General features: G+C 41.5%; 6 protein-coding genes across 9 annotated transcripts in view; 1 reads left to right on the forward strand and 5 right to left on the reverse strand.

Annotated features, from left to right (window-relative positions):
* mtfmt (mitochondrial methionyl-tRNA formyltransferase) overlaps nt 1–768 on the reverse strand; it is a 13,197-nt gene extending 12,429 nt beyond the window's left edge. For both annotated transcript variants that reach the window (XM_088413398.1, XM_088413397.1), the window contains exon 1: nt 381–768. In XM_088413398.1, the coding sequence (XP_088269524.1) occupies nt 381–622 (242 nt within the window). In that variant the 5' untranslated portion in view covers nt 623–768. The remainder of the gene's footprint in view (nt 1–380) is intronic.
* A 9,073-nt stretch (nt 769–9,841) lies between these two features.
* Nucleotides 9,842–15,828, reverse strand: LOC148425187 (organic solute transporter subunit beta). The gene is made up of 5 exons (XM_088413428.1): nt 14,862–15,828; nt 13,652–13,693; nt 10,579–10,692; nt 10,407–10,497; nt 9,842–10,338 (listed from the first exon to the last, which is right to left on the reverse strand). Exons 2-5 carry the CDS (start codon nt 13,689–13,691, stop codon nt 9,984–9,986), a joined length of 600 nt encoding a protein of 199 aa, XP_088269554.1. The 5' UTR covers nt 13,692–13,693; nt 14,862–15,828; the 3' UTR covers nt 9,842–9,983.
* On the reverse strand, nt 15,410–19,790 carry hdip1 (HDAC and MIER1 interacting protein 1). Its single transcript, XM_088413431.1, has 5 exons — nt 19,541–19,790; nt 18,200–18,299; nt 16,919–17,104; nt 15,823–15,952; nt 15,410–15,695 (listed from the first exon to the last, which is right to left on the reverse strand). Exons 1-4 carry the CDS (start codon nt 19,604–19,606, stop codon nt 15,834–15,836), a joined length of 471 nt encoding a protein of 156 aa, XP_088269557.1. The 5' UTR covers nt 19,607–19,790; the 3' UTR covers nt 15,410–15,695; nt 15,823–15,833.
* A 734-nt stretch (nt 19,791–20,524) lies between these two features.
* Nucleotides 20,525–45,211, reverse strand: vps35 (VPS35 retromer complex component). Of its 2 annotated transcripts, none has more exons than XM_088413380.1 (17): nt 45,117–45,211; nt 41,948–42,043; nt 41,771–41,867; nt 41,575–41,698; nt 36,948–37,130; nt 36,119–36,338; nt 35,728–35,811; nt 35,538–35,647; nt 35,154–35,250; nt 26,680–26,828; nt 26,068–26,275; nt 24,708–24,863; nt 24,516–24,635; nt 24,167–24,346; nt 23,847–24,086; nt 21,333–21,476; nt 20,525–21,199 (listed from the first exon to the last, which is right to left on the reverse strand). In XM_088413380.1, exons 1-17 carry the CDS (start codon nt 45,117–45,119, stop codon nt 21,020–21,022), a joined length of 2,391 nt encoding a protein of 796 aa, XP_088269506.1. In that variant the 5' UTR covers nt 45,120–45,211; the 3' UTR covers nt 20,525–21,019. The 2 variants fall into 2 exon arrangements, with proteins under 2 accessions (XP_088269506.1, XP_088269505.1); XM_088413379.1 differs by having other exon boundaries at nt 24,513–24,635; nt 45,117–45,210.
* LOC148425190 (uncharacterized) lies at nt 44,804–64,400 on the forward strand. Of its 2 annotated transcripts, XM_088413420.1 has the most exons (3): nt 44,804–45,359; nt 50,058–50,713; nt 61,908–64,400. In XM_088413420.1, exons 1-3 carry the CDS (start codon nt 45,312–45,314, stop codon nt 62,101–62,103), a joined length of 900 nt encoding a protein of 299 aa, XP_088269546.1. In that variant the 5' UTR covers nt 44,804–45,311; the 3' UTR covers nt 62,104–64,400. The 2 variants fall into 2 exon arrangements, with proteins under 2 accessions (XP_088269546.1, XP_088269544.1); XM_088413418.1 differs by lacking the exon at nt 44,804–45,359 and having other exon boundaries at nt 49,914–50,713.
* LOC148425191 (plakophilin-3-like) lies at nt 56,844–100,691 on the reverse strand. The gene is made up of 13 exons (XM_088413381.1): nt 100,379–100,691; nt 84,138–84,214; nt 81,580–82,175; nt 81,390–81,513; nt 81,109–81,313; nt 80,499–80,658; nt 80,297–80,405; nt 79,297–79,461; nt 78,174–78,359; nt 77,948–78,101; nt 72,352–72,547; nt 70,161–70,248; nt 56,844–58,613 (listed from the first exon to the last, which is right to left on the reverse strand). The coding sequence occupies exons 1-13, from the start codon at nt 100,593–100,595 to the stop codon at nt 58,572–58,574; spliced, it is 2,319 nt and encodes a 772-aa protein (XP_088269507.1). The 5' UTR covers nt 100,596–100,691; the 3' UTR covers nt 56,844–58,571.
* Between the last annotated feature and the right edge of the window lie 14,309 nt (nt 100,692–115,000).

A 115,000-nucleotide genomic window follows, 5' to 3' on the forward strand; every position in this document is an offset into this window, starting at 1 on the left:
GTGAGGAGAATGGTGAATAATAACAGTTATTCCACTTTGCTCTAATTTAAAGATAATTTGGGGAGTGTCGTGTTTCCTGCTAGTAATTATTTTCAGTAAGAGGCTGAGCTCTCCTTCCGCTACGAGGGGGCGGAGTCACCGGCCAGGCACACCTCTTCCTCATCATAATCTTGGGCTTTAAAAGTCGGCAGGTGCTGTAGAGCGATTGCCGAATTTTATGTTGTCACTTTGTTGCAGTCCCTTTGCAGCAAGACCCCGCTCCCTCGTGCCGTTCCCACTTTGTTTGGACTCCTACTAGACACTTTTTGCCCCTCCTTATTTTATCTTTTGGCTTCAACTTTGTTTTTGCCTGCCAGTGTTCGTGTCTGAATTACTCTCACCTTTCCGCCGCGAGGGCCCTGAGGGTCTCCACAGCGAAGTAATCCGATCCGAAGAACAGGAGCCTCCACGGGGGACCGGACGAGCACAGGGGCCTGCGCGGCCCCCGTGGCGGCCACGGGGCTCCTGGCACCCGGCTTGCGCAAGCAGCTGACGCAGCGGACGTTCCACCGTCGCCGCCGGGCCAAAGGAGCCGGAGGACAGCCAGCGTGGCCCCCACCACCCCGCCGCCGCCGTTCCGCATCCTCACATGGGGCCCCGAATGCCAAAACGAAGCTTCTTTTACGAAAAGGAAGCCAGAAACACTCAATGCAGAGGAGGTTAGGACAGAAGTTGGACACGATTTAACAAGTGAGTCAAGGAGGCCGCCATTTTATAAACAAACTTCCGGTCTTTCTTCTTGTTCGTCGGCAGAGCTAGCGGCCGTCGCCCTCACCTGGATTCACTCGGAAACTACACGAAAATAAAAAGTCAATTCATTGTTCCTTCGCCTTTCTCCCGAAACTTCGTCGCTACTAATTCTTCGTAAGATAAGAGCCATCGACAGATATCGAACTAGTTTGCACATCAACGATCTTATGTCTTTCTTTTTATTGGTTCCATTGACTGGTCGAAGATTGTCTGAAAAACAACGACTTCCTATGGCAACTTTGTGTGCATCTGTATTCAAGAATATTATCTAACTCAGATGTCAACAACGTGGTGCCCGAGGATCACATGAGCAGCTGGGAGGCCTGTTCTGCAAATAGTTTACAAGTGATTTTCTAGGAATTTTACTAACGATTATGCATATATGACATATACATTACATATTACAATTGATTCCCATATTTATAACAGCTGTTCTGAGAAAAAAATAACATGATCAGGGTCTTCACATAAGCTGGTTACCCTTCGTATTAATACCAAATTCAAGATTCAAGAGTTTTATTGTCATATGTATAGTATTATACCACACAATGAAATTCTTATTCCGTTCACTTCCCCGAGTTGCAGAATGCAAGGTAAACTTTATTTATCCCAGGGGGGAAACTCAGGTAGCCTGAATCGCACATCTCAAGACATATGGGCACATACAGACTCTAAATCACATTGAATATAAATAACACAAATGTGACTAAAAAGCGACTAAAACATAGCAGTTGCTTTTGGTTGATTATAAAGTCCTATTGCTTTTGTTACAAATGTGATAAATAGTTGTCCTGATTTGCCTCTGTAGGAATCTGTCATTTGACCTTGTGCTTCTTAAAAACTTTGTGAACAGAGGGTGTGTTGGGTCAATTAAAATCTGGTTCATCTTCCTTATAATTACCTCATTGTATAGCTCGACTGCAGCTATTTTGTCCACTCCAATAACACCACTGGCTGTCTTTATAATGCGCTGCAATTGCTCGTGGGACTGTGCCTGCATATTTCCCTAAACACAAATAAAACCAAAGGATAAAATGCTCTGTAAAAGTGATTGATAAAATAATTGTAAAATACTGCAGTCTAGTCTAAAATCCTTGTTTCCTAAAAAGAAAACACCCTCTGTTGCAGCTTCTTACATTTGTTCTTTGCACATTCATTAAAACACAATCTGTCATCAATCTCTTTTCCCAGATACTTAGAAGATTAAACCTGCTCTATCTGTTCGCCATTGATCCTGGATGAGGGAATTGGCATTCCTTTCTTGCTAAAATCAATGACCATTTCCTTTGTGTTTTTTGACATTGACCCGTAAAAAGTTATCTGTGTACCAACTGATAAAACCATGAACGTCACTTTCAAAACCTTCAATAGATGTGGAATCAGAGTGAAGGAAGCCCACCAATGCTGTGTCATCGCCGTATTTAAGGTGTGGGCTGAGGAGGTGGCCTGGCAGTCGTTTGTGTACAGTGTGCATAAAATTGGGGAAAGAACACAACCTTGCGTTGCTCCAGTGTTAATACTTTCCAGTGAGGAGATGTGAGGGTTAAAACGTACTTGCTGGCTGCGCTCAGTTAAAAAGTCATTAATCCACAATATCAGTCTGAGGTTTACATCTAAGTGACGTAACTTCGCCATCAAATGTGGTTGGATTGTATTAAAAGCACTACTAAAATCAATAAAAACGATCTTGGCCAGACTCTTTGGGCGTTCAAGATGCGCAAACACATTATTGGTTAGGGTAAGGAGTGCGTCTTCGACCCCCCTCTTGGCACGATATGCAAACTGGTCGGGGTGTAATGAGTGGGATACTTCAGAGAGGAGGTGGTTTAAAACTATATTCTCAAAGCACTTCATTACTGTGGAAGTAAGTGCAACAGGGCGTAGGTCATTAAGTTCTCTGGGTCGGTTGTCTTTAGGCACTGGCACTATCAGTGATTGTTTCCACAGACTGGGGACCACACCAGTGTCTAAAGACCATTGGAAGAGCCTTTGGAAGGGTTGTACGAGCTCATTTGTGCAACTCTTTAGTGTTACTGAGACCATCAGGCCCAGTAGCTTTATGTGTGTTTATGCATCTAAAAGAGAGTCTTACATCATCAGCAGAAATGACTATACTTGCACACTCCATACATCTTAGTTCAGAGTTAATCACATGCTGCTCTGACTAAAAGTCATGTGTGTCGAACCTACAATAAAAGTTATTCAGCTTATTTGCCATGTCATTTTTATTTTACATTCCATGTTCGAGCAATAAATAGCAATATGAACAGCAACAAATAACAATAAAACAAAAGAAACAATGGTGCTAATAATATAGTGCAAATATCATGTACAGTGAACCCTCGCTGCTTCACGGTTCCAGTATCGCGAATTCGCTACATCGCAGATTTTTTTTTTTAATACGCGGATTTACAACTTAGATTTTTTTCATTACATATTGAACTTTTGCAATAGCCCTCAAGCATGCCGCTATCATTTATCATAAAAGAAATCGAGGTAAGAGATGTCCAGTGGGACCGTCTGCTTTTTCCTGTCCAGAGTCTCTTCCCCCTGCCTGTTGACAAGAACAGCACCGGGGTGTGCTTCATGAGTTATACATGTTTTAATCTACTCCCGCCCCAACTCGTGCCCCACAGGCACGTTTGTATTAGTAGTCATCAGGGTACCCAAGAGCAAAGGCACACACGAACACATTGTCAGAGCAGAGATAGACACACTACGGAGTAGACGTTCACCAGGCCATTGAAAATCTCTCACTTAGAATTATTTTATAATAATACGGTACTTCAAGTGTAAACCATCCATTTTAATAATCTTTAATCGTGTACAGATGAGACTTCAATTCAACGTCCATGGCGCTACTCATATGACCGCAGCTGCGCAAGACTTCAAAGTAAAACGGGAACAATTCACTACTGTACGGTGTATAAGGTTTAATAATTTAAGATTTAAGTAAATATGTGTGCTGCAGTGATATTTGTCTTAAATAATATGTATAGCATGAAGACCTCATGTTTAAAAAAATTCAAAAAATGCAAAAAGTGGGGGCGTTAGATTTTCAGCTATCGTGGCCGGTTATGGAACGTATCTACCGCGATAAACGAGGGTTCACAGTAGTGCAAACTATTAGTGCAAAATATTATTTATGCATGCAAGCATTTTGCGGGCCAATGAAATGTGACGGGCCAGATCTGGCCCCTCAGCCTTGAGTTTCAGAGCTGTGGTTTACGATAATGACGCATCTCAATGGAACATGTTGTTCTAACTGTAATAAATCTTAGAAATATTTTAGAGTTTTGTGGGATTTTACCCCCAAAAAATCTATATAAAAAAAAAAACATCTAGAAAAACTACTTTTTATGAACACATATACAGTGGACCCCCAGGTTACGGCGTCCCTGGCCTTTTTTTGTCCCCTCTTTACCACATTTTTCTGCTTTACAGCATCATCAAACTTACCAAATTCTAACTTTAGCGGTCAGTGGACGTGCGTATGACTGCAAGTCGCACCATGCTCATACGTCACTACATGTGTCACTGTATACGTGAAAATGCTGGTCTGCTATTGGTCGACAGCATGCAAAGCTGGTCTGCTATTGGTCAGCGTCACAAAGCTGATGGTCTGCTATTGGTTGGTGTCCCTACGATGCCGATATGCTAAAGACTTGGATCTCCTGTGGGTGCTTACAATATCCGATTTATTGTGCATTTTAGTGCTTGATTCAAACTTAAGTTGGTTACCCATGGGTCCCAAGCTTGCTAGTGATGTTAAAGGGATAAGTAAAAATATGATTAGTATAGAAACAAAGCTGGAGATAATCAAGAAATACAAAAAAGGCTAGGCTCGGCTAAATTACCCTCACTAGGGATTTTGGACATAAGAAGGTCAAATCAATGTAACTCAAAGGTAAATGAAATTTCATTTTTCCTTTATATATTTTTTATTAATGATGTTATTTAATTAGATGAGCTGAATGAGTTCTATGCCCGCTTCGACGCTAAGAATCCTGATCAGCGCAGGATGATACAGGGCGTGGAGTGTGCATGGGACCCTCCTCTCTTGGTGACGCGAGCAGATGTGCGCAAGGTTCTGAGCCAGACAAACCCGCAGAAAGTAGCTGGTCCAGATAACATCCTCAGCCGTGCACTCAGGGTTTGCTCATCAGAGCTGGCTGATATGTTTGAGGAAATTTTCAACCTGTCCTTTGCACAAGCCTCTGTCCCCACCTGCTTCAAGGCCACCACCATAGTGCCTGTCCCCAAGCAACGCACCGTGACCTGCCTGTATGACTACTATCCCATAGTGCTCACCCCAATCACAATGAAGTGCTTTGAGAGGATCGTCATGGCTCATCAAAAAGACCATCCCAGACAACGGATACCCTTTACAATGTGCATATCGTCAGAACCGGTCCATGGATGATGCAGTCAACATCACCATCCACAACGTGTTCACGGACTTAGACGGCAAGGACACATATGTAAGAATGCTGTTTGTTGATTACAGATCAGTATTCAACACAGTCATCTCTGACATACTGACAGATAAACTCCTTACACTCCGTCTGGCACCCCGCCTCTGCAACTGGGTGCTGAATTTTCTCACAGGCAGACCCTATTAGTCAGAGTCCACCACCGCAAATCCAGCACCAGAACTGTAAGCACAGGGACACACCAGGGTCGTGTGCTGAGCTCCTTGTTTTACACACTCTTCACCTATGACTGTGTCGCCTCCCAAAACAACACCAGCATAATAAAGTAATTAATAGGAAAGAGGTGGCAGACCTTGTGGCCTGGTGTCGCAGCAACAATCTCCACCTCAACACTGACAAGACCAAAGAACTGATCAACGACTTAAGGCAGCAGATGAAGCTGCACAAACCACTACTATTGATCAATGTAATAGAGGCGGAGAGGATGAAAACCTTCAAATTCCTCAGCACCTGCATCAGCGAGGATCTTGCCTTGTTATACGACACTCGACAGATCATCAAGAAGCCCCAACAGAGACTGTACTTTCTGCGGGGACTGAAAAAATTTGGCATGCCAGCAAAGATTCTCAACAACTTCTACAGATGTAGAATCCTAAGTGTCCTTCAGCTGTACAGCCAAGGAGCAGGAAGGCTCTCCAGCATGTGATCAAGACCTCACAGCGAATCTGTGGACCAGCCTTCCCCTCACTGCAGGACATTTACCATTCCAGGACTCTGCGGAGGACACAATCCTCATCAGGGACAATACTCACCCACAACACAACCTGTTTGAACTGCTGGCTACAGGCAGTCGCTACAGGAGCCTGAAGGCCAGGACTGCCAGGCTGGCAAACAGCTTCTTCCAACAGGCCATTCCAGATTCTGAACCTAGAACCTTATTATTTGTGAGAGTGAGAGGCCGAACGGAAGCACCCGGAACTGCCAGTGGGCGCCCCTGTAAGCAAAGCGCAGAAAATGCCTGTGATGAGGCGTGATGAAGAGATGAAAGTAAGCGTCTCAGATCGACTGACGTGAACCATTCACCGAGACTGACTGACTGCAATATGTCGGACGTCGTTTGCATGCAAAATGGTAACCTCTTGAGGTAGCGATTGAGCCCCCTCAAGTCCAAAATAGGACGAAAAGCACCTGTCTTCTTTGGGACAAGGAAGCAAAGAGAATAAAAGCCCCTGGTGAGGCTTGGAAGGAAAACAGGCTCGATGCCCCCTTTTCCCAGGAGAGTAGTAAGCTCCTGATCGAGGGCCAAGGCCTTTGCTGGGTCGGCGATAAAGGTCTCCCAGACCCAACTTTGTATGGGGGGCCGGCGCTGGAATTGCAACCTGTACCCCTGGGACAGGGTGGAAAGCACCCAGGGGTCTGACCCCAAAGCAGCCCCAAAGCCTGAGCTACTGAGGGTAAAAACACCCGACGGCCGGCCCCAACGCCTCAGTCCCGCGACCCACGGAGTCCCGGGGCCTTGGGGGGTCAAGGCAGAAGGACAACCACTTGGGGTCTACCGTCAGGCACCCAAAGACCAGAGCGAAATTCGCTAGTGGGACAAACGACACTCACAGCAGGCACACATGCCTAAGAGCGAGTGTCCACAGCAGCATACTGTCTGGGGGGATGTAGGGAACTGCCGCCCCCATACAATTGGCTACGTGACGGATCACGGTAAAGAGGCACAGAGGCGGGAAAACGAGGAGGACCAGAAACGGACAAAGCTCTGTCGCGGTCGAGAGCTGCACACGGGCCTCACAGACCCTGAGCAACCATTCCAGTGTCTCCACTGCACCAGAATCAAAAAACCTTCCAGGGATGACAGAAAGTCCTGCAGAGTACGGTTGGAGGACTCAGTCAAGGAGGACTGAGACAACCACAAAAGGTGGCGCAAACGCACCAAGTAGGACATCGCCCGCCCGTGGTCCCTTGTCATAAGGGCAAAAGCATGTAGACACACCTTGCCAAACGACCAAACCAACTCAGTATCTCCTTTCCGCGCCACAGCCATGGCAGCGAACAACAAGTGCGAGACAGAGTTGCCAATGCGAGCCGAGCGCGCACAGGCATTATAGGCACGCACACGCATTATAGGCTCTTGTAACCGTGCGACATTGTACGTTAGAACAACGCCGTGTTCTTCGAGCGAGCTCATCTGGTGACGAGAGCAAGGAAGCGACATCCTCCTCCATAACAGGCATGTGATCTAACCCAACGTTACCTGCATCCTGCAACGCCAGCAACGTACGCCCCTCAGAAGTAAGGCGGGCAAAAGCACACGTATCGGTCCAACAGGACTGCAAGAGATCTAAATAATGCCCACACTCTGGAACAATGAAGGCAGCAGATGGGCGGCCACGCCGGAAAAAGGGATTTCTCCGGGGAGACTGGGGATAAGGAACGTCCACCACAAAGCAGCGCGCAAAAGGGACATAAGTGAATCCGCATCACCCAATACGGTGAGGGACAAGCCCCTTTCAGAACGAGAACTAAGAGTGGAGTCTCTATTATCGACCTCAGACCCACGGAGGCATGAGTCTGAAGCAGACAGAGAAATGGCATCAACATCCTTGTAAAAGTGCGGTGCGACAGCACCTTGAAAAGAGGACGGCTCACCAGAAGCCAAGGCACTCGGCTGGAGGCGCTCCTACAACAGTGCAGACATCCCTTCGCACGTAGGCAAGCTCATCCTCTAACCCAGAGCCCCATTGCTGGCCAGATGCACACACACGCATTGTAGCAAGTAGTCCGTGTAATGAAGGAGGCACAAAGGCAACTTTGGTATTTAGACGTTTTGGCTGAGAGGTATTGATTGCGAAAGTCCGAATCTGCCAATATCTTGCCAACTTTAATTAAGTCTGAGACTTTGACTACCGGGTGATGCTGCTTTATATATGCTCCGTACTACTACTTCTGTCTTTCGAGGAAAAAAAAAAGTTCAACAAAGTTATTTAAAACAAAATAAGATTCTGTCATACCCCTCAGACAAAACGTCCAAACACCAATTATGGCTCTATCAATGACAATGTGACAATGGCAAAAACAAGATTTGTAAAATATTTAAACCGTCTTCTTTGAGAGTAGACAGTCACTTCTATGTGCATACGATGCTGAAAATGTGCAGAAACCATCTGCAAGGTTGTAGGTTTTTAATAATATGAATTAAACGTCCTCAAAATTAAGCAAAAAGTTATATATCTAAAATACATATTGTAATAATATAGCTAATGGGGAGCTCATAATGTTAATTGCACGCATAATCGTGTTATTGGACCAATACTTAGATGGTCTCTGCGCACGTCAGCTTCTCCTGCGTCTCTTCAGCAAAGATGACATCTTAAATATATTGCAAATGTTTTTGTCTTTGAAGGTTTTAGTCCGCGTCGTCGTTGAAGGATAGAGACATCATTGGTGGTCAGACAACGGTCTGACTGAGATTTATTGATCGCGAGAGTCAGAATCTGTTGTTTCTGTGATGTCATTTCAACTTGTGGTTTGCTTTGATTCACATGCATTATGCCTGTTTTTGCCGTATCGTGGGTAAATTGAAATGCAGTCGGTTAAAAGCAAGCTACGTTTTATTTCGAACAACTTACGTTGTTAAGTAATGTACTTATTCAACACTGCCTAGTTAGCCAAAAAAAGCACACAATATCCGGTCGGGCGCTCATCCTGTTACGTCTTTCAGAGTAAAAGCATAACAGGTACTCCCGCATTTTGTTCGTGTTTTGCAGTCTTCTTAGTGGAAATCAATCCTTTTCAGTGGTGTCGTGGCCCCCTGCGAAGTGGGTATACATGCTCCAAATTTCATCCTTTTTTAAGTAGTAAAATTCAAACCAAAAATATATCTTTTCTTCTCACAATAACAAAATGATCACAAATTAAGAGCAGTTTGTACTTACAGTATTACTGGTCACACAAGCACAATGGATGAATGTAAAATGTTTATCATGAAGCAAACCTTCAGTTTTTTTTTGTTTGTTTTTTTAAAGACATTTTGGAATTTTTCAATTTATGCACTCCACAGGTCTGGCCATTCATTATCGATTTCTACATAACAAAACAGAAACCAAAAATGGTGCATCTCCCTGTCTCTCACATAGACAGACCACTGTGATCACAAGTCATCAGCAAGATATGGCGCCCATTAACGATCTATTTCACCATGGAAATATTTTCGTCAAAATGAAGCATACAGGAGATTAGTGAATGAAATACCATAATTCCCCAAATATAAGACACACCTGTGCTGTATACGTATTAAGACATCAATTTTGCAGTCAAATTCTGGTATTTCCTATATTACCGTGTATAAAATGCACCAACACTTGTGAAACAATGTAAAAACTACAGTATAGCAAAACAGAATTAATATCATCTTTTGTAAACTCTATATTTACCTGTGTTCATCGATGCTCAAAGATGCTATTGGGCAGTTGGATATTCCTGAAAGGTGCGCATAGAAGTGGGTATACGCAATGCTTACTCTAAATGAAGTGGGTATACGTCGCATACCCCCGTTAACCCTCCACTACACCACTGCTCCGTTTTTAAGCACTAAATGAATTTCTCTTGAGCCATCAACTCAATTTTTTGTTTAATTATGATTGTGTAGTGATCAACATCGTCATCATCATCCCGTCAGTAAATGCACCCCTGCACAGTTAAAGGCACTGAAGTAAACATGTGAAAAGTTCAAGTCGATGTTATCTTGACTTGCGTTCATCGATCTTGCCCGTCCCTCATCCCATCGTCTTGGCCATCCTCGTGGTCATCCTTCAGCTGCACCAGGGCTCCGTCCCCGCCATCCGGCAGAGGCGCTTCCGCTTGGCCCTCTGGCTGGGCCTGGGCGTTGGAGTAGAGACAGGAAGTGTTTCCATCCTTCCACGTCACCACGATGCCGCTGGCTTTCATGTCGCCCGTGTCACCATTGCAGGGCGGTGCCTCCTGCCGCAACCTCTGAGAAGAAGGCGTGCCGCAGGGGAGCGCTTGGTCCTTGTCCCCCGACCATGTCTCGTCCTCGCCTCTGTGGGCCAACGCGGCGGCCACCCTGTACTTGGCGATCTTCCTCCTGTTCCTGAACACACGTGGCTGCGGCGTTAGCCAATCGGGCTGCTTTGTCGACATTAGCATAAGTAAGCACACCTGCTAGCCATTGAGCCCATCCCCAGCAAGAGAAAGCCGACCAGGAGGCAAACAAAGGCCAAACCCAACAAGGCAAACTTCCACACGGTCGCTGGAATGGAACAAACGCCAGCGCAACATTTGGCAAGTTTTCGTTTGGTCTGGTTGGGTTCAGACGATTGAAGGTTCTTACGATCTTCGGTGCGATAAAACCAGCGCAGGTATTCTTTCTGCTCATCCGTCATGGTGGCCTTCTTCTCCGCATAATCGGCCAGCTCTTCATCCAGCGCAGATGCTCGGTGCAAGCCTTGAAAATCACAGCACTCAACAATAACATAGATTGGATGTATGGTAGTTTATGTGCTAATCAATGCTAACATGCTATATATCCAAACTGGATTCGGTTGAAGTTGGGAAATTGTGTAAAATGTAAATAAAAACAAAATACAATGATTTGAAAATCCTTCTCAACCCATATTCAATTGAATACACTACAAACACAACATATTTAATGTTTAAACTGATAAACTTAATAGTTTTTTTGCCAAATAATAATTAACTTGGAATTTCAAAGCTGCAACACGTCAAGTAGAAGTTGGGAAAGGTGGCAAAAAATACTGAGAAAGCTGAGAAAAGCTCATCAAACACCTATTTGGAACATCCCACAGTGATCAGGCTAATTGGGCTGACTGGGAACAAAAACATGCTCAGTCATTCACAAGCATAGATGGGGCAAGGTACACACACCACTTTGGTCACAACTGCGTGAGAAAATAGTAGAACAGTTTAAGAACAACATTTATCAAAGCAAAATCGCAAGGAATTAAGGGATTTCAATATCTACGTTCCATAATATAATCAAAAGGTTCAGGAAATCTGGTGAAATCACTGCCCGTAAGCGCCACGGCCGGAAACCAAAACTGAATGACCGTGACCTTCGATCCCTCAGTCGGCACTGCCTTAAAAACCGACATGAGTGTGTAAAGGATATCACCAAATGGGCTCAGGAAAACTTCAGAAAACCCCTGTCAGTAAATACAGTTTGTGACTACATCAAGTCAAATTGTCAATAAAATTGACTTGACTACATCAGTAAGTGCGGGTCAAAACTCTTACCATGCAAAGCAAATGCCGTTTATGAACAACATCCAAAAACGCCGTTGGGTTCTCTCGGCCCGAGCTCATATAAAATGGACTGATGCACGATGGAAAAGTGTTTTGTGGTCTCATGAGTCCACTTTTCAAATTGTTTTTGGAAACAGTGACCATTATGTCCTCCAGACCAAAGAGGAAGCGGACAATCCGGACTGTTATCAATGCAAAGTTCAAAAGCCAGCATCTGTGATGGTATGGGGGTGCATTAGTTCCCATGGCATGGGTGACTTACATTTCTGTGAAGGCAACATAAATGCTGAAAAGTACAGATTTTGGAGCAACATATGCTGCCATCCAAGCGACTCTTTTCACGCTGCTGCTTATTTCAGTAAGATAATGCCAAGCCACATTCTGCACATGTTACAACAGCGTGGCTTGGAAGTAAAAGAGTCCAGGTTCTCCCTTGGCCTGTCAGACCTGTCTCCCATTGAAAATGTGTGGCACATTATGATATGAAGCGTAAAATACGACAGCGCAAGAATGGGAAAGAATTCCACATGAGAAGTTGAGATATTACAGCAGTCTCTTCTCTTCCAAAACGTTTGAGTGTTATTAAAAGGAAAGGTGATGGAACGAAGTGGTAAACATGCCCTTTCCCAACTTCTACTGGACGTGTTGCAGCCATGAAATTCTAAGTTAATTATTATTTCACACAAAAAAAAACAATTAAGTTTTATCAGTTTGAAAATTAAATATGTTGTGTGTGTGTAGTGTATTTAATCGAATATGGGTTGAGGATTTTCAAATCGTATTTTGTTTTTATTTACATTTTACACAATTTCCCAACTTCAATCGAATCCGGTTTGTACAAACTAGGCAAATATTGATTGGTTAACTAATGCACCTACCCATTTGTTCATCCAATAATGTTTACTCGTGGTTGATCATGAAAAAAGTGCATTCAAACATGTTTTTTGTCACATTTAAGCAAGCTTCAAACAGGTCAGGGAAGTTATTTGTGGAAACTGCATGCAAACAGCCCTACTTTCAAGGAAGGGGGCTGCACCATGACATCATTCTGCTATCATAATGACATGGCTTAGTGACACATCATAGCAATACCCACAGAACCGCACCATGATGTCTTGACGGTGAAATCACAATGACTTTTGAAGTGATATATTTTCATATGGTCACCTTTTAACTTCCACTGAAGGGATATATTTTTGTATAAATGAGATAACCCTTTATTGAATTCCTCTAATTATTTGTGTAAAGCTCATTTGAGTTAGGGGAAGGTTGTCAAACATACAGCCCTTAGGCCGTTCTGGCCCACAAACGGTCTTAATCTGCCCTGAGGTTTTGTAAAGTATAAAAATGAGCTGATTTTTTATTTTTTTTTTCAATCAATGGATTCATAGTAATGTTAAAGTTTTATGATTAATAGTGTTGTTTTGCTTGTACTGTTTTGGACAGTACTAAAGAATAATACATTTGATGTTGTTTTAAATTTGTATTAATAGATACCATGATTTTATTGGTCTGGCCCACTTGGGAATAGATTTTCCTCCATGGGGCTCACAAGCTTAAACGTGTTTGACACCCCTGAGTTAAGGTGCTGTGTGCGTGTGTGCCTATTGTCAAAGGACAATAGAAATTCCTGAGGAGCCTGTTTCATCGCCTTCTTCCTTGTATTTAAAAAAAATGGAGCGCGGGCATATTCTGATTGGTGAAAATTGGACGCTTCAGCCCAAATGGGGCAGCAGAGAACAGGAAACATCAATTAAAGACGCAGGGAGAAAAAGGACATGCGCCTCAATCACCTTTGAAAATCGAGCTGAAGAGAGGACATTTTGTCATTCTGCCCAGCTATCCCAATGACCCTGTTCAGACAACTGGCTTGTTGAATTCTGTATTTGACAATTTGATTGGAAAAAAACTGTGCTGGTGCAGACACGTTAAAACTTATACGATGCATTAAAACGTGTGCATGTGCGTTTTTTTCCGGATGCCAGCAACACTCAAGAGGTTTTACCCATCAACGGCTTATGTGTGTGACATCATGGGTGCTCCCAAGCTGACATAACATAGAAACTAATAGTTTGATAACAGTCATGTCATTCTACTGACATGTGACATCACCAGTTAATCAAAAATTATTTTGTTATTACCTGAGAGGAAGACGAAGAGGAGCAAGTAGCCGCCAAACATGTCTGAAAGGCACAGCATCTTCATTAATCCACGTGTCCTTTTTTTTCTTCAATTGACACACAGCCTACATAATACACAGACTAATCATGTGGAAAATGCACTTCTGGTTAATATTTTAGTAATTACACAACAGTGCTAACGTATGACCATGAGCGTTGTAAAAATTTGAATACAATATATTTGTATATTGACATGCTTAATATATTAATATCATTTTTTTTGCATGTTGTGTTGTGACAATGAGACATAAGCAGAGGTTGGCTCTACGCACAACGAAGTGCAAGAGGACTAAAGAAAGATTGAACAAATGACAGTAACGCGTGTCACAATGCATGATAAACTATGCCAGAAAAACGCTCCCGAACCCTTTAAAATTATCATATTGAAGAATTGGTAACAAAGGTTGATTTGGTTGCCTTGATAGGACGCTGGTGTATTGCTGGTCTTTGTTTAAAACCGACTCGAAAGCTCTCTGCATAGCAACAATACACCAGTGCTATCTCAAGGCAGCCAAATGAATTGCATTCGTGTTATCAATTGATTCAATTCATATCATAAATTTAAAGTGTTTACTCGGAGCGTTTCTTGGGGCGATACTGTATATTACAATGCATTGTAACGCGTTACCGTCAATTGTCTTCTGTGTCAATTGTCAATTATTTTCTGTGTAATGCCTCACACTAACGCCTTACAGCAAAAAAACAATGAATTACAATTATTTTTGTAATGTATTATTCACAACACTGGGCATCACACACAAAACACGCGTCACATTTTACTCGGTACAAATGACAGTACGCGCGTTAAAAAGCATAACATAAAGCCCAGAAAAACGCTCCAAACCCTTTTGAATTTATATTATTCATTGGAGCAGTAGTCGTGAATGCTATTAATTTGGTAGCCTCGAGACAGCGCTAGCGTATTGTTAGCGTGCGGAGAGCAGTATTAATTTTGAGCATTTAAGTTTACATAAGTTTAAGGTCATTTCCGCTGGGTGAGAGTAATGCAATCGTAGTGTAATGCCTTTCATTTAAAATACAGCAATTTTATAATGTAACTCATTACTTTAGAATGACAGTATTAAGTGATAAATAATGCCAAGAGTTTTGAAGTTGCCCAACACTTGATACAAGGTGAGAAAAATCTAATTATTTTTAAAACGTAACTCACTGCGTTGCGTTTGCTGCGTGGGGTCCAATGCAAGTGAAAGTTAAGACTACTTTTGGCTTGCACTTGGCCATCATGGTAACAAAGGTCAACTTTTTTTTCCTGGTTGTGAGGCTGTGGTTCTGCGGTCAAACGGCGGCCTTGGCTGGAAGCATTTTTATTTTTCCGCTGGAGGTCAATGACATCGCGGTGATAACCTGAAAACACGTGAGACGACACTGCGTGGTTTTATGGAGGGGGCGGAGCTACAAGATCACTTGTGTTTCACCGTTTTCGTTATTGAGGCACTGCTGTCAAATTTCCTGTTTATATTCAACTTCTGGGATCTCATTTTAGTCCATTTGAACCTGAAGTTCTTGCTACTAGTAGGTCCAAAAGGGTGTGTCCACCTCAAAGGTTCATGGAGTAATGAACTGGGACGAGGACTAGTCAGGTCTTCTTCTGACCCCAAAAGGTAATGCAGTCTTCAAAAGTTCCTCGTTTCTCCAGAGAAGGGGAGGCAACAATCACTTTAAAACAAGCAGGGCAGAAGAACTTTTAGGTTGCCACTGTCATTACACAAGCAACTCATTCCCTTTTTATTCAGCTTCCAGGACCTTGGAATTTCTTTATCTGCTTTTCCGCCAGTTTTTTTCCCCCCAGGAGCTTTTATTTGCTGCTATTTGGAGGTCCTGGAACACAACACTCCCAGCTCGTTGGAAGATGATCTTCTTTTGGCCCTGATGAATTATCCCACAAGCTAATTGCGCCTTTAAAGTTCCTGCTTGTGCCAATGGAAAGGTGACCATGCATATGGAAGACCCATCACAAGCTGGAGCTGCATTTTCAACTAAGTGCCTACACACACACACGCACACACACACACACGCACAGAAACACACACACACACACTCTGTAAGGTTCCTGTTGATGCAAACAGAGACAGAAAGTGTTGTGACGCTGGATTTCCGAGCGGTGAGCCGACCCAGCCGTCTGCTACAAGATGAGCGTCTGTGCCAGAATCTTGCGGTTGATCTCGGCCAGTGCCACCGAGAAGACAAAAGCTCGCTCGTCCGACAGGCCAGCATACACATCCACTTCCTTTTCTTGTTTATCTGCAAGTGACACACATGCGCATCAGCAATATTTGCGTGTAAATGCTGTGGAACGTATGAAGTAAAATGGCTGTCGCATGTGTAAAGCAGAAAAAAGGATAATTTTGGGTGAAGCTCAAATATAGCGTTTGTGGGCCAGTTCTGGGTAAATTGGCAAATGGCTCCATTTTGGGAAGCTTCTCTTGCAGCTAGCGACCTCTGCTGGCAGAAACCAGCACTGCAGTTAATTTGGAAAAAGCCTTTTCTTTGATTTGCACGCACTATAGCTTGAGGAGTAAGATGGCTGCCAAAATAACATGAGTTTCACCATCAAAGTCAAAGTCAAAGTCAAGTTTATTGTCAATTTCTTCACATGTGCTTAACATACAAAGGAATCGAAATTCATTCAGTACTATTGCCAGACACTTCACGCCTTTGCGTGAATCTCTCTCCTTTGGATTCATGGATCTGGACATGCAAAATAAGATGATACGCCGAACTCCCAGGCAAAGTCAGTCCATCCGCACTGCCATTAGCCACGCACGTATATGTCTTTTTGACAGGGATCTTACCCAATACACAAACAGCTGACAGGGTATCATATATTGTTTGAAAATTATAAATTATAATTCGGTCTGTCACAGTGTATTTTTAGAGTAACTGCCACATCACCCCCACAATAAATAAACGATACATTTTATTTCATAGTAGAATTCCACTTCAGCGTTGGTGTGTGCAATTCAAAGGAAAGGCTTGTTCCAAATCAACTGCAGTGGTTGTTTCTGCCAGCAGGTCACTTGCTGTTGCATAAACTGCCCAAAATGATGGCTCTAAACGGCCCACCAAAGTGTCATTACAGCATGACTTAAAGTGTGCATACATGAACCTTAAGGTTGAAGCCTGATGAGCAATTGAACGCTTCTGTTTGGCATTTATTGGCACACATCTTTTTAACAGCCATTTTACTCCATAACGATACAGACGCACCTTTGTCCTCATCCTGTTTCTTGAGTCCCACCGTCTTGGGTCGGCCCCGCCCCCTACGGATGGGGTCGGCCTGGCTGTTGGCCCTGGCCTGCTGCTGCGGCTGGCGCCTGCCGTCATCAGCTGGCGCTGCGTCGGGCCGATCGCGCCGGATGCGCTCCGTGCGGCGACGTTTGCACTCTTGCTTGTCTGCAAATGGCCCAAAAATTAAAAACAATAAAAAATAAATTAAAAAACGAAAAAGAGATGCCTGCAAGTCTTCAATAGCTGAAGTCCTTGGTGGCGAGGGGGCAGGACCAAAAGTGGACAACCAATGACATACTTTCCAATGTTTGTACTAAAAGTACCCACATTTTGGTCTATGTCACTGCTTCTCAAATGCTTTTTTCAGTGTAATATGTTTTTAGCAGAGTACCTCTTAACCTTTTGGGGGGGAAAAAAAAAGAAAAACATCAGTGTCAGATTCTATTAAAACTTCTGAAACTTTCAAACGTCATTTGTATTGGTCCCAAAAAAAAAATAATGAACATAAAGTGTCACATAAAGTTTCCTCTTTTGGATCATAGAAGAGATCTCTTATCAAAAATGAATAACTTAGTTATGAATAAATGTCCACAAAAAATAATCCCCCAAAAATGGTCAGACGTGGTCCCAAAAATAAATAATTATAAATAAATATTTGTTCAAAGAAAAATATTAAACATAAAGCGTACTCTTTTGGGATTATAGCAGAGATCTGTTGACAAAAATAAATCTTTAATTTAATTAATATTTGTTGAAATATGAAAAATGAAATATTCCACAAAAAATATCAACATAAAGTGTCAGACCCGTTCTAACAAAGAAATTATGAATAAATATTTGTCCACTCAAATATTCAACTTAAAAGTGTCCTCTTTAGGGATCACAGTAGTGATGTGTTCACATTAATAAATCATTACCTTGACGAGAGGTGGCACATGAGAAGTGGGTCTAACCATTCCAATATTGGGGGGGATTCTGGCTCTTAAAAATAATGAAATTGGATAACCTACTTAACATAAAATTTGTTTCATTAAATAATATTTTCCTGAAACATTCATTCAATAATTATTTTTTTAAGGATTTTTGCATGTTTGTTTTATTTAGAATCTCAAAAAAAACCCTGAAGTTCCTTCAAGTACCCCCAGTGTTACCCGTACCCTCATATGAAAACTACCAGTCTACGCTTGCACCACCTACACAAGCAGACACAAGACCACGGGGTCACTGTTTCGTTTGGGTCAGCGACGGGGCCCCACTCACCCACAGAGTTGGGCAACGAACACTCGTTCAGCTTGGCATTGAGGAGCTTCCTGCTGATGAACACGTAGCCGCATGGGCATGATTTGCAAGCCACCGGAATCTGGAGAGTGAAAAACACCGTGGTTCAATTTCTGGAGGCCTGACATGACACAGTGACACCTGGCAGACGCCTCTTCCGGCCATTGCGTGATAGAACAGAAAACAAACATGAATAAATGAAAACACAGTCCACATTAAATAAGTTACAATACATGTAGCTACATTTAAAAAAATAAATAAATGAAATAAAACTACGAGAAACATATTCATAATAAAGAACGAGGAAAACGCAACGGCAGCAACGACGAAAGAGAAATCCACACAATAGCGGGTGAAATAAAAGCAACAATACAAACCAACAACAATACATTGCAAGTCTAACACGAAAAAGATAAACATGGAGGTGAAGCCAGAGGGAACAAGGAAATGCCTCAGAAAGAGTGGCAACAAGTGTGGCATCACGTGGCAACAGCCACAGAGGGAACAAGGGAAGAGTGGCAACAGTGGGCAACAAGTGTGGCATATGCCACAAGCATGCCACTGCCACAAAAAGAGCCAGCTCTTACTGGCCTGCAGAGGAGGTCTCAGACATTTGTTATCGAGCACTAGGTGACTTGCTGCTGACAGAAACTTGGGACTACGTACTTGTTTACTGTTTTTTCTATTTTTCTGACAATAAAAAGTGATAGGACAGAACCACGATCGAGTGAATCCTTTAACACGCACAAGGGCATAACAGTAGTATAGATAGCGAAACACTAATGGGTTCGGTCCTATTCATATTTTTTGATGCTTCACGGAATCATTTTGTGGGCCGAATAAAACCCTCCTTACGGGCTGTACGTTTGACACCGCCGTTCTAAATTGAGATTGAAGAGAATTCGATGAGCACGTTGCCTTTTCTTAATTTCGTATGAAGCAGAATTACGTCATTAAGACATTGGAAACAGGAAACATTAAGTACGTAACCATAATATATATCCGATAAATGGATAATTTCAGTAAATATCCATCCAACAATAATACTTTATACGTAAATGTGGGGTTGAGTAACATTTTGAGGGTATTGGCATTATCTGCCAAGGTCACATTTAGACGACGTCAGATGAATAATTGTATATATCAATTAACCAGAGCCAACGTGGATGAATTCCCAAGGAACCAAGAACAAGAGCTGGACGCACACAAATGGGACGTGAAGAACACACCGACGTCAGCCTTTTCCGCCAACAAATACAAATTTAAGCACGACATCTCGGAAAAAGACACCAAGCATCGATGAAATCCCGCATTTTCGCTCACCTGTTGGTCGCATTCGGGACAAGATTTCGTCGCCATTTTGACTTTCTTTGTTTTATTTGTCGACATAGTCGAATTGCAAAAACCATAAAAACGGCTCGCCTAGTTTTCGCCAACTCGTGCTCAAATGTACGAATACATCACCAAAAAATAACTAAAAGAAACTCGCTTATTGGTAAACACAATCGAGGAACCGACCGGTAGCTCAAATGTTAAAAAAGTAATATTTTAGCTTGAGTTACGCGCATGCGCGTAACGTATTATTTGGCAGTTGTGTAGCGTTCATGGAAAATGGGGAAAATATCATTCAACATTTTTAGGTGAAAGGTTACTTTAAATAGTCGGAAATGGGAATTTATTATTTTTCATTCTATTTGCACATGAACACAACGTGGTTACGAAACATTACCCATCAATCCCAAAATGTTTGTTCGATGTGGTCTCAATGATCCAATATCGAATCAGTGAAACCAGGTCACAAAAACATTCGGTGTTTCATATTAAATATCAAACGTCTCTAATCAGGGGTGTCTAAAATTCGTTGCTCATTCGCGTATCATTTTTTAGTAAATCTACGAAACCGATACATTTCTCAAATTTATGCGTGTACATTAGTATTAATAGGATCTTGGCAGTTAACGCAGTCAAAAATGTTAAATTTAAAGCTTTCCCACCTTATCCTTTGCCTTTCGTATGACCGCTTCTGCCATGGTGACTTTTTTGGAGTTCGCACTTGATTTCACGTAACATTGTTTTAGTTACATTTCAAAGCCCAGACATATTCTGGTTTCTCATTCAAAGAATTTCCATGAAGGACCTTGGCTTCGTTTCTTTTCGCTTCAGCTTTCCAAATGCATGGACGTTGTAAACACAGTGAAAAAACAAAAACAAAAAACAAAACAGGTACTACCTGGAAGCAGAAACATCTTCAAAATAACACATAGGCCTACATTAACTCTCCATATGAAGACAATAAAAGAGGCTTGGTATATTAACAATAATACTTTATTATATTGATAGAGTGCCTATGCAAAATTAACAAAAGAGCAAGGACATTGTTAAGAATGTAAGTATAATTCCAGACATTAATTTACAAGTCTGAGCAGGGTTTGCTCAGCCAAAACAATGAAAGAAAAGATGAGTGGGGGCCCATTCAAATCATGACGAATCAAATCTTGACTAGTCTTACAACGCAAAGCAGATGGAGTTTTGTGTTTTCTAAGTGGGTGACCCCACTTGATTGAGTGAGGCAGGCTTTAGAGGACATGAATGGACATGACAGGAAAAGCCGTTTAAGCATTCATTCCCCGTCCCTCAAAAGGACGCGGTATCAAGGTGTCATCGGCTTTCCCGATGCTCGTTCCAACACGGCAGACGCCGTACCGCCAGAGGAAATCACACCTCATCATCTTCATCATAAAATGCATGGTGGGAGTCCTTGCTGGGGAAATGCTGTAATTCCTCCTAGATGTGTGCATGTTTTCAGAGAACCAGTCCCTCATAGGCTGACCGCTCAGCCTCGGGCGCCTCCCTCTGCAGGCGTAGGTGCTCCAGCGTGTTATGGAAGTGCTTGTTGATCTGCTCGCTCTCCTCGCTGGCCTCAAGGTTGGGGAGGTCCTCCCGGATCTTCTGGATCAGCTGGTTGAGAACCTGCACCGTCACCTACGCCCGCAAAAGGTCGAAAAAAAAAACAGCTCAGAAAGAAATACACCCCAAAGCGGCAAGGAAGCACTGATCTTCTCCTCCATGGTGATAAATGGACAAACAGAACCGAGGCTTGGCGGAAGGGTCTTACGGCATCGTTTTCCCTCTCGTAGAAGCAGATGTATCTGTTGAGGATCTCGATGAAGAGCTGCACTTGCAGCGAGGGGTCCATACACTGGTTGGCGATCTTCAGCGCTTTCTTCAGGCACTCCATCACACGTTTGCCGTCTCGGATCTGATGCACAAAACGGACCGTGCTTAACATTAGCCTCCTGAGCTTACTACTATGATAAATATGCTCTCCAAATAGCCTAAGCCATTTCAAGACCCCCAAAGTGCTCCTAAATCCTTTAAATCAGAGCTCCCCAACCCCCTTGTCCGCGAACCGGTACCGGTCTGTGGATCAACTGGTACCGGGCCGCGTGGGCTGCGCCCGAAATAATGTTTTGGAGATGATTTAGTTTAATGGTACGCGCACACCGAACGCGAACGAGGCAAAAAAAGCGGAGAGTTTTGTATTGTAGTCAATGGAGTTCGCGTGACTGGGCGCAAATGCACGTCGGGGGACGCGATGGACGCGAATGGAGCGAAGTGAATGGCCGAGTGCGGTCACGAGAAACGAAATTTCACCATTTGCGTGAAGTTTTTTTTTTTTTTTTTTTTTTACTTTTTCCACGTTTCGCGTCGCGACAGCCAATCAACTTCGGGAACATTCAACGGCTCACGCAGGGGGTAGGAATGAATCATGGCGGCCGCTTTGCGGTCACCGGGAGCGATCCAACACGGCCAGCTGAGCTTTCAATACAAAACAGAGCCAAGAAAGAGCACTCACCTGTCTTGTAGAAAGACGGAAGCGAGAACTTGGGACAACTGGTATGTGCAGCGTTTGCTTCACTTAACAGCTGTTGAACCGTAGTTACTGTGCTAAGCTAACGATAGCGCAGCATTGTCAGCACAATATTTAGCCCGGTCTCGGCCACTGCGGGATTGCGACATTGCAAACTTTTGGCGCCGCCTCGGGCCGCTGTTTATATTACATATATTACATACATAGTGAGAAGGATGATGTGCCTTTTAGAGTAGCCAGCCCCCTCACAGAAATCCAGAAACTGTTTTAAGATTAATAAAAGAAAATATTTGAAGGTTTTTGTTGGCAATTTTATTTAAAAATACTTTTTAACATTTAATTGAATCATAATTCTATTCTTTGAAACTCCGTATTGGTCATGTCATTGATCTAAAACAATGGTGTCAAACATAAGTACCGCGGTACAAATGGAGTCTGGTGGAATCTGGCGCGCGAGACGGTTTTGTAAAGTATAAAAATGAGCTTTTTTTTTTTTTTAACAATAAATAGAAAAACTTTACATGTTTTATGACTAATAGTAATGTTAATGTTTCATGATTAAGTGATGTTGTCCTTGTACAATTAAAGTCATTTTTAAAAATAAAAACATCTGAAGTTGTTTTAAAATTATATAAATATATACCATGATTTTATTGGTGCGGCTCAGTTGGGTGTAGATTTTCGCCTTGTCAATTCTTCAAATTTTTACCTCTGCATTTCAGTTACAAATATACTTTTTTGATATGCTGTATATGCTTCAATTTTGAAGCAATTTCTATTAAGACAAGGCACAAAAACTGCAAGTTTTTTTTAACCCCCAAATTGTTTTTTTTTGTTTTTTTTAATCAACAGAACAACATATTTTCAGGTTTTTGGTAGTAATTGTGAAGGGAATCTTATATTAGGCTGTTATCATTGTGCTTATTTCTTGTCTAGAATTGTGTGCATTGCTATCCATCTATGCAGTCCTAGTTCATCTCGTCCCAGTCCTTAGATAAAGCTGTTGATGCAGGAAAGTGTGAGCTGGGACCTTGACCCAGCTGTTGGTGCCGCCCCACTGGCACTTTTTGTTATGTCTTGTAATGTGCAATGCTTTGCTGAATGAATAAAAAACAGGCAGGGACGCTTGAGCAAGGAAAAGGTGCTATTGGCAGTGCATGAGTAGGTACACCAAGCTCTTCTCCCTTTGACCGGGCAGAGAAAAGTCAATCTTGGCTGGTCTGTGTTAAATCTTTTTGGTGCTTAGCAGCTAGGCTTGTCCTAGACTTCTTTTAGAGATTTCTCTGACAGTAATTTAATTAAGTTTAATATTTAAGCCTAATTATATTCTTTGAAACTCGATTGGCCTTTGTATTGATCCAAACATTCTTTGAATGTCATCAAGAGGTATTTTTCCCCCTTTCTTCATAGTACTTTCCACAATTTGTATTCTTCATTTCTGATTGTTAATGAACTTTGACTGACTTATCTGATTGCATTATTGCAGTTGTCTTTAGCGCAGCTCCATCTAATGGATGCCAATGCAAGCCCAGCCACTACTGTAACTTCTATTCTATGGATCTCATAATTTGGTTCTCCCTAGGTTATGAATCCTGTTATAAAATAGGGCATTCGTTGAAGGTGCACCTTATAATCCGGTGCACCTTGCAGTGTGGAAAATACAGTATATATTTATTTTAAGAGATGACAAATCACATACCAGCTGTGGTGGCTATTCCCTTTGCTGAAATTTGATTTGCTGTGTAAAAAATGAGCTACCTCTTGGTGGTTCTTGTCTGTGCTGCGGCCGGACCAGAAGAGGTGCGCGCAGATGCCGACGGCGCGGCACTGGTCGGGTTTCTTGAGCAGCTTGGAGGCAGCCAAGGCGCACTGTGTCCTCAGCGGCTCGTGGTTCTCTTCGCTGAAGCACTTGGTGCGCTCGAAGGTGCCGATGATCAGCGTGATAGCTGCCAGCTGTGCTTTGGAGTCGCTGATCTCGTCCTCATACAGCGAGAAGGCCTGCCGGGTACCGCCAGTACCGTGTCAAAGCAGGCGCCAATCACATGGCGCATCAGTAGCGTGCCGGACGCAGGGCCCACCTGAGACATGAACTCGTAGGCCACGGTCTCGTGGTTCTCAAAAGCGATCTCGCCAGCCGCCAACGCCCCCTGCAGGAAGAGTCGCAGAGGCAGCTCGGCCAACTCGGCCTTGATCAAGGCGCTGATGGTCTGGTGGGCGAATGAGAAGATCTTCTGGCACTTCTTCTCCCACTTGTCATCCTGGAGGAGGCACAACATAAAAAAATATATAAATAAAAGGATTACGATACAAGTCCTTTTTCCAGAGATTTTCCTTCTTTATGTCATGGGGACAGGCAAGCCTAAGACCAAAACAGAAGCAAAAGACAGTAGCGACACGGATGATCAAGCGCCGGAAGGGGCTGACCACCGAGGAGTTCTCCTTGTATCTGAAGGCCAGCTGGTAGGCGGCAAAGACCAGTGGTGGGAGCGTATATCGGATCCTTTGGTTTCCACCGGCACCAAAGTGTTTGCGGGCTGTGTTCAAGATCTGTAGGCAAAAGTCCACACGTCAAGGGAACGGCAAGATCCAGCGGATGGCGCTGAACGAGGCGGCCCCCACCAGGTACTGCTGATCGGGATCATCCGAATGCAGAAGATGGATGAAGCGACCCACGAGGCTCTGCTCCTCGGCAAAATCCTCAGGGTCCTGGTCGTCCGCCGGCTGGTCGGGCTGGTCTTGGATCAGTGTGGACACCAGGTTCAAGATGCCGTCCACCTGTTTCGGGCCGGCCGGGGAGAGAGAACTTTCTGTGAAAACGCAATCGCATATCTTGACATGCTCCAAACTGAAAAACAATAATGACATTACTCAAAAGCTCAAAAAAATGAAATAAGTAAAAAAAAAAATAAACAAAAACAAAAAAAACCTTTTCATTTACTTTTTAGCGACAGCAATAAACATTGTAAATGCTCATTAGTTGTCAATACTGACTGCACTGCTAGAAGTGTTTTGAAAATAAAAAATCTCTTCTAAAAAAATAAAACAATTGCAGAACATTTTTTTTTTGAAATATTAATAAAATAATATTAAAACATTAATATTAATTATCATTGCGCTCTGCGGCGCAGTGAATAGCATGTCCGCCTCACAGTTAAAAAGACCCAAGTTAGAATCCAGCTGGCTCTGGCCTTCCTGTGTGGAGTGTATGTCGAGCATGTTCTCCCAGAGCCTGTGTGGGCTTCCTCCCACATTACAAAAACATGCATGGCAGGCAAATTGGACATACTAAATTGTCTTTAAGTGTGATTGGGTGCGTGAGTGGTTGTTTGTCTCTGTGTGCCCTGCGATTGGCTGGCAACAAAAAATTAATAAAAATCATTAAAAACAGATATGTAACAGTTAGTGACAGAAAGCAAAGTGAAAAAGCTTTTTTTCCTCCCCCCAGCAATTTTTCAAACCTTCAAGGGAGTTAACAAAAATAATATCAACATGTCATAAGCTCTTCCTTTGGGGCAAAAGATTATCATTCCTAAAACCTTTCCAATTATGTAAATAAATAAACGTTCATTAGTTGGCAACACTGACTGACCAAAAAAAATCATAAACGACACTACAAAAATTCTCAATATCTTTAAAGTGACAATATGTAAGATTTAGACCATTTTTAAATATAAAAACTTGCAAATAAATGTGTTCTGAACGACTAACAATATGTTTTAAATATAATTATACACTTAGTTATAAAATTACATGGGGGGGTGGCACACCTCCAGAGGTTGTAGTTATGGACAGCTGGAGGAGGATTGTGTATTGCTGCATTTACTGTAATGGCCCTAAAGCTCCCACGGGTGCATGCAAAAAAATGACAAATACCCCCTTTAAATGTAATAATAAAGTACAAGTTAAAACTTCAAACCCCAAGAGCAAAAAATTTGCCAGGAAGAATGACAGAAAAAAGGATTGCGGGCGGGTGTGCGACCTGCTCCTGGGCCCCGACGGCGGTGCTGTAGTCCAGCGTGTTGGCCAACACGTAGCAGCTCATGCTCTTGCGAGACTCGTAGTCAAAATACTCAAAGAGCGGCGGGAAGTGCTTGAGCTGCAGAACAGTCAGCACGTTGTTGTACGTGTCCACCGGGATCTTCAGCAGACGTGTCAGCTCCTTGGACACGGCGCTGCTTGTGGCGATGCTGCCGGACACAGCAAACATCCCAAGTGAAAAATGTGTTTTAATTCTTATTTGCTAATGAGATCAGGCAAGCAAATATGACCCCTTATAGATACAAGACTAGTTGCCGGTCTAGAGCTGCAAAAACAGAAATCTTCAATTTTGACAATTTGACCATAATATTTCGAAAAAGCCAGATCCGGCCCGCCACATTATTTGATGTGGCCTGTGAAATGCTGATTTGTCTTCAAGTTTATGGCTAAAATACCAAACTTGCAAATTGTCTTCAACTTCGAAAAATTTGGAGAAGAAAAATTTGACACCCCTGAGCTACGATACGAGACAAACATCGGACAGCAAAAAATCAGGCGAATCAAAAGCGTAGGGCTATAAGCTTCTTCAGAAGCATACTGTCCTGTCACATACTGTTCCAAGTTGAGCTTGTTGAAGATCTCCACGGTGCTCTCCAGCACTTTGTCCACATAATCCACGCGTTCAGGGTAACATTTCATGGCTAGATTGATGAGCGACACCTGCAGGGAGACCACGTCCTCCGACGGCATGTCCTGACGCGACTGCAACCAAAACACACACACAACAAACTCACAACAACAAAACAGGACCAAGAAAATGGTGCTGTTTGTATTCAACTATCGTCCACCATGGAAATGAAAAGGACATTTAACATTGACACTCACTTACCTTGCTTTTGTTTGTTTGTTTGTTTGTTTAAAGGTGATGTCAATGTTCTATGCAGTGAATTAAGTTAACTTAACATGTGGTAACCATTTTATTTATTAGGGCCCGAGCAGTGACCGCTGCGAGGTCCCTATTGTTCCTCTCCGGAGTATTAGGGCCCGAGCAGCTACTGCTGCAAGAGCTCTCTTGTTTTTCTCCGGATTATTATTATTATTATTATTATTAGGGCCCGAGCAGCTACCGCTGCGAGAGCCCTCTTGTTTTTCTCCGGATTGTTATTATTATTTACAGTGCAGAACTTTTCCATTTTTGAGGGCCTAATGCACGAAGTCACCAAATTTTGCACAGTGAAAAATTTGATATTTTTGTGTTTCCCAAAACAATGCAAAAAAAATGGCTCTGCAGCGCCACCTAAGGTCAAAAATGTGCAGCTGGTCCCGTCCCGTTTGACCTAGAGCTACGAAGATTTTTAGGCATATGTAGAACCTAGAGCCTACAAAAAAGTCAGCGTGAGCCATGTGCTCAGATGTACAGAAAAAGAGTTATGAATTTTTTAATGTGCATTTTTGGCCCATTTTTGCACGTTTGCAGGGCAGCTGGTCCCGTCCCGTTTGACCTAGAGCTACGAAATTTTTTAGGCATATGTAGAACCTAGAGACCTACAAAAAAGTCAGCGCGAGCCATAAGAGTTATGATTTTTTGAATGTGCATTTTTGGCCCATTTTTGCACGTTTGCAGGTCCCAAACTGCTCCTTGTTGCTCCTAAACGCTTACCCAATCGCCTTCAAATTTGCGGTGGTCTATAATCAGACATAGGGGCACAACTGGGCAAAATTTGGTGAAGATCTGCTGACATATATGATAGGGGCGTGGCTTCAAATTATATGTTTAATTTTTCCTTCGCCAAGAGGGACAAAAACCTTAACTCTGATGAACTAGCTTAAAAAAATCTAAAACTTCATAGACACATGGAGACTTATGCTTTTAACACCTTTGAATAATTATTTTTTAAATAGCTACTAGCGCCGCCTAGTGGTTGATTAAAATGTCATATTTTACACTTTCATGTATTGTGCTCAATCTGTTTAAGTAAAAGAACTGAAAATTGGTCAGAAGACCATTAAGACATGGAATATTAAGGTTTTAAAATGTTACGACTTTTCGATAATGGGCGTAGTCTGCACGCGACCTCAAAGTCAGATGACTCGCCAAAACAAAAAAAGTGGCTGTAATTGGCCCCAAAATGGCCTTATGAGTGGAAAAAAGCCTCTCACTCCCGGCCCGTTTGACCTAGAGCTACAAAAATTTGTAGCCTTACGTAGGACCTCGAGCCCTACAAAAAAGTCGAACTATGTGCTCAGATGTACAGAAAGAGAGTTATGGATTTTTGAATGTGCACTTTTGGCCTGTTTTTGCTCATTTGCAGGTTCCGAACTGCTCCTTTTTTCTCCTAAACGCTTCACCCAATCGACTTCAAATTTGCTGTGGTGTTTTATCTGACTGAGAGGCACAAGGTTTCAAATTTTTGTGAAGATTCGCCATCAAATATGTTAGGGGCAGGGCTTCCTATTATGCCTTTGATGTTTACTTCGCCACATGTGACTCATACCTGTATAACTCAGCTGTACAAGCTTAGAAAAATCTGAAAATTCACAGACACAAAGGTTTAAGCCCTTAACACGTGTTTAATATTTTCTTCAATTGCTTATAAGGCCACCTAGTGGCAAATGAAAATGTCAGTCTGATGTCTCGCCAAAACGAACAAAGTTACTGTATTTGGACCCAGATGGTCTTACCTTTTCTAAACTTTATATATTTGATGGGATTCTAATGCGGAATACACCTATCAACGTATTTTTTGTTGTAGTGCGAGCGCCACCTAGTGGCAGGCAAAAATATAGCATTTTTTAAACATTTTTATGTGTTTAGCTGAGCCCTTTGAAGTAATATCGCTAAAATTAAGTCTTGACAAGCCTCTAGACAGCCCTGCTGACCTCCACCAAGTTTTACGAAGTTTCGATAATGGGTGTGGCCTCTACGTCCATTTTCATTTGAAATTGAAGTTTTATCGGACCAGTTAAAGCTGCTGTAGTTGGATCCAGATGATCTGATCTTCTCACAATTTCACACATTGGATAAAAATCAATTCCTGAATACATCGACAAACTTATATTCCAGTTTAAAGCTAGCGCCACCTAGTGGCTGCAAAAAATGTCATTAGTCGAAAGATTACAGTCAATCCTGTTTGGTTTGACCGACAGCTATGAAACGTTTTAGGCAAATGAAGGACTGTAAGACCTACAAAAAAGTCAATCAGAGTGATGTGCTTGGATGTACAGAAAAATTGTTATGAATTTTTTTAATGTGCAATATTGCCCCATTCTTAGACATTAGCTGTTCTAAAACTAGTGCTTTTTTCTCTTAAACGGTTCACCCGATTAACTTCTACTTGGGCATGGACTATTAGCAGATATTGCGGCACAAATATGCCAAAAATTGTGAAGATCCCACGACTTTAAGATGTGGGTGGAGCTTCAAATTATTTTGAATATTTCCTTTGCCAAGAGTGACAAAAACCTTAATAACTCAGCTGTTTCAGCTTTAAACCATGTGAAACTCTGCAGGGACTTTAAAAGTCATGCCCTAATACAGCCATGTGATAAACTTCCAAATCATTTACAGCGCCACCTAGTGGCGGACAAAAATATCATTTTTTACACTTTCATGTGCTGTGCAATGCCTGTTTGACTAAATGAACTCAAAAGTGGTCAGAAAAGCTATGACACAGTGGAAAATGAAGGTTCTCAACTTTTATGACTTTTCCATAGAGGGCGTGGCCTCTATGCCAACTCAAAGTCCGATTTCTCGCCAAAACGGTAAAAGTTGCTGTAATTGAACCTAGATTATGTGATATTTGCAAAACTTCGTATATGGGATGGGTGTCCAATGTGAAACACACCGACAAGCCTATTTTTTTTCATAGTACGAGCACCACCTAGTGGCAGCAAAAGATAGAGCAATTCCTTAACATTTTTATGTATTCTGCTGAGCCCCTTGAAGTGGTATCCCTTAAATAATGTCTGAAAAGCCATTGGCCACGCCTAATGCCTTCCACCAAATGGTACGATGTTTTGATAATGGGCGTGGCCGATACGACAGTGTAAAGTCACACAACTGTAACGAGAAAAGCTGCAGTAACAACCCACATTATCCCACCTTCTCTAATGTCTACAAACTTGATAAGAGTCCTGCAATGAAGTCATCTACAACTAATTTTTCATCGTTCATAGTCCTTGTTTATACCCCGACCTGTTCATACCCCAACGTGCACAGATCTGCGAGGGCCCTTTATAGCTGCTTGCAGCTCTAGTTATTATTCTTGTCCCAAATGAATTCCATTTTTGAGGGCATAAACATGCACGAAAAGTCACCAAAATTCGCACACTCATCGGGCCTGCTGTAAAATTTGGTATTTTGGTGTTTTCATACATAAAATCTAAAAAATTGATTTTTAGCGCCACCTAGGGTCGAACACTTCTCCTTGGTAACGGCGAGTTTCACCTAAAGCTATGAAATTTTTCAGGCATATATAAGACTTAAAGACCTAAAAAAAAGTTATAGAACGCCATGTGCTAGGATGTATAGAACCAGAGATATGAATTTTTTTATCTGCATTTTTCGACCGTTTTTGAATGTTTGCAGGTACCAAGTTCCTCTTAATAGCTCAGAAACGGTTGACCCGATCAACTTCAAATTTGGTGTGCTTCATTATCAGCCATAGGACCACAACTGAGCAAAATTTTAAGAAGATGGGCCAACATATATGATGGGGGCGGGGCTTTAAATTATGTGTTTCAAAGCCTACTAACTCCAATGTGTAAGCTTAAAAAAAAATCTGAAACTTTACAGAAAATTTACTAGGAATAGCTTTAAATTATCTGCATGGTTAATTTTCAAATTAAATATCGCATCACCTATTTACAGACAAATATGTCATTTTTGAAACTTTTATGTAATGTGCTAAGACCGTAAAAGGAAATAACTGAAAAGTTGTCCAGTTTCCAAATTTGTACAGAAATTTTACTAGTCATAGCTGTAAATTACCTGCATGGTCGATTATCAGCTTAATGATAGCGCCACCTAGTTAGACAAAAATGTCATTTTTTAAACTTTTATATGTTGTGCTAAGCCCGTCAGAGTAAATGTACTGAAAATCTGTCCGAATAGCATCGAGACTTGGAGATTAAAGGTATCCAAATTTTATGACTTTGTGATAAAGGGGGTGGTCTGTATGCTACCCCAAATTCGGAGTTTGCTCAAATCAGCAAAATTTACTGTAATTGAGCCCAGGTGATTATAAAACAGCAGCCAGTTCCGCCCCGTTTGACCTAGAGCTACGAAATTTTTTATGCATATGTAAGACCTCAAGACCTACAAAAACATGACAGAGCGCCAAATGTTAGAATGTACAGAACCTGAGTTAACTGTTAAATGTAGCATTTGGCCCAATTTTGTACATTTTTCAGTACCAAAACCCTTGACCCGATCAACTTCACATTTGACGTGCTCCATTATCTGACACGAGTGGCACAACTGGGCAAAATTTCGTCAAGATCGGCTAACATATATGATGGGGGCGGGGCTTCATAAAACTTGATTCAAATATCCTTAACCACCAATGACAAAAACCTTAGTATTTCAATTTTTGCACTGTGCTATTCCTGTTTGTGCAAATTAACTGAAAATTGGCCACAAATAGCGTTGAGGCATGAAACATGAAGGTTCTCCAGTATTACAAATTTTTGCTTATGGGCGCGGCCATTACGTTGCCTCAAAGTTTGATGTCTCGTCAATACCAAAAAGTTTCTGGAATTGAACCCAGATGGTCTTATCTTTTCTAAATTTCATATAGTTGACGGTAGTCCAATGTAAAACACACCTACTAACCAGTTTTTTGTCATACTGCGAGCGCCACCTAGTGGGACCAAAAATGTCATTATAGTTGAAGGATTGCAGCCAAACCCAGTTGGTTCGCCTTACAGCTATCAACATTTGTAGGCATATGCAGGACCCTAAGACCTAAATAACAAGCAAATACAGCCATACGCTAGGATGTAGAGAAAAAGAGTTGCATATTTCTGACTTTGCAATTTAGATGCATTTATGGCCTTTTGTAAGTCTTCCACTGCTGCAGTCTTCTCTTACACTGTTGACCTCATCAACTTTCAATTTGGCCTAGATCATTCTCAGACTTAGAGGCACAACTGGTCCAAAATTAGTCACGATCCCATGAATTATATGATGGAGGTGGGCTTTCAGAACATGAAGTCAATGTTTCCTTCGTCCAGATTGACAAAAACCTTTATTATTCAGCTGAACAAGCTTTAAAATATCTAAAAATTCAGAGTATCATTTAGACTCATGGTCTAAATCTTCAACATGACACATTTCCAAATTACCAATAGCGACACCTGGTGGCAGACAAAAAAGTTAAGTTTTACACTTTCATGTTCTGTGTTATGCCGGTTTCAGTAAATTCACTGAAAATTAGTCAGGAGAGCGATAAGGAACATTATGAATCTCAAGTTTTATGACTCTTCAAATTTGGGCGTGGCCTTTACACCGAAATCCAATGTCTGGCCAGACAGGTAAAACTTCAAGAGAATCTTCTCTAAATTTCATTTCATCAGAGAACAATGCTAAAGACACTTTTTTTCCTCGTAGTGCAGACGCCACCTGGTGGCAGCAACAAATTACATTTTCAAGTATATGTTCCTTGTTTAGCCTGTCAAAGTAATATCACTGAAAATTTTTCAGACAGGCCTTCAGACACGCTTAATTTTTTCCACCAAAGATTACGATGTTTTGATAATGGCCGTGGTCTATTCAGCAGTGCTCATTATGACGATTTATCGTAACAGTAAATGCTGGTAATAGCTGCTTGCAGCTCTAGTTTATTTTATTTTTTCCAATCAAACTCCTTGCCTCTGTGTACTTGCTCACTGGTATTCACCGGCGAACACCAATATGCAATAGTTTGCTCGACGTGTTTTCTGCCCAGCGCTTCCATGCGGTAAAGAAATTCCAGAAGGTATGCGGTGCAGAAAATCTGGTAATCTGGTCAGCACGGACACCGTACGAAGTGGCGTGGTTGCCGAAAAGATGCGTGGAACCCAATTCCATAAGCTTAATGGTGTCTTAACCTTGCGTTTGCCCCCTGGTGGTAGGATGACCGAAAGTACTTGATTTGACATGGGTGGCTTTTTTAATGTTAATATCGCCGACTTTCATCTTAATTAATCTTGGCAGCCAATATCGTGATCGCAATTAAATTTCGATTAATCGTACAGCCCTACTTTCAAACATTTTTTGAAGGTAATTTGTGGAACACTTGGTTCACACAAGGCAATTTCAACCAGCAGTGGGAGCCTCCTCTCGATGTGACTTACGTATACTTTGTGGCTAGTCAATCACGTTTTCATGTTCGCTTCCTGGTTTGTCGGCTTGAGTTACGGCTGTAAATTACCGCAGCTATCGTTATGCTACTTTCACGCAGCATTTTTGGTATCGTTCGAGGTAGAATGAACAGTGCATCGAGCTAAAGTGTGGGTCAAGAAAGCAAACCAATCGAACTTTCCCCCCGTTCAAACATATGAAGTAGGCTGTCTGGCAGTTTTTTGGCTTTTGAAAATGACTCTCAGTCGCATCAAATGACAAAATCCACTTTGCGCTATTTATTAATACACATAATCGCTGAAAGATTGATTTGAAATAAACAACTATCTGGCAGTTCATTTCAAATCAGTCATCTTTCAAAATATTGTTGTGCATTTCTACTATAAACAAAACTTTATATAATCTATAAACATTGCTATTCACCAAAAGATTTTGATTTTATACATTTTAGAAGTCATTTCAACACATTGATATTTTTGTTCAAGGTTATCATGTCATTCTGATATTGTCCAATACCTACTCTCAAACATTCAAAAGAATTAAATGTTACAATTGTGAGTGATAATTCTCTCGATATGCTCAGAGATGAACAGACTGGCACACAATTCATGCTTTGCACATACTGTACAATTTAGAAGCTCCCTTGAAAAGTTTATTTTCATCTCTCGTTTGTCATAAATGCACAGAGAAATATTATTTTTCATTTGGGCAACATTTTTTACATTTTCGTTTCATCTTATTTTATGATGTAAAGTGATGAAATTTATAGCTAACTTCAAAGAGTAGCGGTGGTACAAGTGTTTTTTAAGTGGAAAAAGGAATGTTTTTTACAAATCAAAATGTAGTAAATGTATTAAAAAAAATAAAAGACAGTTTCCCTGTTTATTGTAACTCAAATTAGCAGTTGTCCAAGTGTTTTTTAAGGGGAAAAAGGAATGATTTTTACAAATCAAAATGTAGTAAATGTATTAAAAGAAATAAAAGACAGTTTCCCTTTTTATTGTAACTCAAATTGTGTGATGTTTCTTTGTAAATCAATAGATTGAAGCAGAACTCATTTTTGATCGAATTGAGTAATTTTGAGTCGAAAATCGATTCTGAATGGAATGGGAGACCCCAACAATCAAATCAGACAAAAATTCCTGCTCCTAATTTTGTCCTTTTTACTGCGCAATTTTTGGGATATTTCTGTCAGGACTCATAGATTTTTAGTATTGCGAGTCCCAGGGGGTCCAACACATTTCTAAGGTAAAATAAGTACTTCTTTGGTGTAAATTGTTGGTGGGATGTGTGCAGGAAACGATTGAAGATGAAAAGTGGAAGACCACAGTAAACATCAATGCTAAAAACTATTGTTTCGTTTGTGGGCAAGCCGGCATATTAATAAATGGTAAAAGTGCATGACAAACTGCAACAAATCTGGTAGACATGACTGGTTGTGATAACATATTACATTACAGTTACGTTGGCGCGAGTGTTGGTGTTCTCGTTTCTCATTTTATATAACAACAACTTTTGTATCTTGATTTTTATATCTTGCATCTTGATTATTTTTCCGCTGAGGCATTTCGTAAGCTGAAAGAGGCGTTCGCAAATAGAGGTACCACTGTAATAGACCGACAAGTAACTCTGAAAGCCCAATATTCAATCTTAACAACAAAATACACTTAGAGTGTGCTATTTCTGCAAAGGGAGTCCCATAATATGAGCACGTTTTTGCCACTCAAGTTCACCAAGTCCACTACCTGGATAACTGTGGCCACTTGCTGCGAGAAGATGTCAAAAAGTTTGATCTCCGCCGGGATCCCGGGTCCATCTTCTCGGTGAGCAAACAGCGCCAGTCTGAAAGGAAATACACGTTATCAAGTCACTATGTTGAGTGACTGTTGAGCCCCCTTTTTTGACAGTGCACCAGCAAATCCCAACTTCCACTGGTGCAATATTTGGATGATTCTTTTTTTTTTTCATGTGATATTCATTAGGTCTTGACGAACGTGCCTCTAAAGAGGGCCAAAAGCGCCAAAGAACTTCCTCGCGTTTCCAAAAATGTGTGAGTTGGGCGTGTCGAGAGCCTCTTTGCGTTTTGTACTGATGGCAAACGGGTTGGGAAAGTAACAATTTGACCATACCTGTCAATGAGGGCAATGATGATGTTCTTGACGTTGACGTGCTGATGAAGCTCGGCGCAGGAGCGTAGGAAAGGGTTGAGGGTCTGCAGATGGAACTCATCCGGGAACACCTGGCGTGAGTACACGAGGAGCAGCGGAAGAGGAACATGAGTGGTGAGGAGGAGAAGGGCTGCCACGAGGGCAGGTTTACCTGGATGATGCATTCCATCAGGTACTCCTGTGCGAGAGAGTCTCGGCAGTTCACCACCTGCTCCAGCACGCCGGGAAGAACAACCTGGGTCGGATACATGCAAAAAGTCACCATCAATCCCTTTCCATCACACACTTTTATTCACAACTAACTTGTACATTCTATTCAATAAAACTAAAAAAGGAACTACACTTTCTGTAATGACAGAGAAACATTGTTAATATTCTTACTAAAACACTCTTCTAAGAAAAAAGAACAAATAAGAAATACAGTATTGTTCTTTTTCCTTCAGAAATGAAATAAAAAACTACGTGAAAAAAAGTCCCTTGCAATTATTACCGTTTCCAAAGCCACAGGAATGTGCAGCGCGGCAAAAAGCGGGCGGTCTCACCTGCTTGTACTTGTCCACGTTGACACCCTCTAGCTGGCTGAGGCGGACCAGGTTGGTGCCCACCAAGATGCGGAGCTCTTGGCGCTCCTTCTCGCGCTTCTCCCGGTCGCGACTGTGGCCCTGGTGTTGCATGCGCACCCACAGCTTGTTCATCTCAGCAAAGTTGAGCAGCACAAAGTCGATTGAGTCGTTGATGTCACCCGTCATCTCCTCCGACCCCCTGGTGGAAATTCAACTGGATAGTGTTCAGGGCTCCAGCGCACTGCGGCCCATATACCCGAACGCGCAACTGACTTCACACCACCAAACATAACCTTAATATATATGTGCGCGTGTATATATATATATATATATATATATATATATATATATACATATATATATATATATATATATATATACATATATATACATATATATATATATATATATATATATATACATATATATACATATATATATATACATATATATATACATATATATATATATATATACACATATATATACATATACATACATATATATACATATACATATATATATATATATATATATATATATATATGAAATCCCAAAAAAAATTATCTATGGATGCATGGAGATGATGCCACTGAACTGGGCTGGGGGTTGAAAGTAAAAATATATTTATATCTGATAACATTATGGCACTTTCAAAGTCAGCCCAAGATGGGCCAACTAAAGAATTTTTTTTTTTTTTTAAATCAAGTGATTACATAAAAAAAAAAAAAAAAAAAAAAAGATGCCGCCGCCGCTCCAAAGGATCTATTGAATTAGACAATGGCTGATGGAGAGGGGCAGAGCTTACTCAACATGCTCGCCGTCGTCGGGCAGGATGTTACGGGTGCACTGCAGCAGGTAGTTCCTGAGGAAAAGGCCCCTGAGCGGATGCTGCACGCCGCGGCACATTTCCACCAGGTCCTTCAATATATCTTTGCGTGACTGCGGGAACGAGCGCACGTACACCACGCCCACCGTGATCAGCAAGTAGCTACGCACACACAAAAACACACGTCAGACACTATAACTTACCATATATTATTATATATTATGTTATAATTGTGTTAAAATCACAAGGATTTTCCTGTTTTTTTCTAACATTTTCTAATGTGTTGTATTTTGTCCAAAAATTCATTGTCTGTCTAGTAATTTTGTAGTTTTTATCTACAGTTATAATTACTTTTCAAATGTCTATTTTTCATACAATAATTTGATACTATTTTTGACCTTTTGCTTTAATAGTTGTGTAAAATTAATCCTAAATTGCTCCCTTTTTAATATTCTTCTCTAGAATTGCTGTATTTCTTAAATTAGTTTTAAAATATGCTTTTTAATATCTGTTATCTAATTTTTACATTTGTTTGTCTAACGTTGTTAGCCTAATATTTATTAACCCTTAATACGTATTTTTTCCCCCATACATTGGGCCTCCAGTTTACGAGATTAATCAGTTCAGTGTTGGGATCGTAACGCGAATTCGCAGTATGGCGGGCAATCCAAACCTATGTTAATTAGCTAATTTGTGTAAAACAGGTAAAAACATCAAAATTGTATACACTGTGAACGCCGTGTTACAGCGTCCCTGGCTTACGTTATTTTCATGTTGCAACCTGGAATACTGAGTTTTTTCATCCCCTCTTCATGGCGACAAAAACAACTTTCATGACCCTCGAGGCTTGGCAGTGTTTGTGTTGTTTCCTCTCCATCTACAGGCATTTTTCGGTAATTAGGACCCGAGCAGCGACCGCTGCGAGGTCCCTATTGTTCTTATCAGGATTATTATTATTATTATTAGGGCCCGAGCAGCGACCGCTGCGAGGTCCCTATTGTTCTTCTCCATATTATTATTATTATTATTAGGGCCCGAGCAGCGACCGCTGCGAGGTCCCTATTGTTCTTCTCCATATTATTATTATTACTAGGGCCTGAGCAGCGACTGCTGCTCGTACCAAAACCCTTGACCCGATCAACTTCACATTTGGCCTGCTTTATTATCTGACATAGGGGCACACCTGGGCAAAATTTCGTCAAGATCGGCTAACATATATGATGGTGGCGGGACTTCAAAATACTTGTTTCAAAGTCAAATTTCTTTCGCCATGAGCAACAAAAACCCTAATAACTCCAATGTGCAAGCTTCAAAAAATCTGAAACTTTACAGAAAATTAACTAGTCAACATTAAGAATCTCAAGTTTAATGTTTTTTCAAATTTGGGTGTGGCCTTTACACCGCTTCAAAGTCCGATGTCTGGCCAGACCGGTAAAACTTAATGTAATTGAACCAAGATGATCTGCTCTAAATGTCATTTCATGGAAGTACAATGCTAAACACACTTTTTTTCCTCGTACTGCGGGCGCCACCTGGTGGCAGCAAAAAGTTATATTTTCATACATATGTACCTTGTTGAGCCTGTCAAAGTAATATCACTGATTTTTTTTCAGACAGGCCTTCAGACACGCCTAATTTCCTCCACAAAATATTATGTTTAGATAATGGTCTTGGCCTATACAGCAGTGCTCTTTACTACGATTTATCGTAACAGTAAATGCTGCTTCAGTTTGACCCAGATGATCTCATCTTGTCACACGTTGAATGAAAGTCATTTCCAACAGACATCAACAAACATATATCCATCGTACTGCTAGAATCACCTTTTGGCAGGCAATATTATGCGAATGAAAATTTGACCTTTTCGAAAACATTTGACTTCTACAGTTGGCCTGCATATGCACAAATACATTCAGACCCAAATACGTTCATACCTCGAACTGTTCATACTTCAACGTGCTCAGGTCTGCGAGGGACCGTTATAGCTGCTTGCAGCTCTAGATATTATTAGGTTGCCAAATTTTATGACTTTGTGATAATGGTGGTGGTCTGTATACCACTTCAAAGTCAGAGCTTGTCCAAATCAGCAAAACTTGCTGTAATTGAGCCCAGATGATCCTAAAACAGCAGCTAGTTCCAACCCGTTTTGACCTCAAGCTACTAAATTTTCTACGTATATATAGGACCTCAAGACCTAAAACATTACAGAGCGCCACGTATCAAAATGTACAGAATGAGAGTTATCAACTTTTGAAATGAACATTCGGCCCATTTTTGTACATTTTTCGGTACCGAAATCCCGATGTTGACCCGATCAACTTCAAATTTGGCGTGCTTCATTATCTGACATAGGGGTACACCTGGGCAAAAATTCACCAAGATCGGCTAACATATACGATGGGGGCGGGGCTTCAAAATACGTGTTTCAAAGTCAAATTTCCTTTGCCATGAGCAACAAATTTTTTACACATTCATGTTCTGTGCTATGCTGGTTTCAGTAAATTCACAGAAAATTAGTCAGGAGAATGATATGAGAGGGAACATTAAGAATCTCAAGTTTTATGTTTTTTCAAATTTGGGTGTAGCCTTTACACCAGGGGTGGGCAACTCCAGCCCTCGAGGGCCGGTGTCCTGCATGTTTTCCAGTTTTCTCTCCCTAACACACCTGATTTAAACCATTAGCTCATCAACAAGCTCTGCTGGAGCTTGAGAATAATCCTAATCGTTTGAATCAGGTGTGTTTGATAGAGAAAACAGGAAAACATGCAGGACACCGGCCCCCGAGGCCTGGAATTGCCCACCCCTGCTTTACACCCATGTCTGGCCAGACCGGTAAAACTTAATGTAATTGGACCAAGATGATCTTCTCTAAATTTCATTTCATGGGAGGACAATGCTAAACACACTTTTTTTCCCCTCGTAGTGCAGGCGTCACCTGGTGGCAGCAAAAAATTACATTTTCATTTATATGTACCTTGTTGAGCCTGTCAAAGTAATACCACTGAATTCTTTTCAGACAGGCCTTCACACACGTGTTATTTCCTCCACCAAATATTATGATGTTTTGATAATGGCCGTGGCCTATACAGCAGTGCTCATTATGACCATTTATCGTAACAGTAAATGCTGATGTACTTTGACCCAGATGATCTCATCTTGTCATGACTTCACACGTTGAATGAAAGTCATTTCCTACAGACATCAACAAACATATTCCATCTGAGTGCTCGAATCACCTTGTGGCAGAAAATAATATTTTACCGATTTTGCGATTCCAATTAGTTGCGCCCGTTGAACAAATGCTAATAAAAATTTGACCTTTTCTAAAACATGACTTCTACAATTCGCCTGCATATGCACAAATACATTCATACCCAAATATGTTCATACCTCGAACGTCATACTTCAAGGAGCTCAGGTCTGCGAGGGCCCGTTATAGCTGCTTGCAGCTGTAGTTACACTTATTTTCAGTTGCTGTCACACTTGCTTCCTTGCAACTCGGCACAACAATTCTGGTCTGCTATTGGTTGGTGTCTCCTGACGGGGATGGTGGTCTGCTATTGGTCGGTCTCACTCGCGTTGCCTCTACACAAATCATCTTCTTACTTCTCTCTTTAAAATCACTAGCAATATTTGGACTGATGACTAACCAATTCAAATTTGAATTAAGCAATAAAATGTTCTCTAAATACATTTTTTTAAGCACTCACATGGGAACAAACCTTTAAGATTTTGCCATTTTGGAACGAGTGATGCTGACCAATAACAGACCGGCATCTTAGTGTTTCCGGGACGCTGACCAGCATCTTAGGGAGTTGACGCCGACCAATAGCAGACCAGCATTGTAGTGATGTAATCGGTGACACTTGTCTTGACAAATGAACGTGAAGTGACTCGCAGTCACAACACGTACACTGACTGCCATGTTTAAGGTATCAAAAGGCGAACAAAATGGCGTAAAGAGGACAAAAAAAACGTTGCGGACTTGGTTGTTAGGTGAAAAAAACATAAAACGGGGAGGTTGTAAACTGGAGGTCTACTTTACTTCACTTATTTTACTAATAAATAATATTTTCCCACTGTTTTTTCCTAACATTTGCAAATGTGTTGCATATCGTCCAACAATTAATTGTCTAGTATTTTTGTATTTTTTCTACAATTATAATTATTTTTCAAATGTCTATTTTTCATACAATAATAGACTTTTAAAAATGAATCTAAAATTGTATATTCTTTGCACTTTTTTATATTCTTCTGTAGGATTGCTGTATTTCTTACATTGGTTTTAATACACTTTTTAATATCTGTTTTCTAATGTTTACATCTGTTTGTCTAACATTTATTTTATCCAACAATTTTTTTCTATGTTTTTTTCTGTAAATATTTTTCAAATGTATATTTTTCATTCAATAATTTGGTTTTATTTTCTATATTTTTAAAAGACCCTTTTTTAATATCTGTTTGATTTTCACCAATGGGTTGTTTCAGTTGTTTCAATTTTCATCTACACTATGGGTACTATTTGGGATTTTAACTTGTAATATTTGGCACACGATTACTTTGCCGGCTTTACAAGCCGCTTGGGAATTTTCCCGGCACTACTCACAGCCTGGGAATGATGTTGCCGGCGTACTGAACCAGCTCGTACAGGTCGGCCACCTTGCGGCCTTTAGCGAACTCGTCAGTGAGGTAGACCTCCAGGTAGTGCAGCTCGTCTGAGATGGCCATGTCTTGGCGTGCCACCGGTCAGGGAGCCACAACACCTTGAAGCTGACTTGCGTGCAATGTTCATTGGAGGATACAGAGCTCGTAGTAGCTTTTGGGAGACAGCATGGAGGTCCGCAGTTCTCCCAGCATGTTGGAGGCGTGTTTCAGGGCGTCCATCAGCTTGTTCTTGTCCTTGCAACAACAAAGCAACACAACAATCTTGTGAGTGAGGAAAAGACACGCCAGAGAACAGCATGTTGAAATGGTCCTACCAGGCATCGTTTCATCTGGAAGGATTGGACCTTGACGGCCTGCACAGCTTCGTCCAGAAGCTTCTCCTGCTCATCCTGAGGAGACTGTGTAGTTGGCTGAAAGGAAGGGGGGGTTATGGAGGGGGATTTATGATTTCTCCCTTTGACTTTTGGAATGACCAAAGCTATTTAACAATTTGCAAAATGTCTGTAGTGTGCCATGGACAGGCTAATTATGAGCAGGACTTTAAATAGGAGCCAAAAGCCCAAATAATTCCTGGCAAGAATGTACTGCATGTGCCCCCACTCATTTCAAGAATGCATTGTTTATCCTTGCATTCAGGGAATAAGAATAAAGCAGTTTAATCCATCGCAGAGGACTGCCATTTTGGATACTATCGCAAGACTGCATTGTTTATCCTTGCATTCAGGGAATAAGAATGAAGCAGTTTAATCCATCACAGAGGACTGCCATTTTGGCTGCTATCACAGTTTGCTGTCCAGAGGACCCCCGGGTTACAGTGTCCCTGGCTTACGTTTTCTTCATGTTGCGATGTGGAATACTGATTTTTTTGTCCCCTCTTTGAGGTATTTTCCACGCTTTGCGACAAAAACAACTGTCCTGACCCTAAGGGGGTTGGCTGTATGTGTTATTTTGTCTCCATCTGCAGGCATTTTTAGGTAATTGCACTTATTTTCTGTTGCGGTCTAACTGCCTCCATGCAACGCCTCACTCCAATGCTGTGCTGTGCTTTTGGTCGGCGTCTCCTGACGAAGATGCTGGTCTGCTTTTGGTCGGCCTCACTCATTTTAAAATGGTGGAATGGTAAAGCTTTGTTCTGTCGTGAGTGTTTACAAAACCATATTTATAGTATATTTTACTATTTAATTCAAAGTTGAAAGGGTTAGCCATGGGTCCCAAGATTGCTAGTGATGTTTAAAAGAAGTAAGAAGATGATTTATATGGAAACGAAGCTTGAGATAATCAAGAAATACAAAGAAGGCTAAGCTAGCCTAGCCTGGGCTACCCTCACTAGAGAATATGGGCATAACAAGCGTCACTCAAAAGTATATAACTCCTTTTTATATTTTTCATTTATGATGTTTTCCGATTCTATATGTGTATATTAGATATACGTAGCACATACTATACTCTTTTGGTACCAATTTTTAATATGTATGTACAATTTTGATGTTTTTTCCTGGGGTTCTAAACGCATTAGCTATTTAACATAGGTTTGAATTGCCTGCCATTCAGTGAATTCGTCTTACAATTCCAACCGCAGAACGGATTAATCTCGTAACACTGGGGCCCACTGTACTTTGGTTTAGCCACGCCTGAAAAATGTTTCCCCTTGCAAAATTATTATTATTTTTTATTTAATATAATTTTGTGCGAACGTTAGTCGTAAAAACAGAATTTCGTCAAAACCCTCAAAAATATTCACGAAATACTGAGATAAAAAGGTTGAAGATGAATGATTTCCATCTCAAATTATCTTACCCTAAAAATTACAATTAAAAATTAAGATTTAGAAATCGATTTAAAAAAAACAGCAAATAATTTCTTGACAAAGAATGAATTTTGTAAAATTGACCTTTTTCTCAATTAATTTACTCTTTTAGTTGGAAAATATATATCCCCCACTCAACTTTAGTTTTTTTTTTAGGTCTTGTGTGTCTCCCGTCTGCACTGTTTCATTGAATTCTGAAGCAATGTTATTTTAAAACAAAATTAAAGGTACTAAGATAATAAAGGCAATAAAGCGCCTTTGTTTGTCACTACCAAGATTTTTTGGGGGGTGCTACTGCGTGTCAAAAGATGAAGAACCAGCACATCTGAGAAAGGGGAAGTTTATGTAGCATGACATGCAGGAATTTGAATAGATAAGAAAATTTTGTTTGCGTGGAGCTTTGTACTTAAAACAGATTGAGTTTTACAACACTTCATCGCTCTCATTCATGGCATGTTTAGATTTTTTTTACTACTTTGAAAGATTCCTAACAATCTATATTAGCGATGTCATTTTAGTCAAGGGGCCCCATGGTGGAAAATATTCTCAGACAGGGCAGACAGGTAAAATCATGATTGTATAATTTAAAACCGTACTGATTCATTTCGAAAAATGGGGGTAAATTGTCACTCTATTGTTGAAAAAGCCAAAAAAAATAAAATAAAGATAAATTTAGTAGAGTAACTTCAAGTTTGGTCCCCTGTATTTCCCAAATAGAATTTTTACTTACATTTTCAAGAAATTAACGAAAATGTTCATTTATAATTTTTCCAATTTTTTCATTCATAAAATACATATTTTAGAAAAGATAAAGATGTATCCAGCCTCTCTCTCCACTACGACAACACTTGGAAGGTGCCAGCCACCGTAATGTTGTGGGTTATCAACTCAAAGCTCTGCTTCTGTGATTTCAAAATCTGTTGGAATGACGTTGCTAGCGCAAATGGCTCAGGAGTTAGGATGATTTGCAAAACATCTCGCTGGCCGGGTTTAACCTCTTTGCGGCCCGCGGAGCGTATATTTGGAAAAAAAAATAAAAAAAACAAAGACAGCAGAGAGCTTTCAAAAAGGCCTTGTTTCATGGGAAATTGTTAACGCGTTCACACCTACCTCTAAACTCTAATAACTGCGAGTGACACATCAAACTATTGGACGCGGTTTAGTAAGTATAGGTGACGTTGTTATTCTTAGCGATTGTTTTCTTGAGCAACTACTTTACTGTGAAACATCAAGGCCGAATCAACACGATTAATGACATTGAAGCAAGAAGGATGCTTTATCGGAAGCTATTTGCCTCTGACTTGACAGCAGCAAGGCTGGGTTTTGCTATGCTAGCTTTAGCTAACGGGCGTCACTGGCCCAGATAACAACAAATATCACGCTTGGCTCGTTCCCCGCGGGTGCTATTGCGATTAAAGAGCGCAGTGGGCATTAAAGTTTGACATCTTGCCTTTAAAGCGAACGGGTTGTCTACTTTAATGTAGCCTTTAGCTGGACGTCGCTGTTAGCGTAGCCTCGCTTAGCTTAGCCTCCATTTTTGGATGACCAAAGCGTTCAGGCCGCAAGCGGTGTTAAAATGCTCGTTGTGGATTTTTCGATGGACTGCAAGTACATGTTCCCCAAATAGCCGAATTCAGAGGCAGTGCATCCCAACGTGTCGAGATATGAGCACTTACCATGATTTCAAGCTGGGCGTCGGAGAAGTCCAACGGCTCTGCCTGCCTGTCATGTGACTAAGTGAGGCGTGCAAGGACTTCCTGCACCGGTGCAAAGTGACGTCACGAGAAGGAAGAAGGCTGGTTGTTGGACGCTCACCTGATTTGCAGAAATAAATCCCCCCAAAAAGCCTATTGCCGACCTGGGGTGCAAACATGAAGAAACAGCTCCGCACTGAAGTGCTTCATGATCCAAGCAGACCAGTAGGTACTTTTAAATGCCTTTATATCCTCCACTAACGTCAACATGTATTTTTTCCCCCCGTCTAACAATGTCCACATGAAAGTGTTTTTTGGTTTTACGTTGTCCATTTATGTAACCGGTGGTTTATTCTATAAACCAACAATTCTATATGGTTGTGACTGACACTATGTTTAGAAATTTTATTTAAAAAATCGGCATCGACTTAAACGTTCACCTTTTTTCATATAATTACAAATGTGGCCTATTCCTACATTTGAATACGCTTATATTTAACCCCTGTTTGGGCTGCCTTTTTAGCTCAGTATTTCGTGAGTATTTTTGTGGGTTTTTACGAAATTCTGTTTTTATGACAAACGTTCGTACAAAATTGTATAAAACAAAGTAATAATAATTTTGCAAGGAGAAACATTTTACATACGTGGCTTAACCAAAGTATAGTGGACCCCCGTGTTACTAGATTAATCCGTTCTGCGTTTGAGATTGCAACGCAAATTCGCAGTATGGTCGGGCAATCCAAACCTATGTTAATTAGCTAATGCCCATAAAACCCCAGGTAAAAACATCAAAATTGTATTCACATATTAAAAATTGTTAGCAAAATAGTGCTACTTATATACAATATACATGTTTACAATTAAATTACATAATAATTATAAAATAAAGCATTTGTTTACTTTCAAAGTATCGTGACGAGCATGTTATAGCCCTATTCCCTAGTGAGGCTAGCCTAGCCTTGGCTAATTTAGCCTTCTTCGTATTTCTTGATTATCTCCAGCTTCGTTTCCATACTAATCATCTTCTTACTTCTCTCTTTAACATCACTAGCAATCTTGGGACCCATGGTTAACCAATTCAAGTTTGAATTAAGCACTAAAATGCACAATAAATATAATATTGAAAGCACTCTCACACAAAATAAAGTCTTTAGGTAGCCATCTTTGTGACCTGGTGCGGCGACCAAAAGCTAGCAGACCAGCATCTTAGTGACCCATGACGCCGATCAATAGTTGACCACGATCTTAGGGAGTCGTGACGCCAACCAATAGCAAACCAGCATTGTAGTGATGTCAGCAGTGGTGTGTGTAGTGACGAATGAACGTGTTGCCCTGAGTAGACACGCACGCACACTGACTACCATGTTTGCGAAGAGAAGTTTTTGTAATGTGGTAAAGCGAAAAAGAATGGCGTAATAGGAGACCAAAAAAATAGGGGACAAAAAACGTTGCGGTCCATCCACATTGTAAGGTGAAATAAACGTAAGGCAGGGACGTCGTAAACCTGGGGTCCACTGTAATGAGTGTGTTACTGTATGACTTTTGAAGACTTTTGCATTGTAGGAGTCCAGGCTAACCCAATCAACAAAGTAATTGAAAAGCCTGCAAATGTCATAACTTGACTGCGAGCGTTACCCAGTGGTTTTGGGTTGTCAACACAAAAAATTTTTTTGCACCCCGTTTGTGAGTTGCCGTTGAAAGGATTCATGCAAAAATTAGGTGAAATGCATGATAAAAAATCGGGTGCCATTAAAATGATTCAAGCAAAAATCAGGGTGTTTAAACATGGGCTGTACATTATGTCCAAAACTGACAATATTTGCAATTTGTAATGACAGCAATTGAGCCTGACATAGGCTAAATATGACACCTATTGGGTGTACCTTTCGAGTTCCCGTTTGCAAGTATTTAGAAGGGACGGCAGCGTGGCATATTGAAAGTCCTAATGTTTTGACTTGGCAAAATATAATTGAGAAGCACTTCTCTAGATAGTGTCATGATCTGTTATGTCTCCCCCTGGTGGGACTCTATCTTATTACAGGATGAGCCTGTCAGAGTGAGGGGCTGTACCACCAGCTGCGCACCTGTTCTAAATATCCATCATCTATTTAGTGGTCGCACGAACTCCATTGACTACAATACAAAATTGTACGCTTTTCGCGTTCAGAGTTTTCAGTTTCTATATATTGTATATATTTGCAAATTCTCCGAGTTGTTACTCTGAGTTGCCACTTAGCCACGTGAGTATTTTCACTGCGGTCAAGCACTTCACATTTTATTTACAAGGCATTACGGTAAAGGGCCGTCAAGGTGATGCCTCACATCTCTGCGTCTAAACTCGGTTCATGTGGCAGACAGATCGATCTTCCTCATCACCAAAGAAAAGATGCTGTGATGTTGGATATTCCTGAAAGGTGCGCATCGGGGTCTCTGTATACACAATGCTTCGTCTAAACAAAGTGGGTATACGCCGTATAGCCTCGTACCCCACTGCGGTCAAACCGTCCCACTCTCGCGAAAAGGAAGTCAAATTAAGCCGCACCTCACATTTTATTTACTTGGTATTACGGTAAAGGACCGTCAACGAGAGGCGCTCGTCACTTTCAAAGTAAAAGATGTCCGCTTTGCGACATGGATGTGAACATGTTGTGTTTAAAAATGACATTAACGAATGTGCCTGTTGTAACGCAATTTATCGACTTATGAGTAAAACGTAAATGATGATTTCAATCTTGGGACGAAATAAATTAAACAGTTTCAAATAGGCATATTGCGAATTCAAATTCAAGTAGACGTTTATTTTTGTTTGTATTTTATTTTTAAAATGGATCCCACTGGTATCACAACATTAGACGAATCCTGGAGAAGCGTTCTAAGTACAGGTCTCCCGGCTCCTCACAATATGGTCTTAAAGGTAAAAAAAAAAAAAAAAGAAGTTTCCTGAAACATCAATACTTCACTGTTATGGGACCCAATTTTATTTATTTATTTTCTTTAGCTATCGTAATCCCAAACTTGTCCTGAAAGACACTACACAACCCCAGCGGTCCCTCAAACTGGATCCCATCAAAATGTAATGTGGCATTTCAAAATTAGTGACTCCTGAAAATGCCTCATTCAACTATCAATTTATTACATATTTAAAAAATCATTAAAAAAAAAAATATTTAGCTATTGCAACACCCCACCTGTTCCTGGAGATACTAGAGCCCCCCAGGGGTCCCCACATCATGTCTCATCTGATGCGGCATTTCAAAATGAATGACACCTGAAAATTACACATTGTACTGTCATTTTATCGCATATTTTAAAAAAGTCATTAACAAAAATTCTTTAGCGATCGTAACATCACAAATAATTTGAATCAGGTTTGTTTAAAAGAACAGTATGGAAAACATGCAGATTTACGGCCGTCGAGGACTGGAGTTTGAGACCTATGTAATTTAAAAGATCATTAAAAAACATTTTTGAACTATCATAACATCAAACCTGATCGGAGGGGATACTGGAGCACCCTAGGGCTCCCCCAATCGTGTCTCATCAAAATCTGATGTGACATTTCAAAATGAGTGACCCCTGAAAATGACACATTCGACTGTCAATGTATTTATTTTCAGGAGTCACTCGTTTTGAAATGCCACATTTGAAGGGATCCAGTTTGGGGGGTCCCTGGGGTTGTGGAGTGTCTTCTAGGACTAGTTTGGTATTACCATAGCTAAAGAAAATACATAAATAAAATCAGTTCTCATGACAGTGAAGTATTGATGTTTCAGGGAACTTCATTTTTTTTACTTTTAAGACCAGATTGAGAGGAGACAGAATTTCCGGGAGACCTGTACTTAGTAAGGCTTCTCCAGCATTTGTCTAATGTGATACCATGAGGATCCTTTTTAATAATAAAAAACAAACAAAATTAATCATTTGAAAGTCTTTCATTTATTTCGTCCCAAGATTGAAATTATTGTTGACGTTTTTTTTCATAAATCAATATGTTGCGTTACGACATTGTTAACCCGACGTTTTCACGTCAATGTAGGCAAAGCGAACATCTTTTACTTTGAAAGTGACGAGCGCCTCTCGTTGACGGCCCTTTACCGTAATGCCTTGTAAATAAAATGTGAGGTGCGGCATAATTTGACGTATTTTTCGCGAAAGTGTGACGGTTTGACTGCAGTGGTATACGGGGCTATACGGCGTATACCCACTTTGTTGAGACTAAGCATTGCGTATACACAGTCTCCGATGCGCACCTTTCAGGAATATCACAGCATCTTTTCTTTGGCGATGAGGAAGATCGAGCTGTCTGCCACATAAACCGAGTTCAGACGCAGAGATGTGCATTTTTTCATCGGCCGCATTCAAGCAAGGGTCAGCAAGCCAAAATGTTGAAAGAGCCATATTGGACAATAAAAAAAACAAACAAAAAACAAACAAAAAAAAACAGAAAACAAATATATCTGGAGCCGCAAAAAATTAAATTGAAAAGCCTTATATAAGCCTTTTAATGAAGTCAACATATGTTGTATGTCTCTATAGTAGCTATATTACCCTACTATTAACTACAAATACATAATGAACCTTCATTATTAAATGTTTATTTTTACTGCAGTGCATCCTGTTGGTAATGATGCACCACATGACTACTTTGTTGTCCGATGCCACCTCAAGTTTAACTTCATTTCAATATGAAGGAATTGTGTTTCTTTGCTTTGATGAAATTAAATAGATAGATAGATAGATAGATAGATAGATAGATAGATAGATAGATAGATAGATAGATAGATAGATAGATAGATACTTTATTCATCCCCGTAGGGAAATTCACATTACCAGCAGTATCCTCAAGTCGAGATATAAAATATGAGAAATAAAGTACACAAGATACATGTGACTCTGGACAAAACATTACCTGCTTTCTTCCAGTATGTGGACTGTAACACCAGGGGAAATAGGACCATTGACCTGCTGTATGCAAACATTAAGGATGCATACAGTGCTACTCCACTGCCTGCACTGGGGAAAGCAGACCATAACCTCATTCTGCTTCAGCCCCACTACAAACCAAAAGTGAGGAGGCTACCAGCAACCACACGCTCATTCAGGAAGTGGTCTACTGAGGCAGAGCAGGCTCTGAGAGACTGCTTTGAATCTACAGACTGGGATGTACTGCAGGGGTCACATGGGGGAGACATTGAGGAGGTGGCAAACTGCACTACAGACTACATCAACTTCTGCATGGACACTGTTGTTCCTGTAAGAACTGTTCGCTGCTATGCTAACAATAAGCCCTGGATCACGAGCGACATCAAAGGCCTTCTGAACCAGAAGAAGAGGGCCTTTAAAGACGGTGATCAGCAGGAGCTAAAGCGGGTGCAGAGGGAGCTCAGAGTCCAGCTCCGGGAGGCGAAGGAGCAGTACAGGAGGAAATTGGAGCGGAAGCTGCAGAACAACAGCATAAAGGAGGTGTGGGATGGAATGAAGACTATCACCGGCTGCAGCACAAAGCGGGGTGCTGCCATAGAAGGAGATAGGAGGAGAGTCAACCAGCTGAATAACTTTTTCATTTCAGACAAGTACAGGTAAACAAAAAAGATTACAGAAAACATATTGTGCTATATAGTGCAATGGACTTAACAACAGGCAAAGTCATTGGGCAGGAAAAATCCCACATTCCAGCCAAGTGGACCGCAGACGGCCGATCTCCTAACCCGCGTTGGTCGATCAGCGCAGGGCCAAATGGAGGCAGTCAAGTCACCCATCACCATCTAGCCAGCCCCCTCTCCGAACCGGAAGAGGGGGCAGAAAAAAAGAAGAAAGCTGCAGACAGGCCCAATTAACGAAATGCTTTTGAGTATAAATGTGTTTTTAGTCGGGATTTAAAGATTTCTACTGAGATGGCTGCGCGAACTTCCATAGGTAGGGCATTCCATACGACTGGCGCGCGAATGGAAAATGCCCTTGATCCCGTGGACTTCATTTTAGCCCGTGGTGTCGATAGCAAACCGGCATTTTGTGACCGAAGTTGTCGGGACGAAACATCTGGTGATGCTAAGTCGACGAGATTGAAAGGAGCTAAACCGTGTAAAATTTTATAAGTAATTAACAGCACCTTAAAATCACATCTCATGTGTATTGGAAGCCAATGCAGGTCAGCTAGAATCGGAGTAATATGATCGAACTTTCTTGTCCTTGTCAATAGTCTCGCTGCTGCATTCTGTACAGACTGCAGGCTTTTGATGCAGGACATGAGAAGTCCACAAAATAAAACGTTACAATAGTCTAGGCGCGGCGTAACAAATGCATGAATTAATGTTTCTGCAACGCTAGGAGAAAAAATAGGGTGAAATTTAGCTATATTGCGAAGGTGAAAAAACGTCGTTCTTGTCATGTTATTAATATGCATCCGAAAGGAGAGAGTTGAGTCAAATATCACGCCGAGATTTTTTGCAGAACTACTTTAGGTAATAGTACTGTTTTCCAGGTTCAACGTGGTATTCTTAATCAAGTGCCGATGATGAGCAGGGCCAATAATTAACATCTCTGTTTTACTAGGGTTAAGAAGCAGAAAATTGGAAGACATCCATTGTTTAATCTCAGGCAGGCCTCCAGTTTACTGCTCTTGCACGGATCTGTTATTTCTAAAGGCATATACAGTTGGATATCACCAGCATAGCAATGAAAACTAATAGCATGTTTACATATAATATCGCCAAGAGGAATCGTGTAGATGTTGAACAGTAAGGGACCAAGTACTGACCCCTGCGGGACACCAAATGAGACGAACAAAGATTCAGAGATCGCATTACCAAAAGAGACACTATGCGTCCTTCCCAGGATGTAAGATCTGAACCAAGAAAGTGCTGATCCCGAGATATAAACACACGATTTAAGACGTTCTATAAGAATATGATGATCAATAGTGTCAAATGCGGCACTAAGGTCAAGCAATAATAATATTGATGAGATGTTGGAATCCATGGCTAAGAGAAGATCATTCGTCACTTTTACAAGGGCTGTCTCAGTTGAGGGGTTGGCCCTAAAGCCTGACTGAAGGAGTTCAAATTGTTATCTATCATAAAATTGCTAAGCTGTTGTGCGACAACTTTCTCAAGAATTTTGGCAATGAACGGAAGGTGTGACACTGGCCTATAGTTAAAGAGATTTTCAGGATCTAGGTGAGGTTTCTTAAGTAATGGTTGAATGACGGCCGTCTTGAAAGCTTCAGGTACAATGCCAGAGGAGAGTGACAGATTGATAATATTCAAAACAGATGACCCTAAGACCGGGAATTAGTCTTTAACGAGTTTGCCTGGAAGCGAGCATGCAGGACGTCAGCTTTGCTGCATTAACCAGGTGTGTAAGACACTCCAGGGATACTAAATCAAACTGGGACAGGGTAACCAGACTTTCTTGAACCTGATTGTCCGAACTAGCATCAACAATCACAGCTGAGGGGGTAAGTGGCGCTTCCTTTTTTATTTTGTCCCTTATTAGATGAATTCGCTGAGTAAAGAATTGCATTAAATCGTGTGCCGAATGGAGAGAACTATGATTAATTTGCTGCTGTTGCGTTAGGTGTGCTACCATATCAAATAAATATTTTGGGTTGTTTTTATTAAGACTAATCATTTTGGAAAAGTAATTTGTGTTTGCTAATCTAAGAGCCTCTTTATATTTCAGCAAGCTATCGCACCAGGCCTGACAGAAAACCTCGAGTTTAGTTGTTTGCCATTTACGCTCAAGTTGTCTACTTAACAATTTAAACGTACGCTTTTCATTTGTAAACCACAGAGTGTGCCGCTTCGGACGAGTTTTAAGTTTCAACGGCACAATAGAGTGTAGGGAATTTAAAAGAACCGAATTAAAATAGTTCGTGAGTTTATCGACTGAACCAGTGAAAGACGGAAAGGCAGCTGTTGCGGAAGGCGGTAATTCAGAAAGTACAGCAGTGGTTGATGAGTTAATATCAAGGCTCTTAAAGCCTTGGTTCTGGGCAATAAGACCACACTGAGCTTGGACTTCAAATGTTATAAGATAATGATCAGACATAGCGTTGGTATATGGCAAAATTGTGACATTTGAGGCAGTTAGGCAACAGATTAACTAAGATATTACCATTCCGGTGTGTCGCTGCTTTTATTATTTGTGTAAAACCAAATGCATCGAATATTGCTTGAAATGCTACAGTAAGTGGCTCCAATGGGGAGTTCATATGAATATTGAAGTCACCTGTAATTAATATATTATCTGTGTAAGTTATTAAGTCAACCATAAGTTCAGGGAATTCATCTAAGAATCCAGAGTATGGACTGGGAGAACGATAAATAACGACCACATTGTGGTGAGGAGCTCGATCGCATAACGAGAGCCTCAAATGTCTTGAAGGTGTGATTAGTGCTGAAATTAGGGCAACACCTCCCCCTTTTTTACAAGGACGGGCAATGTGTGAGCCCACAAAGTTTGGGGGTGGTGCCTCATTTGATGATAAGAATTCATTTGGTTTTAGCCACGTTCACAGAGACCAAGCCAAGGCTATTTTCCTTAAGATTTCTGCTGAGGTGGTGTTGATTATCACTAGGGCAGTGTTTTTCAACCATGCCGCGAGATATTGTCAGGTGTTCCGTGGGAAATTATCCAATCTGTGTGCTTGTGCGGTTTAGCGCCTGGCAGCGTACTCATGTAGTACTCTTCCTTACCGTGGACAGCAAGCTCGCTCTACTCCCCTGCCCTTTCCTCGCGCGATTAAAAAAAAAAAAGTGGACAAAAACGCTCCGCAGTCTAAATTTAAGGCGTTGATCGTGCCGCGGACAGCTCAAACAGTAATCTATGTTTCTAGAAAGAGTGATGGTACCTTCCCAGTTAGGGTGAAGGCCATCCATCTTTAGTAGGTCGGGCCGGCCCCAGAAAGAGGGCCAATTATCTACAAACTGGAAACCCTGCTCTCTACGGAAACTAGCCATCCACCGATTAAGCGAGAATAATCTGCTAAAGCTCTCATCAATGCCTTTCGCAGGCAGAGGGCCAGAGACAATAACTCGATGACGACTTATCTTTCTAGCTAGATTACAAGTCCTAGCTATGTTCTTCTTTGTAATCTCAGACTGCCTCATTCTAGTATCGTTGGACCAGACATGTATCACTATGTCCAAGTAACTAGTGTTGTTTGCACTAAACTGGTTTCTAGGCCTCTTGCGTGTCAGCTCTCTAAGATTAGCTTCAATGTCAGGTGCTCTGGCCCCAGGAATACACATTATGGTGGCTGGCGTTTTAAGCTTAATGTAACGAGTGACGGAGTCCCCTATAACTAATGTGCGGGAGCCAATAGACTGAGATGGAGTGCGCCTAGCAAGAGGGCTAAAACGATTATGCGTCTGAACAGGCTCACCGCGGCTAGCAGGCTTCTTAGGGCCAAAGCTAGCCGGACTAGCGGGTAGGCTACGACCCGCACTGTCACTATGTGTCCGTCTGATCTACGATTATCAAACTACTCTGCTCTAGCTGACGGACACGGCCCTCGAGGAGAGAAAGCTTCTCCTTGAGAATAATGCAGGTATTGCAAGTGACTGATACGGTGGAGGGGCACGAAGCCTTGCTTACCTTAGTACAGCCGAGCAAATACTTACGCTAGCAGAGCTGCACGAGAACGAGGACGAATGGAGCTAGGAGCTGTTCAGAGAACCGGCGAATCACTAGCTAACGAAGAATGGAAACAGTCCTCAAAAATGAAAAAAAAAAACACCAAACACAGGTACGACGGGTGGTGGTAAAATAGAAAAAGAAAAATATCGTTTGTCTCTCCAGCTAAGACTAAAACAGCGACATCAGCAAAAGCTCTTTTGACAGGTAACCAACGCAGCCATCCTCGGACCTGAGCAACAAAACACAACAATACCCCTAAGTGCCATTCCAAACATATCCTGATAAAAATTAGATATCATTTTATAAAAACAGGCACTTTGTTACTAAATATGTGCCTATATGACAGGATTGTGTTCTTACCCATTTAATGTGACTTCTGTTTTCGGATGTCACTGGTCAGCCTCTCAACATCAAGCATGTAAGATGTAACTTTAATCTTGACATAGGACTGGAAGCTAAGTAATGCAATTGCACATTTTCTCTCGCGTCCAACTGGGTACTCGGCTGCAAATGTAGCATGCCTTCCCTAAAAATGCCTTCCCACCTTGCTCTTTTTGTTATTTGACAACTTCTCGCTACAGAGCAAACATTCAGACAATCCTTCCGCATTGGCAACAAATGCAAATGATTCGGTCCAAGAAACGTTGAATCCTCTGTTCTCCTCAGTTATTTTTCTCTTTTTCCTTTTGGCCCATGGCTCATGGCCGCCGGTTTGTTTACAACGGCCACTTGCCTAGCATCCCGCCCTGCAAATAGAAATGCGTGTCGCAGGCTATGACGTAATTCTTCGTTGACAGAAATGTTGAAATGTAATATTTATTCTACACATTTTTACAGCATTGGAAAATGTTAAGAATGTTTTTCATGTTTTTCCTCCTACAGAAACCGTATTAAAACAATAAAAAATATTTCTCTCCCCCATCTTTTTCCATGTTCAAACATTTTTGAAAAAGCTCCAGGGAGCCACTAGGACGGCGCTAAAGAGCCGCATGCGGCTCGAGAGCCGCGGGTTGCCGACCCCCGAACTAGAGGATATATAAGTTCTAAAATCTCCAGATAATAAGAGTGCACGGGTGAGAGCACACGAAAAGTTACTCCATTCCATTCCAAAGTTATTCTACTCACAATCATAACCTTGGTGAAACATGGATGCTACTCAACTTCGGGTAGCTTCTAACACATTCAACACTGGCGAGGCGTTCACTCTCCGCTCACAATATCGGAAATATGAAATACCCTTAACTTAACGCGAAACAAATATATAACTTTAGGATATGAACACAAGAAAATATAGAGTTTACAAAAGATGATATTCTGTTTAGCTGTAGTTTTTACAAAGTTTCCCAAGCATCTTATACACAGCAATATTGAAAATACAAAAATTTGACCGCAAAATTAAGGGTGTGTCTTATATACTGTGCAGGTGCGTCTTGTATTTGAGAAATTAGGTATTTCATTCATTAATTTCCTGTTTGTTTCATCTTGCTGAAAATATTGCTACATGGTGAAGCAGATTGTTAATGATTAATGGGGGCCATTTCTTGCTGATGCCTGTGGTGATCATAGTGGTGTGTGTGGGACAGACAGGGAGATGCATCATATTTGGTTTCTGTTTTGTTATGTATTATTGTTATGTTTTGTTATGTATAATGAATAGCGAGTCCTGTGGAGTGCAAAACAAATTGAAGAATTCCAAAATATGTCTAACAAAAACTGAATATGTTTGCCTCTTGATGAATACATTTTACATTCATCCGTTGTGCTTGTGTGACCAGTAATACTGTAAGCACAAACTGCTCCGAATTAAGTCATGATAATTTTGTAATAGTAGAAAGGATTTTGGTTAGAATTGTCTTATATGTCACTTGTTCCAAAACTGTCCTTTTTTTTTTTTTTACTACTTAATAAAAGGGTGAAATTTAGAGTATACCCACTTCTCAAGGGACCACTACACCACTGCACATGAGTCATATGATACACTTGCATCAGTCACCATGATGACTGCCTCCATGGGCCCATAAATTATTCTACTTGATGTTAAAAAAAAAAAAAAAAAAACATGCCTCAGGGTAAGCTTGTAAAATGTCAGCACGTTTAATGAGTTTCATTCACTGCCAAATGAAATGTTTACATTTGCAACAAATGTTTTCCAGTTTCAACTTTCATATCACTTGCATCAGCCCCATCTCGTAAAATCCAACATACATTTCATGAATTTGTTGGCTGCAATGGTGACCACCTAACTCCATTTATTCACAGACAAGCAAAAGTGTTATGTGAGCCACGATGGTGCGGGGCCATAAATCATCAAATTGATGTCAAATGCATACGCCTGTCACTATGATCTTGTCACCTATTGTTTCCGTTGCTTGGCAACCGCTTAAGGGGTCAGAAATCAACAACCGTATTTCAACAGTGGCATTTTGTAAAACATCCCAGAGGTAAACGTGGCAAAAAGTCTCAAACGGTTCAGCTTCAGTAAATATGGAAATCATGTTTTGACGGACTAGCCGAGCATTGGCGTTAGTTCAGCCCCTCATCAGAGGGACTGAGACTTAAGTCATGTGAACTGACCCCTGACCAGCAAAATGTGTGGTTTGTCACACAACAACATTCATTACTACAAAACCCACAAAGGGAGAAAAGTTGGCAAGCTGTTCAATGTTTGACTTTTTAGGGACCGTCCACAAATAGCATACTCCAAATCTATGAGCACCCTTCTTTTATTTTCCCCCCTCATTATTATTGCTGTTGTAGAAGGCAATCATGGGCGGTTATTTCAGACATGTCTATTTCATACAAGTAATTTCATGCATGTGAAAATGCTTTTTTCTTTTTTTTTTTATTATAAAGTTGAATTTGTATGCATGATAATTCTGCCGTTTCTGGCAATTTTCAACCGATTGAAAGGAAGCACATACTGATGACGAAAGGGACGGCAGGTATGCTTTGGCGGTGGTGATAGTGCGTGTGTGTGTTTAGTCGACAAACAGAGAGCAGTGAATAAACAAACAAAAAAATATGATTGCTTGGGAATTGAAGGTTCTGCGGGGGACGGACAGCATGCCGTCAAACCTTTCTAGATTCACTTAAGCGCCAAATTCCCTCAGCACCATCTTTCTAATTGTGGACTGCGGCACTCCGATCTTTGACGTGAGATAAGAGGGCCCCCGCTTGGAGGGAGAGGGCCGTGAAGCGTCATCTTTCTGTCATCTGTCATGTAAAATGACACATTCGCTTAAGAGAACTACACGCATACTGGAACACTAACTAGTAATGCAACAAATTTTATGACAGTAAAAATAGTGAGAATCAATCCAAACAATTAGCACATATGTTTAGTGGTAGGTACATCAAATCATTAGCGTAACCTCGCCAAGTAATGCATTAACCGGAAGGTGTTGATAACATAAGGCAGTGTTTCCCAACCTTTTGCTCACCGCGGCCCAGTTAATGCCTTAAATTTAGTCCGTGGCACAGTCAATGCCGTAAATTTATACAGCGGACCCGGGGGCGGGGTTAGGGTTACGGTTAGGGGCGGGATTTCCCGCTGCACAACGGGGGGGGTTGCTGTCCGTGGCACAGTCAAAATTATTCTTTCATTTTAGAATAGACTTTCTTGTGTGTGCTTTGTCATTTTTTTTTTAGTAGGGAGATGTTACACATTTTAGTGATTAGTGAGCGCTGTCACAGAAACCAGGAAGCAATTTGATTAGACCGTCATCGTTTCCTCTTCTGCTTTGAGTCATGTTAGGAAGATTAGCTTAGATTAGTTCACTTCCTGTCGTCGTTTGGCCTTTAGATGGTGGCGTCAGCAAAGTCTCGACGTGCGAATCCTTTCTGAAAGACAGAAAAACAAACAGACTCAGATAGAAACTCCATTTGATTAGGAGTAGCCAACACTGTGACCGCTTTTAAAACTTTGACACCCTCAATTGAAACCCCAAAAGCTTCATTTGAAACAAAAACTCTTTTGATTAAAAGCTGAATTCGGGGACGTAAAACAAATCCCGATTTGGAAGCCTCACCCTTGTTTCAACCCTGACCTTTGCTTAAGACCTTACCAAAAGATGCAAAACAAATTCTTTCAAGACAGAAGCTAATTTGAAAGCCTAAAAAAAGGCTCCAAAGACCAACTTCATTTCATTCAAGCTATGCCTGTCTTGAAAGCCAATTTTTTATTAAAAGCTTTTCTTGAAAGCCTAAGGCGGCCTTTGCATTGGGCAAGTCCACATCCCAAAAATCAGAAACATGTTATGAAATGAAGCCTAATAGAAATATTTGCAGTGAGGGTACAACATACACGTGTGATGACGGTCAAAGTTGAGCTTGGCTGTGGAATTACATTTCCCGGAAAAAAAAAAGGTAGCTCATTCCTGAACAAACAATCAAAGATCTTTTTGTTGCAGCGCTCCCCAAATAAAAACTAAACCTGGAGAGGAAGTAGCGGGCCGTTCGCCCCATAGTAGACCGGCTGCCTGGCCGTACGTCAAAAGTGCGCACACCTGTGAGCTACATCTGGACATGCAAGCATAAACACATAGAAACACACAAACACTTTATGGACACATCTTCAGGGATATACAACAAGGTTCAAATTAAGAAAAACTAATGAATAAACTGTGAACTTAACATTGGAAAACATTTGTGAACAAAGTAAAAAAAAACAAAAAAAAACAAAACAAAACAGAAATCACATCTAAAAAGAAAGAACTATAACTACAATGAAAACGTCCTTCACTCATTTGGCCACCATGTCTCTGCAACAGATAACACAACGAGAAGAATTTTTTGCTGTGCAAGCAGGCTTGGCAGGTGTGCTCTCTTCTTAGACGCCGCAGTGCACACATTCTTATACTTCACTACTAGATGGCACTAAACTCGACACACATTTTAAATGTATGAAATGCATTATTTATGTATGAAATGCATGATTTATGATTAATCTGTTCCGCGAATAGGATGTTAATGCAAATTCGCCGTATGGCAGGCAATTCAGACCTATGCTAAATAGCTAATGCGTGTAACATCATAAATAAAAAATATGGAAAGGATTTAATTATCTTTGAGTGACGTGACAAGCTTGTTATGGCCATATTCTCTAGTGAGGGTAGCCTAGCCTAGGCAATCTTAGCCTTCTTTGTATTTCCTGATTATCTCCAGCTTCGTTTCCATATAAGTCATCTTCTTACTTCTCTCTTTAACATCACTAGCAATCTTGGGACCCATGGATAACTAATTAAAGTTTGAATTAAACACTACAATGCACAATAAATACCATATTGAAAGCACTCTCAAACGAGATCAAGTCTTTAGGGAAGAATCTTTGTGACCCGTGCGCTGACCAAAAGCAGACCAGCATCTTCATGATCCCGTGACGGTGACCAACAGTTGGATGTGTCGTAAGGCGAAAGAAATGGCATAAAGAGGGGACAAAAAAATGTTGCCCGCCACGTTGTAAGGTGAAAAAAACATAAGGCAGGGACGTCACTGGGGGTCCAAAGTAAGTAGTTGTATTATAATATTTCTGTATTTGAACATGCAAGGCATTACACTACTATTTCATTCCTTTTACATTACTCTCACCAAATGGAATGACCATAAACTAAACTCAAATGCTCAAAATAAATATTATTGCTCCTTTGGACTTGTAAATTATGCCTACATCGCAGGAAATGTAAAATAAAAACCTACAAAAACGACCTAAATTAAGTTCTCTGCATAGCAACAATAAACCAGCACCCTCTCTCGGCAACAACATGAGCTGCATGTTATAAACGGCTTCAAATAATATTATAAATTTAAAGCGCTGAGGAGCGTTTTTTGAGCTATATATTACAATGCATTGTAATTCGCCTTACCGTCATTTGTACTGTGTAAAATATTACTAGGTTTTTGCTATGACACCTTACACTACCACATCACCTCGCAGGCCTCTTGCAGCCATCTCATGGGAGGTCCACGCTGCCGCTTTGTGTTCTATTTCTCATTGGGTTTGGCCCTTCATAGGAGCGAGCCATAGCTCACTTTTATTGCCAGCGCCTCTTTTGGAGCTACAGTCTGAGGGCACTGCTGACTACCCCCACACAAAGCAAAGCTAAAAAAAAAAAAAAAAGACCGTGAACATTCTTGGATCGGGTCTTTACTTATGAGGAGAACAAAAAAGAAAGCTCCCACGACACTGGGCCTACTGTACAATAAAACAGGGGTCCCCAACCTTTTTATCACCACGGACTGTCAACGCGAGAGATTTTCATTGTGGACTGGTTTGATCAATTACTCAAAAACGCCAAAAAGAGGGAGGCAAAACAACTCAAACACTAGCCAGAATTTAGATCAACAGGTTGTTGCAAAATGTTTGACCCCCATTTCGTAGGCCAATAATTTTGACAATTTTCGTTGGAATTACCTCAAATTTTCACAGCTAGTGTAGAAACGTTTCATGTTTTTTGTGTGTAACGTTTGGCAGTTCTCTCTTTTCAGGTTAAGAAATGCTATTCACTTCAAACGAAAAGGCATTTTGTGTGTTAGAGTATGCTCGGTCTGAGTGACCGAAGACAGTGCAGCGTACCTTCTTCGCAAATTTTGCAAAGGCACCAACTACAAAACAAATTAGGACTTGGCACCATAAATTTCAAGAAAAGGGCTGCTTATGCATACTTAAATCACCAGGATGGTGTGAGGGGAATCATATTTTAGGTTGTTATCATTATGTGCTTATTTTTTGTCTAGAATAGTGTGCATTGCTATCCATCTATGCAGTCCTAGTTCATCTCGCCCCAGTCCTTCAATAAAGCTGTTGACGCAGGAAAGTGTGAGCTGGGACCTTGGCCCAGCTGTTGGTGGGATCCGACGGGCTCTTTTTGTTATGCCTTGTAATTTGCAATGCTTTGCTGAATGAATAAAAACCAGGCAGGGACGCTTGAGCGAATTGAATTAGTGCCGGCAACGCATGAGTTCGTTCGCCAAGCTTTTTCCCTGTGCCATGGCAGAGAAAAGTCAATCTTGGCCGGTCTGAGTTACTCTTTTTGTTGCTTAGCATCTAGGCTTTTCCTAGTCTTCTTTTAGAGATTTCTCTGACATTCTAACATGGTCCTTTGAGCCGGGATAGTTAAAACGCCTTCTCTTCGGTAGACGATCGACGGCCACTGAATTAATCGGTGCACCGCTGGAATCTGTTGGATTCTGGAAGCCCTCCTTTCCACGAGGCCAGACGTCCGACACTGCTCACCGGAGGAACGCAAACACTATCCAACGAACCAGAGGGACTCGACCAGCGGAGAGATTGCAAGAACAAAAAGATCAGTCTGCCCGGTCTATCGGACCTTAAACGAACGGTCCATCGGACCTTAAACGAACAGTAAATGTCAGCCTGACGAGTCTGGCAGGTTCAATCTGAACAGTCCATTGGCCTTTATATGGCACGGTCCATCGGACCTTAAACGGCTGGTCCATCGGACATTACACGAACGTCTTGACGGATTGAGTCTGACGAGACTGAACGGTCCATTGGACCTTAAACGAACAGTCCATCCGATTTTAAACGAACGGCCTGACTTAAACAGAGCAAGTTTAACATCTGGTGCACAGTTACTGATCATTTCTGTGACGTATGAGTGTGGAATGAATGTGGAGTGAATGTCCTGAGTGACGGGAAATCTAAAACTGGTGAAACGGCCGTGAGTATAAACACCTGGGAATGTATGCCTTTCGAGGTAGAAGCTCGGTATCCGACACGACACCAGGCACGTAGCATTTTTCCCGTAACAAAGGAAACATAGTCAATCATGAATAACAAAAATAAGTCCTCCGAGGTCGCAACTTGGCCCAAGGAGGCGGAATGGGAAAAGGAATGTTGTTACATTGTTGATTAATTGAAAGAAAATGTATGTTTAGCAGAAATAGAAAGTACTAAGTACAGTGGGCCCCCGGTTTACAAACTCCCTCTTTTACGAACTTTTCGACTTATGAGCGTGGACCGCGGCGTTTTTGTCCCCCTCTTATGCACAAACCTTTCGTTTTACGAACAATCTGACATGCCTTCACGAATGTGTTCGTACTATTATTTTCGCTTTGCTGCATCAACGAAATCAAATGTTCACGCTTGTCACGGTAACACTGAACGCTATTGCTCTTACAATTTCACAGTCACTGTCTCAGTCACGGTGTCAGACACGGACGGAGTCAGTCACGGGGATGCCGATATGCTATTGGTCGATTAAGGTCACAGTCCCAGTCTCACTCACGGAGATGCGGATATGCTATTGGCCGGCGTCACGTCAATCACAGAAATGCCAATATGCTATTGGTCGAACGCCTTTATCTAGCTTGATGGCACAGCTGGTCGGGATGGAAGGAAGGAGAGAAAATGAGTGAAAAACGGAAGGAAGGAATGTTGTGAAGACTTTGCAAACTTTATCTGTTAGACATGGCTTCTAAAATTGCAAGTGGCGTTAAAGGAAGAAGTAAGAGGATGATGACAATAGAAACCAAGCAGGAGATAATCAAAAAATACGAAGTAGGCGCACGCATAGTTAACCTTGCTCGTGAGTATGGCCGTAACCGCTCGGCAATCTTCTAAGGGCAAGACTTTCCTTGCCGGGGAGCGGACCTCGCTCGACAACAAAATGGAGAGGCTTCTTCTATTATGGATTAAAGAGAAGGAAATCGCCGGTGATATGTTCTAGTTTGAGAAAAGTTCTTGTTCAAGAAAATAATTCAATAAAGCCTCCACCCAGCTCAAGTCACGTCGCCCCAAAGGTAAATGTCATTTTTCCTTTGTATATTTGTTATTTAATTTAACTGTACAGTAGATTATGTTACTAATTTTTAATATGTGTATAAAGTTGTGATGTTTTTACCTAAGGTTTTTGCACGCGTTGCACGCATTCACTAATTAACATAGGTTTGGATTGCCCGTCATACGAGCAGTTCGATTTACGAGCGTAGCCGCTGAACGGATTAAGTTCGTAACACGGGGGCCCACTGTATATGGAAAAATGGAAAATCCAATACGGTTTTTCAAGGGCTGTGGATGACTGTGGTGGATTGGAGAAAGTGTTGAGGAAAGTGTCATTGAAGGACAAAGAAAAGAGTAAAAACAGTAATGATAAACAGTTGTTTAAATGCAAGACTTTAGTTGATAGAGCCAGACAGAAATGAGAGCGGAAAGTGGCTGACAAAAAAAGAGAAAAAAGAAAGTAGACAATGATCTGACTACAGCCACTGCCCTGTCAGCAACTAATGTAACCAGACAAGAAACCCAAATTAACGGTGGAAAACAGACACCAACAATTTGTACTGTATATGTATCTATATGGAGGACCATACGGACTACCAGACTTAACCCATTACCAGCCACCTAGTGGATGTTCTTTTCCAATTCACATAAAAAGACTGTTTGGCACAAGGGAGATGCATAAGCACAATGACTGGCCAATGACAGACAGATGGCCATCGACGTGTGCAGTCACAAGCGGCGCTCATATTGAACGTTTATGAAAATTTGTCATTTAAACAACAAATATTTGTACTTTTCTTTGTAAATTTAACTAATAAAACTTATGACCTCCAACATAAAGTGTATTTATTTAGTTTCATTAAGATCCATCAAGTAGTTTTTGAGATATGGGCATTTTATGAGATTATAAGATATGGGCACCAGTCCGGTGGTTGAGGACCTCTGCAATAAAACACACACCCTGCCCCTTGCTTCAAAGGCTCTTCAGAATTTGAGGATGCCCCACCCAGTCTTGCTAGCTGCTTTGGAAGCTTAATCCAAGCCTCAAGTCTTGTTTGAAAGAGTACTCGTTGCTCCAAACCCTAACGGAGCGTTTGTGAGGCGCACATTCTTGGAAAAAAAACAGGATTTACTGTACCGCACGCACACACACACACACACACACACTCATGTGTTGTGGTGAGGGGTTGTCGCCATGGCAACCAGATGTCCACTGCGCTCTTGTTTTTACACAAAGCTTCATTCTGGAGCGTTTCTCTTAAATCACGAGTACGGCTTTCACAGACGACACCGGACCCTCACCCCCGTGCCCACCTCCTGATTGTCCTCTGAAGCCCCCCCCCCCCCACCCCTCCTCCTCCTCCCTATTAATGCCGACTGTGTTCAAAACTGTTGCTTGAAACTTTAAACCCAGACTTTCAGAGTCTGATCATTGGACCTGAACCCTAACTCCCGGTCCTAAACGTTGCATGAAACCCACTGACTTTTCTTGAAAGCCTACTCTAAAAATCAACCCCTGGCTTGAAAGCCTCCTTTGAAAGCTCAATTCTTTGTACAGAAATTCTAACCAAGGATTAAAACCCTATTGTTGAAGGCCTACTAAAAAAGGCAACTTCAGAAGCCAAAAACTAGGTGAAAAACCGAGGCATTATACTTGTTAGTTTTTGATGCATTTTTATAACTTATTAATATTATTAATTTAAAGGGTTCAGGAGCATTTTCGTGTTTACATGTAAAAAGCAGCTCTACTTATGAGAGATTCACGTTACGAAACGACTTCCAGGACAAAGGAATTTTCATAAATTGAAGTACCACTATAAATAGAAAGGGATGTGTGTAAGGTATGTTTTTTTAAATTATTTACTTGTTGAAAATTGTAACAATAAGTCATGGAAGCAATAACACATTGTTTATATCTTGGTCTCAAACTCAAGGCCTGGGGACCAAATCGGGCCTGCCACAACATTTTATGTGCCTCGCGAAATGCTAATTATGACTTCAAGGTTCAGAGGACATTTGTAAGTTGTCTTCAACTTTAAAATTTTAAGGGGAAAACAACAACCATTATTTGTTACCAATCCCTCTTTTGAACAGTTTTTACTGGCCTCTGATTTCAAAACATGGTAAATGTGTGATGATTTTACTTAAACTGATGTGATTTCACAGTCATAACGGCTCTCCAACAGAAACTAAAACCACAGTTTGGTCCAAGATTAATCTGGGTTTTATTCCCCTGGTCTATATAACTTCTTTATATTGACCAGGGAAATAAAACCCAGTTATTTGTTATTTGTATTATTATTAGTATTATTAGTAATTGTAGCGAGCGGGAAAAATGTGGATGGCAAGCCACAAATGGCTCCCATTTGGCTCCCGGGCCATAGTTTGGACATTGGACATACTACTGTACTCTAATCTTCATTCGGAGCCCCTAAACCAGGAGTGTAAAACTCGTTATGGAGGAAAATCTATTCCCAAGTGGGCCGGACCAATAAAATCACGGTATATGTATAGTGAAACTCCTACAACGAAACCTGCATGTGCAAAAAAATCCATGCATTGAAAAAGGTCTTTATTACTTCCTCATACAACGAAAAAGCCTACGAAGCCAACGAAAAAAATCTGTATTTGCGTTACACTGAAAGTCACTACAGCAAAAACAAGCCTGCAGCAAAAATCTAGCTTGGTTTATTCTTGACGCCCTAGCACGCATGTTTTAGCATTTTATACTCGGAGCGGCTCCGCCCCCCCCCCCCCCCCCCCAGACGATATTCTACCATACTCTAGGTGGCAGTAAATGGACTCTAAAGCAAACAAACAACACTGCTCTATAACAGAAGTAGAGAATCCTTGATTCCTAAATTCTAACAAGCGTTTTTAAAAAGATTCCTCATCTCTCCCCAACGTGGTGCTCGCCAGGAGTTAATGGTATTTAGATCACGGCAGTCCTTTTCAGACAAATCATTAAGGTGCTTGCACCGGCAAACTTCCATAAACAATAGTTAATCCGCCATGGTATCCGCCCGTGAAGAAATTCTGGAAGATACGCGTTGCAGAAAATCTGTTGAGCGTGGACTCCGTGGAGGGACGTGGTTGCCGAAATAACGTCATTTGACGCATAGAATTCGCGGACGCGCCAAGGTTAAACTACGCTTAACACGTCAAGATAGAATAAAAGTCATAAAGATGAAAGATGGATGAAGCAAAGTGAAAACATTATGCAAGAAATTGACATATGAAAATGAATGCTCATTGTAGATCTGGCAATTTCTTAATTTCGTTTTTCTTTATTTTTTAATTGTTGAATGGTTTTATTTTTGACTTCTGTCAAATTATAGATTGTACAACACGTTTTTATGTTTACATTGAGATGTAGATTTGCTCTAGTGAAAAGTCCTCCGTTGTGAAACATTTCTGCTGTATACTGTGTATACAGTATATAGAGCTTTAAAACAACTTCAAATTTATTCTTTTTTGATACCGTCTAAAATATTGCAAGCAAAACATCACTATTAACTCATTCACTGCCAGTGATGGCGATAGACATCAAAAGAGCCAGTGAATAACTTGTCTTTGACATCAATAGCCGACACTGACAGTGAATGAGTTAATAGTGATGTTTTGCTTGCAATATTTTAGATCAGTGTTTTTCAACCACTGTGCCGCGGCATGTCAGGTGTGCCGTGGGTAATTATCCAATTTGTGTGCTTGTGCGGTCTAGCGCCTGGCAGCCTACTCATGTAGTACTCTTCCATACCAGTTAGCGGCAGCGGCAGCAGCAACAGCGGGTAGGCTAATTCCCTGGTGCTTGGAGACAAGCAAATTAGTGACGCTTGGATGCAGCGACAGGTGGATAGCAGGATGTTGAAAGTGATGGATACGTTTTTAAAGAGGAAACATGCCTACTCTGAACTGGACCCTGGACAAAATCTGAACTCAGATGATGGCCCTAGTATGAGTGGAGGTCGAAAGAAAGCAAAGACATCCAGCAAAGTTTCTCGCGCGAGGCAATACAACGAAAGCTATCTTTCATTTGGATTTATTTTACCGGAGATACAAAGGCACCGACGCCGTTGTGCTTGGTATGTGGTGAAAAGCTCTCCAACGGTGCTATTGTCCCAAGTAAGCTTAAACACTGTATCCAAACGAAACACCCTTCACTTCCAAACAAAAATGTGGAGTATTTTGTTCGCCCGCGTGGACACAAAGAGAAACAAGCAGCTTTCATGAGAAAAACCGCAAAGGTAAAAGAGAGAGCCCTTAAAGCTAGCTACCACGTCACTGAACTTGTGGCTAAATCAAAAAAGTCCCACAGAGCAATTCATACTTCCCGCCTGCAAAGCCATTGTAAATGAGATGCTAGGACCTGAAGCGGCTAAAGAAATAGCCAAAGTCCCTCTATCAGATAACGCAATTTCCAGACGGATTGATGAGATGTCTGCAGACATAAAAAGTGTGGTTTTGGACAAGATCCGTATCAGTAATAAATTTGCGTTGCAACTTGATGAGTCTATTGATATAAGTGGACATGCTCAACTCTTGGCCATTGTGCGTTTTGTAAATGGAGACACAATCAGAGAAAACTTTCTATTTTGCAAGGCTTTGCCAAGAAAAACAACAGGAGAGGAATTTTTTGTGTCACATCAGAATATCTGGAAAAAGGAGGACTTAAAGTGGGAAAATTGCACAAGTGTCTGCACTGATGGAGCTGCAGCCATGGTCGGGCGCACCAAAGGCTTTGTAAGTAGAGTGAAGAAAAAAAAAAAACTCAGATGTGATCATTACGCACTGTTTTTTATACCGCGAAACCCTTGTAGCCAAGACTTTACCAGCAGACCCCGTTTCTATGTTGGATGATGTTGTGCCCATGGTAGACTTTTTGTAGTCACGACCGGTGAAAAGTCGCATATTTGCGGCTTTGTGTGAGGAAATGGGAGCGGAGCACAAAGCCTTGCTGTTTCATACGGATGTCCGATGGTTGTCCCGCGGCAAGGTGCTGGCTTTTGTGTATGAGCTGCGAGAGGAACTTAGTGTTTCCGACAAATGAGGTGTCCGATTACGCAAAGCTGCTTGCAAGTGATGGGTGGTGTGCAAGGCTGGCATACCCGGCAGATATTTTTCGTCATCTGAATGAACCGAACACACGAATGCAAGGCCAAAATGAAAACCTGCTTACAAGGACTGATAAAATAAATGGATTCCGTTCAAAAGTACAACGCTGGCAGAAACACGAGGAAAGTGGCAATCTTGAAATGTTCCCACTCACCTATAAATGGCAAGATGTTAACACTGCTGCACTGTGTGCGATAATAGTTAAACATTTAAAAACTCTTGAGGAGAAGATGTCATTTTATTTCTCTTCAGCCTCCACGGAGTGCCTCGACTGGGTTAGGGACCCATTCAGCTCAGCATCAGCTGTTGGAAAGGACAATGACTTTACAGGAGCACGAGGAACTAACTGAACTGAGACAAGATGGTGGTCTCAAGCTAAGCTTTGCTGATCTACCTTTGGGCAGTTTTTGTTTGGCAGGTGCCAAGGAGTTCCCCATGCTGGCCTACAAAGCTATTTTGACATTGCTCCCATTTTCCACAACATACCTGTGTGAGGTGAGCTTTTCAAGCCTGACTGCTGTAAAAACTAAATACAGAGAAAGCTGAGAGCTGTGGAGGAAGAGCTTTGTGTGTGTCTTTCATCAATTCCTGCCAGGATATCAGTTCTGTGTTCATCGAAACAGGCCCAGGTTTCCCACTGAGTGAGTATAAATATGAAAGATTATAAAAGACTTTATTCTTTGTGTTTATTTGATTCCTATTCAAGACGTTATAATATAACGTCATTCTTCACTATTAAAAAACATATTAAAAATATAACACATATTGTTATTATATGCTTTTTTTTCTCCACATTTTCAGCTGGTGGTGTGCCGCAGGATTTTTTTCAATGAAAAAAATGTGCCTTGGTTCAAAAAAGGTTGAAAAACACTGTTTTAGATCGTATCAAAAAAGAATAAATTTCAAGTTGTTGTTTTAAAGTTAAAGTTGGGTGGCTTGATGGCCGTAGCATGCCTGCCTCAAAGTTAAAGGGACCCGAGTTCGGATCCAGCTGGCTCTGGCCTTCCGTAGTAGAGTTTGCATGTTATCCCTGAGCCTGCGTAGGTTCGCTCCAGGCACTCTGGCTTTCTTCCACACTCCAAAAACATGCATGGCTGGTGAATTGGACATACTAAATTGTCCTTAGGTATGATTGGGTGCTTTCATCTCTGTTTGCCCTGCGATTGGCTGGCAACCAGTTCAGGGTGTCCCCCACCTACTGCCCGAAGCCAGCTGGGACAGGCACCTCTGCATTAGACTTACATTAGAGCAGAGGTGTCAAGCCAATAAAATTATGGTATATATAGTTATATAACTTTAAAACAACTTCAAATTTATTCTTTTTTAACACCTTCCAAAATATTGCAAGCAAAGCATCACTATTAATCATGAAACATCAGCATTTCTGTTAATCTTAATACATTTCAATTTTTCATTTATTGAAAAAAAAATCAGTACATCTGACGGGCCGCATTAAACCCGGGCCAGTATCGGCCCGCAGGCCATATGCTTGACATCCCTGCCCTAAACCCTACTTAAGTGTGACGTGAACTCACCAATTTGTAGTCTTTGTGCAGTTTGCTGTACTGAAACATGTTGCAGAGGACAGTGGACGCTGCCCGGGAAGCTTTCAGGCCTCCGGAGCTGGCCACAGACACACACCCACACACACAAACACACATACACACACACGTGCGCACATGGTGACAAAGTGTGAGAAGAAGTAAATGTAACGAGGAGGAAATTCCAAAGCAGCGTGAGCGAGAAGCCCGGCACTAAACATTCATTCGCAACAATTACACTCAAGTCGTTAAGCTGCTCCCCCCTTTCAATATTGGAGATTTTCAAGACATGTTTTTTCATTTATTTTTTTTGTGGGAAGGATTTACTTTATGCACGCAAGTCGAATTTTGGGCACTGTCCAAAAGGACACACAGCATGACCATTAATGTGTAAAACTCTATGTTAAGTGAAAATCTTGTCTTGCGGTCGAAAATAAAAATGGCCAAAAATATTAAAGGCGGGTTTAAATTTGTTCCAAAAAAGTCCAAATATCATACAGTGTAAATGTATTTTTTGGGTAGTGTAAGCATGCTAGTTAGTTAGCAGTTAGTTAGTGCAGGTTGCCATGGTAAAAATGGGCCTTAATTAGAGCGTAAAAGTAAAGTGCAACCAGATTTCCACAATTCAGTTTGCCAATCAGTCTTTGCACACAATTTTAAGCATGTAATTGATTTATGTCACGTTCTGCCTGAGTTACGTTCTGCTATGGGTTTTGTTGTAGACATTTTGGGTTGTTTGTTTAGCCATTTAGTTGGTATAGTTTCTTCCCCGCATCTGCCTCGCCTCCCTGTCCATTAGTTTGATTTTGTCCACCTGTTGCCTGTGCGTTCCTGCCCTTGCGTGTCACCCAATCAGCTTCCCTTGCCTCTTGTTCTTTCCCAGCTGTTTGGCGTTGTTTTGTAATTAGCCTTGTGTATTTAAGTTGCAGCCTTGTCACTGTTAGTCGTCGGATTATTGTTATGGTCACCCTCACGTCCTCGCTCCCTCGTCCACAGTCACTCCGGTTCATCGATTGCCCTTCCCCGTAAGATTAGTTTTGTGTTCTCTCGTTCCTTTTGTACTTTGCCCAGTTTTTGTCTGTTTTTGTTCCTGCTATCTTTTGTTCATTAAAACGGTATTTTTGAGCACATCCCCTCCTGGCTCCCTTGCTCCTCGCACCCCCGGTCCATCCTCCCGCACACCCGCATTCAACTTGCCATGCCCCGTCGTGACAGATTTAGAAACAAATCTCAAAATCTACTTGATTGTTGTGTTATTATAAGTTTTAGAAATACCATATTTTCTGCACTATAAGTAAGGCCCATTGGATTATAAAGCGCACATTCAATGAATGGTCGATTTGAAAAGTCTTTTCACGTATAAGGCACAGCGCATTTTAAGTCACATAGAATAGAAGCTACAGTAGTGGCTGGGGTTGTGTTAAGCAACCACTAGATGGAGCTGTGCTAAAGCCAATGTGAACAAAACAACCAGAGAAGCCAGTCAAATGTTATTAATAGACAAACAGAAATGAAAAATAAAGATAAAGATACTATCTGAAGAATGGGGGAAAACACCACTTGATTACATTAAAAGATTGTTTTTGTCAAATTGCAAACAAAAACCTTAAAATATATTGTTTTGTTGATTTAAAAAAAGTTTCTGGATTTAGTTGAATAAATTGCAATTCCTTTTACAAAACGTTTGATTTTTGTGTCCCCATATAAATGTCTTCATAATTGGAGCGTATATAGCATATAAAAGGATCCTATTAACATTTTAATTATAAAAAAAATAAATAAATCCATTTAGAACTGAAACTCAGGGGTAAAAATTGAAGATTTGACATGGTGAGCAAGTAATTTTTCTTATCGTCCCACAAAAATGAACATTTGGGGTTTATGCGCTATATAAGGATAATAAGGCACACCGTCAGCTTTGGAGAAAATTCAAGGCTTTTACGTGCGCCTTATAGTGCAGAAAAGACTGTTCTGCAAAAGCTGCAAAGAAAATGGACCATTATAATTGTAAAAAATACATTTATGACTGAAACACAGGTAAAATAGGCTAATGTCACAGCTTATTTCCATGAGCTCGTTTCTGGCATTACATGTTAGTATTAGTCAAGCATAAATTTAATTCTCTGGTTTGATCAAACTTTTTGGTGGTTTTTACGTGGTGGAAATTGCACTGTGTTCCACCTACCTGTTGTCATGGGACATTTTGATGGCCACCAGCTTGGGCAGGCCGTTGAAGTAGGAGATGTCTCGGGCGGCCAGGGAGCTGCAGGTCACCAGGTGGTTGAGGGCAGCGCACATGTTGACCACCACTTCGCTGGACGGCATCTTCTGGAGACCATCGGCCGGCAGCTTGGACACTAGGACGTTCACCATGTTCTTGGCTGCTTCCACAAAATGTCCCAAATGAGAGTCAATTCTAACATGTCATGCTAACATCAAGCAGACTTGATAACATGAAGCGTTGTCCAAATATGAGCAATTTAGGTGTCAAGCTATGAGCCCAAAATGGGCCTTCAAAACAGAACGATCAACTGAGCTAACTCCCGTCTCATGGCTGTGACTGAGACTTTTCGCGTGTCCTGTTATGAGACACCATTCCATCCATTTTAAAGTTGATCAAATTCAGTTGAAAGCCAAAACTGACCATAAAAAAAATGCTTCAGATGAAATTTCCTGTTCCATTTCGGGATACCTTCGTCAGACATTTGGGTGCATTGTGTCATGATGGACGTGTCAACAAACTTTTAGAATTTTGATGAAACAGAAGTCAAGGGCTTATTGTTTTCTTTGTAAGTTTTTTTTTTTTTTTTGGGGGGGGGCTCTATGTAGGAATAACTGTAACTAGAAAATGTGCAATTCCTGAAGAAATTGCTTGTGGAGGCAAAAACGCTGAAGGGAGATGCGTTCAATGGTGGAATGATGTGAAATATTTGAATGGTTTGAATCTGTGAAGTATTCTGACTACAGTGATCCCCCGACTTCGCGGTTAATGGGGGGTGTCAACCCCTGCGAAGTCTGAAACCCGCGGAGTAGGGTATCAGTTCCTAGATTTCTATGTACGCCCCAATATAGCCGCAGTAACCATACACTCTTTTTTTTTAAGTATTTTATTTCCTTTCTCCTATTATTTAACATTACATTATCCTTATTAACATTATTGTATATTTATTAAATAACTAATATTACTTAGTTTGTTGAGAATTTGTTCTCAGGACTGGTTATCTACACTAAGACTCCGGTGAAAGAGTACGCAAGTCATCACGTTGAACTTCACATTTATTTTGGCTTATGTATGGTGTATCATGTAGTATCTGTTGAATAATAAATCAACAACAATCTTAAAGTCAGTCAACTAACATATAAACACTTGCTGAACTTTAGTCTATGAATTTACTGTATTTTAAGCCGACATTAGCGGGTTAGCAACAACTAACAACAACTACTAACTATAAAGTGCAACCTCTACACAAACGAACACATAAACAGAATAAACACTCATCGCTTACTAAACGTAGGCAGTAGCGTGCGTTATCAACATAAATGATAATGAACTATAAATACGAGCTTAAGTTGTCATTCACTACGTCACTGTAACGACCCAAGTGACGCAGAGAACGTAAAACAGGAAATGGAAATGCAACGTGACCCGACAAATTAAAAGCATGCATTTCAAAATAAGATAACGAACATCACAAACTCTAACGCTTGAAGAATTCTTAACCTAGTTATTACCTAATATTATTCAGTTATTTGATGAATACCGTACTGTATAATGTACTTTTTTCATTTTTTTCCCATTTTTGCGCATTTTTTAATTTTTTTTTTATTTTTGAAATATTTTTAATTTTTCCTGGAAAAACATAAGTACTGAGACCGCGATATCTGAGACCGCGAAGTAGGAGGGATCACTGTATTACAAAGTTGGAACTGTTTGAATAGGCTAAATAATGTAGAAGATACAAGGGAAAAACTGAAAAAAGTGGAATTGTGGGAATATTTTGAATTATGGGAAGAGGAAAATGGATACACATGGAATGGCGGGAATCGAGTTAAGTTGGAACGGTGTAATTCGGATGAGTAAAGGCGAAGAAGGAAGGTTATAAAATTTTTGTGAAAACAGTGGAAATGAATGAGGAATTATCGGTAATACTATTAAAATAATTATGAATTATTGGAATGTGTGAATATTAGTAATAATGAAAATGTAAAAGGAATGACTTAAATGATGTATATGTGAAATGGGGACGCTTCCAATGTGAAATGTTAAATATGCCATTGGGAATGAATTATCAATTATTATCGGTGAAAATTATGGAATTACAGTGGTACCTCGGTACTCGACCATAATCCGTTCTGAGGTGGTGGTCGAGCACCGATTTGTTCGAACACCGAAAGCAATTTTCCCATAAGAAATAATGGAAAGTATGTGTGCACAAGTAAATGTGCACAAGCAGTACATGATAAAGATAAAGATAAATAAAGCATTATAAACCATTTTGTATAATTTACTTACGTTTTGGAGAGTGGTTGATGGCATACAGGAATGGATGTGGAGAGGACGGGAGGGAGTTACTCCTTCCATGATGACGCTAGCTAACTGCGACGCGAGGTACACCGCGTTCATATTTTGCTATAATTTCCTTCTTCGGTTCAATAGTGGTCCTCATTGTTTTCCTCTTTGCCTTCCCCTTATCACTGTCTTTCTTTGGACCCATTATTAAGGGCTAGAGCAACACGAAAAAGTTTAAATCCGGGAAGAAATACTCGAACAAACGTCTTACTCCGCTGGCGGTCTGAGTTGAACTGGCGCTTACCCGCTGGCCGAGAAGGGCCGAGGAGCGCGTTCGGGTCGGCTCGGCTCGGCTCGGCTCGGCTCGGCTCGGCTAGGCTCGGCTAGTCGAGCACCGAAAATCTGTTTGAGGTCCGATGCATTATCTACTTGAATTTTTTGGTCGAGCACCGATTTGGTCGAGTATAGAGGCGGTCGAGTACCGAGGTACCACTGTATGGGAAAATATTAATATTTATGAATTATTGGAACGATGGAAATGATCCCTAAGGCGAAATGAATGAGCTAAATGTTGTGAATGTGTAATGGGAAAGCTCAAAATGTGAAATTTAAATCTCCCATTGGAGATGAATATTGGAATATTGAAGTGAAAATATGGAATTATGGGAAATATTAAAATGTGAATCGTGATATATACCGGTCCCATTTTCAAAATTGGTCCTTTGGAATATTTACCGGCAAAGCAAGGAATAGATAGAGTCGATTTCATTTAGAGTTAGAGTTCATTTTTACCTTGTCACATTTATTTCACATTATTTATCCTGTCACGTAAACACATTGGGTAAGTTCGCCTTCTTTCCATATCATCCCTCATGGTTTTGTCTAACTGCCCATAGTAAGACTCATGTAATTTCAATGGGTCTTTAGTTATAGTCAGTCCCAGGTACTTGATTGATTTAGCCTCCCACTTAATTTGCTGTTCTTTTAGAACCTGGGTCGGCGTACAATTAAACATAATAACCTGTGTTTTCGGTATACGGTATTCACTTGGTAGCCTGAATATGAGCCAAATCTCTCCAAGATATGTTGTAAATAGAAAAAGAAATCCACAGGGTTCTATAAGTAAATCATAATATTGTCTGCGAAAAGACTAATTACCGGTATATGTTTTTGATTATCTAATTCTATCCCTTCAATAGATACTGTATATCATGTCTTACCATCTCGGCCAGTGGTTCAATATACAAAGCAAACAGTGAAGGACTTAGACAACAACCCGGTCTGGTTCCTCTTTCCAATGAGAATCTATCAGATAAAGAGCCATTGACTTTTACTCTAGCTGTTGGTTTGTGGTACAATGTCCTAATGCATTGAATGAATTTATCATCAAATCCAAATTTTACAATGTTAGGTATAGAAATCCCCAGTTTATTGAACACTTTTCAGCGTCTAAGCTAATCAAAGCTGTCGAGATTTTGTCATTCCGTATTTTATGCACGATATGTATTATTCTTCTAATATTATCATGTGTTTGTCTACTTCCTTCAAACTAGAAGAATCTACCAATTCTGGTATAAATGTCTGGAGTCTATTTGATATAACTGAGGTGTACATTTTATAATCTACATTCAGTACTGTGAAGGGAATCATATATTAGGTTGTTATCATGGTCTCCATCTACCAATTCTGGTATAAATGTCTGGAGTCTATTTGATATAACTGAGGTGTACATTTTATCATCTACATTCAGTACTGTGAAGGGAATCATATATTGGGTTGTTATCATTACGTGCTTATTTTTTGTCTAGAATGGTGTGCATTGTTATCCATTTATGCAGTCCTAATTCATCTCACCCCAGTCCTTATATAAAGCTGTTGACGTAGGAAAGTGTGAGCTGGGACCTTGGCCCAGCTGTTGGTGGCGCCCAACTGGCTCGTTTTGTTATGTCTCGTAATGTGCAATGCTTTGCTGAATGAATAAAAAGCAGGCAGGGACACTTGAGCGACGAATAAATGCTATTGGCAACGCATGACTTCGTTCGCCAAGCTCTTCTCCCTTTGCCTGGGCAGAGAAAAGTCAATTCTGGCTTGTCTGAGTTACTCTTTTTGCTGCTTAGCAGCTAGGCTTGTCCTAGTCTTATTATATAGATTTCTCTGACAAGTACTGATATAGGTCTATAATTATGGCACTATTCCTTGTTTTTCAGTGGTTTGGGAATCACTGTAATAATAGCCTCTGTCCATGATGGGGGACTTTCGTTCTTAGTCCAGTTAAAGGTGTTACACATGTCCACTCATTTTAGTGTCCAACAATGAAACCATTGTCAAGAACTAATTTTTCTACAGTTCCAACAGGTGCATTTTAGTGCAAAATCTATATTCAATTCAAGCCATGTTCCTGAAATATTTCTGCAAGATGAGAGATGTTCCCACTACACTTTATTTTGATAAAAAAAAAAAAAACAAACTGCGATGTGGGCTAGTTATTTGCATGCGTGAGTGGATCAACCTCAACTTGGAAGTGGTTGTAGGATCCTCATGTGGAACGGCTGTCATCGAGGAGAGTTGGCATTTTTGCCTTAAAATAACTGATTGCTAATTTGGCGAATTGAAGCCCCTTTAAGAGTCTCATGCTATGGACTCAAGGTCAGCCATCGGCCTGCTCCCAAACAAACTTTTATCCGGACTCCACAGACTACCCGTTCCTGCCCTCCTCCTAAAAAGTGCCCTTGGACTGATGCACCTCCTCCTACTGGGACAATTTACTTGGTGTAGGACACTCTTTCACAAACACAGACACCACATCAACTGTCATAATTCAACGCCTCTAAGTTTCAACCACGTGACGTGACTGCTGCTTGAGGAAGCCATGGACCCGCCGACCCACCCCAGTCATCTACATGTTGTGCGAGATATAAGAGATTATGGTGTCTATTTTTTGACGCATGTGCGGGGATTTTTGTTTTCCCAGACTTGATTTCCCCCTTGTTTGGAGGCGTGGACGAAGACTTTTTTTTCTCTCCTCTTTTACCACCTCATGTAACCTTATTTTTGCTAAGATCTTGGAGCCCTGTCTTCTCTCTTCTCCTGTCAGTCAATTGTATTATTATCATGTGTCTTGGATGGTTCGAGTCAGTTAAGTCAAAATTTCATACCTTGTACTTGTGCAGGTGTAATGATAATGAATAATTTCTTATGCTGATTCATGTTGAGGCCCTGCAAATAGTGTGACAATGGAGCGGAGGAAAAACACAGAGCGGCGCAAACTGACCGACGAGGTCTTTGTTGGGGGCGTGTCTGGCCAGGTTCCTCAGAAGGGCGGTGAGCGGTCGCAGCTCGGCCTCGTTTTCAGCGTCCAGTAGGTCCAGTAGGGTGGGCAGCATCCTCTCCCGCTCCAGGATGACCGCGCTCAGCACCGCCGACCACTAAAAGACAATGGCGTCACTCACGCCAGCTGGCTCGCCAACGGCGCCTCATGTTGGGAGGGATCGAGGTACCCTGGCGTCTCCAGCGGTGAGGTTCTGCAGCGCCCCGACGGCCGCCTCCCTGGTGGCGGAGCTGCTCTCATGGCTCTGGAGGACCCGCTTGTACAGCGCCACTACCCGTGGGTGCCACAGCCACTCTGCGCCACGCACTTCTCGCGACAACTCTGACATGATGGCCAGGCTTTGCTGACGCTGATGCTGCACGAAAACATGCGGGCGCATTGGCTCGGAGTGGCCCGTCATTGGACAAAGTAACAATACTGGCAGTCTACATGTGTTACTGCACCGTTTGTGCCAAAAACTCAATTCAAACTATTGAGACGTCATTGCTTGCTTCCTTTACCCATCTATGGCATTGTGTTGCCTAGTGACCAGGCAATAAAATATGGGCAGACCGACACCGAGACGATGTGGCAGCTTTGGCAGAGGCCCGCTGTTGTTGTACGTAACTGGACCTCCGCTGGCCTCGCCAGAACTTGAGCTTCCCTGAGGACCCGAGCCCACTTCTCGGGTTTCCGCCCGTTGCTCTCTGAGTCAATGACACCTCCCGAGGGGACACGTGTGTCCACACCAATCAGCCAGGAGGGGAACATCCATAGAAGCTGATCGACTTTCACTTATATAGCGCTTTTCTACCTTGGGTACTCAAAGCGCTTTACACTAACTAGTCCTTTACCTACTGATGACGCAGCATCAGGAGCAATTAGGGGTTCAGTGTCTTGCTCAAGGACACTTCAACATGGTCATGATGGTCGGGGGATCAAACCCACAGCCTCTCAGCTGGGAGACGAACACTCTACCAACGAGCCATGCCAGCTCATGCAAACTTTTTCTAACAAGGGCCACTTGTCCTTTTTCACCTTTGGCTCATTTGCACGATATCATCGATAGATACTTGGCATGGATCTTTTTTATTTTTAACTGAAAAAAAAAGAAGTACATTTTTCAAAACATTTTGGGGACTTATGTATTTTCTGTAGGGAGCTATTTTGTTAAAGTTTTTAAGACATGCTTCTGACCTTGGGGGCCAAAATATCTTCATCCAACAAAGGTAGTAGCAATATGGAGGTGAGTGGCAGGCGGTACATGCAAGGGACCCAGACAAGTATTGATTTTGGTGTGAGCACATACAAACCTGGGCGTTCTTCTTGCTGTACATGGTGAAGCAGCCCATGGCCTCTGTGTCACTGGGGACGGAGCCTCTGCTGGGAACCTCCAGGCGAAGTCGCATTGAGTGGGGCAGCTCCGAGTACAGCTGGTAGGACAGGTTCCTCAGTATGCACACAGAGTTCTCCAAGCCCTGGACAACAGGAGGCGGAACAGAGGATGAATGCAGAGGAGGAGGGGGAAGACCAGGAGGCAGAGAAGAAGGAAGAGGATGAGCAGGAGGAGGAAGGAGAGAAGATGAAGAAAAGAACAAGGAGGAGAAGAGGGATAAAGAGGAGTAAAAAAAAGCAAGAAGTAGTAAAGAACAAAGAGGAGGAAAAGAAAGAAAAGGAAGGGGAGGATGAAGAGAAGAAAATAGGAGGAGAAGAACAAGAATGGCGAGGAAGAGAAGGAACAGAAGAACATGAAGAAAAAGAAGAGAAGGAAGAGAAAAAAAGAGGATAAGAGACGGAAGAAGATAAGAAGAAGCAGGAAAAGGAAAGTAAGGAAAAGGACATGAAGGAGAAGCAACAGAACAAGGAGAAGAAAAAGGTAAAAGGAAAAGAACAAAGAGAAGAAAAGGGAAAAGGAAGTGAAGGAAAAGAACAAGAAAAAAAGGAAGAGGAAAAGAAAAAAGAGAAGAATACAAAGAAGACAAAGAACAAGAAGGAAAATAAAGAAGGAGGAGAAGAGAATGTAGAAGGAGAAGATCAAGGAAGGGGAGGAAGAGAAGAAGAAGTGGGAGAAAGAAGAGGGGGAGAAGGAGAAGAGGAGGGAAAAAAGAAGATAAGGAGGAGCGGAACAAGGAGGGGGGAAGAGGAGGAAGAGAAGCAAAAAGAGGAGAAGAAGGAGAAGTAAAAGAACAAGGAGAAGAAAACAGAGGAGGAAGAGGAGGACGCCAAGAAGAAAAAGAACAAGGAGAAGGAAGAAGAGACAAATACAAAGAACTAGAGCAGCAGCAGGAGACGTAGATGGGATGTTTAAGTAACCTTGTCGTCAGCGCTGACTTCCTGCTGGATGTAAGACACCAGCGAGTCCACCAGACCCGAAACCTGCCTCATCCTCTCTCTGGTCCTCTGGTTGACAGAGCTCAGGTTTCTGCGCCACAAGGCGTCAACCACGCATTCACCTCACATGCAGGCACTTGCTGACCCGCTCGGAAAATAGCTAAAGGCCATGGGCCGAGCCTACCTGAGGCACCCGGTGGTGTTGTTGAAGATGTCTTTCTCGGAGGGGCTGAGTGGGACGCTGCCACAAAGAGGGATGAGAACTTTGCAGCTGAGCTCTGACAAAGCCTCTCTGCAAAGCTTCTCCTTGAGGTTGTCTCTGGATGACAGATTCCACAGCACGCCTGCCGGCGGGACGCCACATTGGCATCACATTTAGTGTTAGGTGCTTTAGAGCAGCAGTCCCCAACCACCGGTCCACGGCCGGTCTGTTGATCAACTGGTACCGGGCTGCGTGGGCTGCACCCGAAATAATGTTCTGGAAATTATTTAACAGTTACGTTTGTGCTTGATCTTTGTTTTTTGGGTGCTGCTTCTAGCCACTGTTGATGTTACATACATAGTGAGAAGGATGATGTGGTTTTTAGAGCTGCCAGCAGCAGCAGCAGCACCCCCCCCCCCCCCCGGTCCGTTACATAGTACATACATAGTGAGAAGGATGATGTGGTCAGGACACCCCCAGTCTGCAATACAAATCTAAAGCGTTCAAAGATCCATGGTGATTAAAAAGGTTGGGGACCGCTGCTTTAGAGCTCCTGGGCCTATTAAAAAAACAAACAAAAAAAAACCTGAACCTGTGATGTTCTTGCGGAGCTCCTCGTCCGGTTCTCCCAAGATGGCGACAAGGCGCCCCACACCCTCGGCGTCGATGAGTGCCACCTTGTTGTCGGCATTCTCGTAGATGAGGTTACGTGTGGCGCCGGTGGTGAAGCGCTGCACCTCCAAGTTCTCGCTAGCAAAAAGCTGAACCAGCGCCGGGATGCCTTGGAGAACGCGGACCTGGTGGGACGTTGATACACCGCTACCCAAGGCAGCCTCAAAAACCGGAAGACGAAAAATCGAGTTGAGGGAGTACCTGGTTTTTGCAATCGTTGCTATGGTAACACCGATGCTGAATGTAGGCGGCGCCCAGAATCTGCAAGGCGGCGTCCGGTTCTGACAGATACCTAATGGCAGTGTGCATGTCCAGACCTTGCATCCTACAAAGGTTACAAGGAGACGTATTATTTTTGTCTTGTTAAAACCAAGTGTGGAAAATGCCTCACCCTCCCAGTTGGTCATTGCTGTGAATGGACGCTACGTCCAAGACGTCCAATCCCTTGCCCACACTCCTGACGCTGCGCAAGGACGCCGCTCGGTGAATGGATGCCGCCCTCTGCATGGAGGCGACGTGGTGCAAGGCGCTTTCGTAACCCAAGGGGGGACCTGGACGGTGGATGTGCCACTGTGGGGAGCGCTGAGCTCCCCAACTGTTGCCCCGGGCCCCCCAGCCCTCGCTTCGAGCCCCCGAGCCATCCTGGCTGTATGTGGCACCGTGTTGCTGACGGTTGGCGATGCGGGTGATGGTGCGGTGGGAGGGGCCTTTGTAGGTGAAGTGGATGGGCATCTCCCCGTCGGGCCAGTATCCACCCGCCAGTCCTGGGGGGGCCAGCGGTCCGCTGAGGGTGCGCCTGAGGGCAGGGGGCGGCGGTATCAGGTTCTCAAGGTGTGGTGCCTCGTGATCACCCATCTCGGCCTGGCACAGCGACCTGGTGCGGCGGCTACAAGTTTGGAAGCTGCTTTGTGCCACACTGGCTCGCACCTTGGAGGAGGTCTCCACCGCCGAGCGAGACGAGAAGCCGCAGGAGGGCATGGTGGCCACCTGGATCGATAGGAGTACCCGTTAGGCCTGGATCTGACCGCGCAAACAGATTTCGTAAATTGTGTGTGACTAGACTCAGTGGTGCTCAGCTCAGTTTGTGGACAAGTGCAGGGGGAGCGCTGCGCCGCTGTGGGAGAAGTCTCTCACACACACACACACACACACTCACACATAACAGTCATGCCGTTCACTCCCTTCATACTGTTTACGGCAAGCAGTGTGTGTACGAAAAGTCTTGACATGGCAGCGGCGCAGACTTGCACTTGAAGCAAGGATGCGCAAAATTTACATGCATATTTTATGATTTTCAAACAACTTTTGAGCTAAATTGGTAAAGTTGCAGTATTTTGCCCACCCCTTGGACCTTTACATCAAAGGCATTTCACATGAATAGGAAAGCATTGAAAAAAAAGATACTTGGGAGTTGAAATTTCACCAAGATGGTGACAAAATGTTGTCACAAAGTTAAGCACTTAGTTCTGCCAAGCGTGCCATTCCTTGGCTAAAATACCACGAGAAGGATGTGGAAAAGAAAATAACCCTGAAATTGTCAAAATACTTCACAAGGGTTAAAGGTCAGGGACTAAAATTTCATGGGGAATGTTAAAAAAATTTCTTCATGGGAGATGTCAAGGATAGTTGGTAAAATGAGCCTTTAATGCAATCCAAATGCCTCTGAAGCTTGAGCCTTACAGGTGTACTTACTTTATTATTTCCAGTGTTAGGGCTACCGGAGGCCACGTTAAAAGAGCTAGAAAGCAGGCTACACCATGAAGATACTGCGCAATTTTCCCAGAGTGCTATACAGAGCAAAGCAAAGAGCAAAGTTTTGTAATTGAAACGGGAGAAAATTTGAGTGGTATTGACAATAAAATTCTTGAAATAGCTACAGCTGGCATTGTAGACATTCACATTAAAACACTCAAGTAAGATACCACTTTGGTTTGTCATCTCGCTGGCACGCCATTAGCACTTTAGCGAGTGAGCCGAATGCCATCAAACAGGAAGTGTTTCGCATGACCGCAAACTAAACTGAAGTAAACTTAAATGCTCAAAATAACCCATAAATAAATATTATTGCTTCCATGGACTTGTACAAGATTCCTGGATCACTGGAAATGTCAAATAAAAACGTACAAATTAAACACCCTAAAAGAGTGTCTCTCTCTGCCCTCATCACCAACACATTATCACCATATCAAATCAAGTGTCCACTGTTACAATTAATATGATTATTTCAAAGGGATTAGGAGCCATTTTAATATACTTTACATGATATATTTTGACTTTTATCCACTAAGGTAATTAGTAAGGTAATTAGCCTGCATTCTACTTGCTGATGGTGCTGATACGAATTGCCCCTCCCCCACCAAAAAAAAAAAAAAAAAAAGTGTGACTGCTAGAAAGTCGATCTTGGGGCGCCCTTGGTTTAATAACTTTGTAATGACAGTTATGCTTTGTACAGTGCTTGAAGCTATCAAGAAAAAACTTTTCCATGTGTGCCTGTGATCCTGAAGTCAAAACAAAAGCATGAAGTTGCACTTGTTGCACTATTTGGGCTGAAGTGTCCCACAAGATGCTTTTCCAACCCAAGTGTGTTCATTCTTGACAGGAAGCGGCATCCAGGGGCAGGAAGCGGATCTTTTGCCCGGCTATTGTTGCTCGGGCCAATCAAAAGCAACACATCCACATCCTGTTTGCATTTTGGCCCCCTGCTCCACGTCATTGTTCTGGATTTACTTACAAATGGCAGGCGGGGAAACGGCCAAAATAACAAGAAGAACGGGGCGTGGCTTTTGACGTGTTCTTCACTTCTCTCTCGAGCACACGCTGGGCGTGTTCATCTTATGACCTGCTGCTCCAACTATTTGGCCCGTTATGATGATGACGTCACACAATAATAAGAATTTTACATCATGCGCAGGAGCAGGCGAGTGAGCGAGCGAGTATGTGAGCACTCACCGCCATGATGCGGCTTGGCATGTGGATCATGGATCTGGAACTGAAGCCTCTCCCGCTGGGGAGGGTGTACTCGCATACTGGAAAAACACACGCATGCACACACACACACACACACAATTATGTTCGGCGCATTTTTGCAGTTGACAACTTTCTAAAGAAGATTCAGATTGCCTCGTTAAAATGGTCACCGCTTTTCATGTTAAATTGGCTTGGGGGGAATGAACTCCATGAGTGTCAAATATATGGCCCGCAGGCTGGCTGCGGCCCCTAATTTTTTTTTTGAAATGTTTATAACTCCTAAACCATTTGCCCTATCAAATTAATTCCAATGGATTTTTTAAATCAGGCAAGTGTTTTTTTTCCCTCCTCCACCACCCTGTAACCTTATCTCTGCTAGGATCATGAAGACCTCAGCGTATCTTATTTTTTTTCCTATGAGGAGGATTATCAAAACATCTGGTCTGGCCTTTTTGTCCAATTTTTGAACCGTTTGTGGCCCTGGAGTGAAGAAATTTTACCACCCCTATTCTATGGAGGGGAAAAATGGTGAAATAATGAATGAGGTCTGAAGGAGCCCAGGCAAGAACCAATATCACTTTGAGGTTTATTGTCATATGGATAGTAATACTAGTAATCAAATAAAGTAGACAATAAAAAAAATGCAATAGGGGCAGTAATAATGAAGCACTAATAAATGAATAGACTCATATTCTGAGCATATTATGGAGTAGATGGAATGGAAGAAAAATATACATATGCTATATTCAGGATGATAGGGCAAAATGTGTATTTCGCAGCTTTTCTGCACCGTGTCGGATTTGTAAGGTGCATGTGTGCATGCATAAAAGTGACTGGTGATGAGGCAGATTAGTGCGTGAGGGATTTGTTCCGAATCCAGATGGCTTTTGGGTAGAGGCTGTTTGCCACCCTGGCAGTCCTGGCCCTCAGGCCCCTGTAGCATCTGCCTGATGACAGCAGTTCAAACAGGTCATGTTGAGGCTGAGTATTGCCCCTGACGAGGTTGTGTGTCCTCCGCAGAACCCTGGTGTGATAAATGTCCTGCAGTGAGGGGAAGGCTACTCCACAGATGCGCCGTGACATCTTGATCACACGCTGGAGAGCCTTCCTATCTTGTGCTGTTCAGTTGCTATACCAGACTGTACAGCCTTTGCCTACAGGCTGAACAGCAGGGCAACTGGGTACGCTTTAGTTGGAAGCGTGCGTCGATCAAATAATTTCAATAGCCTCTTGAATTGCATTGGATATACCAATCCGTTTATTTCCATCAACATTCTTATGATGTATTAAATAAATTTCGATTTCAATATACTGTACTGATAAACCAATACTTCGAGTCACAAACCAAACCGAAAGTCTGCCTTCATGACCACGCACGGTCGAAAACTGTTTGCCTCTTGTCCTGTCGCACCTGCGTGCAATCACCAACCGGCACGTATTTATGTAACCATGGAAACCATGGTTCCACCCACCATATTAGATTGGCATGTCTTCTGACAATTTGTTTAACTCTTAAAATAAACAAATTAAAATACAAAAAAAGCTTTTTGGCACCAACACAGACTGTGATGGAGGTGGAGAGGACACGTTGGATTGTACATCTGTAGACATGGTTGAGAATCTTTGCTGGCATGTAAAATTTCTTCAGTTTACTCAAAAAGTACAGTGTCTGTTGGGACTTTTGATGATCTGTCGCGTAAAGATACATGTAGATGAGCCTGAAGGTGGATTTTGCAGGTGTACTCAGGGTAAATGTCAAACTGTCTTTGAGGTCTGGCTTTGCAAACATTCCGTAGCCCCAGATATGAGCCTAAAAGGGCCATGCCAAAACAAAATGTCTGATGCCTTTTCGGTGGGCGGGCAGGTCTCGTTGGACGGAGGGCAAGGTCAGCGCTTTTGCCCCTCTATTTCGGCGGGGCGGAAGAAGGGGGGAGGTGTCGGAGGGGCCCGTTAGGGAGGGGTTCCGGGCCGCATGCCAAGCGGGATCACGTGCCAGGGCAGGAATGCTCCCGCTACAAAGACGCCACTGACTGACTCAACAATAATATAATAATGGAGTCAGCGGCGGAGATCTGTCGATTATTGTAACACGTATTGGCTCGAAAGGACAAGCGGGAGATTGCACCCTGGAGCATGCGTGATGTTGCGCCGGACCGCCACTGCACGGTCCGTGACGGTCTGTGGCCTTGTGCCACACTTATTCAAGCCACTTTTGTGACATCACAGTTGAATTCATTTACACAATCCAGGGGTATCAAACTCTTTTAAAATTGTGGGTTGCATGGAGAAAAATCTATTTCCAAGTGGGCCAGACCAATAAAACCATAGTACATGAATATACTTATATCATTTTAAAACAACTTCCAAATTATTTTCCCTTTTTAATACTGTCCAAAATAAATCAAGTACAACCTCACTAACCATAACATATTAACATTACTACATTATTTACATACGTTTAAAAAAAATTCAGATCATTTTTATAGTTTACATTACACAATCATCTTGTGGGCCAGATTAAACCTGTCTGCGGCCAGAATTGGCCTGCGGGCCCTATGCTTGACACATCTGTCATAGATGCTCAAACTGTGCGCATGAGCTAACATTTCTTTTTGATTTTTCTTTTTTTTGGAAAAAAATTCTCATTTTTATCCTCGACAAAATGTAGCGTGGGCCAGATTAAACCCATTTGCGGGCCAGAACCAGAGGGCTCTATGTTTGACACCTCTGCATTAGACATACATTTGACCAAGGGTGTCAAACCCATTATAGCTTGTCGGCCACATGAAGGAAAATTACAATAAAATCATGGTACGTATCTAGTTACATAACTTAAGTTTAAATGTATTATTCCTTTTATACTGTCCAAAATATTGTAAATAGAACATCACCAATAATCCTAAAATAATCTGAGGCGCCTAAAAACAAAGATCAAGTCAAACAAAGTACAAATGGATACACTCAATCAGTTCCAAAACATCATTATTTCGGGTGCGGCCCGGTACCAGTTGATCCACAGACCTGTACCAACCTGTGGACTGGGAGTTGGGAACCTCTGCTCTGAATGACAATTATTATTATAATTATTTTTTTTTCTTATTTACATAATTAAGTTTGTCCTCTTGGTCAAAGGTAATAAATAGTAAGCCAAACAGATACATAGCTTCTCTTCCGAAGAAAAAGCTGACATTAGCGCAGATTTGAAACTTGTATTTTAGCCAACGCCGTTAAAAAGGTTTTAGAGTGCGTTTTTTTCTGTGAATTGTTAAGAAGCAGTCACTCATGAAAGCCGCTGCAATCAGTGGCATGCCGCAGATAAGCTTTTCGGGCCCATGGCCATTCTGCGCTAGCAAGTGGGGGAAAAGGCTCCTCTGAGATGAACCAGTGACGGAACTAGCAGATAACGAGCCAGCGCTCCTGTCGATGAGGCGTCACGCTGCCATCTGGACCGAGCGGGAGTAAACCGCGCTTCCAGAGAGGCCACACCCAGCAAACTTCCTCCATGCTTCGTCTTGGACAACCTGACAAACACGCAAGCTCCCCCCTATGCCCAAAATGGAGGTAAAAGGTCAAGAGAAGCTTGGACAAAAGTGTTGGGACGCATCTCGGACCAAGGAGGACACAGAGTACAGTGGAACTTCTACTTATGAAATTAATTTGTTCCGGAAGTAATTTTGTCACGTAAAATTTGGGTATGTAAAGCTGTTTTTTACATGTAAATAACCTAAATGTAAACACCCCAAATGCTCTTAAACCCTCTAAATGAATCACATTAATTGTAGCAGTTGACAATTATAAATTCAGTTCACTTGTTTGCCTTGAGATGGTGCTGGTGTGTTGGAAAGAGACATGTTTTTAGGACCTTTAATTTGTACGTTCTTCTTTGACATTTCCAGCGATCCAGGAATCGTTTACAAGTCCACAAGAGCAATAATATTTATTTATGGATTATTTTGAGCGTTTAAGTTTACTTTAGTTTAGTTTTGGGTCATGCATGGTGCTTCCTGTGTGATGACATTGCTAAAGTGATAATGACGCGCTAACAACGCGAATGTCAGACACACTGAAGAATGTAAGTTTACTTAAGTTTAGTTTGGGGTTATGCGAAGTTCTTCCTGTGTGATTTCATTGCTTAAGTGCTAACGACGTACTGACAACGCGAACGTCAGACACACAACCCAAAGTGGGATGTTACGTGTTTTTAGGTGAATATGTACAATGTTAGCCGTAGGAGGTTTGAGGTTTGTTAGGTCTGCGATGTAAACTGAGATGATGAGAAGTGTAGATGAAGCATGTAAAGATGAAAAGTACAAGACCGCATTAAAAATCGGGGCACCAAACTGAAGACAAGTCCACAGGAGCAATATATATATATATTTTTTGAGCATGTAAGTTTACTTAAGTTTCATTTGGGATCATGCAAAGCTCTTCCTGTGTGATGTCATTACTAAAGTGTTACTGACATGCTAACAACACTAATGTCAGACGCAACAGCCCAAGGTGGTATGTTACATATGAGTTTTATGTGAATATATACAATGTTAGCCATAGCTAATGTTAATTTTATGGACACCAAAAATGGGACAACCAAGTGGAAAAGCAGAGTTTGGACCAAGGTTTTGTGAGACCACCGGGGATCTTCTGGGAAGAATGTACTCAATATTGTTGAGGATTTGAGGGACATTTTGAAAGGTCGCTGACATTGGCTACCCACATCCATTTTTGTTCTTCCAGACAGAGCTTCTTTTGTGCAAGGAGAAAATGAAAGGAACTTTCCTCAAATTGTTGCCACAGAATCAGAACACGGAAGCACGCAATCGTCCAAAGAGTCTCGCAAAGACGGACAAAAAAAGATTCCTTGTTCTTACAACTAGATTTTTGATGGATTACGAATGCGCAAGCGGTCAAAGTGGGCTCGGAAAAGGCGCTCTCGACCTTGTGGGGAAAAGTGCTGATGAGAGCAGATAAGAGATTTTTGCAGCAGGTCAACAAACGCAAACAAAAGCCAGATGCAGCTTCAGTGAATAATTCGAATGGGATGGGCCCACCTCTGACCTCGGGGGAACGCCGACACACTTCCTGTTGAGCTTCAGCATTTCCTGAACCTGGCATTTGCCTCTGCAAGTTACGCAGCACAATCCTGAGGAATTTCTTGGCCATGTCTTGATTTACGATGGCGGCTCCTCGCACAGGCCAAGAAAGCCCTCAATGATCCACTTTGAAAAAGCAGCAAGTGTCTATCTTCAATGTGTCCTCCCACATTGCGAAAATGGTCGTCAGGATTACTAACAACTTTGAAAATATGCACGATGTGACATTTAGCAAATTCTCCTTGGCTGACAGATTCCAACAAATGTCCAATTTGAGATCAAAACCCCAAAACGGGACTAGTGTGAAGCCTTTTTAAGCTTGCGGGCCGGATGGAGGAAAAAGTGGGTCAGAGCAATAAAATCATGTTATATATATATATATATATATATATATCTTTAAAATATATATATATATAACTTTAAAATAACAACTTCAAATGTATTATTCTTTATAATAGTGTCCAAAATATTATAAATACAACAACACTAATAATCATAAAACATCAACGTAAGTGTTAATTATAAATCCTTTCAAGATTTTCATACATTGAAAAATTTCAGCTCATTTTTATACTTTGCAAAATTGTGGGCCAGATTAATCCCGTTTGTGGGCCAGAACCAGCCCGCGGGGACTATGTTGGACAACCCCTGTAATAGATGCTAAAATTGTGCATATGCTAATATTTCGTTTTCATTTCTCTCTCTTTTTTTTTTTTAATTTATTGAAAATTTTCAGCTCATTTTTATACTTTGCAAAATGATCTGGCGGGCCAGATTAAACCTGTTTGTGGGCCAGAACTGGCCTGCAGGCGCTAAGTTTGTCACCACTGTCATAAATGCTCAAACTGTCAGCATTTTCTGTCTGTTTTCTTTCTTTTTTTTTTTTTTTATTTAGTTCATTTTATACTTTACAAAATCTAGCAGGCCGGATGAAACCTGTTTGCGGGCCAGGCCCGCTGGCCCTATTCTTGACACTCCTGTCATAGATGATTCTCAAACTGTGTGCATGAGCGAACATTTCAATTTTTTTCTTTTTTTGGGGGAAATAAAAATCAGCTCATTTTCATTCTTTCCAAAATCATCTCACAGGTCGGATTAAACCCGTTTGAGGGCCAGGACCGGCCCACGGGCACTATGTTTGACACACGTGGAATAGAGAAAACAGTTGAGAGAAAACCAAATGAAAAAAACATGCTTGAGGAATGCTGGCGGGAAGCAGTGCATAATGGACAGACCATGTCTAAAGGCTGCCATCATTTCACACAGAGAAAAGACAAGAAAGACACGTATGTAAACATGGCTAGCTAATGAAAAACAGGCTCACAAGAAATGATAATGGCCCACAGCTGCTCCATGAAAGACACTTGACATCGAGACATATGTTTTTTGCAAGATTTTCTTCAGTAAAAGAGAAAAGGCTGGTGTCAAAATAAAAAAGAAAGCATAATCCATACAACTCAATATTTAAATGCTTTGGCCTTTTTAGATACATTTAAATAACATGCAGTTTTCTTGGTAAAAAGTTTTGATCTGAGATCTGCAACATGTCTTCAAAAGTCCAACAAAAACTCAAACAAGTAAAAAAAAAAAAACTCCCTGTACTGTACAGTGGTTTTCCAGTTAAATATATATATATATATATATTTTTTTTTACAAAGGTTAAAATGTCAATTTTCTTTAATTTCAAACTAACTTCAAACAAAAACAGAAGCTGCAGGACATCAATTGGCAGCCAGTGCTTGTTGTGGCTAACAGCAGCGAGTGTTAGCTGAACTTGTTACGGCATTATTTTCAAGAAAAGAAGCAAGCAGACTGAACTATCGTTCGAGTCACATGCAGGAATATAACTAAATCCAAGAGGATCATGTCAAAGTTATGATATCTCCATCTGATTTAATTACGCGTGTATTGGTTAGAGAACACTGAAAGGTATTCCATTTGACTAGTTACACAATCATAAACTTGTTAAAACATGGACGTTGCGCAACTTTGGGTATTCATGGCAAAATTAACTTGAGCTGCGTCTAGAGGAAAAGAAAAAAAACCTGCTTGAAGCGCATTCAATCTTTCACAATAGAGGCGTTCACTGACCACTCACAATGTGGGAAATCTGAAACATTCAATGCACAAAAAATACATAACTTACGAATATGAGCACATGCAAATATGAAGAGTTTGTGAAGATGAGATTGATTCTGTTTTGCTATCGTTTTGACATTGTTGCCAAACTGGTAGTGGGTCCTATTGACCAGAGGTCCCGAACCATGTACCCGTACCTGGTACCATTCTGTGGATCAACTGGTACCGGGCCGCTTGGGCAACAAATGAAATAATGATGTTTTGGATCTGATTTAATTTATCATTTGTGCTGTTTGGCTTGATCTGTTTTTTTGGCGCCACCTCTGGCCACTGCTGACATTACATTTTGTAGTCAGGAAGGACAGTGTGGCTTCAGTTGGTAGCGTTAACTGTACTCCCCCCCATCCATTCACGCTAACCCCCAAATTAAGGGTGTGTCTTATACACAGGGGCGTCCTATATTTAGAGAATTAAGGATTTCCTAAAAAGGGCAAGTGGTAAAAAAAAAAAAAAAAAAAATCAAGATGGTTCAAGCGGAGTGATTCTGGAGCTGCAGCGTCAGCAGTTGGGCCTCAAACAGCCGCCCCGCCCACCCTTTCTTTGGCTGACACTAGTGGCCCCGCCTTCTCAAGTCGCACTTTGAAGGCGAACAAGCTGTCTTTTTTACTTTATTTACGATTTGGCCTCGACCGTGCAAGCATTGGGATAAATGGCTTTGACAGGAGGGTTGCGAGACGTTTTGGGGGCTGGCTGCCGGGCGAGCTGACCGCAAGCTTCCCAAATAGACGGCTAGATAAGAAAGTGGGGCCGTGGAGGATGCCGACTTTAGGGTGAAGGACAAGCACTTAGTTTTAGGACTACACATGACACAAGAGCGCAATGTCTTCTTTCTGGACAGCCTCCACTTGTTTATTCACTAGCTATTGCAAATGATAAAATCATATGTTGTCATTAAATACGTTCATGTACTGAATAATAGATAAAAGTTTGAAAATTGTTGAAAGTGAACAATTTTGCATCGGGTTTTAAGCAGTAGAAGTCTTTTTTCGAATGGCCCATCAAGCCGTTTTAAAAAAATGTCAGTGAGTATTTCCGTGATATTTTTATACATCAGTTTATATATTTTTACAAATCAGGTGTTATACCTTTATGGAATATCTGTAGTGCAATCACTAGCATATACAGTGGGCCCCCGTATTACGACATTAATCCGTTCCGCGGTTGGGGTCGTAAGGCGAATTCATCATATGACGGGTAATCCAAACCTATGGTAAATAGCCAATGCGTTTAGAACCCCAGGTAAAACATCAAAATTGTACATACATATTAGAAATCGGTACCAAAATAATATAGTAAGTGCTAAGTGTGTATATATATATATATATATATATATATATATATATATATATATATATATATATATATATATATATATATATATATATATATATATATATATATATATAATCAGAAAACACCATAAATAAAAAATATAGAAAGGATTTGTTTAGTCACGCGTTTTTGTAAAACTATGTCAGCATTTGAAGCACATGTCCCCAGTATGCGCATGTCACCATTTGTAAAACTAAGTGTAACCATTGTGTCATTAAGGATTTTATGTCAGTTATCCTTGATATTCAATGTCATTTAGGAATGCATGTCACAATTTGGCATTAAGCCCTTTATCTTGTTTAGTATATAAGTTGAGTTCCTTCTGTTAAGCCTTTGTCAGAAGATAACTTGTAATCTCCTTGATAGTACTGCTTAGTATGTTTACGCCGAGTCGAGCTTTATTTTTGTAAATAAATAGTGGAAACTTGTTACTTACTGAACCTGCTCTTGGATCCTGGAATACCACACTGTGACAATAATGGTAAAATGCACAGGTGGCAGGATGCTGGATAACAAGACATGACCCTATTATCCGCACTAAAAGGAATATAAATGTAAAAAAGTGTTTGCATATAAAGGGCGCAGTACATTATAAGGCGCAAAGAATAAAAGCTATTGTAGTGGCTGGGCTTGCATTATCTGTTCACTAGCGCTAAAGGGAATCAAAACAAAACAATCAGATAAGTCAGTCAAACGCTATTACCATATTTTCCACACTATAAGACCGAATTATAAGGCGCACATTCATTGAATGGCCTATTTGAAAAGTGTTTTCATATGTTTATCGAATTCAACCCATTTTAGGCCCGCTGGGCTTGCATTAACTGTCCACTAGCCCGCTGGTCTAATGTTTGACACCACTGGTTTAACTCAATGCCTTGAACAACCAAGGGTTTCAAAGAACAGAATTATAATTCAATTTACTGATAAACTGAAGTTTAATATTACAGTATATATTGTTATTTTATACACTACAGTATATTGATCAAAATTAAAATTAAAAACCAAATTACAGCCAAAAACCTTGAAATTTGTTGTTTTGTTGATTAAAAACAGTTTCTGAAGCTTTTTTGTTTTTTAATGAAATGCCGCATTCTTTTACAAAAACTGGCAGTTTTTGCGCCTTGTCCCCATGGAAACTGCTTGAAAATTGGAGCATATATAGCATATCAAATTTTGTTTCCATTCAAAAGCATTAGAAAATGGGTAGTAGTGAGTGAGTAGATGCCTTCGAAACAAAGGAGTTGAATGAAGGTTGAAGTCAAGCATGAAAAAACCATCTTGGAGCTCATTTATTCTTGAACCCTAACCAATTTGAGAAGGGGCAAATTTGACAATGTCTTGGAAAAAAAAAGTGCTAACGAGCATGCAACTTGCTCAAAAGGAGACATGAGGACACCTGCGTCCACTAGAATCCATGACAATACAGTGGGCCCTTGTGTTACGATATCAATCCATTCCACGGTTGGGCTCTTAAGGCGAATTCACCGTATGGCGGGCAATCCAAACCTATGTTAAATAGCTAATGCGCTTAGAACCCCAGGTTAAAACGTCAAAATTGTACATACATATTAAATATTGGTACCAAAATAGTATAGTAAGTGCTACGTATATATAATATACTTGTGTACACTCAGAAAACATAAATAAAAAGTATAGAAAGGATTTATTTACCTTTGAGTGTTGCTTGTTATGCCCATATTCCCTAGTAAGGGAAGCCTCCAGCTTCGTTTTCATATAAATCATCTTCTTACTTCTCTCTTTAACATCACTAGCAATCTTGGGATCCATGGCTAACCCTTGTAAGTTTGAATTAAGCAGTAAAATGCACTCTAAATACGGTTTTGTAACCACTTGCAAAAGAACTGAGCTTTACCATTCTGCCATTTTGAAATAAGTGAGGCCAACCAATAGCAGACCAGCATCTCCGTGGGGAGACGCCGACCAATAGCAGACCAGCAATGTAGTGACGCATTGCACGAATACATTGACACCAATGGAAAATAAGTGCAATTACCTAAAAACGCCTGCAGATGGAGTCAAAACACAAATACAGCCAAGCCCCCTAGGGCTGACATGTCCAAAGTCAGGCCCGGGGGCAAAATGCGGCCCGTGGTCAATTTCCATCTGGCCTGCAGCTTTAGACATAAAATCAATAACGTCTGGCCCGCATGGAGAATTACTGTAATACATTGGGCAGCAGCGCAGTTACCTGCATGTGCTAAATGCTGCCATCTATAGGCTCAATTAGGAACAGCAAATTAGTATATGAATAATTGACTGCATGAGCCCCTAATTTTCTGAAATGGCGACAATCAACAAAAGGACAAAAGTTGAGCTGCAGTGTGATGCAGTGAGCTGTGGTCAGCACCAGCAGCTTTATATTGCCAACTTTTACTGACAGCTGGATAAGGACAAGTTACCGAGAGATTCGAGGATTTGGTAAGAAAATGCTAAGCTTGTTCGGGTGGACGTATTTGTGTGAGAAGACATTCTCGGTTATGAACTTAAATTAGAGCCGTCTGATGACACGGCTATCGGACTCTCACTTACAAGACATCTTGCACATCCATACTACTGCCATAGTCACACCTGGCCTTTGTCCTGCACTCCAGATCTCAGTTTCACCCATCACACTCATGCGGACAAGTCATTTTTCATTTACGATAAGTCTGAAAACTTTTTTTTTTTAACGTTTTCACTCCAAAATAATAACCATTTAAAAATCCAATCAACATTTATAGTTACTAACTTCATATTTTAAATGAGCCCTGCACTTGTTGATATGATCATTACTTGTTCATTTCTCTGTTATTGTGTTTAAAAATTCTAAACTGCCATGGTGAGATATTTTTTTATGTTTCAAAAGTAATTTGCATCTAAGAGTACAATTAAAGTCAGCCCCCGGTTTACGAACACCCTCTTTTACGAACATTTCGACTTACGAGCGTGGACCGCAGAGTTTTTTGTCCCCCACTTACGCACAAAACTTCCGTCTTACGAACAATCCGACATGCCGGTCATTGTATTCATACATTTATTTTCGCTTTGCTACGTCAACTAATTCAGAAGTTGACGCTGGTCGGGACGGAAGGAAGGAGAGAAAATGAGTGAAAAACGGAAGGAAGGAATGTTGTGAAGACTTTGCAAACTTTATCTGTTAGACATGGCTTCTAAAATTGCAAGTGGCAGTAAAGGAAGAAGTAAGAGGATGATGACAATAGAAACCAAGCAGGAGATAATAAAAAAATACGAAGGAGGCGCATGCATAGTTAACCTTGCTCGCGGAACCGCTCGGCAATCTTCTAAGGGCAAGACTTTCCTTGCCGGGGGACGGACCTCGCTCGACAACAAAATGGAGAGGCTTCTTCTATTATGGATTAAAGAGAAGGAAATCGCCGGTGATATGTTTTAGTTTGAGAAAAGTTCCCGTTTAAGAAAATAAATCAATAAATTCTGCGGGTTGGTCTCTGCTCACCTCCGTCTCCACTCAGCTCAAGTCACGTCGCCCCAGAGGAAAATGTCATTTATCCTTTGTATATCCATGTTAATTAAATTAACTGTACAGTAGATTATGGTACTAAATTTAAATGTGTGTGTAAATTCGTGATGGTTTTAACTATGATTTCACCACGCGTTGCCAGTAAGTGTACGTACAATTGACCTCGCTTTGCTACATCACTGAAATCATCTGCTGACGCATGACACGGTAACGCTGATATGCTATTGGTCTTACAATGTCACAGTCACTGTTTCAGTCACGGAGATGCTGAAATGCTATTGGTCGAACGCCTTCATCTAGCTTGATGGCACAGCTGGTCGGGACGGAAGGAAGGAGAGAAAATCAGTCAAAAAAGGAAAGGAAGGAATGTTGTTAAGACTTTGCAAACTTTATCTGTTAGACATGGCTTCTAAAATTGCTAGTGGCGGTAAAGGAAGAAGTAAGAGGATGATGACGATAGAAACGAAGCAGGAGAAAATAAAAGGGAGCTTTGACAGGGGATGCTGTTGTGTACCTTACATTGAAAAGATGTCTCTGTATGACCTCTTTTCATTCTGTGAAGCCCTTTGAGACTTCGGTGATTTAGGGCTATATAAATAAAATTTGATTGATTGATTGATAAAAAAAAAAAAAAACGAAGGAGGCGCATGTATGGTTAACCTTGCTCGTGAGTATGGACGGAACCGCTCGGCAATCTTTTAAGGGCAAGACTTTCCTTGCCGGGGGACGGACCTCGATTGACAACAAAATTGAGAGGCTTCTTCTATTTTGGATTAAAGAGAAGGAAATCGCTGGTGATATGTTCTAGTTTGAGAAAAGTTCCCGTTTAAGAAAATAAATAAATAAATTCTGCGGGTTGGTCTCTGCTCCTCTCCGCCTCCACCCAGCTCAAGTCACGTCGCCCCAGAGGTAAATGTCATTTTTCCTTTGTATATGTTATTTGATTTAACTGTACAGTAGATTATGTTACTCATTTTTAATATGTGTATAAAGTCGTGATGTTTTTACCTAAGGTTTTTGCACGCGTTGCACGCATTCACTAATTAACATAGGTTTGGATTGCCCGTCATACGAGCAGTTCAAGTTACGAGCGTAGCCGCTGAACGGATTAAGTTCGTAACACGGGGGCCCACTGTACTTCTGTTTAACTGTTACAATAAAGCTAGTGTTAAAAAAGTGAAGTTAAGTGAATATTCAATTTCAATATTTAATGTCAATTCATTTTTGATATGCATGTTTCAAAATAACCAAATCTCATGCTTAAGATAGCTTAAATGAATAAAAAAAGGAAATGGTAAACACAGAACGGCTCGCTGAAATGTATTTAAATTAATTGCTGTTATATTTAAAGAACGCCTGCCAAGGTTGGCCCCCCTACATTTTTAACACACCAAATCGGGCCCTCTTTGCAAAAAGTTTGGACACCCCTGCCCTAAGGTCATGAGAGTTGTTTGTCGCAAAACCGGGAAAAAAACATAAAGAGGGGACGAAAAAAACTCAGTATTCCACATCGCAACATGAAAAAGACGTAAGTCAGGGATGCTGTAACATGAGGGTGCATTGTACTTCCCCCTTGTGTCATGGAAAACCACCGACACGCTTTAAAAAAAAAAAGTCACAGAAAAACAGGAAATGGTTCCAATGGCACCTCGCAAAATGGCCACGTTTGCTCCACTGCCATTTTCTTGTCTACGAAAAGCGCTAAAATTAAAAAAATAAAGATATTGGCTGCCATATTTTGTGAACGATAAAGGCGCAGGTAAAATCCTTCAATTTTCTCCAAAGCTGACAACGCGCCTAATAAGCCACTGGGCCTTATACACTGCATAAACTTTTCATTTTGGGGGGAGTATGAAAAAAAAATAACTTCATCGCCATGTCAAGTCTTTAATTTTTACCTCTCCATTTCAGTTAGAAATGAACATTTTACAACACTGTTTGAAATTTCTCTATACTATATATACTCCACATTGACACCAAGTCTTTTTATGTAATCATGATACCCCCCCCCCCATTCTTAAGTTAAAACTTTCCACCAATCATCTTTATTCATCATTTTTGATTGTCTATGAATTGACTGTTTTATTTTGATTCCCTTTAGCGCAGCTCCATCTAGTGGATGCATTAGGCAAGCCCAGCCACTACTGTAGCTTCTATTCTATGCGTCTTAACATGTGCTGCGCCCTATATATGACAACACGTTCAAAATGGGCCATTTGCTTTATAATTAGGTGCATATAGTTTTTGTTTTGGCGGGGGGTGGGGGGCGGATGAAAAATAAAATAATTTAATTGCCATTTCAATTCAATTTGTACTCTGTATTTCATTTATAAGTGTACTTTTTCCAATTAAAATTTTTACAACACCCTGTTTGAAATGTTAATATGCTATACAGTATATACTCCAAATTTGCAGCAATGTGTGGGGACAAGGCGCAAAAAACAGAATCATTATATTCTTTAAAACTTTGATTTTTCTTGGCATTGATCTAAACAGTCTTTGAGCTCTATCTAGTGGATGTATGTTGCAAGGCCAGCCACTACTGCATCTTCTATTCTATGCACCTTATAATGTGGTGCACTTAATATATGAAAAGGGTTTTGAAATAGGCCATTCATCGAAGGTGTGTCTTATAATCAATCCAGTGCGCCTTATAGTACGGACAATTCAGTACTCATTTGCATTATTGCTTGGCACCACTTGGGAGACAAAACGCTGCATCCAGTGAATGCATGGACCTCTCTAACAAAACAAAAGAATTTCCAAGGCATAAAACCACACTGAAGCCTCATGGTCAAGTGGAGTAAAGACGACGAAAAGATGAGCGCCAACTTTGTACTGTTCATGCCACAACAAGCTGCCGTCTTCCTCAGGTGCTGAAATTTCACCCAACTGGCAACATTTCCAAATTCAACATGGCCCTAAGCACTTGGATAAAACTATCCAGGAAAAAAAATGCCCACAAAATGATCCAAACACTTCACAAGGGTTCACACGAGAAATAAACAGCAGTCAAGCTAATGAGTAGCAGGTCAAGCTAACGTTTACAGTTTGTTTGGACCTTGTCAGCGTGCTTGCTGTTGTTGATTTTGGGCGAATCCTTGGACATGAACATCTTATCTACAGCACAAACAAAACTTCACACAACACACAAAGCAGAGATTTGTTTTTGCTTGACTCTTCCATTTAACGTTTTGGAACCATTAAAAATAATTCAGTCTGGCCGTTTTGAAGGACAATAAAAGAAAAGTGGCATATCAATTCGCTGCAATTGGGGGTGGTGTCAAATGACTTAAAGCGGAGCTTGTCAAATGTCAGCATAGCTTTTCTGCAGGTAATACACAATCTCACTTTTAATGCTGCAATGGGGAAATTACTTTTTTTTTTAAATCAAGAGCAAATTGACTGGAACATGAACGTATTGCTAAATTGTGTTATAGTAACAAAACACTGTATGCCTACGTTTGATCAAGTTTTATAATGCCATCAGTGATGCAACTTTCCCGCAGATGAGCCAGAAAGAAAATGGATGATGTTTAGACAATTGTTTACCAAAACAAATAAAATGAAATTCAAAGTGTCATTCAAACACAAAGAATCCCATTTCAACACATTTATCAGCACATTACGAAACACAGGCTAAAGGGTTGCAGTTTCAAAAAAATGTCCCTACTTATTTTTTTTCAAAGCATACATGAAATAGAAGTGAAATATTTTTTTTCTAATCACTATAAAACAAGTGAATATAAGTTTTATACAACTCGAACAAAGAACTAGCTGACCTGACCAGACTTTGCCATTAAAAACCTATAAAGGGGCCTGTTACATTTAGTGTTTTTTTTTCTACTTCTGAAAAAAAGTGACTCATAAAATATGGAATAGGGTCTTCTCGTTTCGTAGTAGTGCGAGCCTGCCCGAAAAGGGTTAAAACCCACTTTGAATAGACAATTACAACATTGAAAATTTAAAAGTGAAGCTTGTCCCTACAAAGATTCGATTTCAACAGCTGAATTATTTATTAGCAAATGGAAGCTACAACTTGCATTTAAAGGCAATATCATTCTTAACTTTTCTTCAAGTACACGCGAGCTAGCTTTGGCGTTGGTAAATTGTTGGAAAAACTTTGGGAAACGCGTCAAGTGAAAACAAGTTTGTTTCACCTGGCGCGCCGAGCAGTGCGCAGTCGTCCAGCAGCCTCCCCGCCGCCGCCGAGGGCGACTTCTTCTCGGCCAAGCGCAGGCGGACCTGCTCCCGGACTCTCCGAGCCTTGGCCGCGGCGTCCGAACACGGGCCGTCCGAAGGCAGCATATAGGCGGTGCACGACGACTGAGGCTGCAGCGCCGACAGGAAGCAGCCGTCGGCCACCGCCGCGCTCATCCTGCCTGCCTGCCTGCCTAACGATGTACCTCGCCGACGTGGACACCGAAGAAAGTCGGCTGTCACTTGCCGGGGAACCAGAGCACTGAGCGGGAGGCGGAGGACGCCGGGTCGAATGGTCGCGAGGGGCGGGGCAAGGTCCAGCCCTGCTTACGGAAAGAGAGGGGTCTGACGACAGGATGTAGGACGGGGGCGTGTAGTACTTAAGTCAAGTTGGCAAGATATTGGCAGATTCGGACTTTCGCGATCAATACATCTCAGATAAAACGTCGTCGAAACACCCAAGTTGCCTTTGTGCCTCCTTCGTAACACGGACTACCAGCTACAATGTCAAAAAAAGACATTTGTAAAATATTTAAACCGTTTCTTTCGGTGAAAAGACGCAAATGATCTCTATGAGCAGCAGCGGCTGGGCGAGTGCGCAAGGGACCGTCTGCAAATTACTAGATGAGGCGGGGGAAAAAAAACAATAACGCCACAATTCGTGATTATGAATTCAACCAACACATCAAAGACATTAACATAATCAAATTGGGACAGTGCTTTTGGATAAAAAAAAGCGTTTGTTTAATTTTGGACAATGTTTGTACTTAAAAATCATTAATAAACTGAAAATTAATCTATAGTTCCAATATTGTATAATATAAGGAGTCCAAAATCACTGGGCACATAGGGTTATTGATTATTGATCAATAATTACCCATATATTGATCAATAGCTCTGCTGTTGGTTGGGTTAGGGACTCCAAAATCACCACACACATCAGTGGCATCCTTCGCCTTAGGCTACATTCTCTGGTTTTCAAATAATTCCCTTTGTCTAATTTTAAGAATTTTTTATGTTCATTGATCAATATTTATCAATACATTGATCAATAGCTCTGAGTTTGGTTGGGTTAGGGACTCCAAAATCAACACACAAATCGGTGACATCCCTCCCCTTATGCTACATCCTCTGGTTTTCAGATTAATATCTTTGCCTAATTTTAATGATTTTTTTTTATGATTATTGATCAATAATTACCCATATATTGATCAATAGCTCTGCTGTTGGTTGGGTTAGAGACTCCAAAATCAACACACACATCAGTGGCATCCCTCCCCTTAGGCTTCATTCCATGGTTTTCAAATAAATCCCTTTACCTAATTTTAAGTTTTTTTTTTCATTTTTATTGATCAATATTTACACATATATTGATCAATAGCTCGGCTGTTTGTCGGGTTAGAGACTCCAAAATCGCCACACACATCAGTGACGTCCTTTTCTTCATGCTATTTTCTCTGGTTTTCAAATAAAATCCTTTGCCAATTTTTAAGGATTTTTTTTAATGATTATTGATCAATATTTACCCATATATTGATCAATAGCTCTGCCGTTGGTTGGGTTAGAGACTCCAAAATCACCAAAAACATCAGTGGCATCCCTACTCTTATGCTACATCTTATGGTTTTCAAATAAATCCCTCTGCCTAATTTTAAGAAATTTTTTTATGATTATTGATCAATATTTACCCATATATTGATCAATAGCTCTGAGTTTGGTTGGGTAAGGGACCCCAAAATCACCACACACATCAATGACACCCCTCCCCTTATGCTACATTTTCTGGTTTTCAAATAAAACCCTCTGCCTAATTTTAAGGATTTTTTTTATGATTACTGATAAAAAAATTTCCAATATATTGATCAATAGCTCTGCTGTTGGTTGGTTAAGGGACTCCAAAATCACTGCACAATTCGGTGACATCCCTCCCCCTATGCTCCATTCTTTAGTTTTCAAATAAATCCCTCTACCTAATTTTAAGGATTTTTTTTTATGATTATTTATCAATAATTACCCTATATAATGATCAATAGCTCTGAGTTTGGTTGGGTAAGGGACTCCAAAATCACCACACACATCAATGACATCCCTCCCCTTATGCTACATTTTCTGGTTTTCAAATTAATACCTCTAACCCATGCCACTGATGTGTGTGGTGATTTTGGAGTCCCTAACACAACCAACAGCAGAGCTATTGATCAATATATGGGTAAATATTCCTTAAAATTAGGCAAAGGGATTTATTTGAAAACCAGAGAATGTAGCCTAAGGGTAGGAATGCCACTAATGTATGTGTTGAATTTGGAGTCTCTAACCCAACCAACAGCAGAGCTATTGATCAATATATGTGTAAATATTGATCAATAATCATAAAAAAAATCCTAAAATTAGGCAGAGGGATTTATTTGAAAACCAGAGGATGTAGCATAAGGGGAGTGATGTCACTGATGTGTGGGGTTACTTTGGAGTCTTTAACCCAACCAAACTCAGAGCTATTAATCAACATATGTGTAAATATTGATCAATAATCATAATAAAATCCTTAAAAATTGGCAAAGGAATATATTTGAAAACCAGAGGATGTAGCATAAGGGGAGGGATGTCACCGAATTGTGTGGTGATTTTGGAATCTCTAACCCAATCAACAGCAGAGCTTTTGATCAATATATGGGTAATTATTGATCAATAATCATAAAAAAATCCTTAAAATTAGGCAAAGGGATTAATCTGAAAACCAGAGGATGTAGCATAAGGGGAGGGATGTCACCGATTTGTGTGTTGATTTTGGAGTCCCTAACCCAACCAAACTCAGAGCTAATGATCAATATATGTGTAAATATTGATCAATAATCGTAAAAAAATCCTTAAAATTAGGCAAAGGCAATTATTTGAAAACCAGAGAAGGTAGCCTAAGGGGAAAGATGCCAGTGATGTGTGTGGTGATTTTGGAGTCCCTAACCCAACCAACAGCAAAGCTATTTTCAATATATGTGTAAATATTGCTCAATAATAATAAAAAAATCCTTAAAAATAGGCAGAGGAATTTATTTGAAAACCAAAGAATGTAGCATGAAGGGAGCATTGTCACTGATGTGTTTGGGGATTTTGGAGTCTCTAACTCAACCAACAGCCGAGCTATTGATCAATATATGGGTAATTATTGATCAATATTCATAAACAAAATCCTTAAAATTAGGCAGAGGGAATTATTTGAAAACCAGAGAATGTAGCATAAGAGGAGGGATGTCACTGATATGTGTGGTGATTTTGGAGTCCCTAACCCAATCAACAGCAGAGCTATTGATCAATATATGGGTAAATATTGATCAATAACCATAAAAAATTCTTAAAATTAGGCAGTATATATTGGTCAGTATATATTAGTAAATATTGATCAGTAAATCATAAAAAAAATCCTTAAAATTTGGCAGAGGGATTTATTTGAAAACCAAAGAATGTAGCGTAGGGGGAGGGGTGTCACTGTTGTGTGTGGTGATTTAGGAGTCTCTACCTCAACCAACAACAGAGCTATTGATCAATATATTGGTAAATTATGGTCAATATGCATTTAAGAAAATCCTTAAAATCAGGCAGAGGAATTTATTAGAAAACCAGCAGTTGTAGCATAATTGGGAGTACTTCATTGATGGTTGTAGTGATTTAGGAGTGTTTACCCCAATTCAAAAAGGGGAGCAACTGATTCATTTTGAGGGTATAAATGATTAACAAGCATTTCAAATAAATCCCCAAAATTTATCAAAATAATTTACTGAAAAAAGGAGTATTGTAGTGTGATCATGAAAATGTCATGAATGTGCCCAGTGATTTTGGACTCCTTATATTAAACAATATTGGAGCTATAGATGAATATTCAGTTTATTAATGATTTTTAAGTACAAAAAATGTCCAAAATTAAACAAACGCTTTTTTATCCAAAAGCACTGTCCCAATATGATTATGTTAATGTCTTTGATGTGTTGGTTGAGTTCATAATCACGAATTGTGGCGTTATTGGTTTTTTTTCCCCTCTTCATCTAGTAATTTGCAGACGGTCCCTTGCGCACTCACCCAGCCTCTGCTGCTCATAGAGATCAATTGCGTCTTTTCACCGAAAGAAACGGTTTAAATATTTTACAAATGTCTTTTTTTGACATTGTAGCTGGTAGTCCGTGTTATGAAGGAGGCATAAAGGCTATATATATATATATATATATATATATATATATATATATATATATATATATATATATATATATATATATATATATATATATATATATATATATATATATATATATATATATATATATATATATATATATATTGTGGCATCACAAGGGGACGTGTAGTAGAGGGCCGCTACTTCCCATTCTATGAACCAATACCACACCCCAAAATGGCCAAGAGGCCGAGGACTCCAATGCCCAGCATGCCTCACTGCCTCAACAGGTGTAGCTGATTAAATAATGGGATAAAAGCCGACCTGGCTGATTGGAGAGGGGGAGACTGTGCTGCTCAGGACGAGACACGTGAAGCAAGAGAGTGCCACCGAAGACAAAGCCAGAGAGTTGTGAGAACAGGTTTTTTTTGGACTTTGACCGTTTTTGAACTGCTTTAAGTTGTACTTAGTGCGCCAGTTTTGGAATCCCGTGAACAGACTTTATTTCAAGTTTTTGCATTTTTGATCATATATCTTTCCTGCTTTCGTTTGAACTATGTAAAGAGAGTAGTTTTGAACTCTAAGAACCAACCTGAATTTGATTGCTGTCTTTTGACCACCTGTTTTGATATAGTTTCTTTGAAGTTTGAGTGACAAAATAAACATTTTGAGAACATCTGACGTGTGTGACACCATCTGCCCTGTCACACCTCACGCGACCCCACAATAACTCATGCAAATACAGCAACTCATGCTGTATTTGGCATTAAAATCATTGAATTCAAGTATGTTCCCATTCCCATCAATTAAATGGATCACAGACCAAATTTGTTTTAACATCCAGTGCTCCATAAACATAGATTTTCCCCGACTCAGTATTACCCCATTGTTCCACAAAGGCACGTTATGCGGGCTAAAATTATGCTTGAATATCATTTTCCAGTTTAACAGGACCTGTTGATGATATTTAGAGAGTTTTATGGGTAGTTTGGATATTTTAAAAACATATACAAAGAGGAATTCAAAACCTCCAACTGTTAAAAACAAGAGAAGGTAGTCAAAACCATACATCATCATTACTGCTTGAAAAGGATTGGAGCCATTTTACCTTTAGTAATCCATTCATAATTTCAAAATCAATTGCTCTCATCCCACCATCTTCATAGTGCTTTGTCAAATTTCTATTTCTGATATAGTGGTGTTTGTTTTTCCATATGAAATTGTAATTAATGTTTTTTATTTCTTTATTACTGCTTGACGGGATAGCTAGTGAGTATGCTGTATAGATTAATCTCGGTAAAGACTCAACCTTCGTTAACATTGTTCTTCCAAACGTCAGATCCCTTTGCAGCCAATTATTTAAAGTTTTTTTTTACCTTTGTCCACAGTATCTTGTATATTTCTTTTCTCCCTATCTTCTGCATCTTTAGCTATCCAAATTCCTAAATATTTGACATCATTTTTGACAGGTATGCCATACAAAGAAGAAACGGAACAGCTATGAATACTCATAAGTTAATATTTGTCCAGGTTCAGGTGCAGGCCAGAGGCTTGAGAGAAAAGTTTGATTATATCCAGGACCAGTGGAATTTGTTATTTATTTTTGAGAAAGTTTGTTGTATCGTCGGCGAGCTGATTTATAATTAATCTGTGATTGTTTATATCTAGTATATCAACGCACTGCGAACGGCCACGAGGTGCCGACTGCCTGGCCGGCTGATCTGGGTGACGACTGTGAAAGTCCGCGATCAGGGAGGGATCCACAACCTGGCGAGCAGGGATCCAGGACCGCTCCTCAGGACCATACCCCTCCCAGTCCAACAAATACTGGAGACCTCTGCCCCGCCGACGCGAACGAAGAAGCCGGCAGACAGAGTACACAGGGCCCCCGTCAAGGAGCCGAGGAGGCGGAGCAGCAGGAACTAGGGGACTGTCAACCACAGGCTTAATCCGGAAAACGTGGAATGTGGGATGAACCCGCATAGAGCGGGGAAGAGAAAGCCGTACCGCGGTCGAGTTCAACACCCTTTCAGGGGAAAGGGTCCGATGAAGCGAGGAGCCAATTTGTTGGACTCAACCCGGAGAGGGAGGTCACAGGTCGACAGCCAGACCTTCTGGCCCACTTGGTATACAGGTGCCGGGGTACGCCGTCTGTTGGTGGTATGAGTGTACCGCTCTTTTTCCTGCAGCAGCGCGGAGCAAACTTGTGCCCAGCCGCGTCGGCATCGCCAAGCGAAAGTGAGATCAGAAGGGCAGGAGGTGTCATTATCCAGGGCAGGGAACAGTGGGGGCAGATACCCATACACGCATTCAAAAGGAGACATGCCAGTTGCCGAGCTGGTCAGGGAGTTATGAGCGTATTCAGCCCACAGGAGCTGGGTGGACCAGGACAGCGTTTTCTGCGAGGCCAGACATCGGAGGGCAGTTTCAACTTCCTGGTTAATCCTTTCAGTCTGACCATTGGTATGGGGGTGAAACCGGATGAAAGGCTGGCAAGTTGCCCCAAGAAGCCGGCAAAACTCTTTCCAAAATGAGGATGTGAATTGGGGGGCCTCTGTCTGAGACCACGTCGAGGGGTAACCCATGGAACCGGAAGACATGATTCAGGAGCAGTGTTGCCGTTTCCTTGGCGGATGGGAGTTTTGGGAGTGGAATGTAATGAGCCATTTTGCTAAACCGGTTCACGATCGGCAGAATGACTGTGTTATTGTTGGATGGGGCAGACCAGTGATGAAGTCTAACGAAATATGAGACCAGGGCCGTTGGGGGACAGGAAGAGGGTGCAGTAAGCCAGCAGGTGGCCGTTGACTGGGTTTATGTTGGTTGCAGACTGGACAGGCCTTGACAAATTCACGTACATCCTTTTCCAAGGTGGGCCACCAAAAACATTGTCTTAAGATATCTAATGTCCAGTGAATCCCAGAGTGACGGGTCAATTTGGTGGAGTGAGCCCATTGCAAGGCCTCAGAGTGCAGGAGGTCAGGGACAGGCAAGAAGTTGGGCGGGCACACGCTAGGCGTGGGTTGGCTTCTGGCGGCTGACTTTATTCTCTCCTCAATGTCCCAGGTGAGGGTTCCAATGATGCATAAGGGTGGAAGAATCGGATCTGGTTCTTTGCTCGGGGAATCCAAGTGTTCAAACTGTCTGAAAAGAGCATCCAGTTTTATGTTTCGGGAGCCAGGGCGGTAGGCAAGAACGGAGATAAAGCGTGTGGAAAAAAAGCGCCCAACGGGCCTGGTATGAGTTGAGTCTTTTAGCCTGCCTTATATATTAGAGGTTCTTGTAGTCCGTCCACACCTGAAAGGGGACCTTGGTGCCCTCCAACCAATGCCGCCACTCTTCTCAGGCCGCTTTCACGGTAAGAAGCTCTCGGTTCCCAATGTCATAGTTAACCTCGGCCATAATGAGGCGGCGGGAGTAGAAAGCGCAGGGGTGGAGCTTGTTGTCTTTTGCGGAACATTGAGATAGGACGGCCGCTACGCCAACATTAGAGGCATCCACCTCCACCATGAACTGCCACTCCAGGTCGGGCATCAGGAGGATTGGAGCTGAAGTGAAGTGGGCTTTAAGCGTCCGGAAGGCTTCGTCTGCCGAGGGATTCCATTGAAATTTGATCTTTGAACTGGTCAGGGTAGTGAGTGGACGGGCCAGGGTGCTGTTATATCTGATGAGTCGTCTGTAGAAGTTAGCAAATCCGAGAAAACGCTGAAGCTGCTTGCGGGTTTCGGGAACACGCCAGGAGGTGACGGACAAGACCTTGACTGGGTACATACCGATGCTGTCCTTTGAGACAATATATACCAGGAAGGAGACTGACATTTTATGGAAGTCACACTTCTCTGCTTTTACAAATAGGGAGTTTTCCAGCAGCCGTTGGAGTACTGTTTGGACATGGGATATGTGTTCTCCCAGGGTCGGGGAAAATAGTAAGATGTCGTCAAGATATACAAAAACGTACTTGTCCAGCTTATACCGTAGGACATCATTGGTCAGAGACTGAAAGACTGCTGGGGCGTTTGTGAGGCCGACGGGCATGACCAAATACACATAATGTCCCAGGGGGGTGTTGAATGCCGTTTTCCACTCATCCCTTCCCGGACCTGAACCAAATGATAAGCGCTGCGCAGGTCCAGCTTGGTGAAGAAGGAGGCGCCCTAGAGAAGCTCAAACGCGGAAGTCATAAGGGGACGGGGGTACCGGTTTTTAATGGTTAGGTCATTGAGACCTTGGTAATCTATGCAGGGATGGAGCATGTGGTCCTCTTTGACAAAAAAAAAGAATCCAGCCCCGGCAGGAAAGGAAGACGGGCGGATAATGCCTGCTGCCAGGGAGTCATTCATGTACTCTTCCATGGCTCATCGCTCTGGGCCAGACAATTAGTAGAGGTGGCCCCTAGGGGGCGTCGTCCCAGGGAGCAGGTCGATGGCACAGTCATACGGCCCATGAGGAGGAAGGGAAGTCACTCGCGCCTTGGTGAAAACTTGGCGGAGATCATGGTATTCAGGGGGGACACCAGCCATGTCCGCCTGGGCTCGTGGAGGAACTCACAATCCGGGGGTCGAAGCTCGTTTGAGGCAGGACCGGAGGCCAGCTAAGAATGACTCCTATCTCCCAGTTTATGTGAGGTTTGTGGAGACAGAGCCAGGGTAGATCCAGGATCAACGGCATGTTTGGTTTGTTCAGTATGTGGAATTGGATCTTCTCCTCATAGTTGCCAGACAGATGCATGGAGACGGGGACTCTCTGGTGTGTAATTAGCCTGAGAGGACGGCCATAGGATGGTATTGGTTTGGGCAAGGGAGTATGTGCAAGGCCAAGTTGGGTCACCAGCTCTCTGCTGATAATGTTTGCGTCAGCCCTGGAAATCGACCAGAACCCCCAGGACATGTGTGCCACCAGAGAGGGCCAAGCGCAACTGAAGAAGGCGTTTTGAACGAAGGGAGGAAGAGAGAGCTTGACCCAGCCGTGTCCCCTGATCTACGGCTGGGCTCTGGCTTTTACCGGACATGAAGCGACGTAGTGGCCCTTTTGACCACAATACAGGCAAACGTTCCCCGTGCGGCGTCGTTGCCATTCGTCTGGAGTCAAAGTGGCGCGCCCAAGCAGCATGGGCTCGCCCTCAACCCCAGAGGACGCTGGTGTGACAGGCAGTCGGAAGCTGTGTCTGGCGTCAGCGGCCTGTAAGGTGATTCACGATGAACGCTACCTTTACTTGTTCGGTGGTGAACGTCCTCGGTTGGAGAGCGAACAGCGAGGAGCAATTGGTTAAGAAGGCCTCTCACGTTTCAGGGTCGCCCTCGTACCGTTCCAGAACCCCAACCTGGGGGTTGGGGGCTGGCTGGGAGGCTGAGCTGAGAAAAGGTCAGCGTGCTGGGTCCATTGTGTCTGAGCAGATTGTACTGTCAGGGTTACTAGATGGAGTACCCAAGAGCACACACAGGTAGGTGGGTTTAGCAACTGAGCGTTTATTTATCGTGAGATACTTGCTGAGATGGAGGCCGACGAGAGTGGCTTGCTGTGGGGGGGTTGTCGGGGAAGCGGGGCCGTGGCGGGCGCTCGGTCGGGCAGGAGCCGACGAGGAAGGGACTCGAGCGGGTAGGTTGAATCGGCAGACTAACGGGTGGTCGAGTTCGGGCAGGATCAAAGTACCAGGAATCAAATAAAGGCGGCAGGCAATCGGAGGGTCAGGGACGGACAGAGTCAGATCACGGGAAATCAGGCAAGAAGAAGTGCTGGAATGCTCGGCTGGAGGATTAGAGACAATCTGGCAATTTGAGTGAGGGAAGGACTGGGTTATATACTGTGCAGGTGATTAGTGGCAGCTGTGATGTTTGGCACTGATTGGCAGAGAAGGGGAGAAGGTGTGTACATACATTCAATTAAAGCTTGGAACAGTAAAGGTTTTATATCTTCCCAAAAATGTTTATAAAAATTTGTTGATAAACCATCTGCTCCTGGTGAGCGGTCAGACGTCATGTTTTTAATAGCACAATCCAATGCCTTCATAGTTACAACTTCATCATTTCTTTAAAGTTATCAATTCTCAGAATCAGATTATTTATTTCGTCAGAAAAGGATTTGACATTTTGTTCTGAGTATGAGGATTTGTAAAGGTTACTATAAAATGTGAAGACTTCCTTTGATATACATTTAGGATCTGTGCATTCCTCCCCATTGATTATTAGATTGCAAATTGAGTTGTATTATTGTCTGCACTTTTCTAAATTGCAAAAAAAGGCAGTATTTTGTTCTCCCTCTTCTATCCACTTGGCTCGAGATCTTACATAAGCATCCTTGGCCTTATACAAATACATCACATCCAGTTTAGATTGCAGGTTAATAATCTTCTCTTTTTCTTCTTCAGTTTAACTTTTGATAAAGATTCATAAGTTCTTTAACCACATTTGTTTCTTCTTCTTTCCTTAGTTTTTTTTTTTTAATTAAATGCAATTGAGCATTTTATACTGCTAAATTTGGAATTTCCCATTTAGATATCGGTGAGATAATAGCTTCATCATTCTTCATCTCCAAAATCATTTTTTTAATAGAATTAAAGTACTCCACATTCCTTAGTAACTGAGAATTGAATTTCCAATAATATTCAAATGTATTTTTTTGGTTTCTGACTTTTAGCTTCAGATTAATAGTACAGTGATCACTGAAAGGACAATTAGATATTGTTGTCTGTTACATATTGTGAAATTGAATTTGATATCAACCAGTAATCAATCCGTGATCTAATTTGTGGTTTGTGTTAGGTAAACTGTCTGATATCTTTGTTCAAAGATCTACAGATATCTACCAAATTGTTATTGTCAATGAAATTTTCCACAATAGTATTTTCGTGTTCCCATGAGAGCTTTGAAGGCCACCTGTCCATCAGGGTTCACATTGAAGTCACCTACAACCACCACATTGTCAGTGGGAAATTTTGCCCTAAATATGACTATGGAAATTTGCTGAAACAAGTTTCTTTTATTTTTACTATTACTGTACCCATGTACCGTATTTTTCAGACAATAAGCCGCAACGTTTTCCTCATGTTTTGAGCCCTGCGTCTGTTTTTTTTTTTTTGAGGGGGGTAGCCACCAGCAAGTAAATGTGTGTATCTGTTTGAGGTATCAATATCAACTATCAAATAGAACTGAAAAGATGTGAATAAATGGCTGTGCTCAAAAAGAGTCAAAACAATATCTTATTAAAAAATGTCTAAATTTAATAAGAGAATGTATAAAATTTGGGGTACATTTGTGATGTGTAATTTTTATATACAGTACACAGTATATGTGATTTCATATATATGGCCATCATTCAACTATTACTTAAGAAACCTCACCTAGATCCTGAAAATCTCTTTAACTATAGACCAGTATCACACCTTCTGTTCATTGCCAAAATTCTTGAGAAAGTTGTCGTACAACAGCTTAGCGATTTTATGATAGATAACAATTTGAACTCCTTCAGTCAGGTTTTAGGGCCAACCCCTCAACTGAGACAGCCCTTGTAAAAGTGACGAATGATCTTCTCTTAGCCATGGATTCCAACATCTCATCAATATTATTATTGCTTGACCTTAGTGCCGCATTTGACACTATTGATCATCATATTCTTATAGAACGTCTTAAATCATGTGTTTATATCTCGGGATCAGCACTTTCTTGGTTCAGATCTTACAACCTGGGAAGGACGCATAGTGTCTCTTTTGGTAATGCGATCTCTGAATCTTTGTCCGTCTCATGTGGTGTCCCGCAGGGGTCAGTACTTGGTCCCTTACTGTTCAACATCTACACGATTCCTCTTGGCGATATTATATGTAAACATGCTATTAGTTTTCATTGCTATGCTGATGATATCCAACTGTATATGCCTTTAGAAATAACAGATCCGTGCAAGTGCAGTAAACTGGAGGCCTGCCTTGCTGAGATTAAACAATGGATGTCTTCCAATTTACTGCTTCTTAACCCTAGTAAAACAGAGATGTTAATTATTGGCCCTGCTCATCATCAGCACTTGATTAAGAATACCACGTTTAACCTGGAAAACTGTACTATTACCAATAGTAGTTCTGCAAAAAATCTCGGTGTGATATTTGATTCAACTCTCTCCTTTCGGATACATATTAATAACATGACATGAACGACGTTTTTTCACCTTCGCAATATAGCTAAAATTCACCCTATATTTTCTCCTAGCGTTGCAGAAACATTAATTCATGCATTTGTTACGCCGCGCCTAGACTATTGTAACGTTTTATTTTGTGGACTTCTCATGTCCTGCAATCAAAAGCCTGCAGTCTGTACAGAATGCAGCAGCGAGACTATTGACAAGGACGAGAAAGTTCGATCATATTACTCCGATTCTAGCTGACCTGCATTGGCTTCCAATACAAATGAGATGTGATTTTAAGGTGCTGTTAATTACTTATAAAATTGTACGCGGTTTAGCTCCTTCCTATCTCGTCGACTTAGCATCACCATATGTTTCGTCCCGACAACTTCGGCCACAAAATGCCGGTTTGCTATCGACACCACGGGCTAAAAAGAAGTCCACGGGATCAAGGGCATTTTCCATTCGCGCGCCAGTACGATGGAATGTCCTACCTATGGAAGTTCGCGCAGCCACCTCAGTAGAAATCTTTAAATCCCGACTAAAAACACATTTATACTCAAAAGCATTTCGTTAATTGGGCCTGTCTGCAGCTTTCTTCTTTTTTTCTGCCCCCCTCTTCCGGTTCGGAGAGGGGGCTCGCTAGATGGTGATGGGTGACTTGACTGCCTCCATTTGGCCCTGCGCTGATCGACCATCGCGGATTAGGAGATCGGCCGTCTGCGGTCCACTTGGCTGGAATGTGGGATGGTTCCTGCCCAATGGCTTTGCGTGCTGTCAAGTCATCATTGCACTATATAGCACAATATGTTTTCTGTAATCTATATTGTTTACCTGTACTTGTCTGAAATGTGTATCTATTTGTCTGTATTTGGTAGATGCAGCATCCACTTCAAGCTGTGGGCCTGGAAAGGGGCTTCTCCCACCTGTGGTCCCTTCTGGAGGTTTCTGATTTTCCCCTAATTGGGGTTTTTGAGTTTTTCCTTCCCCTTCTGGGAGCTTTGACAGGGGATGCTGTTGTGTACATTACACCGAAAAGATGTCTCTGTATGACTTCTTTTTTCGAAAGAAGTTTCCACATGACCTCTTTTCGTCTGTGAAGCCCTTTGAGACTTGGGTGATTTAGGGCTATACAAATAAAATTTGATTGATTGATGTAATTATAATAGTATGTGAATTATGTAGAATGTGTTATGTTCACTAAAATAAACTATCAAACAAAGGGAGACAAAAAAAGATGCTGGTGAAGTATTAATTTTGATTTTGAACTGCAATTTAACTATGTTGGGACTAAACTTGCAGGCATGTTCAGTTTGTTAAAGAGAGGATGTTGCTGTTCGCAGACAACTACAAAAAAAAAGAAAAAAGTATAAACTTCATATACCATCTTTTTGCATGAAGATGTGATGTTATTACCTGCGGCTTATAGTCCAGTGCAGCTTATCCGTGACAAAAATCAAATTTTGGCTCATATTTTGCCGCTGCGCCTTATATACCAATGCGCCTTACAATCCCGAAAATATGGTATGTTGATCACAACAATCAAGAGTGTCGTCAATGTTTAAAATGCAGGCAATCCAATGTCCATCGTCATCTGCCTTGTTGCACAAGATCTTACTGGGACATCTTTTGAAGCAGATGGCGACTCCAGCCGAATGGTCTGTACCATGACAGAATAGGATTTTATCTCCCCACTGTTGTGACCAAAATCTAACATCAGAATCGTCAGAATGAATTTCCTGGAGGAAGATGCAGTTTGATTGTTGCCACTTGCAGAACAAAAAAACAAGTTTTTCACTGATGTGACTCTTTAAGTTCCCTTGTGTATTTGCCTCCCTTCCTCGCCTGCTCAATTTTTTGCCATATTGCCTGTCTGGACTTCCAGTCCTCTTGGGTCAGGTCTCCCGCAAACAGTTCCTTTCTTCTTTACACACAGGATAAGTTTTGATCCGCCTCCACGTGTCATCTCTCATAGTACGCTTCGCAAACAGAATGATGATCTGTCGATTCTTGTTCTCTGCCGCTTTTCCCACTCTGTGGACAACATCACCTCATTCATCTTCACCTTCCTGGTGTGATCCGGCCTAGAAGCTCCACCACCTCTGCTGATATTTTAATAACTTTCTCCTTTTTTCCTTTGATGTGAAGGTTCCATCACCTTTTGTATCGTTCTTGATTTATTAGATGCCTTTTAATGTCGTCACTGTGTGAAGGTGAAAGCCTTCACACATTTTATTCTTTTATTACGCTGAGGCGTACCTTTCACTTTCTTCTCCGTGTGTAACTTTTCTGGAGCATTTGCTGGGGTTACCTTTCT

The sequence above is a fragment of the Hippichthys cyanospilos genome, chromosome 4, assembly GCF_059441005.1.
Source record: "Hippichthys cyanospilos isolate Australia breed blue-spotted pipefish chromosome 4, RoL_Hcya_1.0, whole genome shotgun sequence".
NCBI lineage: Eukaryota > Metazoa > Chordata > Actinopteri > Syngnathiformes > Syngnathidae > Hippichthys > Hippichthys cyanospilos.

Bases quoted from the DNA above. Each gene is read 5' to 3' on its own strand.
- LOC148425187 (XM_088413428.1), bottom strand. From the start codon at position 13,691: ATGTTTGGCGGCTACTTGCTCCTCTTCGTCTTCCTCTCAG. The intron at 10,693-13,651 runs GTAATAACAAAA...GTGATTTTCAAG, and splicing joins CCTCTTCGTCTTCCTCTCAG to GCTTGCACCGAGCATCTGCG. The intron at 10,498-10,578 runs GTAAGAACCTTC...GTTCCATTCCAG, and splicing joins GTTTTATCGCACCGAAGATC to CGACCGTGTGGAAGTTTGCC.
- LOC148425190 (XM_088413418.1), top strand. From the start codon at position 49,995: ATGAGAAATAAAGTACACAAGATACATGTGACTCTGGACAAAACATTA. The intron at 50,714-61,907 runs GTAAACAAAAAA...TCTCTTCGGTAG, and splicing joins TTCATTTCAGACAAGTACAG to ACGATCGACGGCCACTGAAT.
- LOC148425191 (XM_088413381.1), bottom strand. From the start codon at position 100,595: ATGAGCGCGGCGGTGGCCGACGGCTGCTTCCTGTCGGCGCTGCAGCCT. The intron at 81,314-81,389 runs GTACTCCCTCAA...ACGTCCCACCAG, and splicing joins GCAACGATTGCAAAAACCAG to GTCCGCGTTCTCCAAGGCAT. The intron at 78,102-78,173 runs GTACCTCGATCC...ATTGTCTTTTAG, and splicing joins TCACCGCTGGAGACGCCAGG to TGGTCGGCGGTGCTGAGCGC.
- vps35 (XM_088413379.1), bottom strand. The intron at 35,812-36,118 runs GTGAGACCGCCC...TATCCGACCCAG, and splicing joins ACGTGGACAAGTACAAGCAG to GTTGTTCTTCCCGGCGTGCT. The intron at 35,251-35,537 runs GTATGGTCAAAT...ATTTCCTTTCAG, and splicing joins ATCATTGCCCTCATTGACAG to ACTGGCGCTGTTTGCTCACC.
- hdip1 (XM_088413431.1), bottom strand. From the start codon at position 19,606: ATGTCGACAAATAAAACAAAGAAAGTCAAAATGGCGACGAAATCTTGT. The intron at 18,300-19,540 runs GTGAGCGAAAAT...TTCACTCTCCAG, and splicing joins GTCCCGAATGCGACCAACAG to ATTCCGGTGGCTTGCAAATC. The intron at 15,953-16,918 runs GTGCGTCTGTAT...TGTCACTTGCAG, and splicing joins GAAACAGGATGAGGACAAAG to ATAAACAAGAAAAGGAAGTG.